Source organism: Suricata suricatta, chromosome 3 (assembly GCF_006229205.1).
Source record: "Suricata suricatta isolate VVHF042 chromosome 3, meerkat_22Aug2017_6uvM2_HiC, whole genome shotgun sequence".
In the NCBI taxonomy this organism is placed as follows: Eukaryota; Metazoa; Chordata; class Mammalia; order Carnivora; family Herpestidae; genus Suricata; species Suricata suricatta.
In genome coordinates, this window is record NC_043702.1 from 144,660,144 (window position 1) to 144,798,219 (window position 138,076).

At 37.3% G+C, this 138,076-nt stretch overlaps 1 protein-coding gene across 1 annotated transcript; it reads left to right on the forward strand.

The window, feature by feature from the left end:
* The first annotated feature begins 5,248 nt into the window (after window positions 1-5,248).
* On the forward strand, window positions 5,249-98,223 carry NEK7 (NIMA related kinase 7). Its single transcript, XM_029935407.1, has 9 exons — window positions 5,249-5,333; window positions 28,913-29,053; window positions 41,639-41,701; window positions 43,290-43,400; window positions 58,139-58,247; window positions 59,128-59,235; window positions 73,360-73,454; window positions 77,608-77,721; window positions 95,192-98,223. The coding sequence occupies exons 1-9, from the start codon at window positions 5,277-5,279 to the stop codon at window positions 95,300-95,302; spliced, it is 909 nt and encodes a 302-aa protein (XP_029791267.1). The 5' UTR covers window positions 5,249-5,276; the 3' UTR covers window positions 95,303-98,223.
* The last annotated feature ends 39,853 nt before the right edge of the window (window positions 98,224-138,076 follow it).

A 138,076-nucleotide genomic window follows, 5' to 3' on the forward strand; every position in this document is an offset into this window, starting at 1 on the left:
TATCTGATATGCCATTTGCCACTATCTTTTCCCATTCTGTTGGTTGCCTATTAGTTGTTTTGATTGTTTCCTTTGCCTTGCAGAAGCTTTTTATCTTGATGAGGTCCCAGTTATTCATTTTTGTTCTTGATTCCCTTGTCTCTGGGGATGTGTCGAGGAAGAAATTGCTGCGATTGAGGTCTGGGAGGATATTTCCTGCTTTTTCCTCAAGGGTTTTTATGGTTTCCTGTCTCACATTCAGATCCTTTATCCATTTTGAGTTTATTTTTGTGAATGGTGTCAGAAAGTGGTCTAATTTCATTTTTCTACATGTTGCTGTCCAGCTCTCCCAACACCACCTGTTGAAGAGGCTGTCTTTTTTTCATTGGACACTCTTTCCTGCTTTGTCAAAGATTAATTGGCCATATACTTGTGGGTCCAGTTCTGGGTTCTCTATTCTATTCCATTGGTCCATGTATCTGTTTTTGTGCCAATACCATACTGTCTTGAAAAACTGAGAGCTTTCCCCCTGAAATCAGGGACACAACAGGGATGTCCACTCATACCATTGTTGTTTAACATAGTGTTGGAAGTCCTAGCATCAGCAATCAGACAACAAAAGGAAATAAAAGGCATCAGAATCGACAAAGAAGAAGCCAAACTTGCCCTTTTTGCAGACGACATGATACTCTACATGGAAAACCCGATCAACTCCACCAGAAGCCTTCTAACACTGATCAATGAATTCAGTAATGTTGCAGGATACAAAGTCAACGTACAGAAATCAGTTGCATTTTTATATACTAAAAATAAAGCAAGAGAAAGAGAAAGCAAGAAACTGATCCCTTTCACAATTGCACGAAAAACCATAAAATACCTAGGAATAAACCTAACCAAAGATGTAAAAGACCTATATGCTGAAAACTATAGAAGACTTATGAAGGAAATTGAAGAAGACACAAAGAAATGGAAAAACATTCCGTGCTCATGGATTGGAAGAATAAACATTGTTAAAATGTCATTATTACCCAAAGCAATTTACACATTCAATGCAATCCCCATCAAAGTTGCACCAGCATTCTTCTCAAAGCTAGAACAATCTATCTTAAAATTCATATGGAACCACAAAAGACCCCGAATAGCCAAAGTAATATTGAAGAAGAAAACCAAAACGGGAGGCATCACAATCCCAGACTTTAGCCTCTACTACAAAGCCTTATCATTTCTTGACTATTGCAGTAGCTGGCTGGCGTTGCTGATGGTCATGAATCCCTCTACTTAGTCACATGGCAACAAAGACTGTCTTTCAAAAATAGTGAAATTCTTTCTCCTAGATGCTTGAAACCCCGCATTAGTTCTCTGATACTGATTGGATAAAGTAAATATCCTAACAGTTTTTTCATGAACTGACACCTGTGTTGTTAATGTAACCTTCTCCTACTAACTCTCTACCACCTATCTCCTATTACCTGTCAACTTTAATTTGAAGCTACTTTATAGGATGTTGTGTTCTGCTTTGTGGTATTTTCATATGTTTTTTTCCTCTTCCCAGAATTCCTCTCTTCCTGGGGCATCTATACCTTGTTAACTTTTCCTATTAAAACCCAATTGAGGCAGCACCTTCTTTGGGCATCCTTTTTTTGATTAAAGATTGGTGGCCAGATTTGTTGAATTTGATCATGATTATTCTCATCATTGACTTTAGATTTATTAAACTATAGCAATAATTATTTGATGTTTTTATGACAGACATGCATGCATTTATTAATTAAATAAGTATTCAGCATCTATTTTGTGCCAGGCATTGACCTGAGTGCTGGGGATACAACTGTAGCTGACACATCAGGTCCCTGCAACGTGGAATTTATAATCTAGAAGATTGAATATCTACTTAATGTATTTTATATGTTAAAATGTATTTTTATTTTATTTATAAAGGGATTAGTGGAAAGAGAAAATATAAGTATTTTTGGCCTTTGAAAATATGATAATGGTGTGAAACCAATCTATAAATATTCTTATTTTATGAGCATTAAGACAGTGACACATGGAACCATGTTAGATTTTCTGCAAAGAAAATTTTGTTTCTCTTTATTCATTGTACTTATTAAGCTTACACGAAACATGAGGATTTCATACAGATGTTAATTTTCTAAGCAGAGGCTTTTTGACCTCTGTCAGGGGATACTTTGGAAGTGATTTTCCTGTTACACAGATTGTTAGGTTAAATTACTTACACGATTTCTTTGTTTTATGTTTTTTTAATTTTGTTTTCCTTTGGCTTCTTTTCTTCATAATTTTATTTATTTAGACATTGTACTCATTAGTAGGTATGAGGAAACCCACCTTATTATAATCTAGTACAAACTTCTTGAGTGTGTTCTCAGAATTAGTTAAGCGGTGTGGAATATTAGGAAATGTTACACAAAGAAAGCATTTTATGATTAAGTTAAATATAAGTGAAGTTTTCGATGAATTTAAGTTTTTTATTAACTACAGGCCTGTTTGGATCTTTTAGTATGTCAGTATTTATTATGCCTCTCTTAAGAGTGATTTACATAGCGAGTGGTTTTTCACAGAGGTCTTTGGCCTGGAAACTCTTTTTGTCATGAAGTGTTTTGTGAAACTATCTGTGGGACACTATGCAAAATGCTGATTTTCGGGATTTGGATTTCACAGTAAAAGAGATTCTAATTCATTACCAGGGTTCTCTTTCTCCTTCAATCTCCTCCCCTCCTTGGATCCAACACTATATAAAAACCAATCCAAAAATAGATAAATAGGATTATATAGCATAACTAAGTGAGGTTCATCCCAGAAATGAATATTGGCGGAACATTCAAATATGAGTCACCATATTTCCACATTTTTTAACAAAATATATATATAAATCATCAAAGATACAGAAAAAGCATCTAACATCTATATAGAATTTTTTAAGTTTATTTATTTATTTTGAGAGAGACAGAGACAGCATGAGCAGGAGCGGGGCAGAGAGGGGAAAAGGAGAATCCCAAGCAGGGTCTGCATTGTCAGCATAGAGCCTGACACGGGGCTTAAACTCGCATAATCGTGAGATCATGGCCTGAACCAAAACCGATCTCAGGACACTAACCTCACTGAGCCACCCAGGCACCCCTATGTAAAATCTTTTGTAGAGTAAGAATAGAAGGACACTGTCTCAACCTGATAAATTAAGACATCTATGAAAAATATACATCTGACATTAATGGTAAAAGAATGTTTTTGTAAGGAAACATTTTTCTAAGATATACATGCCACTTTGGCATATTGATTATTTTATGCTGGTTATTTTTAAGATACTGCAAATACATGAGAATCTCTGAAAACCGAGTAGAAGTTACTGTTTGTATAGATATTTATATTTATAAGAAAAATCTCCATTTGTAAGGGTGTCTCTCTTGCTGTACCAGGTAGAAGGGTAGACTCAGTTTCTAGAAACTTACTAATAGAGAAGGAAATGAGTTAATTCTGCTTAACAATCTAACCCTGTCTACTGTGCTTTTCCTGGTAACCTCCCATAACCAACTCCCAACATCTTTTGTCTTTGGCTAAAGATAGTATTTAAGTTGATGGTGCCAACCATTTCAGAGAGTTGCTCAGTTTTGCTGACTTGTTCCTATGTATGTAGAAGATATACATGTTATCAAATTTTTCTTCTGTTAATCTGTCTCATGTCGATTTGATTCTTAGAAAAGCTAGAAGAATCTTGAATGATCAAGAAAAATTTTCCTTCTCAACACTTTTCTCATGATAAGAACAAGAAAAGGTGGTTTACTCTTTACTTAGGTTCATTGTAGTAGAGGTTTTAGCCATTGCAATAAGGCAAGAATCTCCAGAAATCTACTTGAACTAATGAGTGGCAGTGTGTGTGTGTGTATTTGTGTATATTTATGCTGGCATTGGATAAATGGCAAAGATGACAGAGTGGTAGTATAAAGGGGTGATGTGAAGGATAATCATTTCAGTGTATGATTTGGAGTCAATTGGATATACATATGGAAAAAACCCTAAATATTGACTTTACATTATGTGATACAAAAATTTAACTACAGGTCAATTACATATCTAAACATGAAAGTTAAAACAATGAAGTTCACATTAGAAGCTAATGTATGAAAACCAGGAGTAGGGAAATAATTCTTAAAGAGCACACAAAGGCATTAATTAAAAATGGAAAGGGGTGCCTGGGTGGCTCAGTCGGTTAAGCCTCTGACTTCGGCTCAGGTCAGATCTCACGTTTGTGGGTTCGAGCCCCGCGTCGGGCTCTGTGCTGACAGCTAGCTCAGAGCCTGGAATCTGCTTCCATTTCTGTGTCTCCTTCTTTCTCTGCTCCTCCCCCTCTCATGCTCTGTCTCTCTCTGTATCAAACATAAATAAAACATTTTTTTAAAAAATGGAAAGATTGATTAGATCATATTTATGAATTTCTGTTCACTAGTTAATCGAAAGATGCCATTGAAAAGGTTTTAGACAAGACAAATTATAGGATGGAAGGAAGTATTTGCAGTACAAATGACCTATATCATTTTTTTTATTGCTTTTTAAAGAGAATAATGAAGTGAGGATGTGTTTTAGTTTCTCTGTTAATCCCACTTAAATGGATCCTAGTTTTTTAACACATAGTTATATTTTCATATAAAATAATACAAGGAACCTAGAAATAGTTGACATTGTGTAGAATCAGTGTTGTTGGATGGGGCAATACCTGTGTCTCCTTTGTAGTTCAATTCTAGAGCCTTGTGCAATAGGTAACATAGAATTAGTCTTGTGTTTACAAGTTAATAAATGTTTATTAATTATAAGCAAAGTATGCATATAGAACAAAAGTACTAACATGTTAGAATATGAAGATGAGGTGCATTTTAGAGTTGTATAACATTTACCATATTTATGGAAAGCTTATTATGTTAATTATCTTTGCATATTGGCAAGGGTTAGGGGAAGTATGTTTGGTCTAAACGGTATAATGGAGAAGAGAGAATGTCATCTCACAAAATAGGATTTTCTAAGCATGTAATACTACTTTGGAGAAATGGACTTAGTTGGGACAGTAAATATACTACTGTCTTAGCCAAACAGAGCTTGAAGTTAGCAAATGGCAGATATGAGAGTATGGGATATCTTCTTGGATACTTTTTGAAACATTAGGTAAATCTAAAATTTCAATGCAAGCCTTAGGCATATGATAAGCAAAACAACTTGGTAATGATTACATTATTTAAATTTCAACTTTATATTTTTGCAGAGTTCTGAAGCTCCTGTTGCTTCAGACAATGGATGACCAATCACAAGGAATGCAAGGGCCACCTGTTCCCCAGTTCCAGCCACAGGTAATTTGTTCTAATGAAGGCTGGGTGTGTGTGTGTGTGTGTGTGTGTGTGTGTGTGTGTGTGTGTGTGTGTAAAGAGAATTACAGTTCCTTTAGGAAATAAAATAGCTCCAACAATGCTAATTATGAATTTATAAATTTTAGAATTGTTTCTATTTTAAATAGTGTTTTAGAATACTTAGTTCTTGTGCACAAACGTTAAAAAAAAAAGGATAGCTTTAGATTTTAACTTTAATTGAATGCTAATTTAATTGAATTGCTAATATTAGAGCAAATAGAACACAAGTGAGGCCGTGCCCAGCTTGTGGGGAGCCTGTGTGTGTGGTACCTGTCTTTGCTTTGGCTGGCTGACCCTACATTATCCATAGCTGCCTTCCATTATTGCTACTTTGCTCATGTTCTCTGATTAGCATTATGTTTCTCCATGTAGGTGGTTGTTTGTGTTTTTGTAAAACACAAAATGAAGTAAAAAGTTCCATACAGAGCTTGCCATTAAGCTCAATATGTAATGATAGGTTAGAAATAATACACCTGTCCATGTAGGGCCAAAATCTCATTTTTGCTGTTGTTCATAAAGGCTACATTTCTCAGTTTTGTGTGTGAGGCATTCTAGAATATGTCTCAAATCTACTCTGCTAATCTTATCTCAATTTTGCTTAGATCATTATTCTGAAATTATTCTAAGAATCGGTGGATAATTTTTCAAATAAGCTCTATAGTCATATAGGTTGGTGGGACTTGGATTAAACAGTTACTTGATGACAGTCCTTCGTCAGGGCCTTTCTTTTTCTGCTGTGCACTTTTAATTTCCAAGGGAAGGACATAGGGTGTAAGTGTTTTTCACGCTTATTTAACTATGGGACTTCTTTTTTATATTTTTTAAGTGCATCTATTGACTTCTCCCAGAATCGGTGTGGGAAACACAGTGTCTGGGAAACACAGTTCAGAAAATTCTGCCAACACATAAACTGCCTTTTCTACCTCTATGATTTTGTTCACTTTGCACCCTCATTTTTTTCTCCAGTTTTTGAAATCCTGCCGGTCTTTGAAGCACCATCTACAATGACATTTCTATCATGAAGCTTTTTCTGATTGTAATATCTTCTTCTTGGAAACCTGATAATACATTCTTTGTGTGTCTTCTGGTACTTCTGACACCTTTGTATTATTTTCTGTGGACGTTTTCTTACCTCTGTGGGGTTACACTCTGCCGGAGGAGGAGCACTCCGCCTGACTTACTTTGGATGCGCTGTGGAGCTATGTTTCTTCCTCTGGAGCAGGGCCTCTAAGGAGATGTCATTGAAGCCCACCAGGGGCCCCTTAAGATGAAGATGTTTAAATCAGCCCTTTACCTAATTGAATTGAATTGAATTGCCGCCTTTGGTATACTTACCTGAATTCTCGGTATTCAAAAACAAGACCCTTTAGCTTAGAGTAAGGCTGCTATTTTAATTTCTTTATTTTTCAGTTTTTATTTAAATTCCAGCTAGTTATTATACAGTGTCCAATATTTTAAAAATCTCTCTATATTTTCTATTATGGTCATAAATCATTGAGATTGTAATTAGCACCTTCTAACTGTTAGATATACACACATGTTAGCGTCGGTTTTACCCTCATAGGCGAACACTATTATCTCATAGCCTTGTTGTTTCTAGTGAAGAGGATAAAGGAAGCACCTCTAAAAATTAGGCAGTTCATGTTACGATTCTGAAATCCACAGTCTGGGCCAGCCCTAAGTTTCAAAGGGGTTGGGGGAAGGACTTTCATTTTTGCCTCCTGCTGACTCACCTTCCTGGAAGGGTCAGAGCGGCTGTAAGAGGCAAAAATGAAAGTAATTATTTTCCTCTGAGACACTAAGCTGCCACACAGCATAAATTTCAAGATTATATATGTGGTTCTGCATCTCTTTTCACACTGTTCCTTTCGTTTATGCCTCCTGCTGCTGCTCCTGTGTGGGTGGCCCTCTCTCCCTGTTGGAAACAGGCAAGTGTCATCCCAGGTTCTAGCTGCCTGTGGCAAGTGGGGGAAGGGAGAAGGGTGTCGTCCCCCCCCCCCGCATTCAGACTGATGGTGTGAGATTGTGAAAGAGAGATTACCTGACAAGAGCTTAGAGGTGTTATTGCTTATTAAATCTTTGAAAAATGTTCCTGCTCTTGGTAGCATTATTTTCAAGGGCTGGGAAAGGACAGCATCTCCTCTGGTTTGACAACTTTCTTTTGTCCACACCATTGGCCTCAATAACGGGGGTGATATGGCAACATATGGTTAGCCAAGTGACTTCTTCCACTTTTCTGGTGCTAATAGTCTGGACATACACAGCAATCTAGGGAGGTCAGCTTTCTAAGTGTCAAATACCAGTTATGCCCTGTTAATGATGAGTGATGTATATTCCAGGCATATCTTTCCTTTCCTTGTTCGGAGATGAATACGGCAACCCCATAATTCATAATATATGGTCTAATTTTTAGTATAGAAGTTTCTTTTTGTATGTGTGTGAAGCTTTAGATTGTGAGATTTATGTATCTTTTAAAATGTGCTTTTGCACTAGTATCATTCTCTTGAACTTAGAGAAACATTCTTTCTATCTGCTTTCATTTTTTTCCCGTCCCTTCATTTTCTTCCTTCTTTCCTTTGATTCCTTCCACTAAAGACTAGAAGATACTACAAGGATATCTTGACTGGATTTTAATTCTATATATTCTCATTGCTTTAGACTCTTGTTTGTGGATCAACGGATTTGGCTTAATTAAAAAAAATACAAACTGTATAAGATGGTTACAAATAAATAGTAAAATGTTTATTTTCTACTATGTGACTAATTTTAAACAAGAGAAGTTTACAACTAACATTTTGTGAGTATTTTGATTTATGGTCATTGTTTGAAGAGGGCTATGGTACATTCACATTTTTATCATAAATATAAATACAAAACAATTATAATCAGTATAATACTAATGATTTCTGGGAGTGATTAGAAGGAGAATTCATTTTTTAATTAATTTATTTTGAGATATAGAGAGAATGCATGTGCACATGCACACGAGTGGAGGAGAGGCAGAGAGAGAGGGAGAGAATCCCAAACAGGGTTCACACTGTCAGCATGCCCCACAACATGGGGCTCAAACTCACGAACCGTGAGATCATGACATGAGCTGAAACCAAGAGTTGGGCACTTAACTGAGTCACCCAGGCAACCCAGAAGGAAGGTTAATTTTAATTGTAATAATCTTTAGGGCTTAGATTATAATTATTTATAAATTTGTAGATATCTAGTGTAACACTTTGCCTACTTGTGAAAGAGGAAAGTGTCCCACATCTGCAGGCAGAAAAATAGTCCTTATTTTACAGCTTGGGAGGTATGAGAATCTTGCCTTGCTGTTTTCTAATCTAAGCAGAAAGGTAGACTGACCATTCTTTTAAGCTTCATTGCAGCCCAATCCAGAGTCTCTTTGTGCTCTTGCATCTCTGTGAAAGGACTGGGAAGAGGTGAGGTGTACCTTGTAGCCTGTCAGGCTAGTAACCGCCAGGTGTGCTGTGGGCCAGAGTGGAGTAGCCCCCAGTGGACTCTGTTGAGTGGGTAGGATTTTTGGACATGATAACTGTATTACCTTCTTTTCTCTCTCTCTCTTTTTTAAATAATTTTTTTAAGGTTATTTATTTAGGAGAGTGAGAGAGCATGAGTAGGGTAAGGGCAGAGAGAGAGGGAGAGAGAATTCCAAGCAGACTCCATGCTGCCAGTGCAGAGTCCCACATGGGGTTTGAACTCATGAACTGTGAGATCACGACTTAAGTTGAGATCAAGAGTCAGATGCCTAACCAACTGAGCCACCCAAGTGCTCCACTTCTCTTCTCTTTAACTTATTACACAGAATTACTTTATTTATGAAAGTGATTTATAGTGTATTTAGGGTAATTTAGCTTGCTTCTTTCGATGAATAGATTTTGCCAAGGTACTTGTCATAATACCATTGAGTAGAGCTTTTATCTTGGGGGAATCTTTATACAAGTTTAGATGGAATGGTCTTCTTTTAACAAGTTTAGTTCATTGAGTAACTTTATTAATGAAGGTAATGGAGAACAAGCAGCTGCTGTTTTGAGGAAAGAAGACTCTTGCTATACATAGTTTAAGTTCATGACCATGAACCTTGACGATGTTGATCAAGAAACTCTTATTTGTATATCAGCAGCCATATCCCTTTAGTGCCTCTGCTCCCCATTCTCCTCACTGACTACTACCTATCTTTTCTTCCTCAGCCGCCAGCACTTTCTCCTCTGTCCTCAGTCACAGCTAATGCCCTTGCCTACGGACCTCGCTTAAAAAAAATCAGAAACATTCAGAAGAACATGCTCACAGACCCCTACTGGTTTATCCTCCTCCCAGAATTTGTACTCCTGTGATCTGCCTTTTCCCTTTCAGATGCGGAAGCCACACAGTCCTCAAAGGCCAGAGCTCCCATGAGCACCAGACCCCATCTCCATCCCCTGCTTATTTCAGCTTCCTCTGCTGAGTCCTTTCTATTACATTACCGAGGTGCTATTATTTTTCCATCAGACAACAAACCAAACCAAACAAACTCAAAAAACAGCATTTGAAGTCCTTCCTCTCTCCAGCTGTTGACCTATTTCTCTGTTGCCTTTTATTGCAAAATTCCTAGAAAGAATTATTTGTAGTTTTGTCTCTCTTTTCACTCTCTGAAGTGTACTCCAATTAAGCTTTCTCCCCGACCATGCCGCCTTCACTGCCCTTGCCAGGATCGCACTTCCCACGCTGCTCAGTCCGGCTGTGGGTTCTTCGGCCTCCTCTTCCTGACTTACCAGTTGCATTTGATAGAGTTGACCATGCTTTCTTCTTTGAAGTCTGTTCGCTGCTTAGCTGCCAAGAACTTTGTTTTTCTCTTGTCTCAGCAGTCCCTCCTGTACTGATTTCTCCTCCCCTCCTGAGCCTCTTAACAAATCAGGATTCTAAATACAATCTATATGCTGGTGACTCCCAGATTTATATCTCAACCCAGACCTCTGTCCTGAATTTCAAAGTCTTGCATCCACTTGCATACTTGAAATCGAATTCGCATGTTTCAAACCTAACATGTCTGAATCTGAACTCCAGATATTCCTCTGAAAACTGTTCTATGTACAGTTTTCTCTGTCACAATTACTGGGAAGTCCATCTTTGCAGTTGCTAGGCTAAAGCTTGTAGGGACACTCCTGACTCCCTCCAATCTATGCCACCACTGTGCTCAAAGTTAAGTTTTCACCTCACTGTGAAGAGCTTCCCAGATGGTCTCTGCTTCTGCCCTGTCTCCTTTCACTGTACTCTCAACACAGAAGTGATTACAAAACTACACAAAATTTAAATATAAAAGATAACATTGTAGTCAAATCATGTCCGTTTAAAACCTTATAATAGTTTCCCATCAGCTTGTTCACTTATCTTCTTCAAGTACACATTTGAATATCACCTTTGATCATTTAATGAAAATTGAAATTTCATGCCAACCTAGTATGCCTTCACTGCCATATTTTTCTCCATAGAATTTATCACCTTATTAGTTTTCATTTTGTTCATTGCCCTTGTTTTCTTAGAGTATAAACTTTATCACTAGTCTCCAGAACAGTACCCAGAGTGCACAGTCGATATTCAGTAAATGTTTATTGAATGAATATAAACTTGGTGTCAATCGGTACTCTGAAGCACCACCTTTTTGAATATGAATATTAAAATATTCAGAATTTCTGAAGATTTTATCATACAAGCAACCACCTACACCCCTCATTTCTTACTGAATTTTTTCCACCTCCTTATTTTAACTGGATCGTTCTCTCCTTCCCCCAAGGAGGACACTACTCTTCTCTCTCTCTCTCAGTCTTTCTCTCTCTCTCTCTCTCTCTCTCTCTCTCTCTCTCTCTCTCTCTCTCTCTCTCGGCGGCTTGTTCTCTAACAGCCGTAAGCCACAATGGTCAGGAGGTGGCAACAGCAGCCTCCTTCTGATTACTACCCCTTTCTCTTGGGAGGAGGAAGGGGTGAAACCTGCTGCACTGAGGCACTGCTCCCCGTCTAAAGGATTGTCACCTTTCTTCTGCCCTTCTCATCACCCCTCCCATTATTGAAAACCTGATCCCAGACTTGCTGTCTTTAACACCTTCATCTGCTGGGCTGCTACTATCGGTATCTACTGATAATTGAGTTCTTAAAATGGACCTACTTTGTGCTAAGTATTTTGAATACTTTGCTTCATTTATTTCTGACAGATAACATACAAAGCTTTGTTTTTCACACACTACAAGTAAGGGACTGAGGCTGAGACTAATTAACCAATTTGCCCATGGGAACATAGCTAGTAAGTGGTGGAGCTGGGATTTGACCCAGGGTTGTCTGAGTCCCAGCCAGTGATTCTTTAGCTTTCACAGAGGAAGCTCCTCATGCATTTCCTAGCCAGTTTGATTTTAATCACTATGACTCTTGATATTTTTATAGGTACCTCAAGTGTCCACTCTTCAAGATGAAATTTGTTATATTCTGCCCAAGATTGCACTTTTGCTTGTGATTATTACTACCATTCATCTAGTTGCCCAAATTACAAATAAGGGAGTCTCATACATTATGTTTAGGCAATTACCACATTCTCTTGGTTTTATTTTCTAAAAAGCTATCTGATCTGCTAATGCTCTATATCCTGACTATGCTGACTGTACCACTCTAGTTTATTGTTGCCTTTTCCCTGGATTATTGCCAAAACTTTGTAACTGAGCTCTTTACCTTTCATTTTACATTTATAGTTTATTCTTTATGTTGTAGCATAAGAAATCCTTTTAAAGTGTACTTTCATTTATCACACTCCTTAAGAGGCTGCTTTTTATTACTGTCACACTGAATTCTGCATTTCCTTATATAACTTAGAAGGTCTTGCATTATCTGGTCTCCTCTTACTTCTCTCACTGAATTTTGTGTCTTTACTTATTTTGGACTTTGATTCAGTCATATCTTGCTTATACTATGCTTTCTTTCATCTCCAAATCTAAGGTAGTAAAGTAATGGTATTCACAGATATTTAGTCACTAATGGAGCATGATGGCCTAAAGGCTTATAACAATGTTGCATAAACTATATTTTATGTTACAGATAATATGGATAGTTTATAGTCGAGGCAGTATATAATTGGGAAGACAACAAAAAGATTACTCTCAGAAAATTAATGATTGGGTAATTCCTTACACTAATATGCTTCCAACAAATGAGATCATACTTTGGAAAGGTATATGCACTCCTGTGTTTATTGCAGCATTATTTACAATAGCCAAGATATGAAAACAACCCAAGTGCTCACTGATAGGTGAATGAATAAGATAAGATATGATCTTGCCATTTAAAACAACGTAGATTGGTATTATAGGATATTATGCTAAATAAAATAAGTTAGAGAAAGATAAATACCATATGATTTCACTTATATCTGGAATCTAAAAGACAAAACAAAGGGACAAACAGAAAAACAGACTCTTGAATACAAAGAACAAACTGGTGGTTGCAGAGGGGGAGGTAGATGGGGTGGACAAAATAAGTGAAATTTTAAGATTTCAAGATAAAAATACTAGCTTCTAGTTATAAAATAACTAAGTCACAGAGGTGAAAGTATGGAATATGGAATATAGCCAAAAATATAATAATAATGTATGGTGACAGATGGTGACTATACTTATTGTGATGAGCATTGAGTAATATATAGATTGTTGAATTAATATCTTATAAACCTGAAACTAATATACATCAGTTATACTTCAACTAAAGTACATCAGTTACACTTCAACTAAAAGGAAGAACATACTAGCTCAGCAGTGCAGTGTTCACATTAGTGGGTCATATGTTAGATATAGTAGATAATTTCTACTCAATAATGTTTGTTGGATAAATGAATTAATCTCTAAATGAAAGTTGATTTAATTTATAACTCTTCAGCTAAATATTTTTTAATGTTTATTTCGTTTGAGTGAGAGAAACACAAGCCAGGGTAGGGGGTGAGGACAGAGAGAGAGAATTCTAGGCAGGGATTCTCTGTGCTGCCGGCACAGTGCCCAAGGTGGGGCTCGATCTCAAGAACTGTAAGATCATGACTTGAGCCAAAATGAAGAATCAGATGCTTAATTGAATTAATGTCACCCCTGAGCTAAATATTAATCAAATATATTATGTTAATATTATATAGATTTTAGTTACTTTAGAGTTATTTTAGGAAAAAAACTACATTGTAATAGAGAATAATAAGAAAGCTGTCAAATGAGAAGTAATTTCAAAATATTTAAAGTTTGGTTGAGTTTTGAATTTAGATTGCTCATATATCCATACTTAGAAGTAAGTGTTTCTCAAATTTTAAAGGAAATTCCTTGAGAAAGTTAGAGGATTTAAAAACCATGAGAATACAGTAAAGATTCTTTCATCTACTGTCTTGGAAATTTCTGTTTGAACAGTCTGTTTAGAGTGATTTGGACAAAGTTGAGGCCAACATAAATTAAAATAGTTTCCCAATGTATTTGGAACTGCATTCAGTGCCTGAGATATAGATTAATTCCATTTTTGAGAGTCTATTTGATATTTGAAAATATTGCAAAATTGCGTAGAGCCAAGTATTTATATTTACTTGGTGAAAAAAGTAAATAGTCTTGGTATTCTTCTTTTAACCAAAATGAGATATCTTCTGAAATGAGACCAGTAATTTTCATATGGTTCACAGACTGATTACTATTCTAAAGGAGGAATTTCAAACCTAGTTAAGTATTGGAAGCCTTCCAGGGGTCAGTCTGTATGCGATCATGGCACCTGTTTTGAAGGGAAACATTGAATATAGGGATTCTATTAAGTTTGTTAGAATTGATCCCATGGTTACAGCTAGATAACACTCACATCAATGTAAATACCCAGAAAACAACCCAAAGACTGACAGAACAAATTCTACAGCTAAATGTAGAGAAGAGGCCACATCAAAGAGGGAAGGGGAGAGATGCAGTGGGTCTGGCTGCAAGTGGGAGGGAGCATGGGGGTGGAGGGGGTAAGAAACAGACTGTCACACTGGGGAGCCTGCAAGGTGAAGATGAATCTCCATAGTACTTGGCATTGAAAGTCAGAGGGCCAAATTTGATGAGCTCTTTTAACCAGCAGAACTTAAAAAACCTGGAACTTTAAAAATCAGGCAGGCTTAGCCCACAGGGCATAGAGAGCTGAATCCCCACCCTGAGAGAGACATCACCACAAATGGCCCTCAGAAATACAGCCTAGAAGCAGCAGTTTGAAAAATGTCTGGCTGGTATGGGAGGGGAGCTATTTACTGAACTCAGAGTTCCCTGAGGGACTTCTCCAGGAACAAAGGAGCTGGCAGTCACCATTTCCCTCCCTAGCCCCCCAGCGTAGTAAACACAAAGCTACCTTCAGGAACCACACAGCACCAGCATTCACAACCTAACTGCTTATACCTCCTCCCAGCCCCTCCAGCTAGACCTGCCTCAGTCCAGGTGCTGTGGATTCCCTCCCCTAGATGTCCTGTGCAAACCTTTGACAACACTGCATCACCCAGCTGCGAGCTTTGTGGGGCCCCAGTTCCATTGCTGGTGGTGGCTCTTCACCTCCTATGGGAACACGTACACCTTGTTAAAACTGCATCCCCATCCGCGAACACTTTGTGGACTGGCCCCGCTGGCCCAGGTCTCTGTGACGGATGCTCCCCCACCCCCCTTGTGGAGGAAGATCAGGCCATTATCACTTTGTACGCCGTACCCACTACTTTCTAGAGTAAGAGACATAGCTAACGTTCCTAAAACACAGAAACGAACACAAGGTTTAGGCAAAATAAGGTGACAGTGGAATAGGTCCCAAATGAAAGAACAGGACAAAATCACAGCAAGAGACCTAAGTAAAATGGGAGATAAGTAATGTGCCTGATAGAGAATTTAAAGTAATGATCATAAAGTTACTTACTGGACTTTAGAAAAGACTGGAAGGCGTCAGTGAGATCCTTAACACAGATATAAAAAAGAAGCAATCAGAGGTGAAGAACACAATAATTGGAATTAAAAATATACTAGATAGAGTAAATAACAGGCTAGAAGAATCAGAAGAATTATTCAGCCACCTGGAGGACAGAATAATGGAAAGTAATCAAGCTGAGCAAGTGAAAGAAAAATAATTATGCAAAATGAGAATAGACTTGGGAGCTCAGTGCCTTCATCAAGCATAATAACATTCACATTATAGGGATCCCAGAAAAAGAAGAGAGACTAAAGGGGTCAGACAATGTATTTGAAAAAAATAATAGCTGAAAACTTCCCAAATTAGGAGAAGTAAACAGAAATTTAGATCCAGGAGGCACAGAGATCCCCCAACGAAATCAAACCACAGAGGCCCACTTCAAGACACATAGTAATTAAAATGGCCAAAAGCACTGATACAGAAAGCGTTTTAAAAGCAGCACAAGAAAACAATTACTTAAAAGAGAAACCGCATAAGGCTATCATTGGATTTTTCAACTGAAACTTTTTAGGAGGGAGTGGCATGATACATTGTAAGTGCTGAAAGGAAAAATATCTGCAGCCAAGAATACTCTATCCTCAGCAAGACTCTCATTCAGAATAGAAGGAGAGATAAAGAGTTCCCAGGCAAAAAAAAGTTAGAGGAGTTCATGACCACTAAACCAGCCCTACCAGAAATATTAAAGGGGAGTCTGAGTGGAAAGGAAAGACCTTAAGTAAGAGTAAGAAAAATAGGTAGCACAAAACCATTAAAAATAAGTTTATCTGCAAAAGTTAGTCAAGGGACTCAAAAAATAAAAGGAATAAATTATGACACCATGTACTTAAAACATGGGGAGGAGATTGGGTTCAAACTTAAGTGACTATCATCTTAAGATAGACTGCTATATGCTGAAGATGTTATCTTCATGTTACCATACATACTGAATGGTTACCACAGATCAAAAACTGGTACTAGATCATGCAAAAGATAGAGAGAAAGGAATCCAAGTATATCACTAAAGAAAACCAGCTTAATGCTAGAAGAGAGGAAGGAAAGAAGGGAGCAGAGAAGATCCACAAAAAAACCAAAAACCAAAGAACAAAATGAGAGCAAATATCTACCTGTCAATAATTACTCTGAATGTAAATGGGCTGAATGTTTTAATCAAAAGACACAGGGTGATGAAATGGATTAAAAAAAAAAACAAACAAGACCCATCTATGTGCTCCCTACAACAGAATCACTTCAGACTTAAAGACACATGCAAATTGAAAATGAGGGAATGGAAAAACATTTGTCATGTACATTGATGTGAAAAGAAAGAAAGCTGGGGTAGAAATACATCAGACAAAATTGACTTTAAAACAAAGACTTAACTAGAGATGAAGAAAGAGGGTTATATAATCATTAAGAGGACAATCCAACAAAAAGACAAAACAATTGTAAACATTTGTGCCCCCAACATGAGAACACCCAAATACATATGACAGTGAAAGACAAATATAAAGGAACTAATTGATAATAATACAATAATAGTAGGGGACTTTTACACACTACTTACATCAATGGACAGATCATCTGAATAGAAAATCAATAAAGAAAGGGTGGCTTTGATACACTGGACCAGATGGACTTAATAGATATATTCAGAACATTCTCCTAAAACAGCAGAATATACATTCATTTCAAGTCCATTTGGAACATCCTTCAAAATAGATCACATATCAGGTCACAAAAGAAGTCTCAACAATTTCAAAAAAGATCAAAGTTATACCATGTGTCTTTTTTTTTTTAATTTTAATGTTTATTTTTGAGAGAGAGAGAGAGAGAGAGCAGAGGAGTGGCAGAGAGAAAGGGAGACACAGAATCTGAAGCAGGGTCCATGCTCTGAGCTGTCAGTACAGAGCTTGACCTGGGGCTCAAACTCATGAACCCATGAGATCATGACCTGGGCTGAAATTGAACACTTAACCAACTAAGCCACCCTGGCACTTTGTACCATGCATCTTTTCTGACCATTGTGTTGAACCTAGAAATCAGCCAGAAGAAAAAATCTGGAAAGAGCAGAAATACATGGAGGTTAAATAACATGCTACTAAGAATAAATAGGTCAACCAGTAAATCAAGGAGGAAATAAAAAAAATATGTGGAGACAAATGAAAATGAAAACACAACACTCCAAAGGCTTTGGGATGCAGTGGTTTTTAAGAGGGAAGTTTATACCATTACAGGGTTACTTCAGGAGGCAAGAAAAATTTCAAAGAAACAACCTTAACACCTAAAGGATCTGGAAAAAGAAGAATAAACAAAATCCAAATCTAGTAGAAGGAAGGAAGTAATAAAGATAAAGCAGTTATAAATGATACAGAAACGAAAACAAAAGAAAACCCAATAGAACAGATCAGTGAAACCCAGAGAGCTGGTTCTTGAAATGATCAACGAAATTATAAACCTCAAGCCAGCTTCTCAAAAAAGTTAAAAACAACAACAACAACAACAAAAGAGAGGACTCAAAATCAGAAATGGAAGAGGAGAAATAACAATAAACAACACAGAAATACAAAGGATTGTTAGAGGATATTATGAAAAATTCTGTGCCAACAAAATGGACAATTTAGAAGAAATGGATAAATTTCTAGAATTTGCAACCTATCAAAACAGGAAACAGGAAGAAATAGAAAATTTAAACAGATTGATTACTAGTAGAGAAATTGAATCAATAATTGAAAACTCCCAACAAACAAAAGTCCAGGCCCAAACAGCTTCTCTGGTGAATTCTATTAAACATTTAAAGAAGAATTAATACCTATTTTTCTAAAACTATTACCAAAAAATAGAAGAGAAAAGAAAACTTCCAAATTTATTCTATGAGGACAGCATTACCCTGATTCCAAAACCACATAAAGATGGAACAAAAAAAACAGAACTGCAGGCTAATTCTTCAACAATATATTAGCAAATGAAATCCAACAATACATTAAAAAAAAATCATTCACCACAATCAATTGGGATTTATACCTAGGATGCAAGGGCGGTTCAGTATTTGCAAATCAATCATTGTGATATATCAATAAGAGAAAGTTTAAAAACTATATAATCATTTCAATAGATAAAGAAAAAGCATTTGACAAAGTACAACATCCATTCATGATGAAAACCCTCAACAAAGCAAGTTTACAGGGAAACCAGATAAACCTTTAATGAAAGCTTTATATGAAAAACCCACAGTGAATATCATGCTCATTGGTGAAAAAGATCTTTTCCCATAGGTCAGGAACAAGACAACACTCCTACCACTTTTATTCATCAGAGTTCTGGAAGTCATAGCTCAGCAATCAGACAAGAGAAAAGAATGAAGGGCATCCAAATTAGTAAGGAAGAAGTAAAACTTAACCATTTCCAGATGGCATGATCCTATATATAGAAAACTGTAACGAGTGTACCAAAAAACTATTAGAACTGATAAATGAAATCAGTAAGGTTTCAGGATAGACCGTTGTATTTCTATATACTAATAATGAGGCAGCAGAAAAGAAATGAAGAAAACAATCCCATTTACAGTTGCACAAAAAGGATAAAATACCTATGAATAATCTTAAACAAAGAGGTGAATGACCTGTACTCGGAAAACTATTCAACAATGATGAAAGAAATTGAAGCTGACACAAAGAAATGGAAAAGCATTCTATGTTCATGGACAGCATAATGCAGAAGAATGAAACTGTACTACTTTCTTACACCATACATAAGACTAAACTCAAAATGGATTAAGGGCATAAGTGTGAGATCTGAAGCTATTAAAATCCTAGAAGGGATTACAGGCAGTAATTTCTCTGTAGCAACATTTTTCTAGATGGTGTCTGAGGCCAAGGAAACAAAAACAAAAGTAAACTATTGGGACTGTATCAAAATAAAAACCTTCTGCAAGCAAAAGAAACAACCAACCAAAAAAATGACCAAAAAAAAAAATTTCACTCATATGTGGTTGTTAAGAAAACAAAACAAATGAGCAAAATGGGGGAAAAAGAGACAAATCAAAAAGCAGACTCAACTATGGAGAACAGATAGTTATCAGAGAGGAGGCAGGTGGGGGTTGGGTGAGATAGGTAAAGGGGAGTAAGAGTCCACTTGATAAGCACTGAGTCATGTATAGAATTGTTGAATCACTGTATTGTGCATCTGAAATGAATATAACATTGTTATGTACACTGGAATTAAAATGCATTCATAGTATTTATATTTAGGATATCTTTATATTTGTCTTCCTTTATGTCATTATTATGTGAATATTATGACTTTTATATGACTGGTTATGTTTCAAACAGCTTCCTCACTAAGTATTCATAAAGCAGGTATTTCTTATATTTAGAAATTTTGATAAGTACCTCTTTTTCAGCCACATTTATATAGAATGAATTTATGCATCATTTTTTTTCTTTCTTGACTGGATCTCATTAAGTATAGATCAAAGGGACGTAGATCAAGGAAGAACAGGGTGTGGAAGAGGAGTTATGATCGGGTGTCCAATGGAGGGTGTGGGGGATACCCAGAGTCCCTTCAACACGAACTTCCAGAGTCAGTAAATGCGGGAGGTAGAACAATGAATTCGATGGCCTAGACTGAATGTATGAAGGGAGAAGTGAGGGCCAAAAATGAACCCTGTGGAACCCCAGCATTTATCTGTGGAGCTGCCAGAAGGAAACAGAGGACTGGCTCTTTAGTGTGGTGGTTGAGATCATGACCTCTGAAGACAGATTATCTGAAATGAGTTCTTGGATCTCCCGCTTTCTAGCTATGTGATGGAGAGCACGTTATTTAACATTTATAAGTCTTACTCTTCTTATCAATAAATAAGAAAAATGGTTTTTACTTCATAAAGGTGATGCAGAACTTTCTTTCAGTATGGTGCCTAGCACATAGCACCAGGATGATGATAAAGAACGATGACGATGACGACAGTGTGAACTATGACTATGACAGTGGCAATTTCTGCCGATGATTACTAGGCCCGCAGATTTCTTTATCTATTGCTTGTTTGTATATCACATAATATCCTTTATTAAATTTTTATTGCTTACCTTCTACCCAAACTGCCTGTCTTTTCACTTTGTTTATCTCAGTAAATGGCATCAGTATGTCTACACACTCAACCCAAAAATGTATGATTTATCCTTGATTTCCCTCTATCCCTCACTTCTCATATTCAACTCATCAGTAGTTCAGTTCCTCTGACTGTATGTCAAGATCATATCCTGATTCCATCTGCGCTCTATCTCACTGTAACACTGTAACCATCCCCATGTCCAATCTCCCTGCTTCCTCTCCAGCTTTCCCTCCCCTCCTCTCTGGTTCCTTCTCCATGCAGCACTGCGAGTTATCTCTGCGAAGTGCATAGTGGGTCAAAGCACAGTGTTTCCCATGTAAACCCGAGCACCTCGCCGCTGCTGTCAGAGCACTGTGTGATTTTGTCAATGCTTACCTCTCGAACCTCTTCCCTTACCATTACCCCCTTCTCTGCATTACACCTACGCTGGCCTTTTCCCTTCTCACACCAGGCTAGTTCTTAAGACATTTTCTCCAGCTGTTTTTTTCTGCTGTTTCCTTCTGGTCTTTTAATTTCAATGTAAGTGTCACCTCCTCAGTAAGATCATCCCTAAATTACCCAATCTAAGAGAACTATCCACTCCTTTTCCATTTTATCACTGTATTGTATTTTTCTGCCTAGTAATTAAGTGTGCAGAATCAATTTTAGATACTATCATGTATTTGTTTACTTTTTATTGCTTGTATTTTGTATTCATTTGTTTATATCCTATTCCCTGTTAATACTTTTGGAATAATGACATTTTAGAAAACCTCTTTCCTCCATTTCTCCCGATCTCAATTTCCTTTTCTCTCAGTCAGAGACTTTTCCTTGCCATATTTTATTTAACCAGGTATGGCTGGTGGTGCTCATGGGAGGAGTGGGGGAAATGGAAGTCTCTTTGTCGTTAATTAACTATTCTGCTCATGATAAGGTGGGAAAGATAGTATTTTTGGTTATATAATTTAGATACAGTAATTATTATGTTAGGTAGTATAACTAATGATGATTAAATGATATAAGTACCAGGGTCTTATAAATATTTAACTGGATAATTAGTTATACCTGGTCACTCATTTTTCTTTTCTTATAGTGAATTTCCTCCTTTGATAAAAAGCCAGTTGTAATGATTAATAGCACATTGTTCAATCTGTTGCAAATTTCCAACACTTAGTATCTTTAGGAATAGGTTACCTTTGAAATAGTTCAATAAATCTTCAAGAGATAGAAAAAGGCATGGATCATTAGATTTTAGTGACACATGCTCTATTTTTTGTTTGTTGTTTTTCTGTTTTTTTGTTTTGGCTTCCAGTGAGGTTTGTAGAAAGTTTGTAGAAAACAGTATTTGACACAGTTATATTAAATATCATTAATAGGGTATTCCAGTTTGAGTAATTTGGTGATGAGTAATAGCATCCTTAAGATCATAGCATGAACTTTATCTCTAAATAAAATTGAAGGGGATTTTGAAGTTTTGTTATTGTTAACTTTTGGAGAAATCCAGTAATATTTATATAAAATATAAAGTAATTTATTAATTTGAATAATTGGTAATATGAAAACCACTAGTAGGAGATAAATTTTCAGTAACAATGAAAACTTTATTAATGATGTTAAATATAGTTAATGCTGACTTATATATTAACTCATTGATAACAATACCATTGAGAATTATCAGGAAAGAATTTTCTGAGGAGTTTATTGAGTCCATGCTGTGACTCGTCTAATTTTCCTAGAGAGATTTGTCATCCTAATGTTATCCTGAATTATTTTATTGCTCATTAAATATCCTTGCCTTCAGGGGCGCCTGGGTGGCTCAGTCAGTTAAGCATCTGACTTCAGATCACATCATGATCTTAGAGTTCATGAGTTCAAGCCCTGTTGTCGGGCTCTGTGCTGACAGCTTGGAGCCTGGCACCTGCTTTGGATTCTGTGTCTCCCTCTCTCTCTGCCCCTCCCCCTCTGGTTCTCATTCTTCATTCTCTTGCTTTGTCGCTCTCTTGCTCTTTTGCTCTCTTGCTCTCAAAATATAAATAAACATTAAAAAATGTCCTTGCCTTCAAATTTGAAGCAAATTAAAGAAATTAATTTAGTCTTAGGAAATCATCATTTAAAGAGTTTGCTGCACCTGTGAGAATAAGAGCCACTGCACAGCAGAATGAGTTTTATTTTAAAAGTTTTATATGAAGGAAGCAGTAAAGGCAGACTGACATATAGAAGTTAATCCCAATTAGTTAGCAAGATCTGGTGTTATGTGATTAGACTGCATTCAAATCAACAAGAGATGCATTACTAGGAAACCAGAATACTTAAGGTGTTAAATATTCTGAAGAATAACAATATTTATTATCATTCTCAGGTTTGATTTCTTAGTTGTTACCTATAATTTTGAATATTTATTTTTTGTTTCTGAGATTTCAGAGTACTTTTTATATAATATAATGTGTTAATATGTAGATTCAGAAATGTTATGAGTTTAAACATAATAACTTACCACAAAAATATAATATAAATGCTTCCAAGAACATTTTTAAGTATTCCTTGAGAGTTATGGGTGTCTTATAGTTAGTAATTAAGAGAGAAAGTAATATTGAGAAGTCACACATAAGGCTTGTTATCCACATTAATTTGTTAATGTTTTAAGACTTCTTTCAACAATTAATCTGTTTGAAAATACTTAGACACAGGATATGAAGTCTTTATTTCAGTATTGTAGAAGATACTGTGTACTGAGTTAGCTGTGCCCTTTGAGTTTTCTTGTGTCCTGAAGCCAAGCATTTTCAAACTGCTAGGGTTTATGGGCTTTGAACCACTTATTCTCCTCTTTAGTGTGCCTGCGATCTTAAACTTTATTTTAAGCATGTTCTAACCAGATAACCAAACTGCAAGCATGTTATTATGTATTAAATGCCCTCCCCCCAGTAACTGTTAAAAGGATATTGGGCAGAATAAACTCTATAGATACACTGTGTTGTCATCTAAGTAGCCTTATACCCAGGGGGTTAGTCTTCATTTGTGAATCAGGAGGATACTCCACATGACAAATGAGGTATCCCAGATGGAAGGCAGAGCCCAGCATTGGGTGATACTGAGAATTTCCAGGGATTGCGCCCTTGGCATTGGGAAGTCTAGCAACAGATAGGGCCCTATTATGAGAGTTGGTGGAAAGTTGTCACTGCTGGCACTCTTGGGGAAGAGAAAGTCTTCACTGATACGAAGTACTTGTTCTGTGCTCGTCTCTGTCCTAGGTAGTTTATAATCATTATCTCACCCAGACCCAGTTCTTTGAATAGGCTTACCCCTCTTTTACAGAAGTAGGAAGCAAGGTTTGGATAGCTTCCCCAGCTCAGAAAGATACCAAGCATCAGAGCTGGAATTTGAGCCCAGGCCTTGCCGATTAACTCCAGAACCTCTGCCTTTTAACACCACACCACACCACACCCACCCCCCCACACACACACACACACAAAAGCAGAGAAGGGGAAGAGAAAAAAAGACCTAGAATCTGAGTAGGCTCTGAACTGTCAGCACAGAGCCTGATGCTGGGCTCAAACTCACTAACTGTCAGATTATGACCTGAGCTGAAGTCGACACTTAACTGACTGAGCGACTCAGGCGCCCCTTACCTCTGCCTTTTCTAATGGGCTATATTGGAAGTCAGTGGATGCTTTTATAATTCCAAGCCTAGGTCAGGCTTGGAGCAAGATTGATTTGAAACACAGTGTTTAATGTTTCCATATCACTCTAGCCCAGACCGTGGATCATTACTGAAGTCTCCTTTAATAGTAGGATTAAAGGTATTCTCTGTTTCACCTTTTGGGAAGCTGTATGAGGCAGAGACAGTTGCCTTGCCTTGTAGGGCTGAGTGTTTTCCGCCACACTGTACTGCTTCTGTGCATGATTCTACATGGAGCCTCTCCATAGTTGTAATCATGCAGAATGTGTTTAAAGCCTTTTACATTAACTTCTTTCAGTTACATTGACTTATTTAGTATATAGTTATTATCTACTTCCTGTCAGACCACTTTCATGGAATCTGGACACAAAGATAAAACTTGGTTTCTACCTTTGAGAAACTCAGTGTGTGGAGGGAGAAATATATATATATATATGTAATGTAAACAAACCCTTAAATCCAGTGCGATACTGAACCTGGCCCGGTGCCTGCATTCGCACAGCTGTTTATAGAGTTCAGTGACTGCTGTGGAAACACAGAGTCAGGAGCCAGTAAAGCTGCCCACAGACGGAAGATGAGTCCTTAGAAGGCTGGCCGTGGCATCTCAAAGATGAGTTGTGGTTTGCCAGGTGTGAAGGGCGAAGTTACTTAGAAGGCAGGGGAGTAAGCAAATGGCTTTGCAGGGAGAGGCCAAAGCTCATGGTGCACTGGGGAGCAAGTGGTGTGGCTGGAAGGTGAGGCCCGTGGCTAGGTATAAAAATGACTTGGCCTTGTGTCATAGGTAAGGCATTACTAGCTTTATTTCATAGTGGAAGAAACAGAGTAGGTTTTTACTTTTATGAAAACTAGAGATCTTTTAAGTGACTCATGTCCAATCCAAAAGCCATTTTGTGCAGGTCAGAAAAATACCCTGGTCATTAAGGGACTGCAGGAGAGTTTCTACGCCAAACCGAGAACAGGGAAACGGCAATTTAAGTGATTTTATTTGGTCTATATTTCATACTGATTTGAATCTTATTATTTTGCTGTGTTATTTATTTCCCATATAACTCAAATGCTAAACTAAAAAAAAATGTGGAATTGGACATCATTCAAAAGAGAATATAGCTCTTTCCTAAAAATAGATCTTTACTTGAGTGTGCACTCATTTGATGATATCATCTTTTTATTTAAAGCTCCTAACACAATCCTACCTATCATAGGATATAACTCATCAAAATGAAGTACCGCATTGCATACAGTGTAACGGAATCTTTACTGAAGTATACGTCATACCTGTCTGATGATCTCCTAAAGGAGCTCTCCTACTACACAAGCTTATTTTTATACAAATTGCAGTGTGGCAAAGAGACCCAGGGGTAGTTGGAGATGTGCAGCTATGCTTCTTCTCATGTCAGCTCTCCATGTCTACGCTGGGTGACAGGACATGGGAGCAGATGAGACAAGCTGTCACTCACCCACACTGCCCTTTGAAGAAAGGCCATAGGGGGAAAAAGGTGCCGCAAATGGGCTGTGAAGTTTACATACACTGCCCACTGTTAAACAGATTACGTCTAATGAAGTGTCTAATGCTCAGGCCATATCAACCTAATCCTTGGTGGCAGTTCATCCCTCAACTGCCAAAAAACACCGCCCTCTGGCCCTCTCTCGCCACTCCGGCCGCCAAGCACAGGGAGGTGCCCAGTCTTAATAAACCAAGACAGTGTGTGATCTGACATGCAAATGTAGGTCATTGCATATGTAAATGTGTGATTACAAACCTGCACGCCAAAACACATTAGTGAGACTTTGCTCTCAGCATGCGGTTGTCACACTGTCTTAGCAGTTCACGCTAATATTTGTCAGTTACTGTGCAGACAGAAGACGGAATTCCCAGTCAGATTTAAAGTATATGGATTGTATGATAGTGTTCCTAATGATGAAGTTGTATTTTACTGTTGAGAGTGACAAGTTTTCATCAGGAGAAACAATGGTATGTACATATATAGCGGAGGAAAAGAATTCTGCTTCTTTGATGTTGCAGGCTATCCCAGTGTGTCAATATTTTTTTTAAGAAAAGATTTCTTTAAAAAGCATAGGAAATTAAAAAAAAAACCTCTCCTCTTTGAGTGAAACTTTTATTTACCATTAAAAAACTAAGAAAAGTTGTTACTATCCAGGGACTGTAACTATGAAGTGGCACTTTGTTAGTTTCCTTTCTTAAATAGGTACCGTTTTGTCACAGTGACACTTCCTACAAATTAATTTCAGGGACTAAAGAAAGAAATCTTATGACAGCATGGCTGGTTGTCTCCCTTTATTTGATAATTTTTCTTTTATTTTTCTTATTGTATATATTTTTGTTTTCATTTTTGACATGGGTTTCTTTTCCTGTTTTCTTTATGATAAGATTTTAAATTGGACATATTTGGAATCATCATGGAGAGGCCCATCATATTGAGTCCTTCTAGGTGACTGTGATTGGTAACTGGGGCAGCAGAGCAAAGGCTATGCTTGGAAATCAACTAGACATAGGTGTGGTTTGATAACATCTATATATAGGACTGTCATGAGAATTGAATTAGGTGACATGTAAAGTCCTAAAATATAGGACCCATTAAGTTGAAGTATCAGAATGGAACCTCTATTATTATAGTAGTTGGTACTATTGTTCTATTATAATAGTTACTTATGGTATTATATTTATGATGTGAATTTGTGAAATTTCTTATATTCTGAATATTTTGCATGTCTTAAAGGAAGAATAGTATTTTTCTTGACAATAACTTAAGACTTCCAGAAGAAAGAAAATCAGTGTACAGTAAGAGAATTTACTGCTTCTCTTTTTGAGAAACTTTGTGTTTGAACTACAGAGAAATTTTAGCAGAATGTTAGAATTTTGCTAGCATGCTAGATGTAATAATATTGACTATATTAAAAGTATTGGGGTTAATGTAAAGTACTGCCTATATGTCAAAGTAGCCTTCTGCATAAGTCATAGGGTCATCAGGCTTAACAGAGGTTTATCTTACTTGATTAGGAGTTCAAGTTCAGTTTAGTGTGTATATGAACCAGCGGTATCTTTGGCTGCATTAATAGGTATTTAACGTATAGTCTCATTAGATGGTACGCTAGTCATAGGCCACAGGAATGTCAGGTGTACTCCAAGTTGGCTCAGAGAGTTGAGGAGTTCCAGAAGAATGTGTGCAGAATGGTAAAGGCTTGAAGAGAGTACTTAAATAAATAATCCAGGAACCTTGAAAAGTCGATGCATATTTAGCTAAAATAGAGAGTGTATCCGGCCTTTGATAGTTAGACTATTTTGTTATATTTTGTTGTATAGGTAGAGATGCTAAAATAGATTGAGTGTCATGAGGAGCCTCACAGGCAGTGTTCCTTGGGTGCATGTTACAACTTCAGCAACAGACAGTGTCTGACTGCAGTGGATATTCAACTAATGTTTACCCCATGACTGATATAATGAATGAAAGAGTCTATGAATAAACAAATGAACAAAAGCGCTAGGACACTTGATAAAATTTATAAGGAGTTGGGTTTTGTCTCAAAATAGGAATGACAGTTGTGCTCCGCTCCGAATACCCTGTAATCTTTTCTCTTACAGCAGCCCAGAGCCTCTGCCATATATTTGGGTAAGCCCTTTCAGAGCAGGAAGCATTTCTGGTTTGTCTCTGCTTTCGTTGCAGCTAGTACATTAGTTAAAAAAATATTAGTTTAAAAATAACTTTTTTCATGAACAACAGCAAAATCTTGTTTAAACATGTATTAAGTGAAAGAAACTAATCTGAAAAGGTTATGGTCTGAATGACTTCAACTGTATGACATTCTGGAAAAAGCAAAGCTGTGTAGCCTGTAAAAAGATCAGTGGCTGCAAGGGGTTAATAGGGAGGGAGGGATGAATAGGAGGAGCAGAGAGCATTTTTAGGGCTGTGAAAATATACTGTATGATACTGTAATGATGGATACATGTCATTACACAGTTGTCCAAAGCCATAGACTGTACAACACCAAGGGTGAACTGTAATGTAAACTATGAACTTTTGGTGATAATAATGTGTCAGTGTAGGCTTATGAATTGTCACAAAAGTACCACTCTGGTGGGGGTTGGGGAAAGCTATGCAGATATGGGACAGAGGGAGGCTATAGCGGAAATCTGTAGCTCCCTTACCGTATTGCTGTGAACCTAACAGTACTCTAAAAATAAGTAAATAAAGTCTTAAGCAAAGTAATGATATGGTGGTAAATTCCCTGCCACTGGGAATGTTCTTTGTACAAGTTAAATTACTCTCAAGAAGCTCAGCAGATTTTCATGCATTTAGTTAGGAGGTTGGACAAAATAAGTGTGTGTTTACGTACATTCTGTTTCAAGTCAAAGATACTTTTAAAAAGAAAAGTATCAAAGGGGTACTAGATTCAGGGAGACAAGTTTATATTCTATGAACTGAAGATAATTTTATAGAGAGTTCTTATCTAAAATTTGAAAATCTTCATTCCCTGACATTTCATGTCCTTTTCCCTTGATTTATTTTTTCTTGTTTGCCCTTCCTGTCTCACATACTGTATATATATTTTTTATGTTTACCCTGTTTAGTGTTTTTCTTCCCTGCCAGAACTTTTCTTTGAGTATAGAGATTATCATCATTTTGGTTTGCTGCTGTGTCCCTAGTACATAGAATAGTGCCCAGCGTGAATGGCTCAATAAGTACTTGTTGAATGAATGGATGTCTGCAAGCTTACCATAGCTATTACCTACTTATGTGAAAACAATCAGTAATTGTATGAATATTGTGTGATTGAAAACTTTTCTGATGTTTTTAATTACAGAAGGCCTTACGACCGGATATGGGCTATAATACATTAGCCAACTTTCGAATAGAAAAGAAAATTGGTCGCGGGCAATTTAGTGAAGTTTATAGAGCAACCTGTCTCTTGAATGGAGTAGCAGTAGCTTTAAAAAAAGTGCAGGTAAGATGATTTTAATTGTATGTAAATCTATGTAAGATTATACTGTGTGAATAATAAATAGAGGAAAGTATGTCCTAAATGATTGGACAATGACAATCTTAAGTTCAGAATGCTAGAAAGGAATAAAAATTACGCTTTAAAACCTTGAATTGAGTGTAGTACACAGTAGAAATTAATTTTTAATTTTAGCATTACTCTTAGGCTTTAAAAATTTAGCTGTTTTTCACCTAGATTCAATAATAACTAGAATGATCCTAGAAAAGCTTTTACAACTCTAGATTTTAAGAGGCAGATTTGAGTTATCACCACCTGCTCCTTACTGGACATGTAACGAGATGTCACATCCTTAGCTGCAGCTATAGGCCTCACAATAGGAAAATAGACTTCACAAAATATATTGCCTGAAGTTGGTAAGTGGCAGTCAGGATTAGGGTGGGGTGTTAACTTAATGTGGAGAACTGCACTGGCAATAAATGAAAGAACCAATGTGAACTTGATATACTGGAAAATCAAAAATAGAATGAAGTACATGAAATTAGAGGATTGATAACCTGTTGGAAATTTCCATCTTGTATTTGTATCATTCTGGAATCAGTTTTGTCCTTCGGTCCTGACTCTTTGTTGTTTCCCTCAAATTCGTTTTTCTTGCTCCAGCTCCTCTTACCGAGTCCTACCCTAAGTCTAGTTCCACTGAGCTCCCCTGAAATGTACTTGTTAGAGCCCTAGAAGTTCACTTGTCCTAACGAGTCTAGAAAGTCTAACTTCACTTGCCCTCTGGTCTAGAAAATACTTGTCTTTCTGCCTCAGAGTATGTTTGACATCATACAGCTTTGGTTTGCAATTTTCAGGGAAGGTAGTTATTGTTCATACTTGCCCGTAGACTTTCCCAGTTTACTCTGCAACTCTGATACATCTTTTCTCTGTAATGACCTATGAGACCACAGTTTCTTTTTGTAACTTCCTTACATATACATATACATACACATACTCCTGGATGTATATTTAAATGCTTATTTATTTTGAGAGAGAGGAAGAGACAGGGCATGAGCAGAGGAGGGGCAGAGAGAGGGCACAGAATCCAGAGTCAGATGCTTAACCAACTGAGCCACCCAGGCATCCCATTTTTGTAAGTTCCTAAAGGATTAGTATTCTTGCAATAGCCATTATAGAGATGAACACTTTTCACTTACATTTTTAAGGAAATGTTAAATGTTTATAAAAAAACACTATGTGGCATATATGTTAGATGTAAAAAATAATAGACATGCCCTCATATCTATCACCTGACTTAAGAAATACAGCATTAGAAAAAATGTTGATTTAGATTTGCTACTCCCTTCCTTCAGAGGTAACAATATCTGGAATTTTGTGTTTTAGCATTCCTTTGCTTCTCTTTATAGTTTCCCCCACATCTGTATAAATATCTAAATAAATCTATTGTTTGCTTTGCATTTCTTGAACTTTATACAGCTATTGTCACCTGTTGCTGCATGTGGCTATACATTACCCTTTTCACTGTTGTATCATATTCATTTGCTCTTATTACATGTTACTTGCTATTTGGGTTGTTTATAAGTTGTTTATTCTTAAAACAATACTTTGGGGTTTTCTTAAGTGCCTTTCCTGGTTCACATATGCTAATATTTCTCTTTTGTGTGTGCTGGGAATGGAAATGATGGGTCACAGGGAATGTACATGGTTAGTTCTAGAAGTTAATACCAGTTTATTTGCCATAGTTGGATGGGTTGCCTTTCTTACCAGCAGCTTAACGAGAGTTGCAGTGTTCTCTCGTAATATGCCACCTGCAGCTTGAGAACATAGAATATAGAATGCAGATATGACTTTGGAAAGATTATTCCCTTACAAAAGAACTCTTTGACCCATTTTATAAATGTATTTCTTGAATTTCTAATACGTAACTCTAGACACTGAGGGAAATACAAAAGAAGGCATAGTCATATTGTTCCTGCATTCCAGAGGAAAAAGTGTCTTTGTAGAACAATTAAATATTAAGCCCTGTGGCATGGATTCCTGATTTAAATAGGAGTCCACAGAGTGGAGCTGTCCGTTTAAGCCCTGGGTGCAATCAGAACCTTGGCCAGGCTGTCAGTGTAAGAGCACATTGTGGAGAGCACTGAAACGGGGAGCAGGAATTTGAAGTCTAGGAAAGTAAGGATTCACTACAGATTCTCAAATCAAGGGACACTCTTCAAAATTCATTCTATTCAAAATAAAATACAAACTGAACACATAGAACTGGAAAGAAGACAGCTGCTGATGTGCCGCAGGCCATGAAGGCCGGAGGATAGATGGAGTGAGAAATCATTTGGAGGTCTCTGGAGGCCTCCTTCTGCGCCCTCCCACTGGTTCTGAGCGTAGAAAAGAAGACACAAGGCTCCATTCCATCTCTAATGACGACTTTTTAAATCACAGGACTTTGTCTTAAAAATACTTAGAAAAGGGGGGGAGAAAGGAGGAAATGAGGGAGGAAGGAAGACGGAAGAAAAGCTCGTCTAGTTCTCTCACAGTGCCATCTGAATTGTTTCTTGTCTGTATTTTTCTAAGGTTTGATTAGAAATTTGAAAGGACGTGAGTTAATATGGGCAATCATATTTCCATTCAGTATCAGGTGCCCCCTCCCACTCCTTCCATTTTGCATCATGATAAACCTCAATCAACAGTTGCCTGCTGTGAGGAGTTAATGTTTGCCCTTTTGGGTTATGTTGTTTGTGCCTGCTTTATCAAATGTTGATATTGTGGCATCTTCTAGTTTAAACGTAACTTCCTTACAGGAGAGAGATGATATCGTGAAGATATTCCTCACTTACTTAATTAGGGAATAGTGTCTTAAGCCTCTGTGAGTAGAAATGTATTTGCATTTCAGATATTGATTTTTGTGATGTATTACGCTTGTGCTGAGCAATAAATCCCGTGCTTCCTTCTTTAAAAATTCTCTGTAGCATAAGATGAAAATGTTTAAAATATTGTTAATCAGGGGCGCCTGGGTGGCCCAGTCGGTAAGTGTCCAACTTCAGCTCAGGTCATGATCTCGGCAGTTTGTGGGTTTGAGCCCTGCGTCAGGCTCTGTGCTGACAGCTAGCTCAGAGCCTGGAGCCTGTCTTCAGATTCTGTGTCTCCCTCTGTAACCCTCCCCTGTTCTCGCTGTCTCTCCCTCTCTCAAAAATAAATAAAACATTAAAAAAAGAAAGAAAACTTTAAAAAAATATTGTTAATCAGACTGTCTTTCTTTCCAAAGACTCTTAGGCCCTTCTCAAAAAATTCGTAATCAAATACTGGATTTCCTCATACATCTTGTTATTTTGAAGTGAGGTTACTTCTCTGAAGAGCTGTATTACTGTTCCCAGCTCTGCTAGCACCCTTCCTGAATTCTGTGCTTGCTTTATAAATTCACTTCCCTGCTTATAAATCATTAAGGAGACACATTAGAGTTACCATCTAGGTTCCTCAGCTTAATTTTTAAGGCATTGTCTTTACTTTGCCCCACACCATCAAGTTTCACTTTTACAAAGCCTTTAAAAAAAAAACAGTGTCCTAATTTCTGGTGACTTCCCTATAGGTTGCCTGTGTGTGTGGCAAGAAAAGTGTATATACTGAATGCATGTTACTTCTTTGAAATCACAAAGAGATCTGAGAGCCAACAGTATATGACAACATTTACCAATCTTTTTGAAAATGTAGGCACATCCCATCATAATTTGTTGGCCAAAATTAAGATGGTGCCTTAACTGAGGTGACTTATTGCAATTCCATGTGCCAACTTGGCCTCCATCTCTTGCTGTTTCCCTCCTTTGCCTCTTCCCACCCTATTGCTCATTCACTCAGTCCATCTACTGTTGATATATTGATCACCCAGTGTTCAGTGGACGGTGGGGAAGGCTTTGGGAATCTAAGGTAAACAAATAATGAGAGTCATGGGATTCCAATAGAAGTGCAACAGGGACCCATCTAAAGTCACAAGACAGGCACCGAAATGAGAGCAGCCCCCAGGGACACGGGTGAGAGGGAGGTTGGGAAAAGTCTTCATGGAGGCTGTGAGCTGGGTCTCAGAACCTCAGTTCTTTGTGTTGGAAGACTATCAACACAATTGTTTTGATCTGGTACATGAAATCTCTATTTTATTATGCTTAGTAGTTGATTGATTAGAGCTCTATAATTCGAATTGATTTTTATTTTATCAAACTTATAACATGGCACTATAGTATGAATTTTGGGTCTCACTGCATCTCAGTTCCTTGATTTTGTTACCTGAATTTTCTAGTAGTAAGTGAAATATTTTGATCCTTAGTTTGTTAATGCCTAAGTTCTCTTTGCTTACTCTTAAGTTATATGTCCAGATAACACTATTTTTGTGGGATATCCATTGTCATTGACATTCATTAGAATGGAAGGTACTTTTGTATATTTCCTACAAAGATAAGGTGATAATGTATTTTGTTCAAATTCACCCTTTTACTCCAAGTAATCTCAAAACAAGTTCTTGAAGGGACAAATCCTCTTTGATATTTACTGCTTTATTTATATTATTATTATTATTATTATTATTATTATTATTATAAAGCATTCACCAAGAAAATCACTTTTTAAAGTATATTAATGAGCATAATTTGCTTTTTTACAAGTAAATTTTAGCCTCTAAGATCTGCTTGTTTTCATGTAATTAGAAGCTGAGATTGCTTGCATTTAGAAATTTGTGAACAATGATAGCTTCTTCCGTAATGCATACAGAACATAACACATCATAATCTCTACATCTATATGTTCAGTCTCTTCCAGTGTCACTGTGACTGGATTCATCCTACAGCTTTTGTCAGCTCCATGACTTAATCTCTTTGGGTTTCCTTTGAAGCTTCCAATAGTTATTTGAACAATGAAAATTGGGAAGCACTTGTAAGAATATTATATTTTTTAAATTGAAGAATAATTTAGTAATTGATGCCAGTTTACTTAAGGAGACACACGCTTTTAATTTATCTTTTTCCTCTAACTTTGTCCTTTTTAAAATTTTTTTTTAATTTATAGTTTATTGTCAAGTTGACATGCTTTTATCTTAAAAATGAAACCGTATTTTTATTTGTACTTGAAATTTTATTTTAGTCATTTATTAGGCATATAAAAAATAGAGCAAAGTTTTAGTTACATTGAGGGTTTAGAGAATAGGTCATTGTAGCTAACTACCATTTTGAGGTTATAATGAATTACCTACCATATATGGCATAAATAGATAATCAACGTTGAAATATTTAAATGACATAATGGACATTGATGAAATAATTTAGTCCTTTGTCCTTTTATGATGTTTCACAGTGTTTTTTTCTTTAACATCTTATGCTGTGTTAGGGTTTTCATTGTGCTAACCCAAGTTTTAATTTTATGGGTTTATCTTAAAAATTTGAAATAATAAACTCTTCTAGTCAAGCCCAGTGAGTATATATAGTTGAAATAACTTTTTATTTATGCTGTTGAAGATTTTTGATGTGCTCATTTAATACTTATTGAGGACCTACTATATGGCAGGCACTGGACTTGGCAGTGGGGTACAATGATTGAGTTCAATGTTTTTGTTGGGGGAGATGGAGAGATAGTAAGTCAAATAATTATAAGTAAGAAGGAAATGACCATCATGTGATAGGAGAGACAAATTAGTTGGGAGGAAGGAGGGCTTTTTAGATAGAGGCCTCTCTGAGGATGTGAAATTTAGGCTGAAGATAAGGAGTCCGCTATCTGCATGGCAGGAAGAGGCTTCCAGGCCTAGAGAACAAACAGCCTTGGACAATAGGATTGACCTAGAATATTCTAAAAACAGGTTGTTGCAACCCCAGTGGATGGAGTGAGGAAGAGAAGTAGCATGGGGTTACAGAATGTGGTAGGAACCAGAATTTACGGGTTTTGTTTGTAGGCCATGGAGAGAGGTTTATATACTTCATGTTTTGTGTTGCTGTAAGGGTAATGAATAGCCATTGGAGGGATTTAAGCAGCTGATGATAAAACCCAGTATATATCTGGTGTATTTCTTAAAGAGTGCACAGACTGCTGTGTAGAACATGGATTCGTCTTCTTCAGTACACAGCAGTAATAAGGCCAAGCATTGTTAGTAGTTAACTTCCCATTTCTCTCCCATTTCCTCTGTCCAGTAAAAGTTGTTCTCTGGCCTCATCTTGATTGCCGGGCACTCATTATTCCATATTCGTCATACCTCTTATTTAAGGTCTGATTTCAGTTGTTAACTCTCTTGGACCTTTGTCAACTATTTGAGCAATGCGGATGCCTCCACGTTAGAATCTCCCCCTGTCTTGCTAATCCCCAATCGTGGTTGATTTCCACTGTGTATGACTTCATTTCTCTATTCATATGTAATCATTGTTCCATGTCCCATAGCCTGGAAGGGTTCAGGGTATTTCTTGGAGTTTTGCTTGGAGTTCTCCCCACCCTTGGACATATTGTACTCTCTTATACTTCCCACTTGGATGTATTTTAAGCAGAGAATAGAAAGAACCCCAGATCAGCAGATATGTGATTACAGTGTCCACAGTGGAATTTAAAAACAACTCCTCAGAAGCCGTAGCCTCTGCCCATAATGCATGTCTGCCCAGTGGAGAATGCCATCTCCTGTGCGACAGAAACAAGTCTTCGCTGTCTGCTTTGCTTTCACAAGTATGTAGCTGTTCTAATTCGTCTGGTCTTAACTCCCTACTTGTGCTCTGGATAGATTTTTCATTTCTGCCTCATTTGAGACTTTTTTACCAGTTGCCCCATTTCTCTCACATCAGCCTTCCTTCTCTGCCTGTAATAACATCCTTTGGCTTTCATATTGACACCTGTATAGAATAATCTGTTGCTTCAACACAGGCAACTTCTTAAAACTTGGCCTCTTGTGTTTTCTGGGATTACACACTCCTTACTTAAAAAAAATTTTTTTTAATGTTTGTTCATCTTTGAGAGAGACAGAGAGACAGAGTGCAAGAGGGGAGGGGCAGAGAGAGATGGAGACACAGAATCTGAAGCAGGTTCCAGGCTCTGAATGCTCAGCACAGAGCCTGACTGGGGGCTCGAACTCACAAACCATGAGATCATGACCTGAGCCAAAGTCAGACACTTAACCGACTGAATCACCCAAGTACCCTTGGGATTACACACTCTTGATTCTCCTCCCTCGCTGGGGATCCCTTTTCTGTCCCCTTCAATGGCTTTTCTTTTCCTCACTCTTTTTGGGGCACTTTCCACAGTTATAATTTTGGATCATTTGGTTTTCCTATAGCCACATTCTCATTCACAGATTCCAATATACCTTGGTAGGGTGGCTTCTTAATCTACACAGGTCCTGACTAAGCTTTGCTGAGCTTTAGGGTCTTATAAAATCTGAATAAAAGTGAATTTTTTTGATAATTTTTAGAAGTTTTGTTTTGTTTTGTTTTTGTTTTTAATTTTAAGGAAACTTATTGAATGGGACTTCTTGATGGACTCCTCGAAGTTGGATCACTGCTAGCCTGTTAAGTTAAAAGGCATTCCCTTGGAAACAAAAGTTTTTTTAATAGTCAAAGAATAATTAGTGACACTCACAGGTATCTAGTTCCTTACCGTCATTTGCCAGGACCTTAAGGAATCCACAAAAAGAAATTGAGGCCTGTTCTTGTAGTTTGCAGTTCTAACGTGTTGATGCATGAAGAAAGAAAGACCGACAGAAGCTGGATTGCAGGCCTTGGCGTTATAAAGGGAGCAAGTTTCTGACATCAGTGTAGAACTCTCCCTGTACTCACTTAATGTGCTGCCCCTCCCCCTCCATCCCAATCTCTCCACCCTTTCAAAGTGCTTCTGTATTTAGTCAGGGAAGTGCTGGTGGGAGAGACCTTAATTATTTGGACATTAACTTGGTCAGGGATTGTGATTTATGCCTAGAGGATTCACAGCCCTCGTGCAATGGCTTGTCTACATGCCCTCACCCATCCTCTACCCTTCAAATAAGAGAGAGAGGCTTGGTAAGGGAAAATCTGCCTACCAGCAGCAAGTAAGAGAATCAGAAATTTATAGGCTGATAACAAAAATATTTCTTAAAGTTCCTCTCCCCTCACTTCAACAATGGTTAGGGAATGGGGAATGGTCTGTACAACCATTGGTCAGCTGGAATAAGGAATGGAAGCATCATGGCATCTGGTAAAGAAGGCAAGAACACAGGGGTGAAGAACGGCATGATCCAGGGGTGACTGAGGTTTTGTCACGTGGAGTCCAGGGGCTCAATTTAGGGACAAGCTGCTCATGTCATCTCTTCATGCTCTGTAAAGCTGGGGCAGGCCTAGGATATATTTGGATAAGATTTTTATTTATATAGTATCTATTTAAAGGGACATATAACAGGTTTTTCAGATTTCCTTAGTATACATTTTTAAGTACCTTCATTGCTATATTTTAAGTGTTTTTTCTTCTAACAAGTTGACATATGCCTTTTCAAGGGCATTTCTGTTAACTACTTGAAGGACCTCTTTTTGCTCTTAAAGATATTCAGTATTATCCTTTTCCATTTTTACTAGTCACGAGTAGTTTTTGTCAGAATTTGAAGACGACAAAAGGAAACTTTTAAAGTGATTCAGAAGTACCAAGAATGTATTGGCCAGTGCTTGCCTAAACACTGCTAATAGTGTTGCTCTTACCAAGTGTACTGAAAACCCAAAGAAACTTTAGCAGAGCTCAAAAAGACGGCTTCTGAAGACAAGCTTGTAAATATCCTATGAGAACTATTTTTACAAACTCTAGATTGTGTTTTCCTTGAGTGTTGTCTTTTCTTCTCATGAAATCAGACAGTCTTGAATCTGTGTCTGAGAATGATTCAATCTAAACATCCAGTTTTTATTTTGTCTTGACTTGCTGGCTAAGGGAAAAAGAAAGATAAGATACTAACGAATTTCTGATTAAATGTATTTATAAACGTATTTGGTTCAGAATTTAGTTTTGCCTCAAATATGCCAGCCATGCTTACCCCTCAGTGAATAAGACTTTGATAATATTGAGAATTCAGTTAAAAATAAAAGTTAACTTGTAATACTAAATTATTTAGTTATAAGTTGAATTAGAAATTCATGATTTCTGTGGAGCACACTTCCATCTTGCTATGTTGGGTCTAGTTGGCGTTTCCTCAAGCACTTGTACACATCTTTTTCTCATTTCGTTCACTAGCTCTGCCTTTTAAATATTTTTCCCATCACAGAGACATAGATTATTAGGAAATAAGATTTATACATGTGTCCAAGTTTGTGATTTTCTTAATTTTAATTACTAGTACCAGAATTAGCCTTTCTCTTTTTCCTTAAAAAAATTTTTCAGGAATTCCTTTAAAGTCTAAGACATGTAGCATTTTGTACTTCCCTGCATTTCTTTGAATTATCTCAAGTGCATTGTGACTAGTAGGTCCTAAGAATGGCCATTAGCATTCATGATTTGGCGAAAATCAGTTATTTCTCTTGCCATTTTGATTTTTAACCATAAATAATCTCTCTGTGTATTTCATAACTGTACTAATATCAGGTTCAAAATTTTGTTTACATTACTATTATTAATTTGGCAATTTGAGGAGTGAGTGGCTTTTTTGTATATGAAATTGTTAAGTGTAGGGGTGCTTTGGTGGCTCATTTGGTTAAATGTCCAACTCTTGGTTTCAGCTTGGGTCATGATCTGACAGTTTGTGGGATCGAGCCCCATGTAGAGCTCCATGCTGGCAGTTTGGAGCCTGCTTATGATTCTCTCTCTCCCTTTCTCTCTGCCCCTCCCCCACTAGCTTGCCCTCTCTCTCTCTCTCTCCCTCAAAAATAAATTAGAAGAAGAAATTGCTAAGTATGAAGCAATTTAATGAAGCAAAAGTAATGAACTTCTGATTTTACTTATTTCTATGAGAACCTCTCTGACATGTATTCCACTTTCTTGCCTATGTGATCCCTGCCAGCCATATTCCACCTGCTTGAGGGGCTCACATCACCTTGTACAAGTAGCACTGATTAGATTGTATGTTCATTTCCTGTGTTCCAGGTTGCATCCTGCATCTGGCAGGGTGCATCTTTAGGACTGCAAGCTTGCTTTCTTATTTGTATCTACAATAAAATCTAATAACAAGCTGACAACACAGTTGTGTGTCACCCAGCAGGAACCCATGAAAGTTTTTTATGTTAATTGTCTTTATGTGCAGTACAGTTCTTAGCTATTTCACATTAAAACTTGAAAAGCATAAACTTTATATTAAAATTTTTCATTAGAAAGTAAATAAAGACTAGAAATTTGAGTAGTATTTTGCTATAAGTCAGATGCATATACAATGCATACTGCCACTATTTTCACTATCTAAAACACACATACATTTGTACAAGAAATGGAAGAGAGTGAGCAGAAGCTAAATTCTTTAAGAAAATGAATTTACAGTGTTTTGTTTAAAATTTTATTTATATTTTTCTTAATTTTTTAATTAAGGGACGATTAGAACTACATGCATATTTGGATGTTAAAAATGATAGTAAGCAAGCATTTCCTCAAAAGTTTTATTTATTCCTCCATATTCTGTAGTTCCTTTTATCCCTTCGATATCTGTTCTTTCTGGCTAGCAGAATCTTAACCGTTTTTTCAAAATTCAGCGTTAATGTTACCCACTCCTCACGTGGGGATTCCTTCCTTAGATTTCTCATACTCCACTGTGCACACACATGTGTGTCAGTACTTGTTAGTTAGTTGTATATGTAGTGGACTTCACAACAGCCTGGACCAATGAAGAAAACACAGCCTCTAGAGCTGGAACGATTTGGATTCAAGTGCTTGTTCTGTCACTCATTTTACAACCACAAGCACATATTTAACCTCTCTGAGTCTCAGTCCTCATTTCTACATCGGAGCCAGTACTGCTACTTCAGAGGAACATGGTAAAGAGTGTAGCAGCAAGAAGAAGAGGCTGCACCTCCTACCAGGTGATTCTTGCTCAAGTCAGAAAGACTTGGATCATGACTGCTGCTCCTTTCAGGTTATACACCTACTTGTCCTGGAACATGCTGGCAGTCTGAACCAGGAAGTCTCGGTCAAGTTGTGACTATAAATATCACTAAAGTTGTTGTGTTATGTGACTAGGGTTGTTTGTTTCTTTCTTTCTTTAGAGAGAAATAGAAAGCATGCAGTAGAGGAGAGAGGCAGAGGGAGAGAGAGAGAATCTCAAGCAGGCTCCGTGCTCAGCATGCAGCTGGATGTGAGACTCCATCCCATGACCCAGGATCATGACCTGAGCTAAAAGCAAGAGTTGGACACTCAACCGACCTAGCCACGCAGGCACCCCTATGATCAGGGTTTTAATCAGCTTGCAGTTGTGACTCATCCAGATATTTTCTCCAGTATTTAACATACGGCTTTTTTATTTATTATTTTCCACACACTTAGAACGTTCTTTGTTTTCAGAGACATCCTAAATATTCCTTTGATTCCATTATAGGTTTTTATATTTTTCACATTAGACCAATATTTCTCAACCTTTTACTCATTATTACCCCCTAAGAGCCTTTATAGATATTTTTTCCTAATTGCTCCTCTCCCTTATGAAATCTTAATTCCACAGATAAGAGTATGTCTGTTTATGTGTTGTATGTATATCTGTGCTTTATCTTTCGAAAGGGTAAGATTCTGTCACCCCTCTTTCCAGAGAAACAATTTGGAGTGACATCATCCCTGTCAAGGTGTACACTTGAGCTTTTAGACATGATTTGAATGTATAGATTATTCATTCAGAGCCTGTGTTATAGATTTGGAAAACTCTGGGAGTGAATTTTGACTGCTCTATTAATTAGCTGTGTGAACTTCTGTCAGTTTCTTAAGCTTTCTAAACCTATTTTTCCTCTTCTATGAAATGGTAATACTAATATTATTGTCTTCCTAAGGATTAAATGAAAATTAAATGAAAGTAGTTAATGTAATATGCTTAACACATATTTACTGTTCAATACATATTAGGTCTTATTTATTATGATCACAACTTCCATTCTGTTTCATTTGAACCTAAGACTTGAAATGTCTACTGGTTCTCTTTTATCATTGTTATTTTTTAAATTTGTTTGAAATGTTATTTATTTATTTTGAGCAGTGGGGTGGGGGAGGAAGAAAGATGAATGGGGGAGGGATAGAGGGGGGGGGAGAGAGAGAGAGAGAGAGAGAGAGAGAGAGAGAGAGAGAGAGAGAGAGAGAGAGAGAATGAGAATGAGAATACTGAGCAGACTCCACACTGTTAGAACAGAGCCCAGTGTGAAACTCCATCCCCACCAACAGTGAGATCATGACTGGAGCCAGTATCAACAGTCAGATGCCTAACTGCCTGAGCCACCCAGGTGCCCCTCTTTTCTCATTTTTAGTACTGACTGCCTGTAGACGGAAAAATATAAACTCTAGAGGTAGCATGAGATAAAATACCTACAGTTTTTCAAGGCTCCTAAAATGCTAATTGGGAAGAAAATTTCTTAATATGTGTATTAACTATATGTAAAGTATTAAAATGAATTTACATGGTGTTTTGAATCATAGATTATTAGTTTATTAAATGATGCTGTATTCTATTTTTAGATATTTGATTTAATGGATGCCAAAGCACGTGCTGATTGTATCAAAGAAATTGATCTCCTTGAGGTAAATAAATGAACTATTGACTATTTTTAACATAGCTGAGCATGTTGATAAAAGTGATTTATGAAAACATTGTACTTACAAGGAAAACGATTTTTAAGATTTAACTTAGGCCTTAAGCAACATGGTGCAAATTTGTATCTCCCTATATGGAAGAATGTAGTTACCTTTTGGATTCATTATAAAATAATTTAATTTGGACATTTGGTAGAATTAGCTCCCTCTGCTCCCCACCATCCTGCATTTCAAAGTAGGAAATAAAATGAGCACAGAACATTGTAGAAATTTTTTCTTGACCATCCCAATTAGACATATTTTAAAGGCTGAGTAACATAAAGGCGTATCGGTATTATCTCAAAGCTTAAGATGTAATATAGATGTATATCTTAGGATGGTAATGTGTTGAGAATGTGGACTGATCCAGTTGGGCACATGGTTTTTATAATATTTCTGTATCTTTTTTGTCCAGATTTAGGAAGGGTGATATAAAGAGTATTACAGTTTTTAAGTCAGAATTAGTTTTTCAGTTTCTTATCCACTCAAAAAATGCGACTAAAATTTCAGTTATCTCTGAACTTCCTTCCTTCTAGTGAAATTTCCTTGAGGAATGCTGTAATTTATGTTCTCTTTTCAACTACTAGATAAGACTTGGATGTTTTTTATGCCGTGCATTTTTGTTGGTGCCTACCATGAGTCAGATTTATCGAAAAAGATAAGAGTAAGACCAAAATGAACCATACTTTCCATCTGTTCTGTTAGTTGCAGTTATTTCCTGGGTCATGAAGCAACTGCTTTAAAACTAAATATAAATTGTATAGAGAAGTATTATATTATTGTAGAAGTTGTGGAGGAAAACCGTGTAAGTAGAAAGAAGGGAAGAAAATCAAGTATAAACCGTCTGGGAGAATTCTTGAAAATTTTCTTTGAGAAACCATTTGTCTTATGTTACCTTGTTTAACGATTGAACAAAAAGATTATACAAAAGGATTGTCAGGGTGATGTAGACTGATATCTGCAAGGTGAAATTTTTTTTAGGGTCATTTAATGAATCAAACCCGTAGATAAACTCGTTATATTATTTGATGTAAACATTATATTTAGATATAGTAGATGACCTTTTATATTGTTTTATTTTAAATCACTGGCTATAGTTACATAAGGATTAGGTCAACTTCATACTAGGAGCACAAGGGAATACTTTATCTCCCACTAAGCACGCTTAATGACAGTTCCCATTTTGAAGATACAATTTTTAGCAATCCGTGCTTTAATTATGTCATTCATTTATATTTACATATTTATTGAACATAGTAATACATACTTCAAAACTGTTTAGGTTTTCAAACTTTTTATTTAATGAAGATATTAAAATTAATCGGTATCTACTTTTACTTTTAATAATTACAATAGCTATTTCAAAATTCACTAGGTTAAAGAAAAATGTACATGATGTCATGTTAAGATTTCTAACTTAAAAACAAAATGCAGTAACCAAGTTTATTATTAAATTAAGCTATAAGTGGTTCTCGAGAATTTACAATTAAAAAAACTTTACTGGTGCCTGTTTTTGTTTGTTTGTTTTTTCCGTCAGCAACTCAACCACCCAAATGTAATTAAATATTATGCATCATTCATTGAAGATAATGAACTTAACATAGTTTTGGAATTAGCTGATGCTGGTGATCTATCCAGAATGATAAAGGTAAATGTGGGGTTTTTGTAAACTAAGTATTTATTTTTTCTGATAAACATTGTCTGTTAAACATACAGATATATCAGATACTTTAAAGACATCATCGTAATACTTTGACATATTGTAGATATGTAGTGAATGATAGTAGTGATGATGATTTTGAAGCTGGTTTATCTGATGAAGTTTTCACTGTTTAACTGAGACATGTGAACGCTCAGAAACCAATTTGGAAATAGACCAACAGATTTGTCTTCTGTAAGCTGAAGGTGAAATTTTGCAGCTTGATTTCTCTGAACAGACTACCCTTGATCCTGTATCTGGATATCAGGCAGAGGGGAACAGAAAGAGAGTCTAGAGAATCCTGTTCCTGGGTGGGATGCATCAAAGAATAATGTGCATTCAGACCTTGCACATCAAACCCTGATTCAACCACTTAAAAGTTTATTTAACTTTCTTTTCTGAGAGCATATAAATTGGTTTAAGTTCAGTTACAAGTTATAGAAACCCCCAAATTATAGTGTCCTAAACACTATACACACAGGATTGTTGTCAATGATTGATTAATCGATATTTATTAAGAGGTAAGAACTGTGTCTCACACATAGTAAGGTATGCAAATTGAAGCTACTCCTCTCTTATAATTGTTATCAATTATATTTCTCTGTTACTTAAAATCCTGGGGCTAATAAGGCAGCTCTGGTCTATCAATCTCAGAAACCAAGCCTAGTTTACAGCTGACCAAGTCACCTTTTGCAGGCATGTAGGGACATAGGATACTTGGTAGCTGGATCTTGCGGCACAATACTGGATACTGCCACACAACATTTTTAGCTTATTCCCTTGGGCCAAAATTTGGTCTTATGAATGTGTGTAGCTGCAAGGGAGGCTGGAAGATATAGACTTCATTTCTCTACTTCTATTTAGAAAGATGTGTTGAACAGAATGGAAATTAATGAAGACCAACTAAATGAGAAAAGCAAGGCTCTTTATTCTGAGCTTGCTATAGCAAGCAAGGGAGCCAACCATTGTCACAAATGTTTTAACAGAGATGCATAGGCAGGCAGAGGAATAGGAAATCTTTATAATGAGTATGACCCAATTAGAAGCTGTTGGTCTGAAGGAGCTACAGGTGAGCTACTCAGAAGTGAGGCATCTCATCTGGCTTTCTCTGGTTGGTCCTAAGTTGGAACCAGGGATAAAAATTAGGAAGGGTTGGGGTGCCTGGGTGGCTCAGCGGGTTAAGCATCCGCCTTCAACTCAGGTCAGATCTCGTGGTTTGTGGGTTCGAGCCCTGCATCACGCTCTGTGCTGACAGCTCAGAGCCTGGAGGCTGCTTCAGATTCTGTATCTCCCTCTCTTTCTGCCCCTCCCCCACTCACACTCTCTCTGTCTCAAAAACAAATTAACATTAAAAATTTTTTTTAAGTTAGGAAAGCTGTCAGTTATTAATCAAGTCCTGAGCATTCAGGACTGATGGTTACGGAGTTATTGTTTAGCTTCCTGGATTGTCACTATAGACAGCAGTCTGGCTTCCTGAATGTCTGACATATAAGACTGGCTTCCTGGGTAGCTTGTTGTGGATAAAAGTTGGACAATATCAACTGAAGGCAGATAAAAAACATAGAGTTGCAGTTATCAAGTCCTACCCCTGTTGCGAGATTGATGATTTGGGGTTTTGATTGTGTTCTAGAGATTTTTGCTCTTTTTCAGTTTATTTTTTTTTCTTTGCTACTGCTACTTCACACGTACAGGTTGCTGCCCCATTGCCAAGGCATGCCTGAGCCCATAACATTGACCTTGGAAGAATACTGCTGTCCTTTGACCACTTGAGAAAACTAGAGTACGATCAGAGTACCTTATAGAAGAAGCCCAGTACCTGCATCTTTAGCAGATTCAGATTTCAGAAGGAAAAATTTGTCAGTGTGCTTTTATATTTATTATGATAATGAACTCAGCTCTCTTACTTAAATGGATCTTGCCATCAGTTGACATTCTCAAGGAACTTTTTTTTTATCAGATGACCCAGTGGAGGTAGTAAGATCAATTCAGAACAACAGATTCTGTGTTTAGTAATGAATAGTCATACTGTAATAGAATTGATAACTATCCCTTTAAAGTATCCTTGGGGCCTCTGACTAAAATTTGAAGGCATCTGTCATGTAAAATATTACTGAGGAAACTTTTTATTTAAAAATAAAAGATAACAACTAATAAGTTGCTAGTAAGTTATAAGTTGATAGAGCAGTTTATTGTACTTTAATAGGACTGAGATAGTTCTCTAGAGAATTGGAATATCATTCTTCCTTCCTGTCTAGCAGACATTGTAAAAGCCTTTAATGACCCTGTCCTTTACTGTAGGTACCACTAGTTGACCTCATCCAGATATAAGAGATGCTGGGTCAGATTTCCCAAATCCTCTTGGAGCCTTTCTAAAGGTTGGAAGTTATATTGTCAAACCTACAGATCTTAGAATCGTCTCAGCATAATGGCCATAAAAGAAAGTTATTCCAATGTCCATAACAAAGTTTGACCAAGCAGTTTCACATGAGTAGAATATTTTTGTATCTGGTTACTTACGTGTATGTCTTTTATGATAAATAAAGGATAATAAAGAGGGGAGGGGTGTTGCTATTTTAAGTAAGATGATGAAGGAAAACCCTGCTGACTTGTCTTACACCCCAATCTCCCCCTGCCTTTCCCTTCAGACTGTCCTGGTTCTGTTTTTTTCCTTCGCAAACAGACCCTCCTGACCCTGTTTCCAACACCACAAGAAATGGCTCTTGACGTCTGTCATTGAATCCAGTGGGCTTCATCCAGTGCTCATTCTGCTTGATCTCTCAGCTGCACTTGGCTCTGGTTTTCCTATGCTCCGTAAAATCCTCCTCCGCTGGCTTGTTGAGTCCCCTGTGCCTTGGTTTCCTTCCTGCCTCTCCAGAGACACTGATTCTTCTTAACTGACTCATTCTCTTCTCTTGGCCTTTAATGATGGAGTTATAAAAGTTTCAGTCCTGACTTTTTTTTTTTCTTTTTGCTTTATACTCTCTTCATAGTTGATGTCATTCATGCCAGTGGATTCGGTTACTTCCTGTACACTTATTGATTTCTAGTATTTTATCTTTAGAGCTGTCTTTGAATTTTGAACTCAGGTTAACTCAACATGTCTGTAAATAAATTCATGGTCCTCCTCACAGACCACCTCCTCCTCCAAGTGCTGACTTGATATTCGGTACCTTTCTGCCCATTTGTGCATGCTGGAGCCCAGGACTCTTTTCAACACTTATTTTTTCTTCTTTAACACTTTGCCTCTCACCAAGTGCAGTTTATTTTTCTTTTAAATGACTTTCAAATTTTCCACCCTCCTCTACTTCCATTTCTCTCCTTGTAATGTAAAGTAGCATCATCTCTCACCTGAAGGGCAGGAACTTTTTAACTAACCTTTCAGCTCCTGGCACCCATGTCTCAAATCTGTTTCTCCATCAGTCTGTAAGAGAAGTGAAAAGGAAGAAAGAAAAGAAAAGAAAAACCTCTGTTTTTAAATCCTTGTGTTTCTCATTGAGGGTAAAGATGCTTGTCAAGATTTACTAGACCTGGGTGATCCAGAGCATAAGCTCTCAGAGGGAGGAACCTTAGTTTGGTTTGTGTCCTCACATCTCTCTAGCGCTTGACAGCTTCCTGCAGAGCAGGTGCTTGGGAAGTATCTGCTGTAGAAGTGTAGAGACACCTTTAGTTTCCAGGGAGGTGGTTGGCTGATAGTAGTAACTCAATAAATATGTTGAATGAATGAATGAATGTAGAAGAGGTGATTATTTTCTTTCTTCTTTCCTTCCTCCTGATTCTCTTACCTGTGTTATACCTCTCTGCTCCAGGGGCCAGTAGCTGAGCATGGGTGGTTGTACAGCAATCAGAGCAGTTTCTTGCTGCTTCTCAGCCTGGTCTCGAGGAAACTTGGGAAGCTGTGGAGTGGTATGCTGCCATGAGGGAAGACGGTGTTCTGATGTGATACAGGAAGGGTTTGCGTGGGGCTTTTCCCCCTAAGAAATTAAAAAATTATTTTCTAAACACTTATTTGTGCTATAAGTTGTCTTTATAAAAGAGACTACATTAGAAAAAAAATTGTAAGGAAAGAACATGACTGTGACTTAAACCTTTATAAAGGACAGCAGTAGATACTTGAATTGTAAGACAATGATTCATTTCTTCCTAGTGAGTAATACTGTAAACCATAGTGCAAACAACAATATATTTCACTGTCTCAAGTCTTCAGCTTAATTGGGGTAGAAGAGGAAATATAGCTCCTGGTCTGTATTCCAGAAATGAACCTCTGGATAGCATTGCATCAAAGAATTTTACAAGTAAATAATTAATTGGTTTAGAGCAAGCTGACAAATATAATTAAGCAATTTATAGTTGAAATATTCAGTATTTCTCTAATTAGTGACAAAGGAATACCTGAGGCTGTGGTCAGATGAAATACTTCCCAGATGAGTTTTAGGATAAAAGGAAATCTAGATTTTTTTCATCATATGTTTCTTTATCATCAGTAATCAGAATTTTAAAGGAAAATAGACTCTCAGATTTCAGTTTATCAAGTTGTGATTTATATGCTGCATATTTTCTTTATTGTACCAATAGATGCTCCATTTTCCACTATGCCTTGTGAATACTGTTTATTTCACTCTCTGAATGTCAAGAAACATGTTTGGTGATAGATACTGAGTATAGAGAAGATGAGAGACGAATCTCAGAAAGATTTAAACAAGAGCTGTGTTTATTGCAGCTTGTCATAGAAATAGTGTTAAAATGTGTTTTAAATTTTCAGAGCCCATTTCCCCAACAAATAGTTTATTCATTCAACTATTTATAATTTCTTAGATTTACAATTACCTCTTAGAAAGTCAGTTTGTGCATATCTTTAATATTATATTTGCAAAAACCTTTATGTTGCTAGAATATCAGTGAAATACAATATTACCCAATGTAATTACCCCTCTTGGAGGGGGGAGCTTAGAAGTTTGTTATCTGCCAAAAGGTTTTCATACCACGCCACATAAGTCAATATTAAAAAAGAAAAAAATAGTATTTACTTGGGAATTTTTTTTATTGAAATATGGATTACTAAATTTAAACAGAGATCTATTTTGTGCCAACAGTTTGGCACTATTCCAAATAATTAGTTAAGCCTGTCTCTTCTTCTTTTCCCCAGTTTTACTGAGATATGACTAACATATATCACTGTGTAAGTGTAAGGTACACAGCATTATGGTTTGATTTACATATATTATGTAACGGTTACCATACTGAGTTTAGTTAGTATCTGTCATCTCAAATAGACACAATAGAAAGAAAGAAAATTTTTTCCTTGTGATGAGAATTCTTAGGATTTACTCTCATAACAACTCTCCTGTATGTCAGTCAGCAGTATTATCTGCAGTCATCATGGTGTACATTCCATCCTCGTACTTATTTGTGGTGTAACTGGAAGTTTGGACCTTTGGCCTCCTTCCTCCAGTCTCCCCTCTGCCTCCTCGCTGTCTCTGGAAACCACAAAGCTGATCTCTTTCTTTATGAGAGAGAGAGAGAGAGAGAGAGAGAGAGAGTGTGAGTGTGTGTGTGTGTGTGTGTGTGTGTGTGTGTGTTTTCGATTCCACATATAAGTGAGATCATACAGCATTTCCTTGTCTCTTTCTTGCTTATTTCACTTAGCACAATGGCCTCAGGGTTCATTCCCCCTGTTGTTGCAAATGGCAGGATTTGCTTGTTTTTACAGTTGAATAATATTCCATCGTGTGTGTGTATATATAGTGTGTGTACATGTATACTGTATGTGTGTGTATAGATGTGTGTGTGTGTGTGTGTGTGTGTGTGTGTGTGTATCACAAGTTCTTTTTTTCATTTATTCATTGATGGTCACTTATTTGGTTTTCATGTCTTGGTTATTATAAATAATGCTTCTGTGAACATAGGGCTACAGATAAGTTTTTGAGTTAGTGTTTTTGTTTCCTGTGGATATATTCCCAGAAGTGGAATTGCTGGATCGTATGGTAGTTGGATTTTTAATTTTTTAGGGATCCTCCATACTACTGTTTACTGTAGTGTTTGTACCAGTTTCCCATCAACACTGTACAAGGGCTCCAGGGCAGCATTTGATATCTTTTGTCTTTTTGATGATGATGGCCATTCAAACAGGCAAGAGGTGATATCTCATTGTGGTTTTGATTTGCATTTCTCTAATGACTAGTGTTGAGAATCTTTTCCTGTACCTGTTGGCCATTTGTGTGTCTTCTTTGGAAAAATGTCTATTTTTGTCTTTGCCCATTTTTTAATTAAATGATTATGATTATGATTATTTTTGCTGTTCATTATTAAGATGAATTGATTCTATATTTTGGATATTAATCCCTTATCCGATATATGGTTTGCAAATATTTTTTTTCCCATTCTATAGGCTTCCTTCTTGGTTTCTTGATTTTTTTCTTCTGATTTCAGTTTCACTTGGTCACATTTGTTCATTTTGTTGTTGCTGTTGCTTATGCTATTGATGTCTTTTCTGAGAAATCCCTGCCAAGACCCACGTCAAGGAGCTTTTTTCTTGTTTTCTTCTTGGAGTTTCATGGTTTCAGGTTGTACATTTAAGTCTTTAATTCATTTCAAGATAATTTTGGTGAGTGATGTAACATAGGCATCTAGTTTCACTCTTTTACGTGTGAATATCCAGTCTTCCCAGCACCATTTATTGAAGAGACTATTTTTTCTCCACTGAGTATTCTTAGCTCCCTTGTCAAATATTAGTTTAACTGTACATGCTTGGATTTATTTCTGGGCTCTTGATTCTGTTTCATTGATCTGGTTTTTATGCCAGTACCATACTGTTTTGATTATTGTAGCTTTCTAGTATAGCTTGAAATCAAGAAGTGTGATGTGCGCCAACTTTGTTCTTTTTTAGGATTGCTTTGGCTTTGGCTTTTTGGGGTGTTTTGTGGTTCTGTATAAGTTATAGAACTGGCTTTTGTTTTGTTTTGTTTTGTTTGTACACTGTAAAAGAAAAAAAATGCCATTGGAATCCTGATAGGGATTGCCTTGCTCTGTAAATAGCTTTTGGTAGGTTTGATGTTCTAACAATGTTAAAATTCTTCCAGCCATGAACACAGGATATTTTTCCATTGATTTGAGTTTTCTTTGATTTCTTTCATCAGTGTCTTATAGTTTTCAGATTAGAAGTCTCCTTGGGTAAGTTTCACCTCCTTGGTTGAGTTTATTCCTAAGTAATATTGTTTTTGATGCATTTGTAAATAGTATCGCTTCCTTTATTTCCTTTTCAGATAAATTGTTAGTATATAGAAACACCACTGATTTTTGCACATTAATTTTGTTTCCTGTAACTTTACTGAGTTCTTTGATTAGAACTAACCATTTTTTTGGTTGAGCCTTTAGAATTTTCTGTATCTAAATTCATGTCATCTGCAAACAAAGACCACTTTACTTCTTCCTTTCCAATTCTGATACCTTTTATTTTTTTCTTTTTCCTTGCCTGATTGTTCTAGTAAGGACTTGTACTATCATGTTGAATAGGAGTGGTGAGAATGGGCATCTTTGTTTCTTTTCTAATGTAGTCTATCTTTTCTTAGTCCTAATTTATTTAGATAAATGCTCTCTTCTTGGTTATGCAACTTTGTGTCTTCTGCATTGATTGTGCTGATATGGCATTCCCTTTAAATTTGTTAGAAGCCTTAAGACCCTTTTCCTTTATATAGACATAAAGTTAATTTTATATTTTGATAATAACTGTGTTTAGATATCACTTTGTATTGTTCTTTTATTGCTGATGACCACAAAGTTAGCAACGTAAACAACACAAACTTATTATCTCACAGTTTCTGTGGGTCACATGCCAGTTAGTCCGTTCTCTGCTCACCATCTTAGAACAGACTGAAATCAAGGTGCCGGCCCCTGGGCTGTGATCTCATCTGAGGTTAAGGGTTTTCTTCCTTGTTCACTGGTTGTTGGAAGTTCCTTTCAATTATATGCTAACGTCATTACTGTCTTTTTGGTTATCAACTGAGGGCCATCCTTGGGTCCTAGAGGCCTCCTGCTGTTTCTTGTCACATGGCCCTTTACATAGCTTGGCAGTTTGTTCCCTCAGACCAGCAGTAGAGTCTCTCTGGCTTTGAATCTCTGACTTCTTTGAAGGGCTTACCCCATAGCCTGGGCCCACCCAGTGTAATCTCCTTTTTGATTAACTCAGACGCAGCAGATTAGAACCTTGATTACATCAGCAAAATCTTTCCTGCCAGATAGGATAACATGGTATAGGAATGACAGTTCATCATATTCACAACCTAATTTGCATTCAAGGGGAGGGAATTACATACCAGGACTTGAGAATTTTGGCGGGTGAAGTATGTCTTAGATTTCTGCATATGGCAGGCTTTGATAAATTAGCTAAAATAGTAACAGTGTTTTAGAGACAATTATCATCTCCAAATATTAGAACTTATAAATCTTGTTTACCTTCTTGGTGTGGTTGTGTTTTTTACATTTGTAGACACATTTTTATTTGTACTTATCCAAATTTAGAGGCTCTACTGGAAATAAAATCACTTTGAAATGTCTCTTACACTTTTGACCTTTGAGTCCTTAAAGCAATAAAGTCTTCCCAGTAGTACCATCTATCTTTGATAGTTCTGATTTATAGTTTACCAGGACACCTACACTTTCCATTTCAGTATCTGGCATAAAATGTATAGCCCAAGCCAGACAACTATGAGAATTGCCAGTGATTCCAAATACAGTTTTCCTCTAGGTCTTTTGTATAAGATTGCCATCTATGTTATATCGCCTTAGACTTATTTGGAAGTTTAAGGTTACAAATCAGTAGTACTATCTGAAAAAAATCCACACAGAATTGAATATTCTATACATGCACACATACATATGTATGTGTAATTATCTACATGTAATACCTGTAAGCTATGTGTTTGTATATCTATGTGGATTTATGTGATATGTATGTGTAGGTGTGTTGTACAGAATTATTTGTATAGAGGCAATGTTACTGCTAAAATATCACCTGGATTTTCTTTGATACTTAAGTAATAAAATAGTGAAGTAGTACAGAACTTAGGGATTTTAATAAATTGAAAATTATATATCCCAATGACCATGATATAATTCTGTTTGCATAACTAAAAGGTGATATATAACTTTTGAGCTATATTTATTTGGAAGAATTAAAAGAAAATTTTCAAAGAATGCCTTGCTTTTGACATTTAAAAGTAATATCAATCTAAAACTGCCTTTTAAAAATCATATAAAATCACAAGCAGTAGTATTGGTAGCTATAGACAATTAAGTAGAGATTTCCACTGAGAGACGTTTACTGTCTCATTATTGTTCTGCTGTTTCCCTTGTCTATTAAGGATATTGAAATATCTTTTCAACTATCTTACCATTGTCTGGTTAAAACAGAACCAGAAAAAATTTATTCAAGAAGTGAATGTTTCCATTTATCTTTGTGACCTTGTGTCTTCTGGAAGATTAATTTTCTGCTGTTTTGTCTTACTCTTTCTATCTATAGCAGAGAAAACATCTTAAGTATTTCCAGGTATCTTCTCTATTAGTTTTAGTAACATGGAAGCTTCTCTTAACAATTATCCATGTGGCAACAATGTAGGGATCATTCCTTGTAGTAATTCCGATGTATTCATAATTAAAAAAATTTTTTTTAATGTCCTAAATTTCCTTGATATCAACCTTGTGGTATCAGAAGGCAGCCTCTTTGGGAGAAGAACATTATGACTTAATAGGAGCTTATTATTTTTCTTGTTTGCTAACTAATTTAAGGTTTCCCTTTTTCCAAGGCTCAGAAGAAATCTTTACCTATTTCACGTTTCCTACCCTAACCTTAAACTTATTTCAGCTTCCTTAATAACCCATACAGTTTTGATTTGGAGAAATGAATAGATTATGTTGTTATTCTACCAAACTGTAATCTAGAAACAAGGAAATATTCCCAGCGGATTTTCCGACACTCCACGAAAGGAAAAAGACAAGTGGAGCTTGCATGGGAAATATTTTGTCAAAGTAGATAAACCGAGATGCCAGTGAGCATTTTCAGTGGTTTCGTGGCCCATTCCACCCACACCTTCCACAGTGACTTGAGATTGTGGAGTTTTATTCAGAACACCAAGAGTGAAAATATTCACATGTTGCACACTAGTATTAGATTCCAAATTCTAATTGAGATGTAACTATTCTACACATTTGTATAATTCCCAGAATTGTGTGTAGCAAGTATTTGTGCAGTTTAGTCTGTTGAGACCTCCTTATCCCTTCAGAAGAAAGATGTTTCTCCAGAAACACTAATATATAATACAAATCACACTTACAGCCATGAGTTACACTTTCAGAAGCACCCTGTCTTTTCCATTGCACTGAATTTCTTTGAAACAATCGCTGCAAAATATAGTCTTATGAAAATGCACTATAATTATAGGGTTATGTTTGAGAACATAACATCCTTTCTGATGGTCAATGTTTGAACTATTTCAAGTTTACCTACCTACCTGTCATCTCATGTGAAGATCATTTATAGTATTAACTGGACCTATGGGGAATCTCTGAGGTATTACTATTATTATTATTATTATTATTATTATTTGCTTTGTTTTTATTAATTGGAGACTTACAGGATAGGGCATACCAGTAAAGTATTATTTTAAGTGTGAAAATATGCCAAGCAGGCATTTATTTATTTAGGCTTTATTTGTACCTGAGATTGTGGAACCATAGATTATATTTTTTTAGAGGTGGTGGTGACCATATAGCTCATCTCCAAACACTCTGGAAACTAAGGGGTAACGGTGTTAATCGGCTCAAGGTAACACAGTCAGTTATTGTCAAGGCTCAGAATCAGGTCTTTAAAAAGGTGATAACATAATGGATTATGTTAGTGGTACATTAAACATCTGACAAGACTTTTAAAGAGAAAGTACGTCCATCTTTATATTTAAAATAAATTATATACTTCCTCTTTTTAGATACTTGGGAGAGATGGGGCTGGTGCTTGTAATCCTAGTTCTCTTACTCTTTCTTTCTCATTATTTAATTATTAGTTCTAATGTTCTGCAAGAATGCCTTGCATGCCAGGATCACATTTGCTGCTTTTTGTTTTTAACCACAGCGTACATTTGTAAAGGATGCCGAGTATAAGGTTCCCAGGACCAGCTACGTAATTGTGGGCCCTTTGTTCTAAAATTAAGAATTTCAAGATGGTAACAACAGAGCATTAAATTAATATACTCTCCTGCATGACTGTACAGGTTGCCCCCTCCTGAACTCAGCCCTGGTGGTTCTAGATGTTTTGTCTGAAACTTTCTTCTTTAAAGAATAACATACCAAACTGTGGACTTAAATATGATACACTATGGACACTGATCTTTTTTTTTTAAAAAACAAGAACATAACTTTGTTTTTTTTTTCCCCCTCTATGGATGAGTTTATTGTTGTTCATATCATTGAAACTTTTCCCAAGATTTCTAGAGGAGAAATGCTAGGATTCTAAAACTTAGAAATAAGTAAAGTACATGTTCCATTTGGAGTGACCATGCTAGAGTACAGGAACCAAGTGATCCTGTTGAGTCCAAAACAATGGTCCTATTAAATATTCAATCTCCACTATATAATTGGGCGTGGTTTTAGGCGCTTAATTTGTAGGAGGATGTTGGGTGATTTTTTTAAAGAAAGGGTATCACTGTTTTGTCAACATCTTTGAATAGAAGCAGCTTGTCTTAGCTGTCCCTTTGTATGTGTGTATGTATGTATCTGTCACTTAAGTGGCAATGTAAATCTGTTTTATCAGGAATGCTGAATTTCACCTACGAGAAATGCCGGTAATCTTTTTACACATAAGTGAGAATATTATATATTCTGATGTTTTATATGTACATTGGCTATTTTGATACTTGTTTCTTTAATTTGAATAATGTTTGGTGTTTAACTTGAATGATGTTGATGGAGATAGTAAACAGATCTTTAAACACAAGTATTTGAAGCATTGCATACTGAAAAGACTAGTCTACTTTGAAAAAATAAAAGATTAAATAAAAGTAATTCCAAGTGATCAGGTATACTTGAGTGCCAATTTCTGCCTCTTCCATAAATTTCTAGATATATTCAGGCTAAAAAAAGTTGCAATTCCATTTCATAACATATATGTAGTAAAGTGCCATATTGTGTAGTCTGCCTTTTTACATAAATGTTTATTGATAAGTAACTTTGCATTATTGGTTGCATTATTTCTTGCTTTATTAAAAACTTAACCATGTGACAAATTGACATGCATTTTTACTTTCTTTATGTTGACATTAGATTTTTTTTCTGATCTAGAGATAAATATTTATATAGGGCTGTCCTTTTTAAAGAAAAGTGGGATTTTTGAATGGTAATGCTATTTGACTGAAGAATTAACTTTTAAAAGATATGGATATATTAGAATAAGTTTAACAGAAGATTGTTCCTTTTTTTTTAAAATCCTTTGGCATTATGGAAGTGTCTGCTCTGTAGGGTTAATAAGTATTTTGCCAATAGTAAAAGAATTCAAATTTTCATTGCCTTTTGTCTGTTCATCTTTTTTATAAGAGATAGCCAACAGTGCCACCATCAGAACAGACAGGCTGTCTCCTCATAAGTATTGGTTTTCTCAAAAAAAACAAAAACCAAAACCAAAACTCCCTACACTTAAGGAATGGTGGAAAACTGCAATGGTTAAACAGGCATATAAAACATATTTTGGGATACCAATGACATAATGAAACTGCCTTTGATTTATTTTATGATCAAATCAAATTCATAAAATTATTCTTCAGAAACCTGTTTGCATTTTGGATGCATATGTTTTGCCAGGCCATCCAGGCAACACTATATTGATGTCAATTTATTGTCTTCATCTTTAATTTGTTGTTCAAAGAGACAGTCTCAAAGAATATAAAAACATGAAAATGATCAGGCAATTTTTTTCATTCTGATTTTCCTATATATTTTATTTTTTAAACAATGAGACTTTAAAAGTAAGCTGCTAAGTTGATTAGAATTATGATGATTTCAGAATCTATATTAAAGCATAGAATTTTTCTTTCATGGTCTGATACTTACGTGATGCAGTATATTTATTTTTGAATGAAAAGAAACCTGGTCCCCATCTTCCTGTTGACATCAAACAGCCTTCTGATATGCTAATCTAGCATCAGGGAGAGCACATAGACAGGCTTTATCTGGACTCATTCCAAATCTGAAAGAAAATTACGTGTATTGAACTGATTTTGCAGCATTCCCCCCCTTAGAATGAAAAGTGATGTTGACACAGTCTGCAATTAAAAATACTTAATATTGAGACATGATATGGGAGGTTTTCAACATTTTAGCAATAACCCTGATTTGCTTTTCAATTACCTGGTCATCTAATTGTTATTGGCTTTTTGCTACTGATGTTAATAGCCATTGAGATTACTAAGTTCATTTCCTAAGCATGTGTTATAACAAACATTAACCTAAAGTTATTAGCTCTTCCTTAAAGATTTATCCTTTGAAATGTTGAATGCATATGAGACAGTAGATACAATCATTTGCTAAGTATGAAGTCGGGGCCTGAGCAGATTTCCCTGTGTTGTTTTTCCTTTCAGCCTGCCCTCACCTGGTCACAGGGGTAAAAATTGACAGAGATACTTGTTTTAGAGTTATCTGAATTACATATTCAATAACAAATCAAGTCCGTTGAACTTCCAAAAATGTTTTCAGATAAAATGCACTACAGTGCACATTTAAATATTGATATCTGTTAATACTTATATTAAAATTATCAAAACATTTCATGAAAACTTGTTTAAATGTAGTAGTTCATGTTCGTCATTTATAAATATTGTTAAATAGGAAACCAGTTCCTTTTTTGTTTCAGAAATATAATTTTTATATAATGAATCTTTATGAATCTTAGGAAACTAAGAACTTTGTTTTTAAATGAGTATATTATTAGTTTAGTCTTCTAGCAAGTGTAATATTAAAAATGGGCATAAATACCTCTGAATTTGCAGTTATTTTGGCTATTGCCCTTGTATGCATGATGGCCCACTCTGCCCCAACTAATTTGTTGGTGCTCAGTTTTTGCCCTGACCTTCCTATAATGTTTTTCTTCCATGAAGTTTAGTTTCTTTCATTCAAAGTACAGGTTTGACTTGTAATGTGCATATTTATGAAATATTCATGAAAACTTTTTATATAAACCTCTTTTATTTAATTTTTAATAAATTAACTCAAATTTCAAATCACCAAGGTGGTTCAATATTTAAAAGGAATTCTATAGTCAAACTTAATGTCAGGAGAAGAATTGTCTCTTAATGAACATAATTACCTTCAGATTTTTAGACTGTTTTGTTCTGGGTTTTCTTAAAATGAAATTTGACATCGTCCTCTTAGGCTAGGAAATTATTTTATATAGATGTTAATTTTTTGAAATATTGGACATCATAAAGATGTAGTGTTATATGACCTGTGCTAACTTTAGATAATAGTGAGAAATTTAAGTTAACATGTCAGGTAAAGTTCTTGGAATCATCTCACTATGGGAAATCCTGGGCTTTTTAGTTGGTAATAGGTAGATAAAAGTAGATGTTGTTCTGACCTAAAGCATTTTGTGTGTCAGAGTCTAGCCTTAAGACATTTTAATCCCTCTAATTCTTATTTTTAATATTTTAAAGCATTTTAAGAAACAAAAGAGGCTAATTCCTGAAAGGACTGTTTGGAAGTACTTTGTTCAACTCTGCAGTGCATTGGACCATATGCATTCTCGACGAGTCATGCATAGAGGTAGGATAAAGTCACGAATAACCTCTAATGTTGTTTAAATGATGCAAATTATTAGGCAGTTTAAGAATAAATGCCTTCCAGTCATAGGCATAGCTTCATGGTTTTTGGCTAATTTATTTCCAAATTATCATTTACTAGAATGAAAAACCTTTAAGGTTTTAAAGAAGAATGAGAATTAGTTATTTTTCTGCCTGCCTCTTCTAAGCATCTTACTGATTGTGTTGGTTAAAAAAAAAAAAAAGATGTAGGAAAGCAATTCAATATGCATAAGGAAGATTTATTTTTCCAATGAGCAATGTATACTATGGCCAAATTCATTTTTTAATTTTCAGTGTTAGCTCTTAATGTATTCTTGATTGTCAAATAGTTGGACAGACCATATAGAGATTACAACACTTAGGGATTGTCCCTCTGATTTGGGGTAATGAAAAATTTCAGCATAGTTTATTTAAGCATTTATCATTTCTTAGGTCATCTAAATTATGTTCATAATAGAGTTATAATTTTATATTTTGTGTAAATGTATCAACAAATTAATGTTTAGTAAGATATTTAACGTTGATACAAAATGGAAATAAATTTATTTTGTGCTTTGAATTTCACAAAAGTTTACTTGAAAATGGAAAACAAAATGCACTTTAAATGAAATTTAGCAGCAGTCTTCATCATGCTGCATTGATGATTATTTCTCTCCCAGACGACTCAGAAGTAATAGGATATGAAATATTAGGATATATCAGAATTACTCAAAGTAATTGGATCAAAATTCAAACTGAGTTTCATCTTAAGGTAGATTTTAAATTCTATGAAATACGGTTTAATCTCTTGAAAATACCTAAGCTGACATTGCCTTTCACCTGATTCCTTTATCTATTCACAGATATAAAACCGGCGAATGTGTTCATTACAGCCACTGGAGTGGTCAAACTTGGCGATCTTGGGCTTGGTCGGTTTTTCAGCTCTAAAACCACAGCCGCACATTCTTTAGGTAAGAGACACAGTACAATTTCATGCAGTTATTGTGTGTGTGGGGGGGGGGTTTAAAAACATTAGGGATATACTAATTATAGCCCAGCTCTCACATTGTAAATAAAACTATTTTTAAAATCATCAGATCCTGAGTAGATCCTTACAGCTCTCTGTCAGGTGTAATGTGTCCGTCCACATGACATTTGGGTACTTCTATTAATTTGACTTGGTTAAAGAAAATGCTAATAAACAAACCTGGGTTTAATAATTGCCATCAAAGCATTCCTTTTATTTTCCATTTAATGGTATTAAAATAATATGATTTAACCATATCTTGGAAGAAGATTTCACCTATTTAAAAATACCTTAGGGGCGCCTGGGTGGCTCAGTCCGTTGAACATACAGCTTTGGCTCAGGTCATGATTTGTGAGTTCAGGCCCCACATTGGGCTCTGTGCTGACAGCTTAGAGCCTGGAGACTGCTTCAGATTCGTCTTCCTCTCTCTCTCTGCCCTTCCTCCACTTGTACTATCTCTCTCTCTCTCTCAAAAAATAGATAAATACTTAAAATTTTTAAAAATACGATAATAATTTGTGTTTGTTTATTACAATAACACATATAGTTGTGATTACTGCAAAGGGGAGAACTTAAAGATGGTCTAATAAGGAAAACATTATTTTTTCCCAAGTAGAAAGTTTGTTTTTCCTAATAGGGAAGATATTCCCCTAAATAACGTGGTAAAAGATATCTGCTAACCATTCATTCTAGAGTTAATAATGTGGCCGTGTCCTTTATATCTAAAATAGAAACAAATGTAGCTATTACAACATTACAGTAGCAATGGAAAGAAAGTTGTCTACTTTACAAACAATAGAAATTACCAGGAAGAAATACTGTTTAAGCTGAATAACCTAAAGAGAGTGACAGAGCATCTTTTAAAACTCTTCAAATTGCATTTTGTCCTTGTAAATATAAGACTTAGGTAACATGGTAACAACCAGAATAAAATAAGAATTAAGATAAAAATAAGTTAACCTTAATTTCATGGGACCCCATCTTTGGTGTCATAATTTCATTGAAAACCAATAAATTTTGTTTAAATATGAAATTAAAAGCTTTAAAATGGTCTGATGAAGAATAAGTCAGTTTACATTAACCACAGTATTGAAACAAGCATCTGAATTAGTTGACTAGACCTTTTAAAGTTTTTCAAACTTTGTTAGTAAGATTCTGTGTGGACTCGAACCTGTTATTTAATTTTTTTATGTCTAGAACAGTATCTGGCACATACATAGGCACCCAATCACTATTTGCTGAATGACAGAATGTTGGATTCTAGGTTATAAAAGCGTAGTAGAAAGATAATACTTTACCCTTTCCCCAGAGTTTTAATTTTGTCAAGTACTTTAAGAAAATAAAGTTTCAAGTTATGTTGAGTAATACCGTTTTGTTCCCTTTCACTTTACATTTTTTTTATAGAGCATTTCAGGTTTTCCTGGATAAGAAAGTTTGATATGAAATTCTATAAGAAAAGCATGTATTTGAGTAGCACTTCCATAAAGTTTTATTTGGAATTTACAGCTCTTTCAATGCAAATCTTAGAAGATTTCTATGAAGAAAACGTGAACTATTCTATGTCAATGACATTTCTCACTAGTAAAAATAACAGGTTTTCACTATGTTACTCTCCTGAGGGTCTTAACAGCATTTCGTCATTTGTTTACTTAGAAATGCTATATGTACATACACACACCACACACGTATGCCTGTACATACCCATGCCCATGCACACACATATATTTGTTAAATGCTGCTCTGCAGCATGTCATCTGAGCATACTGTAGTCACCTGACCCTTCGGAGCCAGCATATGAAACCCCGATCTTAATGGTTTTGGAAATGGCCTTCTGTAGCTTGCATGCCGCTGCCTCGTACAAAAGTTCTAAAGACGGTTTACAAAATGTATCTCCAAGCTTAGGCAATGTGCTTGTTCAGATCATGTGATTCGTAGAGTAAATTCATTTAGAAAGTCTATTACAGGTTTTATCTCAATCAGTTTACTTAAGGCCATGTAGTTTTATGTATATATGTAAGTATATATGTGTGAATGCAGAAAACAAATGGGGATGCACATAATCACATAACGTTCTAAGACAGCCTGTAGTACAGCCAGTGGTGACGTAGAAATGAGACCGTTTCTTTGATAAATGAATGAGAAGGAAAAGAATTTCTTTCACAAGCATTTTTTCTCATAACGAGAAAAAATATTTTTTAATGTTTATTTTTGAGAGAGAGAGAGAGAGAGAGAGAGAGAGAGAGAGAATGAGCAGGGGAGGGGCAGACAGAGACATGGACAGAGGATCCCAAGCAGGCTCTGTGCTGACAGCAGTGAGCCAATGGAAGGCTCGAACCCACAAACTGTGAAATCATGACCAAGGTTAACCAACTGAGCCACCCAGGTACCCCCCTCACATTTTCTGTAGCAGATAAAATTTTTACAGGTAGTCACATTTTGAATCAGTTGTCAGTACTTTTTTTTAAAATCAAAAGCATGTCAACATAGAATATTGGATAATATACATAGATGGTTTCTTGGATCAGGCTTTAAAATTACAAGTACTGAATCTCATGTTGCTAGACGTCCAAACCATATTCAAATCCTCAAAACTGAAAAAAAAGAAAATTCTCAGAAGCTTTCACTTTTTCCTCTACTCTCTCGGTGCTTCAACCACATACATTGAATCAAATATCTCTTTTCTATTCCTTCTTCCTTAATCCATAGTGACTTCATATTTAAACTAGGAAAATACTCTTCCTTGTTTCTAATATTTAAAAAATATCAACTCTGTATATTCCCAGCAGAGTTGTCTTCCTGAAAGAGATCGTCTGATTAGGTCACTGTTCCCCCAAATCCTTGATGGTCCCCTGTTGTTTAAAGAATATCATGCAAAGTCCTTAGATTAGTGGTCAGGACCCTTTAGTGTTTGGTGTCGTCTATAACTTTCCATTCTTATCATTGACTACACATCTGTACCTCATTATGGGCCAACCATGTTTTTCCTCTTGATTTGTTCTGAACATGAGAAATAGCATGGTTTTAGAGAGAATAGAGGAATCTGGATTGACATGTCCATTGTTCTGCAGGACCTTGACCAAGCCATTTATTAACTTTCTAAGGCTCAGTTTCCAATTTTATAAAACTAGATATGTGAGTAATAACTATTCTATATTGTACCCTAATCTCTACTCAATCCCTAACCTGATAATACAAGGAACATAAAGGTGTTTTCATTCACTATAATGGGCCTTTAAGTTGCTTATGTTAACATGATGGTGGTGATGATGGTGATGTGGGGTGGTGAAGATATAGAAAAAGAAGAGGGAAAAAGAAGGAATTCTGGTATAGCTATTATTCTGTTAAAATATCTAAATTGATTCATTTAAAAGACAGTTTTAGTACCTTTTGTATGCATGTGCTATTCTAGGAACCAGGAACAAGCCTAAACAAGACAAGTCATCTTCATAGATCTCATCTTGTAGTGAGAGAGAATAGGTGTTTTTGTTTTTTGTTAGCCATGTGACAGGGTGTGGCTAGGAGGGGAATTATTTTAGAAGGGACATGCTCAGATAGGGCCGCCATGAGAAGGCAGTGTTTGAACTGAGGTCACCATGCAGAAGCACCAGCTGCCCAGGACCTGGGAGATAAGATCTCAGACTCACTGAAGAGTAGTTTACACAAAGGGGCAAAGGCAGGATACGCTCTAGGCTCAGTGTGGAGAAAGTTTCTGGAGCAGGGTGGAGGAAGGGTCTTGGCCAAATGTGAGAAGAGTTCACATCTCATTACTGGAGCATTGATAAGCTTTTGCAGTTTTGTAGTTGGAGAGCACCATGATGCGCCCTTAAGACTATAGCCATTAACCTCATTCGGAGTTTTCAGGATAATCATGGCCAGGACTGTCTGCTGTTTCAAGTTCTTCTTTGTCCTGGTGGTTGCCTTCCTTCGTCTCTGAGTGCCTTAGGATGTGCTGCCCCAAATTGAGCAGAGATACCGCAGGAGCTCATCAGCCCATAGAACAGAAAGTTTGTCACTGCCTGTAATCTGTGATCTAGACAATTCTTTTGTTTTTGTCCCCTTTCTCCATTTGTTTTGTACATGAATTTATCTTAAGTCAGATCTTCATTTAGTGCTTCTGTATTGATTTGGATAGAGGGTGTTGCTAGGGAGAGTAATTATAGGATTATATATATCCCTGTGAATCTTGACGGGTTTTTTTTTTTCATATTATCAACCTTATAAATGTTACAGGTGTTAGAAAATCTGTTATATATATGTCTACATCTTAAAATTTAAATTAGGACACATTTCTCTCCCTTGAATCAAGCTTTTTGACAGTCTAGATAAGCAGCTTTCAGATTTCTTGACAATGACCCCAGCCACATTATGACCCCATAGGAGCATTACCATGTATAACTGAAGCGAAAGATTCATGTGACAATGTTTTACATTATAACTATAATGCATTCTGATATTGTCTGTTCTGTTTTATTGAAAATAATGCTAGGTGCAACCTACTAAATTAATTTTACAACTCATTAATTAGTAATGACCTGTAATTTGGGAAATACTGATCTGTGTTTACAGTGCTTTCATGCTGTTCCATTTACTTAAAGACAGATTCCCAGTCTTCTACCTACTCTTAGATATTCTCCTGAATTGGTCATTTAGTGTTCTCTGTGTTTCTGGAGCCATGTTAATGCGTGGCCGCTCTGTACGATTTGTAAATCATTCCATCCCCTAAGATTCTTCACATACACATGAGCTCTGGGTATCGATTATTCCCATTCCAGAATCAGAAGATGGTGAGTGGCCTGTGACTGCCTACTCTGGGAAGTTTATTTTTTTTTTCTCCCAACAGTTTATTTATTTATTTTTTTACTGTATCAGTACCTTGTGGCATTTTCTCCTACTCTATATTAGTGCTTTCTTATTTGTTGTTGTTGATTTCTATATAGGGTTACCTTATTCTGCTCTGCACATTGCATAGGAACTCACATATGAAAGCAGAGCTCTCTCCTGGACTTGACTGCTTTTGATTCTCCAAGATTCAGACCTAAACACGAAATAGACCTCTACGATATTGAAAGTCTTTCTTCATAACCATTCTGTCTTCTGGCAACTCTGGCTGATATTTCTAAGGAAGTGGCTTTTCTAGAAAACTGAAAACTACAATTGCACCAAACTCTATGTAATAGGAACATGGCAATCAAGGTGTAGTTTTTCTCCTGTCCCAAAACACAGAATATACTTTTGGTACACTTATTTCTTAACTTATTCTACAGCCTCTTTTCAGCAAATGTTCTGACTCAGAGGTAAGCTGCTAAGGGATCAAGTATCTTTACCTTTGAATATTGAAAAATATGATAGAATACACAGAATAATTTTTATGTATTCCAAATACATCATTTTTAGTAAAACCATATCATACGACCCTTATTACCGGTAATGATGACCCAGAGGAATCCTCTACTGCTGTTAAATAGCCACAGTAGTAACAGTGAGTATGTGTATAGCGCCATATATTTTACAAGCAGATTTAAAGCACATTTTATCCTTTGTTACTCAGTATTCTGTATCAGTAGATAGAGTGGCCGTTATAAATTAAGAAACTGAGATCCTTTAATACTGAACCTGACCTCCACTCCTATACCACCCTAGAATTCTTGAGCCTTACTTTGTATAATTTGTCTTTTCTTATTAGGACTTTTTATTTTCTAATGTGCTATATAATTTTTATATAAATTTTAAAAAATTGTCTTATTTATTTTTGAGAGAGAGAGGAAGACAGAGTGCATGTGGGGGAGAGACTGAGAAAGAGGGAGACAATCTGAAGCAGGCTCCAGGCTCTGAGCTGTCAGCACAGAGCCTGATGCAGGGCTCAAACCCACAAACTGCAAGATCATGACCTGAGCCGAAGTTGGATGTTTGGCCAACTGAGCGACCTAGGCACCTCTATAAAATTTTTTAATGTTTATTTATTTTGAGAGAAAGCGAGCAAGCAGGGGAGGGGCGGGAGGGGGAAGGAATCCCAAGCATGCTCCATGTTGCCAGCGCAGAGCCCAGTGTGGGGCTCAGACTCGAACCTTGAGATCATGACCTCAGCTGACACCAAGAGTCAGATGCTTAACCAACTGCGCCACCCAGCCGCCTCATCTAATATGATGTATAATTTGTTGTGCTTCGTACTTTTTGACTCTGTCTTCCAGCCAAAATTTAACCTTTATTAAGAAAGGGATCTGTGTGTTTTTGGTTTCCTGATGTATTGCAAACACCTAGAAGACAGCATTGCACATAATAGATAATAAATATTGATTAAATGATGAATGGGCGTAGAGACTGGCTACACATCAAAGGATGAATTTAACTGAATGTATCAGTACGTATGGGTTAGATTATGTAGCAGTGAGGAACAATACCAAAATCTCAGTCGGCTGGGTCCTAATACGTGTTATGTCTCATCACTCAGAGTCCACTGTGGGCCTGGTGTGGCCCTCTAGGACAGCTGCCCGCTCTTCGTGTAGTGACTTGTCATTTCAGGCAGCTTCAGTCGTATTATCTTCATATCAACCTAGGTTTCTGTGATCTCATAAGGGTAAGAGAACGTGGACAATCACTTACTGGCTCTGAATTAAACCCTTCTACTTCAATATAACACAAATTACAACCAATCTTGTTTTATTGCCCAAAACAGAGAATCAGGTAGCATAATTCTCCCATGTGTTCAGGAAGAAGGGAAGCAGAAATAATAAATGTGAGGATTGTCCACAGCATGAGATAAAGCAAAAATTACCTGATTTATTTTGTCTGTGGTTTGTTTTGTAGCCTATCTCTACTTGTTTGTATGTGTGTGTGATATATATTTGTTACTATTGCAACTAAAGCATAATTAACTCAGTGGGAATGGGTAGTAGTGGTGAATGAAGAAGTAGTCATATATGGGGAATTTTCATCATTCTAAGAGCAGAGAGATTACTATAGTTATGTTTTTTTTCAGAGAAATTATTTTTAAATTTGTAATAATTCTGAAGTTTACCGTAGGATTGACCTCTCACGACTTTTCTCTTGATGAGTTAATCCGTAGTTATCCCGGATGGGCGTACTTGGGATAGAGACCTTATTTTGGTCAAATTTAAAAATTTATAATAAAAATTATTACTTACCAAGCTTCAAATACCAACTTAGATTAAGTGCCATGTAGCACATGAACTAATTTCTTTTGTATTGCTCTAATTCAACATTAAGGTAGTTGTGATTACCTAAATTAGAGTCATATCAATTAGTGAACAAACCAGATGTCATTTAAATGACAAAAGATCATAGTTTATTCTTTAGTCTACCTAAGGTAAATGTTTTGGCTTTTCCTACTTCCCCCACCTTCCCTAAAAAACTCAGAAAACATACCTGTTCCCATCCCAAAATAATCCAGTGAGCTTTTAGAGGTCAAACAGTTTTCAAACCATCTACTTTGCTCATTAGCCCCCAAGACTTAGTGTAGTTCTTGGTATGTAGTTGGTTCTCAGAACATTGAATTGAATGTCCCACTCTCCCGTGCAATGCATGAATCATTAACATACTTGTATTTGTTTTTCTATTGCTGTCCTCACAAATTTCCACAAATTCGGGGGCTTAAACTCTTCCTCCATCTTTACAGCCAATAATGGCAGGTGGAATTCCTCTCACACTTTGAATCTCTCCTGCCTCTTCCCTTCCGTATCTTCCTGATGATTTAGGATAATTAGTCTGTTTTTAAATCGGTAACCTTAAGTCTGCAGAGTTGCTTTTGCCATGTAACATAACATACACAGGTGTGACACCAGGGAGCCATGATTATGGGGGCCAGAATTGCACTTACCACACGATATTAGTAGACTTCATGGAGAATCTTTGGTCTCCTCCTCTACAGACTGACTGGTAGGATGAAGCTGTTTAAAACTCGGAGGTTCAATGGAAGTAGGCCTTGTTGAAATTAAGTACTTTCTTTCTTGACAGAGATTTTGACATTTAAATTTCACATTTTTATTATAGACCTTTATAGGTGTTTTATTGCATTGTGATGTACTTTTACCTTTAGGGAAAGAATATAGTATACTTGGCATAATACAAATTTTGCAGACAAGTTTTCTCTATCATTGCTCTGTGTTTATGGCAGTTTTGTTTTGTTTGTTTTTTAACAAAACTATATTTAATCCTCAAGGGACTTCTCTCCTTATTACCATTCCTGCTTCTTGAGTGGCTTACTCCGTCATGGACTAGAATATAGGAGATAAAAAGTAATTTTAACAAAACTTAATTAGAAAATCTAATCTGCTCCAAAGGTTTGTATAAGTAAATAGGGTTAGTCAGCTACTATTTAAGCAAATCTGTTTGCCTCAGAGTTGCTTTTATTATTCACAGTGAAGAGTTTCCTGTCTGACTACTGCCAAGAAGAAAAATGAGAATAGTTAGATTAATAATATTGTAATATGGCATTTTACTTGCTTTCATAATGTCCCCCAGAAGACAAAAGATGGAGAATTTTCTCTTTGCATGTACATGTGTGAATTTAGCCTTTACATGTGTCTGTTGTACATCCTGAAAATGGCATAGATTTAAAAAAAGTAACTAGAACTCTCTGATACTGATCCTTGTGTTATGTAATATTTGAAACCCGCTGTGGGGGAATTATGTTGTTTTTGTTGTTGTTATAGGACTGTTTGAACTCCTCTTTACCTTCCACAATGAGGCAGATAGTTGTCAGATTTTGTGATGCTGCCAGAAGAGTAAATGCATGGCCATCACTCAGACCAGACATCAGGATTTTCACACTGGAGTCTCTTGAGTGCACAATTCATGTTCCCCACACTATTTCCAAGTGTGATATAGCTTCTGATTTCAGCTCGGGAAATTAGTGTTCTTGAACCGGGCATTAAACAGTTTCATTTTTGGTGCCAAGTGCCACCTGTGGTCACATACTGGTTTTCCCCACACCTTTCCCTAGCACCTCTTTGTGGATTTTCTTTGGCTTATCCCCCCCCCCGCATCGTTCACCATGGTTTGGGGCCGGAAAGGCAGCATATGTTCAGTCAGTGCTATAATCTCTTTCACGGATTTATTTTTAATATTCCATTCCTTCTTGACTTAAATAATGGCTCTACGAAGAAGCTACTGTCTGATTTTAAACTGCACGTTTCACGTCTCAGTCACCGTAACAAAGATGTGTTTGAAATGGTCAGAATAGCTGTGAGACAGCGGCATTTCCACATGCAGTCCCACGAACCCAGACCCGGATTCCTGGCTCCTCATGTGTACATACTGGCTTTTAGAAGATTTCTCTACTCCTTAATTTGGAAAGATACAGTTTTCTATTGTTTTGTTTTGCCTTTTTAAGATCTATTTCACAGTGATCAGTTTTAATGGAATAACTATCTATTTAAAAGCAAGCTCCAAACACCTGATTTGAATTCCAAATCCACACCTTCCCTGTTTTGTGATCTTTGGCAAATTATGTGACCTCCCAAAGGCATCCTCTCTTAAACAGGTAACAGTAGTAACATCTCCTGAAGCCACTTCATAATGATCCCCATGTCACTAGCGCATGAGCCCCATGAGGTCAGGACTTCATGTCTGTTTACCTCTATCTTCCTAGCACATAGAACAGTGTGTTTTTGGTAAAAGTTCAACCAGATAATTCATGTAATGCATTTAACACAGTGCCTAGAGCAGGGTAACAATAACAGTAACATTTTGGGGGTGCCTGGGTGGCTTAGTCGTTTGACTGAAGTTGTCTGACTTCAGCTCTGGTCATGATCTTGTGGTTTATGGGTTTGAGCCCCACCTCCATCTCTGCACTGACAGCTCAGAGCCTGGAGCCTGCTGCAGATTCTGTGTCTCCCTCTGCCCTCCCCTGCTCGCTCATGCGCTCGCTCTCCTTCTCTCAAAAATAAACATTAAAAAATTAAAGAAAAAGCAGTAACTTTTTCTGAGTTTTTCTTCCTCAGCATTATTAAAGCTCTTAACTGTCATCTTTTGCACGTAAAAGATGACAAATTTTATTTTAGAATTTTCTTTTGCAGAAGAAATACTCTACCACTCAGCCATTCTGGATTAATCTTAGATAATACTCCTTACAATTAAATACATTTGGCCTCTCTCTGTTAAGTCTGCCAACATAATTTCTGGGCTGATTTAAAATTATGAAGGAAAGAATGAAGATTTACTCTTATTCCCTGAAGTTGTATCTGCATATTTTTTTAAATGAAACAGATATAAGATGATTAGGGTCCTTTTAATGTTCTCAACAAGAAAGATTCAAAGCTTTCTTTTCTGCAGTTTGCTTTAATTCTAAGAGAAAGAAGCAACATTTCGATACTGAATTTGCTTGTTTGTACTCTGACTTAAAACACTTCACTCAGCTTTCCTATGTAATAGTTTTTTTTAAAAAAAGGACTACATTACTTTCTTCCATTTCACTTTCCATATGGATTTCTGTAGTTTTTTTATGAGTGCTGCAGAATTCAGAGCAAAATGACCTCAGAAATCAACTCCTCTTCCTCATCACTGTACCTCAGAGGTGAGGAAAGTAAATAAAAGAGAAGTTAGTTAAGTGGTCCTAGCTAGTTAGTGAGGTAAAATGTGAAATAGATTTCCTGACCTTTGAGTGGTTTTGCCCTGCCTTCCTTGTTTCACACAAACAAAACGAAACAAACAAAAAAATAGCACCCCAATCTAATGTATAAATAGATGCCTCAGTAGTTCTATTTTTTTGGTCAATTCAAAGTTTTGCAGAAATTATAGTACTAAATGTTGAAAAACTTCTACATCTAACTTGTTTTGATAACATGGAAGTTATTAATTTAGTCATATTCCATAATAACATGTTAGCAGAATTTTTTGACTCTCTTACATGTAACGTATAACTTCTGAAAATTGGTCTTCCTTTGTTCAGGATAAATTTTAGGATGTATTTATTGTTAATAAAGTATATACAGCGTGAGGCTGTTTCCCATCTCGCTAGAGTAAGTCAGTGCAATTAACGTTTGTTTGTATTTGAATGATGATCTCAGTATATTTTAAAGATCCAGTAGCATTTTTTAGTTGTTAGCAATTTTCCTCTAATATCAGCCTTTTTCTGTTATTGTTTTTTTATGATGTATTCATGCATTTCTTACTTTCATGCATGTCAGGAGGTTCAAATGACATAAATATCTGCTACAGTAAAATATATTCCCATTTTATCTACAGCCATAAATTCTCAAAAGATTAGTGAAATTACACAACTTGCTGTCTCCATGCTCCTCAACACACAGTAATTTGCATGATCGTTTTAATGTCTAATCATATTATTCTATAACTCTCCCTTTTCTTGTGCAGTTGTTAAGTCACAACATTCTTGAGGCAATGGTAATAATAGACACAGCTGTCGTGGGTTTTTATAAAAGGCCTTTAGGAAATAATTATATATCCATTAAATTTTATTGTGGAAGACCTATCACTGCATGTAAATGTATTTCCGATTTTCCCGAGCATTTAAACTTTTCAACCTCTCTGCTGGGTAGAGAGGAAGGATGAGTCTGCTTATGTGATGGGGTTCAGCCTCTCTGCTAAGTGTCAGTCAGTGGAAGAGCCTTGTCCAGACGCAGGTGCACTTCAGGGAGCACGTGAGAGGGAGCCTCTGCTGCTGTGTTCAGCAGCTAATTACGATTTTATCCCATTAATGATCGTAGTGCAGGATACAAACTTTCTCCTCTTCCTACACAATGACCCTTTTGGAAATGTGTCAGTCAAAAAGGTGAGTAGCATCCTTAGATTTCCAATTTAATATATCCTAGATCTATATACCTGAAATACTAAAACAAAATAGGCATATTTAGCCTAAAGAAGTTTGTTATTTTTAATACGAAGAAGGATCAGTGTCAAAGTTTACAGTATCAGTGTTAACCCAATGCGTCACTTTTTGTAATGACCTCTAACAGCACACTTGAAAAGGCTTTTCTTCCCATTAAAATGTTTTACATTATAAGTTTAGCTCAGTCGAATTTCCTCGTCATTCTTTTCTCTGCGTCCTTCACTTGCGGGCCGTCCGTGAGTTCAGTTGTGTTGCAGGTAAGGCGTTGTGCTGGGGCTAATCTCTGTAAAATGCTAGCATTTGTTCTTCTTTTTCCCTATCATCAATCTTTCACACTCCTATCAAACCCCTAATGTATCAGCAGGTTTCCCAGAGCTACTGGTTAAAATTACCTTTGCTTTTGGTAAACTCTGAACCTTCAAGCCTCAGTGTTTTCAGTTGCCCCCTGTGGATTCCGTGAAGCCTCTCTCTGCACATTCCTCACTGCCACTCACTTGCTTTATGTCCTGAAACCAGGAGCCTGTGCTGAGCCCTCTTATTATTAATTTAAGTGTACCCGCCACCCTTCCTTAGGTGGAGAGAGGGTGTAAATACCTCCAATAATCGGTGTCACTTAGGCAAGCTACAAGTGAAAGTGGTTGGAGCCCCCATAGCTAGAGAGCTTATGTTTATTTTACCCGATAACAATTCAAGATTGTTTAATCCTTGCTGTTTCTCAAAGTTTTCTTAGCTTTTCTGACCCTGACAGACATTGACAAATTTCCTTGCCTTGAAATAAATGCTACAATTAAGTAATTTATTTCTTAAGGTTTGTCTTAACTAATTTCATATTTGACTAGTTCGTATTTTATTTAAATTTATTTTTCCCTCCTATGCTCCTGTCCTTTTTTTCATTTCTTCACTTTCATAAAAACTTCCCTTTCATCCATTGTGACTAGAACTCTCCATTCTTAGTAAAAATGGATTCCAGTGCAGATAGGATTTCTTGTGGATAGGTAGTTCATGATGTTTTCACCTTCAATGCAGTAGAGTTTCCACACACAACTATTAGTTTACAACCTTATTTTTTTGGGAAACCTGACTCTTGCCCTTGAGAATAATACTTTGATTGTTGCTGTGGCTCTTCCATTTGTCGCTGACTAAATACCTCTGCTCAGGACTGTGAGTTACAGTCTCATTAAGATTTACACTAACTATCTGGGGAGTTCTTGAAAATTAATAGAAAAAGGGAATGCCCTTCTCTCTGTGAGTAGCAGCATCTTTTTGGTAGGTTTTGCCTCAAGCAAGTAAAATTCCAAAATATCTTTCTCAAACTTTGGATCTCTATTTGGCAAAAAAAAACCCCAAAAAACAAAAAAACAAAAACCTTAGGCTAATGATGGTGAAGTAGCCATCTACCTCTGAAATTGAAGAGTCACTTTGAAAGTCACTTACATGTTTTTACCCTTCAAAAAAATAACTGATATGCCTTTGCTTATTTTAAAATGCTTAATAAATATTAATTTTTAAATTATCATTTATTATACACACATCATGTATATGCACATCAAAAGAAACAAAAATAAAAGTTATTTGGAGTATCTTGACTTTAAAAAAGTCTCAGTAGTAATGACTCAGACATTGTTCTAGGGATGTTCGTGATCTTTCACATATGTTATTGTATAACCCTTTGATATACAAAAGTCTGTTCTCTTCTTTCTAAAGTGGTAGTAGATCGGGTACTGAAGGTTAATGATTATATCATTCATAATTTTAAGAGCTACAACTGTGCTATAATGAATGTTTCTATTAAAGTTAATGAGCATGATTTATTTATATACATTCTACTAAATTGTTATATATTGATGTTTATATTGAGTAAACAATTATACCATCATGCTTGATTATTTGAGATATGCAAGCCGTATATTTTTTTAAATAAAGAAATGAAGCCAATGTGAATCACTTAAGTAGATTTTCTTGTTAGATTTCCTTGGTTTTCCTTTAGTTATGCTCCCAAGATTATCCCTGAATTAATCAAAAGGAAATAAACTTCAAATCACCACACCCTTTTTAAATATAGGATAGACATTGCTGTGCCATATAAGGGTCAGGGAGCAAAGGAAGTTAAAAAGTTTTAATTATTCGCAAAAACGATTTCCTGATTCTAATGAATTATTTTGGTGATACTCTTTTAATCTAGAATTGTGTGTATAAAATTTCTTACCACAGCTGCATCTTCATTTTTTACTCATCTTATTTTGTTTGGTTTGTTTTTTGCAGTGGGTACACCTTATTACATGTCTCCAGAGAGAATCCATGAAAATGGATACAACTTCAAATCTGACATCTGGTCTCTTGGCTGTCTACTGTATGAGGTAGGTAATGTTGATAAACTCCATATATTGATGGATTTTAGTTACTGTATTTCCTCTATCTTTATAGTATACACTTATTTTATTTCTGAATGATGTTTAAAAATTAGCTTTTTAGTTATGAAAGGTTAATTCATTGGCTTAGTAACTGTTTTTGTGATGGTATTTATACACTCTTGCACATTTATTTCCTCTGAATGTTTTTAAATTGTTTCCTTCTGGTGAGAATTTTATTTTAAAAATGTTTTTAATGTTAATATAATGTTTTTCAGCGTATCTCATTTATAAAAATGTACATTTGAATATCTGTAAAATAACTTGCTTATCCATACATAGCTGGAGAGGCATAATGGAATGGATTTAAAACATGAAAGTATGGTAAACACCTTTTTCAGTACTCTTTCAGTCTTATGGCAACTAATTCAGCTGTAAGGATAGTAGATAAATAGGTAATTTTTCTAGGCTATCACGTAGTTTTGTTGCCATGAGTAAGCAGTTGTATTGGTAAAGCTTAGTGAAATACTCTCTCTCCAGTTATACTGGTGATAATTTATCAAAGGAAAATGGAAATCATCTAGGTAGATGCTCTAGCAAATATTGCAATGCAGTGATTTGGATGGGTAGAAAAAAAAGCAGATTATGAGCACATTTTATATCCACATTATAGAGTAGTGGTATGAAAAAGCACTCAAGACTAGTCACTTCTGTAAATTTATGTTTTAATCGAGTGGTATAATTTTCCTAGTGACACAGGTTTTAAGTCAGAGCTGTTAATTAAAGGTTAGTCTACATCTAAGTAACTATTTTAATAAAATAAAATGAAGGAAAATAATACATGGAATCACTTTCATGTTTTAATGTATGTTAAAAGAAATCTAAAGTGGATAGATAGAAACCACTGTATTTCTTACTCTATATTTTGTCTTCCTGTCCTCCTGATTTAAAAGAAATATAGGATGAGATGATCTATTTTAATTGTCCAACCATTACTTGGAAGTAAAGCACCAGAAGGTTTTTTTTTAAATGTATATCATGATCTTTAATTATTATATTACATTTTATACTTTCAAATTTCCTTAATTTAAGGAACCTGAGATTTATTTTTTCTTCCTACTAAAGTGACTCATGACTGCTCTAAAGAATGGATTTTTAAAATAGTCTTAGATAATATTTCTAGGATAATTTTTATTATGAAAAATGAGTCAGTGATATGACAAAATGTTTTTATGTATGCACTAGAGATTAAAAGAGATTATGCTCACTGATTTGATACAATGCTGAAAAGAATTTATTTTGATTATAATAAGTTGCTACAATGCTTAAATGTCACTTTGTACATTTTTAAATATTTCGTATTTGTTTAGGTAACATTAGATTTCTTTATGTCATAGTCTTATATTATCAAAGTGGCATTTTTCTTTTAAACATCTAAAGATAAACAACAAATTGGTTTGCACTAACAAGATGAAATTAGCAATGAAAAAGAAAAAGTTCAATTAAGGTAATGAATGTTTTTTAAGAAGTTTGTCTAATTCTTTTAGGGCTACTAGACTCATATCAAAACTGAAACAATTCTTCACATTCTGGGTTTGCCTTTGAGAGGCAGTGTCTCATTTTTTTATGTATATTTAAAATGATCACCAAAATAGAATTTATTTCTTTGCACACTCCTACATCCATCGGTTTTATGTGTTTTGGATGATTTTGAGTTAAAATATTTATCATGATAATGTTAGTTCTCATCTCACTAAATTTTCTCAGTTCCTCTGTGCAACTCATGCAGAAGAGACTGAAATTTTTCTAAAGATTTAATTTACCTTTATGTCCTGTCTCCTTCCAGTTAGTTATGTTTCTGTACAATGTTAATAGAAATACCCAGCAATTAATCTTTCAAAAATTGGCCACAACCTCTCTGAGACCTTTTATATTATATCCCACTAAGAATTTACTCTTAACAATGAAGGAGCAGGAAGCTTTTTTGAAAATGTATTTTAAACTCAGAAAATTAGACTTTCAAATATTCCTGAAACCTCGGGAAAAAAAAAAAACTAGCAGTACAGTTTTAATTGATATGCAACAAAGTAGACTTTACTAATTAAAATCAAGATGCTGTGCTTTTGCTACATGGACCTTTACATGGAAAAGTAGGTTTTACACATTTCCTTTATTGTTCAGTGCAGCAATTGCATCCTTCCAGGGTTGTAGGTTGGTGGCTTACAGTTCAAAAAAAAAGAGAGCTGCCACCAGCCCCGAAGACAGACAGTGGGCTTTCGTCCCTCCAACACCCCCAGAATACTAATCAGGAAAGTCAGACCCTGGAGGTCAGGGAGCAAGTCAATCATTCCACCGATCGTCTCAGTGTGGAGGATCAAATTAGCCTGAAAAATTCAGCTGCTGGGAGGAGAGGGCGAGCAGCTGTCAGGGGCAGCATCGAGATGCACTAATGAACCAGATGAATAGTGCAAAAGCTTGAAAATAAAAACAGGACAGTTGACATTTTTCATCTGTCAAAGCAGGAGATGCATGAAAATATACTATTCCTGTTTTAACTCCTTAGGGGACGTTCAGTTTTTTTTTTTTTTTTTAACACTCTGCAGTATTGAGACAAAAGTACTGTAATGAACTCCTAGCATATGATAATGAATATATGTACGTTTACGTAGGGCTTTTTGCAAACGTGGAAAGACTGTCTAGTTTATATATACGGTGCATTTTTTAAGTTGGCATTTATAATTCTCTATCATAAAGTGTCCTTGCGCTTTCAACAAAACAAGAAAACGTGATCATTCTTGATAGTTCCTCTTTGAGAAATTTCCTCTCAGATGGAGGGTTTTATATGTTTAGGGCCATTCATGTTGTTTTTACTTTTTTCTCCTCATGTGGAACAAGCATTCCTGAAGTGGTTTCATATGGGTTTATGTGGGCTTTCTATAAAATGTAGGCTAGGTAAAGCTGTGTCAAGCTACTTTGCAGGTTTGATTTCCAGTGCCGTCCCCTCCTCATTTAAGGCTGTGAAGGAGTTAAAGCTCTGTCTGGAGCACCAGAAGACAGATGAGAGCCATTTTCAGCTTGTCCTGTCCCCACTGACGCTCACTGAGTAGCACAGCATGGACTAGCGTGTTTCACACACACTCTGCCTGTCTGGGGAATGTACACATTGTCCTTCCAAAATCAAACTTATTAGCACATGTAGAAAAGGGTGACTGACTTTGGGGCAGCCTCGCACTCCGTGTTGTATTCTTGCTGCTGCGGTTCAAAGATTTAGAAGGTTTTGAACAGGATGCGAACATTTTAAATTGAATTTTTTAGTTTGTAACCCTGCTTACCACAGTACTTGCTTGCACTTTAAATGTCAAGTTAGAACCTTGTCTGAAAATAAATTTAAATCCAATAATGTCTTTTTTAAAGCTGATCATTCTTTGAGTCCTTTTTTTCTTCTGCCTTGAAGAAGAAAATCTCATTTGGGTGCCTTGAAGTAGCCGCTATGACTCAGAGAGCTTTTGAACATATTGAGTGTTTTTGAGACATTATTGAAAGAAAAGAAGTTCTAGTTCGTTGTAAACTACTTGAAAATCAGTTATAACATTCAGATTGGAAGGCATTGTTTTTCTTCTCAGAATAACCCTTCCCTACAGAAACTGTCATGCAGGATGAAATGCTGTACATTCTATTCCCTAAACCATTGCCTATTAGATTATAATGCATTTTCTATTTCAGTTTCATTTTTATGATATTTTGACCATTGCATGGTTGATATATACCACTGATGTCTGTTAGTCATGAGGTGGATTAATTGTTTTTTAGCATTATATTTACAGAGTTTTAAGTTTCTTTATGTTCTTTTCTTAATATTGGTTTATGTGATATATGTATGTATTGAGTGTATGTGTGTGTGTACGTACACACATACACACACACACACACACTAACCATTTCTCCCTTATGGAATTTCAAATGTTGACAAAAACTGTAATAGGATTTTTAAAACTTACTAGATAATTCTCAGAAAGGAATGTTCATAAAAATCAGAATGCCCAAATAACTTTATTTAAAGTATTTGTAGTTATTTTCTACGCCCTCCCTGTAGTAGACTCGATGAAATCGCCTTTAAAAGTTACCGTGTAACTATATCAGTTTCATTGGGAGCATTTTGCAGATGGCTGCGTTACAGAGTCCTTTCTATGGTGACAAAATGAATTTGTACTCGCTGTGTAAGAAGATAGAACAATGTGACTACCCACCTCTTCCTTCAGATCACTATTCAGAGGAAGTAAGTCATTTTTCAGTCCATGTGTTTATCTGTTGTTCATTTTGCTAACGTCTGCATTTTATTAAGAAAAAAAATTTTTTTTTAAATCCAGAAACACAAATGACGAGTATGGTGGCAGAAACTGCACTTTTCATTCTGTTTTCCTTCTCTTGGAGACTTACTGTTTCAAGGGTTGACACTGCAGTTCCCAAAATGGAGTGGAACATGGCACAGCATGTGGTGTGAAATTGGTCGTTTCTTAGGTGTGAGGAGGAGGACAGCTGACTTTGCAGCGTACTGACCATGGCGAAGGGCAGCATCCAGGCTCAAACCCCGGCTCTCGTTGGCCAGCGTGGCCGGTGACTTCTTAAGACAACTGCTCAGCTCACTCTCACAGTCTCAGACCAACAGTTACAACTTTCCATTTTGGCAGAACGTCCCTCTCATCCATGTTCCCCGCAATTTGAAACATACATCTTTTAGCTTTACGTGTCTCTACCTTCTTTCTTCAGAGTTACCCTCCCTCCTTTGGCCATATCTAAGCTGTCACTGCCTCACTGTTGCAATCAAATCCTGTGGGAAATGTTTTGAGGTTGTCATTAGTAGGCATGTTAAAATGTATCTTGGGTAGGATTGAAAATTTTAGAAAACTTTACTGTATTAAAATCTGAGTCTGAATCCTTGTCTTGCTTTGGAAGTTCATTGAAGGAAGTTGTTTGGGCTCTACCCAATGTACACTTTTTATTGAGCAAAGCCTCTCCAATTTTACCCAGTATATTTTGCCAGAATTTAAGGAGGAGATAACTAAATGTGTTCACATAACACTTTTTCGAAAGCTTCCTGGGGAACATACCCAGAGAAAACACGGTCTTGAGTGAGAACCTCTCACCCTCTCATGAGCAACAGATTTTTTGCCCAAGGGAAATGGCAAGGAGCAAAGGAAAAATATAAAACAATTATAACATTCACTTATTAGGTAGTCTTGTCACTCTGTCTTGAATAGCAATCGGTTTTAGTTTTATACAAGGAAAATTGAGTTAGTGTAACTTGAATAGTAAATCTCTAAAGAATTTTAGCATATGGAAAGCATTTGAGTTCCTAGAATGCTATAAGTACCTTTTTTTCCCTGTGGTTTTGATACTGATAATCACTGATGCCTGGTTTTGTTGTTGTTGTTTGTTTCATAGCCTTTGTATTCAAGTAATTAAAATAAACTCTGATAAGGCAGGGATGATAATTTAGAAGAATTACCTTTATTTGATGTTAATGCTATTATGTTAGCCATTTTTAATTACTATTTTGGGTATGGAATATAAATACAGCATTTCACAAAACCAACTTCAGAACCATAGGCCTGGAAATACAGTAGGGTGTGAACAATAATGCAAAATGATGGCAAGAATGTCAGGGGCCGCTCTTTGTTGTGTCATTCATGCTGTCTGCTTTTTTCCATGAAGCGCATGAATATTTCACATATCTGCATCCTCATCCCCTATTCTTCTTGACTAATTTTCAGACTGTCTGAATTTGCATTTCACATGGTAGCTGATTAGGAGATGCCGAGTGCAGCAGTGAAGCCTCAGCAGGCGGTTACCATGGTGACCTTCAGCAGGATTTTAATGATGATACCACTAGTGGTTCGTTGAAGTCGGCCTGCCTGCAGGGCTACTTCACCGCAGCTAAGTGTGAAGTTGGATATGCGGATTCTCAGCCAAGGGGCAAATATCAAAGTCTGGCCCAGATAGAAGGTCTTGGAGTTGGGAAAGGAAAATAGATTCCACTTTTTACCTCACCCTATATAGTCACCAGTTTCGAAAAGAGATATAAAGCAAAACATGTTATATGGGGTACTTCCCAAAGAAGACAGTACAGTTTCTCATTCTGGTAAAATCTGCCGTGATGCTGCGGTGAAATAGAAGGCTATTAAACTAGGTAAACACAGAAACGAATTCTTACTAAAGAAATGAGATATGAAAAATGGAGACTAATAATGTTACTCTAATCTGTTCAGTTATGTAGAAAAGTTCTCAAACAAGAGCTTTGAAATGCAGATGTGCTAATAAATATGTTCTCTCCTTAAGTAGGAACTCTGTTTGTAAAATAATTATTCAGAATTTATGGTAGCAAAAAACCTGAACAGATTTGATGCTGGTACACTTTAATGGTATCTCAAATATTTTCTTAGATAGTAGGCTTTTTAGATCCTTCAAGAGCTCAAATTGCCGTTTAATTTTTTAGCGTGAACAATGAAAAGTGAAGCATAAAGTTTTTAAATGATGAACTTTTAACTAAAGGACCAGTTTGCTAAGTGTCCATTTTACAACTAAATCAGCAACACTCTCTATAGCTGTTTGAAAAATAAAAAAATTAAGCAAATTAATTTCCCTATAAATACCTATTTGGAAGCTTATCAGATTGATTTTATCTACTGCTACATTGTTCAGCCTGCTGCCCAAAGAGGTTTTGAACGGAGCATTTCATGAAACTCGTAGCTGTGCCCCCCGCCCAGCCTTGATCAGTAGGAATAAGGAACTCTGTAAGATTTGTTTCTAGGTATAGTCATTCCAGTTCGAAGAACTCAGAATTTGAAAGCTTGGCGTGTTTTGTTTTTTTTAATTTCTTATATTTAAGCATTACAAACCAAAAATGAGAAATTGTGTCCTTTGGAAAAATAAGCCTGTATGTCAAATTTTTTTGAATGGTATGGTTATCATTCTGTACAAATGATTAGGACTATAGATTGAAACATGTCAGCTGTTAATGATATTGGGATATGTATATTTTATAGCTTGATAAAATATTTTTGTTTATGGCAAACAATAGCTTTCGGTGTTCAGTGTTCTTTCTTTTTCCAGTAATGATCTCATTCGTATATCACTGGGGCACTACTGTATTTAAAACCATAAAAATCTTGAGTTGAAAAGATAGATATTTTTCCTTAGATATCTCTTAGGTTTAATTAAACTTGGCATTGTTGCTGTTGTGCAATTAACATCCGTGAAGTTAACATTTATTGAACATTTACTATGTACAAGGAACATGACTCAAAAAGGCCCTTATAATCTGATCCTGGCTTATCTATCCAGTCTTACTGATCACAGGATACTCTCTTCTTTCCCTACCTCTCCCAGTGCTGGTTCTCCTCAGAGTTCCATGAATTTCCATGATTTTATGGATGCCGTTTCCTTTTTCTGAAATCTCCCTTCCCTTGTTCCTTACCAGGTGAACTTCTGTGTTTGAAGCAAAGCCTGGGCATCCTCTCCCGCACTTTTTCTTGCTCCCCTTTCTTCCCTCCGCATACCCTCCTCCCTTGGCAGCACACTGCATGGCAGTCCTTTCTTTGCATACAGCCCCCCACCTGCCACCCCCAGACTGTCTAGCTGCTGCTCCTGAGTAGCAGTAAATGCTTTTTATCTGCCTATCTCTAGGGCCTGGCATATTAGAAAGGTTCCGTGATTGATTGATGAAATGAGGAAGTGTAAGAGAGTAAAGGAATAAATGAAAAAATAAATAAATGCACCAATTATTTGACAATTAGATGAATGAAAAAACTTCTCCAAAGAACTTTCTTTCCATCCGGTAAAGGCAGACAATTACTCAAAAGACAGGCCAGAGGCTATGATAATTTTATTTTGTTGATTTTTACCTACCATGTGATTTTTCATTCTTATCAACAAGCAGCATCATTTCTGGAATGCCCAGTGTCCATTTATTGTAAAATAAGACCAATTTTTTTCCCGTCAGTTTCTGTATTTAATTTCTTTGAGAGTCACAGGAGTGGTCATCAAAAATATGCGTTTTCACTGTTGTTCATTGAGTTACTCATGATTCTTAAGTTGAGAAACAACAGTGAATACTTATATTGACAGTTATTTACAAAGTGTAAAATGTGACTCTGTCCTGAATTCTTTTTAGCCGATATATTTTTTGAAAATTAGAGCATTAACATCATGCAGAATGGAAATTCTCTTTCAGTACTTTTTTTTTTAAGAGCAAAGGCTCTTTTTTTATGGGTTTTTTTTGTTTGTTTGTTTGTTTTGAGAGACAGAGAGAGACAGAGCGAGCAGGGGAGAGTCAGAGAGAGGGAGACACAGAATCAGAAGCAGGCTCCAGGCTCTGAGCTGTCAGCACAGAGCCCGACATGGGACTCAAACCCACGAACCGTGGGATCATGACCTGAGCTGAAGCCGGACGCTTAACCGACTGAGCCACCCAGGCACCCCTCTTTCAGTACTTTTTATTTATTGTAGAAAATTCTTAATTAAATACAGAAGACATGACAAAGACTGAACAGAATGGTATCTTGGCAGTTGCTTTTGGGAAACTTGTCATCATTTTAGGTTTGAACAGATAAGTTTAGAAGGAAGTTCTGGGAAGTTGAGTCAAGGGTTTGCAGATGAAAGTGAAAAATGGAAATAGGGAGAATAAAGGTGAGTTGGTTTGAGAAAGTAGAAATTAAACTCAGGATTTGAAAAAAAAAAACAATGCTTTGTGCAGAAACAAATTTAAGTACGTATCTAGAACATCAGAGAAAGGGTTGAAACTTCCTGAATAAAGTCAGTTACATTGTAGCAGCGCTTCTCCATCTGTGCTGTTAGAGCAAATATTTACCAGCTTCCTAGTTGGTTTAACGTCATTGTAAATATAATCTTTTGTAAGATACAGTATCTATCGGTATCTTAGTTATCTTCTAATTATATTTTTGAAAACTTGGGAACTCAGCGGGGCTTCTTTTTATACATGGAGAAACCAAAATATAATTTGGAAATTGAATTATTGAACCTGTAATCAATTTTCAGATTATTTAATGCTTCTCTTGTTGTACATTAAATGTGTTCATTTTGCCACTTTATGTCTCCAGCTCACAGATAGAAAGGTGTCTGTTCTTATTAAAAATCAATGAATGGGACTACTTCTCAAGTATGCAATTATCTTCTAAAATACCAACCCAAAAGGTCACATCCAATCAGAAAACTAATGGAGAATGAATGAACTCTCATAAACTTTTACCTCATATATAACAAACTTTCTTTTTTACTTTACCCTCCATTCCAATGTCCCTCCTTTTTTTTTTTTTTTTTAAGCAAAATGGAGAGTAGGAGGGGGAATTGTTTTACCTTTCTGCCTTCTGGGAATAGTTGAATAGTTTACCCTGCTTAACTTAAATGCGTTAAGAATTTCCAGCACCATTTTTGTTATTCTTGAGACAAGTATTGATTTTTCCAGGGTATTTAAAATATAAAATTTAAAAAGTACAGTGCTTTTCCTATATTTGATTATGTATGAATAGGAATAACAATATATTTAGTTGAACTAAACTGATTTCAGATATTTATAGGTTCTTATAGAATATAAATATATTTACATGGCTTTAAATAAAATTGGAACACTGAATTTTGATCAACTTAGAAATCACCATTTTTTTAAGCCATGTAAGAACTTTCCTGTTAAAGAAATAAAGGCAGTGACATTCTTCCCATTTCACATATGAGCAAATAGAGAGCCAGGTGGTGGTTGAGCCACTACTGGCCTAGACACTACCGTGCCTCCACCTCACGGCATCCCGTTGCCTGTGCTACAAGATCACAGGGCCTGAAGTAAACTCTCAGGTGTTGTGTAAGCGAGCGTTTCGTGATTAGACTCGACGTTTTTTCATTTCTCTTTTCTGTTTTTACCCATCATGTTTATCTGGAACCTCCTTCCCTCTGACTTGTGATAACCGGAGCAGGGGAGGGGGGGTATGTGATATTGGAAGAATGAAGAAGCAGTTTGCAGAAGGATAGCGTTATTTTTATGTGTTCGAGTATGTACTAACTACACATCTCCAGTAAGATACCAGATACATTGATCCATAATCTACCAACCAAAAAGTGTTGCAGCTTGTTACAATTTTACTTATAAGGTAAAATTTATTTTCCAAAGAGTTACCCTTATAGAAGAGTGAGTGCTGAATGAACACCTTAAAAATTATAACTGAATTTTTTCACCTAACTTTTATAAATAACTTCTGTTTATATATTTAAACTCAGAATATCTTTAAAGAAGCCTATTTTGAAATTTAAGTCCATAACAAAACCATGACCTTTGTTTTAGTCATAAAAGAACTGCTACTTTGTGTATAAAAGGGGTAAAAAAGATGCAAGTCTCAGGAACATATTATTTTTGCATACTTTGAAGTTAAACTAAATTTATAAAACTTTTATTCATTGGAGGAATGTGCGTAGTTTACAGTTACCAGATTCACGACTTGTAATAGAACTATATATATTCCCTGGAGTTGTTAGTCGAAATTAACCCATGTTATTTAAATTTGTGCTGGAGGAAACTTCCTAATACACTATCCCAGGAATATTTAAATGAGAGATGTTAAATTAAATGGCGCAATTAATGTTTGGAGCTAAATCTGTTTTTGCGAATATTTCTGTACTCCTCACATAATGCAGTGCTAAGTGAAATGAGACTATTTATAAAAATAAGTATATAACTGTGCCATTTTTTATTAACATTGGGTGTTCTCTCAAACACTGTTAACAATGTTTGATTTTCCTTCTTTAAAAATGGGTTTAGTAAGTTAGTTATTCTCACCATTTATAGTATCAATTGACCACCTTACTCAGAGTTGCCAGATAAGAGTAGATCTTTAAGCTTTGAATGTTCCATTTTTGTTTAAAAAACATATTTAAGTAGGCCCTTTGTTCACTTATGCTTCTGAAGTGACACGGGGGACTTGCTCCTTGAAGACATGAATCCAAAACGGTGCCCTATATTTCACGTCTCCTGTGGGATCCTATAAAACCATGTAACTTTCTGTAAGACTTTAACAGTTTTCAAAAGACACACCGAATGATCTTCAGTTGTGAAATATAGACATTACATTACCTTATATCTGTGTAGGATTGCTTTCTTTTCCCTTCTCCCTCTACCCCCAAGTCAATCACTAGTGATGCTTTGGTGTACAAGTTGGATACGCCTAATCATTTTGTATAAATATCTAAAGCTCCGAAATATAGTGTACTTTAATGTATTAGACCCACTTTGGGGTGCTAAAATGTGTCCTTGGATAGATGGAAATTGGGCATATCTGGGAGGCTGATATAACGTAATTGGTCTCAGAGGGATTAAGATGGGGGTGAAAGAGAAAGAGTACCAATAGCACCAGTCTTTATTATTCTACTGAGAATTGTGTTAGTGACCTACAGCTATAATGCACAAAGAGCCCTGTTGTTATTACCTGTACGTGACTGAACTCAATACGTAATTGGGTTATCGCCCTGACAACAATGACTGTTAACACGCTCTTCTTTTAAATATTTCTGGTACTAACCCGTATGCTTTGATATTTCTTTGGAAATATGTAAATCAATACATATTGGTATTTTCTCCACTTTACTGAAAACAAATATTCATTAATTTCCATATGACTCCGATTTCATAATCCTTTAGAAATGTCATAGAGAATTGGTTTTATTTTTACTCTATATGCTTTTCCTCACTTAAATGTTTGTCTTGCTTTTTAAATTTCCCTTAAGCATCTGAGTTAAACAATTTTCCTTCTGATTTTATAAAGGCTTTTTGTGTAGTCAGACCTCTCTTTTGCCTTACTTTTAACTTGTTATATAAAACAATTTTTCAAAAAATAATGTTTTACAAACGTGTTAAGTAATACAAACTAATCAAAATTTTTGACATAACCTAAACCACAAAAAGTTTCACTTCTATTTATTTTTATCAAAGTTGTAGTATCTGCTGATTTTGGCATTATTTCTATAATTTAAAGGAATAAGTGAAAAGCTAACTCCTTTTGAGCAAGTTGCCTAATGTTATTAGAAATTGAAGCCTGACATACAGGAATATATAGAAAATTCTTAAAGTTATTGTATGAACACATGGTCAATGGTATTGTACTTAGAATTTTTACAAAATATTAGGTAAATATTAGAGATTTTTAACTTCTTTTCTTCCAGAGGTTTATAGGACTTTTTAAAAAATATAAAGACTGAAATTGAGGGAAACCTCTAAGATAATTGTTGCATTTTGATTACTTAATGTCTGACTTCTGAGAGAAAACTTAGAGAAATTTTTTAAATTCATCAGTCACTATGTAAGTTTATAGTCTGGCATAAAGAAATCATTCCATGTTAAAAATTCAAGTACTTTTTTTGCTGTTTGGAGGAAGGGAGTTATTGTCACTTTACTACATGAGTAGGATTAGAAATAACATTAAGGGGCGCCTGAGTGGCTCAGTTAGTTGGCCATCTAGCGCTGGATTTTGGCTCAGGTCATGATCCCAGGGTCATGGGCTCGAGCCCCACCTATGGCTCCACTCTGAGCATGGAGCCTGCTTAAGATTCTCTCTGGAACTTTGCCTCTCTCCCCAACTCATGTGTTCTCTCTCACTCTCTAAAAATTAAAAAAAAATTAAAATTGTTACTCTAATCATAATGATAATCCTAACATTTTTTGCCATCATTTAGTGCCCTGGGAAAAATTGGAGGGTTTGCTTTTTGATTAGAGTTGGCCTATGAAATATGAGGACATATCTATTAATTCAGAAACTAGATGAGTCAGTTTTAGAGCCAGCATCTTTTTGAGAATCAAATAGTCTAAAACCATCTTTGTCTCTCTAGTGGGTGTCTCACCTTTATGCAAAGGTGGTCATGAGGGAACCCGCACACTAAGATTTTTCTCAAGCAGCCTATACAACGCAGTAACTTTAAAAGCCCGGACTCTGAAGCTACTTCAGTTCAAACCCAGGCTCTGCCCCTTCCTGCCTTTGTGACCTTGGGATTGTCACACCTCTGTAAAATGTCATAGGATCATGCCTGACTCATGAGAGGAACTCAATATATATCAGATTTTAGGAAATGGGTTTCTCTCCCTTCTGGTACTGGAAAACAGCATATAGTTGAAGCCCCAGAGCTACCTCACAGAGCATATAAAGATCTCTTGATCTAGAAATGTTCAGGGGAGCTGTATGCCAGTTTTTCACTGGAAACCTAGAAAAACTAACTACTAGTTGTATGGGGCGTCTATATCTAAGTAACAATGTGTTACTCTAGATGTGTTGACTGGCTGCAGAAAGTGAAACAGTGAGTAACCAAATGAACCTGATCTGGGTAGTTATTGAACAACTTCAAATTAGAGGGGTGCCCGAGTGGCTCAGTGGGTTAAGTGTCCGACTTCAGCTCAGGGCATGATCTCATGGTTCGTGGGTTCAAGCCCCACATCGGGCTTGGTGCTGACAGCTCAGAGCCTGGAGCCTGCTTCTGATCCCATCTCTCGCTCTCCCTGCCCCTCCTCCACTTGCAAGTCTGTCTGTCTGTCTCTCTCTCAAAAAAATAAACATTAAAAAAATTTTTTTAAATTAGAAACTATCTGGCAAAGGTAAGAGTTTTTTCTCTTTCTCTGCTGAATGACTTTTAACCTCTTGCTAGTCTCTTAGTGTTACTCCTTCCCAGGTTTCTAATATGTAGGTGACAATTTGTCCTCCTAGCCATGATAACTCTGAATTTTACATTGTGATTTTTTTTACATTGCCCAAGGACAGCTGTAACTAATTTTTCCTCCACTACGTTAACAAGTCTATTTATGTGTATCTTTACAACAACTGGTGGCTGTCTCACATATATCAAGGAAAACTGCATCCGGTTAAGAATTCAGACCTATGTAAATCTCCCATGTTGTGTTACAACCCATGTTTTTTTCAAAAAGGAATTGTGATAACTTGTAATAAGACATAACTTACCAAGTTCTTAAAATAGAAATGTAAGTACCTTTTCAGAACCAGGGATAGAAGGGGATGTAAACACAGCTCTCTTAACGGCCAACGAGAGCTGCTGTGGTTGAGCTGCCCATCTACTTATCGCTTCCCTTCTGTCAGGGCTCGAGGGGAAACAGCAAACTGTTTCTGTGTTTAAGGAGACAGTGCACCAGCTAGCCAGAGAAGTGCTCTCTTCCGCTACATTATAATAGAAGGAACTCCCGTAAGGATCTATGAGTAACACACCAGGCAGTGTCTTAAGTAGCAATTATACAGAAAATACCTATGTGATGTTTGATACAAGCCAAAAGCAAGCATCAAAGCATGACTTTGGAAAGGTGATTTGGCATTGGAATAAAACAATGTGTTCCCACGATGCAGCCTTCTGGTGGCCTAATTTGATTAAGGAATAGAGCTTAGGTTATCTAAAGTTATAAAAGTGAATTTTGTCCTTTTCAAGACCTTCCCTAAATTTTCCTTTTCTTAAAAAGAGTTTGATAGGAGCTATGTAGCACACCCTTCAGGACTCTTTGAACATTCAAATTTTTCAATATTCAATACACCATTAATTTTCTTTGCCAAGAACCTAGAGTGACGGATTCTAGTCTGCTGATTTGCGTAAGGGAAAACAAAAAGCAAGTCAGCTTTGACCCCCTCGATTAAAGCTGAGATGTCTCTCCACTGTGTTCATTGGATGGAAGTCAGACCAACCCCTGAGAATCTGAGTAAAGTACCTGAGACTCTTCTACCTTCTCTACTCTGTGGCAGCCACCATAGAACTGTATTTCCTATCGATACCTAGTAACTCCTCTCTCTTGATTGGAACTCAGATAATATCTCAGACCAAGTGATATCCCTCTATAGTGCTAATGATTTGAAATTTAACCAGTTAGTAAGTGTTACTAAGAAATCATTATGCATGCACGGCTATATTAGTTATCATGAAGAATTCAAACCAAAAGGCCAACTTAGATAAAAAGTCAGCAAGCTCTCAACAAAGGCAACAAAGGTCTGCATTAAAAAATCACATGACTTGGGTTTCAGTTCAGGTTTCACCATTAATTTTTTAATTGGTTCTTAGTTTTCTCCTGTAAATTGAAATTGCTATGAGAGATTTCAGTACTTTAAAAGGATATGGAAGATTTTGTAAGATAGTAAATCCTATATAAATATAGGATAATTTTTAATCCAGAAAGATACCAGTGCAATATTCTGTCCAGTATAGGTTAAATTATTTTATCTACAGTTATCTCCTGTATCTTCATAATCCTGAGATGGGTGGAGTCATACAGCTTGTTTCCTGTATCTAATCCAGTTATCTAGGTGTAGTACAGAATGAAGCCCCCAATTCAGAAATTCACAGTTCTACCCAACCCTCAGTATGTCGGTATCTCAGATGTAATACCTTCAAAATTTAGTGTCCCTGTGGCCTCCTCGAAGTCACTCTTCCTTCTCTGTTACCTACTTCTGTTAGTGGAGACACTCTCCTTTCACATACCCTGGTGAGAACCTCCGATGAACAATATTTCTTGCCTGAAATCTTTGAGAAACTTGATTGAACATTCTGCTGGCATTGCTCTCTTTTTGTTTTATGACTCTTCCAAGAAAATATGAACCGAAGCATAGCTTTAATGATCCTCCTGGCTTCAGTACTCACTTCCTGTTGCCTGTATCAAGATGCAAAACTCCTTAAGCCTTTCCTTCATTTAGCCTCAGTTTATGATTTCATCCCTGTTGCTTGCTCCCCAGTCATTCAGAAGTACTTGCCATTGCTTTCATAAACCTTCCACTTTTCTTTAGCTCAGCACCTTTGTTTATTCGGTTACCTCTGCTCAGAATCTTCCCTGCCCTTTTGTGTATCAAAATTACATTCACACTTCAGACCTTAGCTCACTTGCCACAATCACAAAACCTTTCCATTTCCCCTCACTCCAGAAGATCCCCATTCATTCTTTCATTACATGTCAGCACTTACTGCTCATCTAATATCCATCCTCCAGGCCTTTTCAGTTTAATAAGAGAACACAGATACTAACTGAAGTACATACAGGGTTATAAAGGCTTTAATAATAACACGTGAACACCTGAAACTAATATAATGTTAATGTCAATTATACCTCAAAAAAAAAAAGTTCGGGAAGAGTACAATGGAGGACAAAGGAAATGCTAAGTTCTACGTGCCAAGAAGAGTGTTTAGGGAAGGCCTTCGAGAATGAGCAGGTGACAGGCAAGTGAGTAGGGGATTTTGAGGGAGGCTCTATAATAAGCAGCAAATCAACATACAAAAGATTCAGGGCATAAAACAGTTTGATGAACACAGAACCGTGAGTGCTTTGTTAGGGTTAGAGTGTAGTGTGGGGCTGGAGGGAGGAGGGATTTGGGGCTAAATATAAGGCTAGAAAGGTAAGCAGAGCCAGATGATAGAACCCTATAATATACCGTGCTAATGGTTAGACTTTCTAAAGGGCAGTTGAAATGCTTAACTTCGAAGTGTGGTCAGCTTGGTGCTGGGCAGTGGAAGACACTGGAGGGAAAGCTGTCAGTTGGAAGGCCATTGCTTGAGTGAAAGCAGTGGAGTCTGCAGCAAGGAGAAATACAGTCAGGGAACAATAGGACTTTGTTGAGGATTATTAGGTAAGGGGGTAAGGGAGAGGACGTATGATGAAGTGTCTCATATGAACTTCAGGTTTCTGGCTTGAGACACTGGAGGCATTGCCAAGATAGAACTGGCTTGGGGAGAAAATAATAAAATCTCAGTTCTGAACATGTTTAATATGAGGTATTTGTAGATGGATATGCTCAGAAGCCAGTTGAAAACCTGTTAATAGCGCCTGTAAAGAGATCTGGTCTGAGCACAGGTGTGTGTGTGTGTGTGTGTGTGTGTGTGTGTGCTCATCTGCATGTCGTGCTGCTGGTCATTGACGCCCTGGGAGTAAATGAGGTCGTGTAGGATAAGAAGGTAGAGGAGGAAGGGAAAAGGGATCAGGAAAGAACCGGCCCTTGGGACACACATGGGCAGTAGAGGGAGGCAGAGTCAGAGAAGGCAGAGGAGAACCAGTGTGGTGCATAGAGCCAGGGGAGGACACAACGCCCAGCAGGCCTGTGAGCAGCAGCAGCAAGGAGAAAGTCGGGACGAGGCAGACAGAAAAGAGTGTTAGATTTAGCAAACTGTTCACCTTTGCCAGAGCGATTGCAGTAAAGTACTGTTAGGCGGATGGAAGAGATGAAAAAGTGACTGTATTTGGTTTAAATGAGTAGATTAAGGAAGCTAATATAGTAAGATAGTGAGGGGTTTTCTTCCCACCCCCAATAAATGTAGCTGTAGAGTAAATACATTAGATGGGGCAGTGGTTAGGAAGAGAAACTTAACTAATCTTATAGACTGTGATGAAGGAATCAGCACAGGAGAGGTTAAAAATACAGAAGAAGAATAACAGTCATTAAATATACACTCATTAAATATTCATTCTTAGCCAACTGTATTCCAGGTACTGATGTACAACAGTGCAGATCCTAGAAAAGATCCCAGTGGTAGAATTGAGAGTAGTAGAAAAAAAATTCTTCTGAGACTACAACAGAGATGCTATGTTTGATAGGCTGAGATAAGATACTGAGGAAAACTTCAGCCTAACAGTGTTTTTTCTTTGTAAGGAAGGAGGCAAGGTCATGAGTGAGAGGGAATCGAGGGCAGTGCCTACAGATTAGAGATGATTGAGATTAGCCACGGTGGGGGGGGGGGCGGATGGAGTTTAGGAGTCAAACATTCGGATTGCAGAACAGCTTGTAAGGTCCAAGTGCAGCTGGACCCATGCACCTGGTGACTCTAGACTGTATGGTATCTGCAACTTTTCTCCAGCAGTCCTTCACCGTCCTGGGAGAGAAGCAAAGAAAACAATGGTCAGGTTTGGTATAGCGAAAAGAACAAAGGATTACTTCTTAATGGTGCTGCCAAGTTAGTGGTTAAAGGATTGTGCCATGAGGTCTAACCTGGAAATGAGTGACGTAAGTCCAGAAGCAGAAGATTGAGTAGGAGGAAAGGTACTGGAAATGGTCTCAGTCAAATCAAAGCACGTTCATGCTGGGGGACAGGTGTGGGAGATCTGGGAGGACAGGAGCTTGCGCCCACATTTCTGTGTGACATGGGACATGATAATAAGGCATAGGCTATGCTCCTGGGAGGCAGAGACTAAAATGGAATGAAAGTGAAGAGTAATGCCAGGAAGTCAAGAAGTATGTGCTTGTGTGTGTGTGTTTAATATTTGTTTATTTTTGAGAGAGACAGAGTGTGCAAGTGGGGGGAAGGGCAGAGAGAGGGGGAGACACAGAGTCAAGCAGACTCTGCTGTCAGCACAGAGTCCAGTGCGGGGCTCGTGACATCCTGACCTAAGCTCAAGTCAGACGCTTAACCACCTGAGCCATGTAAGCACCACAGGAAGTGTGTTTTGAAAAGAGGATCCAGACGGACATCACAGCAACCAAAGATGCCATTTTAATACTTGGAATGAAGAACACTGTCCACTGTATGTCCTCAGTGAATCGGGTTGAAACAACTTGTTAAATGGAAAGAAAAAGAGGAAAGTGATGCTTGTTTCTTCTGAGTGGCTATGTACAGTCTTTTTGCCTCCAACTGTCTTATAAATATCTCCTGAGATAACTATAGCTTTATAATTTATAAGAGAACTATTTAGATGATTTCTTCAGTCGTACATTTATTTCTTTGTCATTCTTTCCTTCGGCACTAGATTGTTAACGGGACACAGGCAGGTCCCATGTATGTTTCATTTATTGCTTCATCCTTACTACCTCATAAACTGTCTGGTGCATAATAAGTGCTCAATAAGATTTTATTGAATGAATGAATGAATGAATGGAGAAGGGAGAGGCAGAAAGGAAAGAAGAGTCAGGCTGTCAGAAGGAAAATGAGTCATTTTCTCATTTCCCACCCTGGACAAGAAGCCTTCCTTTCTGGACTGGCTCTGCCCTTGACCCACCCTCAGTGTCCTGCAGTGCCTGCATCATGTCTCTTGCGGAGCAGGTCCCCTAGAGTCATTGGGGTGGCAGCTGAGTAAGAATTGCTACTAGAGCATATTTTAATTTTACAGTATATTCTTTTCATATTTTATTAATTTGTTGATGTTATAATAAAGTTTAGGAGAAAAATTAGATTGATTCGTAACTATACTGAGGTATGCATATTTTATATTATATCAATTTTATACTGTGTGACTTGTTAGAAATTTCTCTGGAAAAGATAACTCTTTATGACAAGATGAACTACATTTCAGATGGAGATTGAACCACATAAGAAAAAGAAAAAGCAAGGGCACCTGGGTGGCTCAGTTGGTTAAGTGTCAGGCTTCGGCTCAGGTCATGATCTCACAGTTCGTGGGTTCGAGCCCCACGTTGGGCTTTGTGCTGATAGCTAGCTCAGAGCCTGGAGGCTGCTTCAGATTCTGTGTCTCCCTCTCTCTCTGACCCTTCCCTGCTCACACTGTCTCTCTCTGTCTCTCAAAAATAAATTAAAAGAAGAAAGAGAAAAAGCAAACATTGTCTACTGCAGAGTTTCTGATTCTCCCGTCAGTCCTTAATAAAGGCTATCCTTAAGGCAGAGCGGGGTGAGGGGGTGTTAAAAAGCAATTGTTCAGCTGCTAACCTCACTCACTACCTCTCCACTGACCTTATTCTTTACCTCTTTCCCCCTTTATTCCTCTTGGTTCTCATCTTTCCACTCTGGAGAGCCAGAGAATCACTCTCCTCCTCAACTAAACTTCCATCCATCCATCTTTAATCTTGGCCACCTCTTCTCTGGGTAAGAGAACGTGACCGTTTACTACAGTAGGTTGGAAATGTCACCCAATTCTGAACTATCAGGCTGAAAATATAAGGCTTCTGGACCGGTTTGAAGGATGTGCCAGTTTTATTCTGTCAAAAATTGCTATTACATCTACCTGCATTTTGGTTCGATAGAATGAATTTTTGTATCACAATTATCTTTTTTTGGGTCATTTATATCTCTAAACAAACAACCAGGTGACCTGTTAGAACACATTATGTTTTAAATATAAGTATCCTTATAACTGCTATTCCTACTGTTTTCTGTATTGTGTATAATGGAATGTATTTGTTTTTATTTTAATGGGTAAAGTGCCAACCTCATTCTGACTTAAATTTCTCTTAGATCACCATAATAAAATGCCTTGCGAATTGCCGTAACCCTTACAGATTTTTAATGCTATTGTCTGCTGCATTGCAAGTAATATAAATTTAAATCCTCAGACCCTCTCTCAGTGGGTGTGACATTACCATTACCATTCACTACATGCTACTAACTGGCCAGAAAGAATTAATGCAAGTTTTCAAAATATCTAAGTTATTTCTCAAGACATACTTAGAAAGCAATGGACTCTGGCTTTCCCTCTTGATTTTGGCTTATCATCTATGAAAGACCTTATACAGTGCTACAAAGGCACATAGTCTCATAAACTGATGGCAGTTGGAATTGAGAATGAAATCCCATATTATTCTACTCAGCGGCTCTAGGACCAGATGAGAGGATATATTTTTTTTTAGTTTATTGAATGTGCATATTTTCTGTGATATAAGTAAGTAAACCTCAGCTCTCTCATCTATAAAGTGAAGATGCTAATCCTGCTTCATGTAGTTGAGGATTAAAATACTATTCATAATTTACCTTACCTGTAACTTACTACTCTTAGTTTAGAAGAGGGTTTTTCTTTAATATGAAACTAATAAAACCATTTTAAATCTTATGTAAACAGTATATAATAAATGCAGATGATAGCTGATCTATGCCTCATAAAAATTTAGATCTATAGATATATAGTATATAATTACAAAAATTTAAACTTACAATTGAGGCTAATGAAGCACATTCTAGATCAAATAGACATGTATATGTCTTCAGTTAATTTGGAGCCTTAGAGTTAAAAACCTATATCCTTCATGACTGCTATCTTCTAATTAAGCTTCTTTGAAAAATAGTAAAATCATTTTAAAGCCTCTGATTGTAGACAGTACATTTTGCTTGACATTAATATTCACCAATGACTATACATGACTTCTTAGAGTTTTCATCTAATTGTAAAATCATTGACAGCAGTCATATGTATTATTTAAAAAAATTTTTTTTAATGTTTTTATTAATTTTTGATACTGAGAGAGACAGAGCATGAGAGGGGGAGGGGCAGAGAGAGAAGGAGACACAGAACTAGAAGCAGGCTCCAGGCTCTGAGCTAGCTATCAGCACAGAGCCCGACGCGGGGCTCGAACCCACGAATGTGAGATCTGACCTGAGCCGAAGTCGGAGGCCCAGCCGATGAGCCACCCAGGCGCCCCTATTTTTTTAAATTCTTTATTTTCTTTCCAGTTTAGTGAACATGCAGTATTATATCAGTTTCAGGTGTACAATATAGTGATTCAACACTTCTGTGCCTTGCTCAGTGCTCATCGTTAGTGTGCTCCTTAACCACCATCACCTACCTCACCCACCCCCCACCCGCCTCCCCGCCAGTTTGTTCTCTGTAGTTAAGAGTCTGTTTCTTGGTTTGTCTCTCTTTTTCTTTTTCCTTTGCTCATTTGTTTTGTTTTTTAAATTCCACATAGGAATATTTAGTCAGAAAATGTACTTTCCTTGTAAATCTGTATCTAGTCAGAATATTTTTAATAACGGAAATGGTTTTCTAAAGCATCTTGTATTTTCTTTCTCTGTAGCTACGGCAGTTAGTGAATATGTGCATCAACCCAGATCCAGAGAAGCGACCAGACATTGCCTACGTATACAACGTAGCGAAGAGGATGCACGCGTGCACCACAAGCAGCTAAATACGTGACGATCATGAAGAACACAACCAAAATGATTTAAAGTATTTTCGTGCAGATCATACCTCCCCGCTTCTGTCTGGGTGTTAAGATTAAGATTTCAGAGCGAATGTGCTTTGACTCCTTAACCAGTTTTCATGTAAGCTTCATTTTGTACCTGTCTCAGTCACCTTGCAAACCCCACATGACTTTGGAGAGTCGAATTGCATGTTAGGAGAGAAGATGAAACTTCATGGGTTTTACTAGCGAAGGGTCTTTAGAATTATTTAGAGGGTTTTTTTTTGTGTGTTTGTTTTTTTGTTTGTTTGTTTGTTTTTTCAGATAAACTGTGTTCAGATAGGCTCTCAGTGCCAAATACGGAAGGTGGGGCCTGGCACTCATCAAGATAGACTCGTAGCCTGAGGAAAAGTATCTGGACATGTGACTTGTTTGCTTTTTCATCATTTATGGACATCGGAGATTAACACAATTGTGAACTTTTGTGATTCTTTTATTTTTAAAAGTTTGAAGTATTTGTTTTAGTTCTTAGCATTGTAGTTTTCAGATACCATCCTTAAGATAAATGTAGACATAAACTGAAAAACACTTAAAATTCTTAGCTTATTATAACTTTCAAAATGCAACTAAATGTGAAAAAATTGGGGGAAAAATGTGAGTCAGACACTGAAGAGTTCTTTGCTTTATTTTGTTTTGTTTTAATATCTTTGATATTCTCTTTGCATTAAAGTGGTATAAATGAATCCATTTAAAAAGTGGTTAAGGATTTCTTTGGCTGGTGTGAGAGTAATTTTGGAAGTTGCACATTGCCCAAGCTTTTTCTGTTTTTACTATTGTTTGTACATTTGAAAAATCTTCTTTGAATAATCTTGCAGTACTATATTTCAAGTTCTTTATAAATTTAAATACTCTCTTCATAATTTGTACACTATAGGTGTAAGCATATGTTTTTATTCATAGATTTTATTGAAGTTCTGATTGGTCCCCTTCAGAAATTTTTTTTGTCTTCTTCAAGTTACTTATTTATATTGTACGTGCATTTTATCCATTATGTGTCAGATCTTCTGAGAACATAATGCCCTTTAAAAAAAATTGGTATTCCAATACTTTTTCTGGAATAAAAACATTATTTTTTTTAACTTTTTAAAATTTGGGTCACCTTGTTTGCGTGTAATTTTGTCTTGTTAGAGAGGAAGAAAGGATGTATGTTGTACTGTACCTGTGAATGTTGACACCGTTTTGATTCATTTGACAAGGTTGTAATTTTAGAAATATGTTTAAAGCAATGAAAACTGGCCATTACCACAGCCAGAATTTTTATGAGATTAACATTTCTGTTGAGAAGCTTCTAAGCAAAGTACTGTATTCATGCATGAAGAGGACAGAGATGGTAATGCTTCATTTAGTTTAAGGAAACGGGCAGAGTTCAGTAAACGCCATTGTGGAGATCTGATTTCCCTGAATACCTTCATGTTAGCGGTGACCAGTTCACCACAGAACTGTGGAAGCCCAGAGGCCGAGTAGCGGACACGTTCAAGGACATCCCGCCGCCTTCCAACCCTGGGATGGATAATCCTGCCGACGTGAAAACCTCATGTCCAGAGAACACCTCCTTTTAGCCGATGCAACTGCTAGTTTTGTTTTCTCATCGAAGTTTTTTGTACAATCATTTGAATATTTTCCAGTCATTTGTAAACTTTAAAAGTGGTGTATAAAGGGCAAAAGCATAAACTTTTTTCCTTCCCAGAATCGAATTAGTTATGGTTTCTGAAGGGTAATTTTATCTTGGGAGAGACAAAGGTCACATGGGTGGTCATTTAAATGAGGGCAGGATACATTGTTTCTCCCAGATTGCCGTTACTTACAACTCCACACGGAGCATCCAGACCTGCCTCCAGAAGTAGGAGTAGAATTATTTTTGTTGACCATTAGTGTCCTGTTCATTTTCTTGTCCATAGCTGATTGAGAGGAAATTGTTCTGTAATTGGAAGATACTCTCCTTTTTCTTGTAATCTTTAAAAATACATGAATCTAAAATTCATTAGCTTAACCCCTCACAGTGACTTTTAAGCAAAGATTTAAGCTTTTCTTTTCAGTGAATCTCTCTGCGAGGAGGAAGTAGCTGGGAAGAATTTAATGATCAGGGAAATCCATTATTATTTTCTACATGTGGAAACTTTTTGTTTTGGATATCGTATCTTTTTTTTAATCTACATGTTCATATTTTTTCCTGAAGAAACCACTGCGTAAAAAACAAATCTTAGTTTGGAATGAGTCCATTTCAAAGAATTATGAAGATTTGATTAGAGGTTTTAATTTTTATAATCACTTATAAAATATTCTCTTTATATTTCTGTTGACAAGTAAATTTTGTACTAAGTAAAACATTTGCGTTGAGAAAGATTAAAATGAAAGGCACATATGATTCTAAACCTTAGACCCTGGTACCAGTTTCCCAGAGGGAAACGGGGGGAACCGTGTTTTGTACGGTGAGGTTTAGGACTGGTGGGTGAAGGATATCCCCATATACATAAAGTGCTCAACGATGTGCAATGATTGTAAATTTAGTAAGATGTTACCGCCATTTCATGAACGCTTTACCATTCTACATAGTATCTATTACAAAACACCTCCTTGTATCAATATACTTCAGGTGTTGCTGTTAACATTTACATGCTATTTATTTTAACCAAAATGTTATTCATATTAAATGTTCTTTTCCTTTAAAATGAATGTATTATGTTCATAACCCACAAAAGCGTAATTATCCTATATCTCATATTTCAATAGTACTGTAATATGGACTTCTTTTGTGAAATACTTTTATTTTGTTATGCTTCAAACACACATACTAAAGAGAGTCTGTTGTTAGCCTTGAAAATTGTATAATATCCTAAAATAAATAAAAATATAAAATTAAAAACTGAGTACAATAAAATACTTAGGTATCTGTGATCCCCCCGCCCCCACCGTTGTTTATTTCACTTAACACTTCACCTACAGAAAAAACAGCTCTTACTCATTCCCAGGACTTCATCATTTGGGGGGCGGCCTGAGAGTTAAAACAGTCGAGGGTAGGCTGGAGCTCTTACAGGGGCGCATAGAACAGGCACACCTCCACACGCTCCTGCTCTCCTCAGCCCGTCATTTTCCCTCTTTGAATAGAAAACATTTTCTAAAATTACAAAACTGTGAGTCCAAAATTTAGGCAACAGATTCCGTTCCTGTCACTATAATCTGCTAACAATATTAGAGGTAGTTTGAGGTTCTTTTCACGTAAAAAGTGAAGATTACTTTCTATACGTGGAAACATGGCGGCTCTAAGATCTTTATGGGGTACAGTCTGCAGGCAGGCGGCGGAGTGATGGGCTACCCCTCACATCAGGATCACGCTCCGAATAGATCGTGGTGAAGAATGGCTCATTTTGTAATCTGTGACTTGTATTATAGAAACTTTTGTCTGATTAAGGGTGTGTATGCATGCGCACACACACGTAATTATATAGTAATAGATTTTAGCCACCAGAAAGTGTTGGACTAGTTATAAGTGTAATTTCAAAAGAGTGTTTGTTAATTAGGAAAGCCAGTGCTGGGTGTGTATGTTTAAAGTCCTATTAATTGGTGCTGCTATATTTACCACCAAATTGGTGGTAAAAGGATGACATCTGCAATGAAAACCTTATCAAAAAATTTCCAAGGAGTTGTTCAGTTATCTATTTTTACTTACATGGGAGTCTCTAGTACAATTAATGATGAACTAAAACAGACTCATCAGATTAATTATCCGAGAAAGATGAAAAAGTTTGTGATGTGTGTTTTATCTTTTGACTGAGAGGCTTATTTGAAGGATTTCTGGTTTTCTTGCTTGTTCACTTGGGCCTCTAAATCTAATTTTAAAAATAAAGTAACACGAAAATTTAAAGGTTGTCTTTGTGACCAGGGATTTTTAAATAAGGTATTTTCATCATGAGTGGTACGATGCATAAAAATCATCTTTTCCACTCCTTTCTAGAAGCATAATCCTAAGGATAAATTATTTTATTTCTCCAATCCTTACTTTTTCAATTGTAAGATAGGAGTATAAAATTCTAACTCTACAAGAGAATTAAATGTATAATACCTCTTATCAAGGACTGTGGTACCACACAGGCGCTTGCTCAACATTGCTGTTATAATGTAGCCTTGCAGTCTGTGTAGAAAAGAACACACATACTTTGGCTACAGCTTCATCTAGTTTTGCGCTGCACTGGTTTCTTAAAGGCCCCAAGCTCTTCTCTTTCTCGTCTTTGGACCAGTACAGCTCAAATAACTAACTCTGCTCTTTTGGCTTAAAAAAAACCCAAAATATACACTTTTTCAAGAGCCACCCAGTCTGCGACCTGTACTCTTCCCTCTGGAGCCCACCCCAACTGTAGCCACATGATTACTCACGTGATTCTTGGTTTACTTTCAGGCTCCCTGCTGGATCCTAAATGCTAGATGGACAAGTAGTTCTGTGCTGTTCCGTGTGATGTGTAACACTTAACACAATGCCCTTTTGGTAGTCACCCAACTTCTTTTTGTTGAATTAATAAATGAAGATCATCACATTGTTAGTGGAGCTGAGCACATCAGGGGACCGTGCATAGATGCAAAAACAACAAATATCAGGAGAGGCAAGGGCAAGGAAGGGGGCAAGAAAAGCAAAAACAAGCAAATGTAGAAGAGATTTTTAAATTCTGAGTTGCCATAAATTAACAAAAGGTGAAGATAACAAGGATCGAGATCTGGCTCCTGGACTTAATGAGGAACTCATGCTACTATTTCATGTTCCATAGGAGGCTGGAGTGCGAAACAAATTCGGGTAAAAATGAAAATGATGACAATGCTATACGAAGGACAACTAGATGATCGCAAGAAGTAGTCCTAGCTTAACTTTAAAGATAAAGTGAACTTAAAATGGTTTGAAAATTAAGACAAGTAGCACACGGAGAAGCAACAAGATATCGGATGAGAGGTACAGGTGGTAAGAGAGGAGGAGGTCCACAGAAAGGATTTATCCATTAAATGCCCACAAATGTTTATCGCGTATCCTCATATATTAGACCCTGTATACAGTCTGGAGCAAAATGTCTCTTGTTTTCATGGGTTTAAAATCTATGGAGGAAGAAAGGCATCTACAGAAATAGAAATATATAAATGCAAATTGTTATGAGTGCTATGGAGGAAGAAAGCCCCCAAGGATGTGACATTGATGTAAAATGACAGAAATGGTGAAAAGGAGCCAGCCGGAGAACAGACCAGGGGACAGTCCTGCTGGCGGAGGAGGATGGTGTGGCAGGTAGCTGGGGTATCTGTAGCTACCTGGGGGGCGGGGGGGGGGGGGATGGAGTAGCAGCAAGGTGGATTTAGAAATGCAGATTTTCTCTATATTTGTGATAATCAGTAATATGAGGGTAGTAATTAGTGCAATAGTAATATAATCAGTAATATAAAAAATGCATGATAGTCAAGAATTAAAAAATACCTCCAAATAATTGTGCACGAAATGTGCAGAGCCTATGTGAAGAAAATTCCAAAATCTTGTTGAAAAAGCAAAATAAAATCTTGAAGAACACAAAGAAAAATCTGAAGAAATAGAAAAAGAGGTTGTCTTCCAGATAGGAAAATCCATGTAATATTAGTTATGTAGTGTCGATCTGAATCTCATCTTTTTTTTGGAACCAGATAAAATGATGTCAAAGTCCACATGGAAAAATGAATATATAAAAATAGCCAAGAACATTTTAAAAAATAGACTCTTCTTGTCTTACCAAGTAGTAAAACTTACCATAAATTATTTTAATTAAACAGTGCGGTATTGGCAGAGGGTCAAGGGAATGGAATGGTGGGACAAATACACAAAGAAGTATTATGGGAACTTAATATGTGAAAGAAGATGACGTCTATCTATAGGAAAGTATGTTTTATTAAGTAAAAGGTATTAGACCTATCCACTGGTTGAAAATAAAGATTGTAATTTGCACTATATAGAAAGGTAAATATCAAAAAAAATGATCTAAATAAGGAAGGAAAGACAGACAAGAAGGAAGGAAGGAAAAGTTAGGAATTTAGGAGAATGCATAACCTTGGGAGTGGGTGACCTGTATAATCTAGACAAAAAAACTAAAAATAAAGGGAAAAATAGGTATACTGGACCACTTAAATAATTGGCAATGGATGCCCTGTGTTAACATACACCATAAGGCAAATACAAATGAAAACCTGGGAATCACAGGTAAACACCCTCAACTTGATAAACAAAATTGTTAAGTAAAAATGCAAGCAAATAGCAAAAAGAGGAGGAAAAAAGAACGAAGGATATAAACAGGCAATTCACAGCAGAAGAAAGTCAATCAATAGTCAATAGCAGGGGCGCCTGGTTGGCTCAGTCAGCTAAGCATCCAACTTTGACTCAGGTCATGATCTTGCAGTCTGCGGGCTCCAGCCCCGCATTGGGCTCTATGCCTACAGCTCAGAGCCTGGAACCTGCTTTGGCTTCTGTGTGTGTGTCTCTCTCTCTCTGCCCCTCCCCCACTTGCACTCTGTCTCTCTCTCAAAAATAAATAAATATTTTTTAAAAATTTAAATAGTCAATAGCAGAAGAAGTCAGCCAATTTAAACATGAAATGTAGGTATCCGGTGCTGGAGAAGAGGCAGAAAATGCACTCTTCTAGTTGTTATTGGCAGTGTGAATTGCCATTATTCTTAAAAAGTAATCTGGTGTGATCTGTTAAATGAATGCATATATTCACTTTGACATACAATTCCATTTGAAGAATCTTCTACAGAAACAAAAGCAGCAGTTTATAAAGATTATTTCTGCCCCTTGATAATGGGAGTTCCAAGTCAATGGTATGGTGGTTCATTTTTAAAAAGCAAACAATGAGAGTGTTTTTTGTATAGTTTGTATATGTTCATGTGAACATGGAGAAGCTGAGGAAAGACACAAACTAAGCTGCTAACTTCAGATACCTTATGAGTATGGATGACAAAGATAGGCCAATATTATTAAATTCTTCCTTATACCTCTTTATATTTTTCTTTCATTAAGTACAAAAGCATGGACATTTTTCCTATTTGAAATAAATAACATTATTTTCAATGTACACATAAACTAATTTGCAAGTAATTTCAAACTTACAGAAAAATTGCAAGTTTAGTACAAAGAACTTAAGAGAATTCTTCACCTGTTTCTCAGATGTTAATATTTTGCCTCATTTGCTTTATTATTGTTTTTTCAGTATTTTTAATTGTTTTTATTGCATTTTGTTGTTGCTGTTGTTTTTGTTGTTTTTTTTTGAGAGAGAGAGAGAGCACGAGCCAGGGAGAGGGGCAGAGGGGGAGTGAGAGAAAGAGAGAATGAGAGAATCTCAAGCAAGCTCCATGCTCAGCACAGAGCCTGACACAGGACTCGATTTCATGATCCTGGGATCATGACCTGAGCTAAAATCAAGAGTTGGGTGCCATCCAGGTGCCCCTATTATTATTTCTTCTTAAATCTCTATAAATAGAGATAGACTTCTTCTGAGCCAGCTGAAAGTTAGTTGCAAACATGATGCCTATTACCCCCAAATATCTGAGTGTTGCTTTCCTAAGAGACAAAGACCTCTCCTATGTAACCACAGTACAACCTTAATAATCAGGAAAGAAATATTACTTCATTACTATTATCTAAGCTACAAATCATATTCAAATTTTACCACTTGCTCTTTACAGCAAAAGTTATTTTCTTAGTTTTCACCCTGGATCCAAGCAATTTAGTTGTCACACCTTTTCCGTCACCTCCACATGAGAATAGTTCCTCCGTCTATTCCTTACTTTTCATGACCTTGACATTTTTGAAAAATAAAAACCAGTTATTTTGTAGAATGACCTTTAATTCCAGTTTTTCTGATGTTTCCTCATGAAATGGAATATTACCGAAGCAATGCCAAGTTTATATGCATGTAACACATCATGAAACAAGACTGTCAATTTGTCCATTACTATTGGTGCACATTTTGATCACATAAATTGCTGACCTAAACTATAAAGTTACTGTGTTCTACTTTGTAATTAATAGTAGGTTGTGGGTCGGTATTTTGAGAATGTGTAAACACCATTTTGCCCACTACTTGTAGCATCCATTGAGTATCCTCACCTGTTTTAGTCATTACTTTGATGGTTGCCAGAGGATGACTTTCTAATTCTGTCATTCCTTCTACATGTATCAGCTGGCAGGCTGCTGAAAAGGAGTAACTTATCCTCCAAATTATTTTTTTTATTCCTTTATCAAATTTTATCTCTAATCTGACAGAGGGAAACCTGGCTCCCACTGGCAATATTTACTCATTCCCACTTTTGAGACCAGTTTTCTGATCCCATCAACTGCCTCCTTGGCTCTGACCGCCCTCTTGAGCCGGGCTTCTCGGCTCCCACCCCCTTCTCTGTCCCCTGTAGGTCTTCAAGGCCTCCTCAGCCCAAACTTCACCTGGAGCTCTGGTCTCGCAGATGGCTCCTGCCTCTTCTGTCTCAAAGGAAGACCTTGAGAATCAAATGCAGCTGCTGAGAGCATGTGTCATAAACTTCACCCGTGTGACATTATTGATGGCTGGAGTAAAAGATGGCCTGGGAGCTCATGAGGAGGGAAAGAAAAGTGTCCAGCACAGAAGGCTAATCGGAGTACTTTTCTCCCCGCTACAGTTCAGCAAGAATCTAGAGTTCGCTGCGCTATGGGGTGCAAGGGATTTGGCAAGAGTGGAATTCTTCACGGAAAGACTGTAGTGTGAGGTGCTCAGGAAGGACTGTGACCTGTCCAAAGGCAACATGAGGGTTCAGGATAGGGGAGGGTCTGAGAAGTACAAGAAATAAATGTCTCTGCAGTTTTGCCGAAAGCTGCGACGAAGCTAACCTAAGTCCCTGACGTGGAGGCACTTAATATCGTTCAATAAATACATGGATGAATGAATGACATATTGAAAGCTTCTGCCAATCAAATTTGCCTGATTAACAATGCATAAGGAATATATATTATTGGCCAATGTTTATATTTTTATCATTTACTTATATATCCTCAACAGCCGGAAATGTGCGTTCGAATACCTCAATCACTGAAATATAACCTTTGCATCATTTCCAAGATCTGTGTATGTGTTTGATGCTGTAGGCTATTTAAACAATGCACTTTTAAAAATTTTTTTTAAACTTAATTTATTTTTTCAATATACATTCAAGTTAGCATATAGTGCAAGAGTGATTTCAGGAGTAGATTCCTTAATGCCCCTTACCCATTTAGTCCATCCTTCCTCCCACAACCCCTCCAGTAACCCTCTGTTTGTTCTCCATATTTAAGAGTCTCTTATGTTTTGTCCCCCTCCCTGTTTTTATATTAGTTTTGCTTTTCTTCCCGTATGTTCATCCGTTTTGTATCTTAAAGTTCTCACGAGTGAAGTCATATGGTATTTGTCTTTCTCTGACTGACGAATTTCACTTAACATAATGCCCTCTAGCTCCATCCACATAGTTGCAAATGGGAAGATTTCATTCTTTTTTGATTGCCGAGTAATACTCCATTGTATATATACACCACATTTTCTTTATCCATTCACCCACGGATGGACATTTGGGCCCTTTCCCTATGTTGGCTATTCTTGATAGTGCTGCTGTAAACACTGAGGTGCCTGTGCCCCTTTGAAACAGCACACCTGTGTCCCTTGGATAAATAACTAGTAGTGCAGTTGCTGGGTTATAGGGTAGTTCTAGTTCTAATGTTTTGAGGAACCTCCATACGGTTTTCCAAAGGGGCTACTCTACTTTGCATTCCCACCAGCAGTGCAAAAGAGATCCTCTTTCTCTGCATCCTCACCAGCATCTGTTGTTGCTTAATAAACAGTGCACTTTTTGATGAAAGTGGAGAAGCTTGGATACTTTGGAGACAGTTCTCCATTTTAATAGTTGTATGAGTCCTAGATCCAGATAAACAAAATTCATTTCTATGTACCTTGCATTTATCAAATATTTAAAATGAGGCTGACATTATGCTCCTTGTTTTCACCAGCTGTTCCTAACATTCCTGACCATTGAAATACCTTCTTAAGACACCGTACTTCTCCTTTATGGCATGCATCACTCTTGGCATGAAATATCCTGTCATTAGTTTGTGTCTGATTTTCTCGCAAAGTTCTAAGCTCCCTAATGGCTGAGGCAATGTCTGTTGTGATTATTCCTACATCCTTAGCGCTTGCAAAGCCCCTGGAACATAGTAAGCATCCAATAAATACTTGTCGAATGAATATTCACATACATGGACTCCTTTGGAAGTAGTTTCTCAATATTCCCGTGAGGTTGATGTCATTGCCCCCATTTAGCTATCGAGAAATCTGAGGCCCAAATAAGATAAAGCATTTTCCCAAGGTCACTGAAAGAGATTTTATTTTAGTTTTTCTGCTCAGTCTCATGCTGTCAAGCTCAGAGGAATCTTCTGAGAAAATCCAGAATTGCATGCAAGAGCTAAATTATAGAGGAGTTAACAAGTTTGTTTTATTCTTTATTGTCCCTCTCTTGGTGGCTTGCTGACAGGGACAGTCAGGAAACACAAATGTGAGCAAAGCCTGCTCAGCTGGTATGGTATGTCGGATGCAGCACTTGATGGATGAATGGCCTGGGGGTGGAGAAGTGGTGGCTCTAATGTTAAGCCGGTAGTAGAACAGAGGTTTGGGAAGAAAGCTCAGTAAGGAACTTCTTTCTCATCCCACAAAGATCTCTGTTAAAGGCAACCAAAGAGATGGAAATATGGAGTGTATTTACGTTTAATGTGTACCACTAGAGACATTTTAAGTGCTAGGAAATTCTTAAACACAACCCCTGTATTATGTATTTGAATCGTCTTAATTACTTAAGTAGTTGTTGATATTATCTTCAATTTTAACAAGTTATCAAATTAAGCTCAAGATGTTGACTTCTCCAAGGTCACACAGCCTAGAAGTGGTAAGAGAACGTGATCTCCCGTCCATGATGTACTCAAAGCAAATACTTTTGGGGAAAACGAATGCATGAAAAATGTGAGGAGGGCCAGAAAATGGGGCATTTGGGAAATACTATAGGGAGGTTGATGAAAGTTCCAGGGAATTGATTCATTTAAAAGGACAATGGATGACTCTGTGATTCCTGAGTGGTTCAGTCGGTTAAACATCTTACTCTTGTTTTTGGCTCAGATCATGATCTTGCGGTTGTGGGAGGTAAAGCCCCACATCCGGCTCTGTGCTGGCAGCATGGAGCCTGCTTGGGGTTCTTTGTCTCCCTCTCTCCCCGCACCCCCCACCATCCGTGCTCTTTGTTTCTCTCAAAATAAATAAATAAGCTTCAAAAAATTTTTAATTAAAAAAATATAAGAACAATGGCTCTAAAGTGTGGATGGTGCCTTTGGGAGTTCACATTCTATTCCACTGACATTGTAAAAAGCAGTATTTTACTTATTACAACAGGGTTCCTTTGAAGACAGGTCTGTTAGTGTAATTTGCCAGTTATCTAGTGAAGAATGGATTCGTCCTAATGCTTAAAAACAAGCATACTGCATTTTTTAAATTGGAGATAAGGTGGAATATGATGAGGAAATCTAAAATATGTATGGAGACTATAGATATCATCTGAGTTCCTTAATTTTAGGCTGCATTGTGTTAACATTTCAGAGAAATAATGCCTTAATTTTAATCTCACTAACACTTAGAAGCAAGTCTTTAAAAGGACATAACTGCCTCATAATTTTACTTGTGAGCACAAAGGCAGTTCAAGGAAATTGGAGAACATTTAAACGGCACGGATATTCTGAGTTAGGACTGTCACTTCTATTTTCCTTTTAACTCTCAAGTGTATGCCAGATACAGCATTTGGGAGAGGTGCCCTGCTGAGGCTCCCCCATAATAATGAGGAAATAATGAGATAAATTAGGTGTAAATCACATCGGCGAAGTTTTTACCTGCTTCTATTGATTTGTCAAAACACTTTATCATGGAAAAGCACACATGAAAACAACTATTTTCTCTCTGTAACGAAGACAGCGTGCTTTGGGGTGGGTGTTTGTCTAAGAGCCTGGAGATCCTTGACTAGAAAGCTCTCTCGGCGATGCTCCTGGAGTTCTGTGAACCAGCCAGCCTTGCCCGATCTCTTTCTATCAGTTTCCTCTGTGTTCTGTGCAAGGCTCTCTTCCAGTTAAGGATTTAAAGCTAGCTCTTATGTACACAAAAACCAGATATCTATCTTTGTACCACAAAATGAAGCAATTATTCTGTCTTCCAATGGATTCCGCTTCCTCTGCATTGGCACCAGAGCTACCCACTGTTGTCAGCAAGGCGGTGACACTGGTGTAAGCTTCATTAAATAGAGCCCCGCTGATACTGACCATTGATCCAGCAGCCAGCTCAGGTGCATTTGGCCACAATATTTTCTCCCTCTGCTCTTTACTTCTCTCCAGGGATAACCAATCAGAAGAAACGACCCTCATGCCTAGTGTTTTGAGAAGCAGAGAGCAGTTTGATTTCAATTGCCAACCTGTCCACTTGCTTGGTAAATCAAATTTCAATCTCCTAAGGGCAAAAGGAACATGTAGCTTGTGTGTGCGTGTGCGTGTGTGTGTGTGTGTGTGTGTGTGTGTGTGTGTGTGTGTTTGCGTGCACACACATGCATTATACTCTTAGATCTGGTCTTTCTGTAGTTAAACCAAGGGAATTCACCTGGTAATTGAAAAATGACGAATTCAACAGTATTTGCTCTTTAGAAGTGGGGTTAGTGTTCTTGAAACATGCCACTATTCCTTGAAACCTAGGATTGCACATCTCATGCTGGCTACGTAAAATGAGCAAACATCAATTTGATCCACATTATTACAGAAATCCTGTTCTCTTTGTGTATTTGGTGGCAAAATGTGAAGAAGATTTTTTTTCTTGTCTCTGCTAAGTCATCCATCTAGGAATCTAATTTCTTTCCATAAAATTTCAAGGAAAAGCCTTTTTCCCCTCAATTTATTCTTTTTTAAGAGTTTTTAATGTTTATTTATTTATTTTGAGAGACAGTGAGAGTAAGCACGAGTGGGGGAGGGTCAGAGAGAGAAAGAGAGAGAGAGAGAGAGAGAGAATCCCAAGCAGGCTTGCGCTGTCAGCACGGAACCCCATGAGGGGCTCAATCTCAGGAACCCTGAGATCATGACCTGATCCCAAATCTAGAGTCAGATGCTTAGCCAACTAAGCCACCCAGGTGCCCCTCCCCAGATTTATTCTGTGAGACTCCAGGAACGATAACAGATCTGGATGTAGTCTTACTGCAATGCATATAGGACGGCTATATATGAAAATGGTAGTACTCTGAAACTTACCTTGAGCTGTATCCACTTGATCCTTTCTCTTAAATATAGCATCTGCTTAAATTGGCCAATGATGCTTTCTCCCCAGTGTTTCATCAGCCATACCCCATCGAACTACACAAATCAGTCTGCCCTTGTATTTTTATGCAGGTTGAGTCACTGGTATGTGTCTTTAGAGACTCGAACTAGTTCCAAATTTTACGTGATGATATTTTCCTCTTAAGAATATGTTGTTCCACTTTTAAAGAAACCAGAGATTCTTTAATAATATTTTTTTTTTAAACACCAAGCACAAGCCAGTGTTCAAAACTCTTGTCTTTATGTGTGGTAAATAAACCCCGAAGTTGCTCTGGTTTTAGAAGGAATAGAAATGATATGTATTTCAGCAGTTCCTTTAGAAATCCTTTTTCCTCTCCCCAACCTCCTCATACTGTTCCTTCCATGGACACTAAGCATTTTGTAAGTAGACCAGTAAAAATAAAAACTGAAATTCATGTATCTTTGATGTTTTATGTGATATCACACATCTTGCACCCTACATAATTTAATCATCCACCTCTTTCATGACAAGGGATTCAATATGGTCATTCTTTCTAAGTCTCTCTGTACTTACTGTTTGGTGACATTTTTAATACTCATTCTGGATTATATATATATGTATATATATATAATATTTATATAATTCTTGAGCTTCTATTAAAGTTTTTATCTTTTTAAGTCAGATATGGCTGTCCTTTGATTTAACTAAAAAGGAGTTTACAAAATGATTTGAGAGAGTGACTAGCAGAATATTGTGGTGTTTTCCCCCCTAGAGATCACTAGTATTTAAAGCTTTATTTTAATTCTGGCTATGAATATAAAAGAAGACCTTGATCACTGCAATGAAAGATCAGTCTGTGCTACATTAATGGTCAATACATTACAAAGTTAACCCTGAGAAAATTCCCCCATGCTCTGCTAATGGAAGCTGCTTTCTTCACTAAGTCAATAAGGAAGTACAACCACGAATTACAAAGTGACTTCACACATTCAAAGATATTTGTCTGTTATTTTAGTTTACTTTCATCACCAGTCATCGCATTGGCTGGTGATTTTCAACTGCAAAGATTTTGTCCCCAGAGGGCACTGGCAGTGTCCAAAGATATTTTTGATTGTCAAAACTAGGAGTGAGGGATGGGGTGAGGAAAAAATACTGCTGCCATCCAGGGGGTAAATGCCAAAGATGCGGCTAAATATTGCAATGAACAGGATGGCCCTTAACAATAAAGAATTGTCCTGTCCCAAATGTCAATAAGGTTGAGGTTAAGACATTCTTGTGGATGCCAAAGAGGCATCTGGAATGATGGAATTTGGAAACTAAGTTGCCTTCCTACATGAAGACAATGTCTTTAGAAATTATCAGGGTGAGAGATGTAATCATATGCTATAGAATGATTACTGTACTTGTCCTTGAAACAAAATTGTCCTTTATTTTACTGAAGTCAGATAGAGGGCTCGTTCTCTACGTGTATCATCCATAAAGACCTTTGTCTCCTTTCTAATTTAAATTAGTATGTATTTCTACAAGGAGACACAGTATGGTTGAGAAAGCTCATCCTCAGCAAAAAGTTAAATTAAAAATAACCAGATATTTCGCTTTGTTTGTCTTCCCAGTGAACAGACAGACAAGCAGCAGTATCTTTGTCCATTCGTAACTCACCTTTTATTCCTGTCAGTTATTGGTGACAACCAAAAAAAGAAGGTATTTTATTTCCCAGGAAATGGCATCCATTTTAATATTTCGCATTAAATCCAATGGAAAATACAAAGTTGAGGTCAAATAATGAGAACATGTGCTTTATTTCTTAAGTTGTCTGTGACCTAAAATCAATCGGTCCATGTCTGATAAGTACATATGCAGTTATGTTCCTGTGTAGTAGTTCATAAATAACCAATTTACGAAACTAGAGAAATACTGGCAGCCATCTGTATTTAATTCCTCAAGTCACTTGTTTTTATTACTTCTGCCAAGTGAATTTTTGGCTTCTTATTCCACTCATCACCTCTGGCAATTTTTACTAAACAATATCAGAGAATTGTTTACCATTTTTTAAAAATTGGTTTTTGAGTTCTACTTTATCTCACTTAGGAAAACATTCTGAAGTTACTTACACAAAAACTTTATATTTTTGTCACAAGCACGTTTTGTAGATAGGAAAGCCTGATTCAGAAGCTGTACATTTTTATGATTCAGAATATGGTTTGCACACTTAATATAGATAGTAGCACAGTAGAGGTACCTTAACAAGATGCTCCGTCTCTACCTCATGCTTATCTGCACTTATCAGTGGGTTTAGAACCCCCCCAAATACAGGACTATAAGCCTCGTTAGGACAGGGAGTGAGTATGCTTTGGACACTGCTGTTGCTCTAGTACTTAGTTTGGTGCTCGTCCAAGATGGAACTCCATAAATATTTTTATTCATTTATCGTTTGCTGCTATAGTAAATGACCTCCAACTTGGTGGCTTAAATAATACAAATGTATTATCTTACAGTCCTGTAGGTCCGAAGTCTCACTTGAATCTTTTGGGTCTAAAATCAAGGTCTCAGTGGGCTGGGCTGCACTGGAGGCAATAGGGGAGAATCTGATCCCTGCTTTCCATCCTTAGTGGCTGCCTACATTCCTTGGTCATTGGCCTCTTTCTCTATTTTTAAAGCCGACATGTGCACAGACTCCTTCTCATGCTGGCATCTCCTTGCAGCTGGGAAACTCTCTCCTCTTAAGGACTCATATGATTAGATTGGGCACATTTGGATAATCCAAGAAAATCTCCCCATTTCAAGCTCTTTAATCTTAATCACACCTACAAAGTCTCTTTTACCATGAAAACATAACATATTCACAAGTTCCAAGGATTAGGACATGGACATTTTTGGGAACCTACCACCATATTTCTCAAATGAAAAACATTGCCACAACTACTTCATTAATTTCATCTCCAAATGCAGCCAGCTACCTCTAACCGTCTGTTAGCACCACTTACCACTTCAACTGAACATCACCACTTGCAGTGGGCATTTCTGCCAAACCTCCTTTGCTTTGATGGATCTAGCTCTGTCTTTTTCTGTGCACCTCTGCCTCTGTTCCTCATCACCCCACCAGGTCACTGGTCTACCATTAAGCATCACTGTCACCAATAAATGGGGCTGGGGGAGAATCTCACAAGTGCCAGAACTTCAAGGGGATGTGTGACAAAATGGGAGAGAAGTAGAGGAGGGAGAGAACGCCTCACTTTCCCATTTTGAGCATACACAGTGAAAGGCATGACAGAGCTGGGTTGCTGGCATCCATTGTACAGGGTTTCTAGTAAACAGTATTATTGGTATTTATTTATGTGTCTGTAGAACCCTGACCTGAGTCTATGAGACTAGGTCATGGTCAGAAACAAGTAGTGAACACGAAAAAGTGCAGTCAAGCTTAATAAATAGATCAGTTGTGTTTCATTCATCCTTTTCTGACAGTGAGGTTTTCTTTCTTCCTTTTACTGGGAAAATAGATTTTTGGTTGTATTTGGACATGTCTGTATACAAGTTTAGGCTCATGTGTGGACCTTCCCACTGTGGGCCATTTGGTTTTCCTGCCCTTAGCAGATTACAAGCAAGACATTTTATTGTTTGGCACTGGACACAAGTGTAATGGCAAAAACCAGGGATGAGAGTTTATTTTCAAAAATATTTGTTGGGTAGGTATTAAGTTCTAACCTCTGCTCTTGGTACTAAGGATATTTAAACATAAAAAGAAACAAAAACATATTTTGACAAATGGCCTGATTTATTAAAAAGACATAAAGTCTGCAGAAAGCCAAAAGTAGAATTCTAAAAGTGGAATTCCAACTATCAAACAAGGGAGGTAGATTCCAGCTGGAGATATCTTTGAGTCTCTTTTATCATTGTGTATTGTCATGAAGAAAAGTGTGACCATGGCTCTATGTGTTATGTCTTAGTAATAATAAAAGCAAATATTACTGAGCATAGACTATCTGCCAAGAACTGTTCTAAGCACACTTATTCTTCACAACAATTGCACAAGGCAGTTGGTGTTATTGCCCCATTTTACACATGAGGAAATTGATAAAGGTTAATAGAAGTGTTAAGTGCCATGCCTAATGGTAACAAGATAAGTGGCAGAGTGTTCTAGGACTAGACATTTTGAACCCAGACATTCTAGGACTAGAGTCTACACCCCTAAGCACCATGCAACAGTATAAGAAAATGTGTACTGTATTTCAAAAAGAGTCTCATGAAATAGTTAGAATAAAAAGCCATGTCATTACTTGGCAGTAATTCATAGAGCTGTCTACATGGAGGAAGAATGTACTTTTTGTCTACAGTAGGCTTCAGTTTTTGAAAAAGATGAATATCAGGGTACATAAAATGCTAAGTCTAAATTATCTGTAAATTTTGGGGTGCATGAGTGGCTCAGTCGGTTAAGCATCCAACTTCGGCTCAGGTCATGATCTCACTGTTCCCAAGGTCGAGCCCCACATCAGGCTCATGCTGACAGCTCAGAGCCTGGAGACTGTTTCAGATTCTGTGTCTCCTCCTCTGTCTCTGCCCCTCACCTGCTCATATTCTGTCTCTCTCTCTCAAAAATGAATAAATGTTACAAAAACTTTTGTAAATAATAAATTATCTGTAAATTTTGTGGAAAGACACATCTTTTCCCGATGGCACTATTGAACTATATTTGTTCACAAGCATATGGATGGGGTGGAAATATGGGGAGGGACAGAGGTAAGTGATCCAGGTCTGTGAGGAGGAAGTCGCTTCCAGTGGGCAAGAAGACCCTGAATTAGTTGTACCTTTTTATTTTTTCTGTATTCTGAACACTTTGACATCTGGGGGGGGTTGCCGACCCTGGACAGACTGCTCCTTGCATGGCTAGCCAATATTTAGAGATAGCAAATGGCTGATCTGCTAGCATGACTTTCATATGCAAATCAACCAATGCAGAGCCCAAAACCACCCCCTCCCCGACATCCTTATCGGGTTCTTACACTCCGGGGTCACCTTTCCCTGTTCTCATCAACTCATGGCTGGGCATCAGACAAGTAGGGACAACCCGTATGCCACTGACATTATTCAAACTCACCAATCTTCAATCTGCTGAGCTGTTCACCCCACCTCTCTTCTTGCTCAGGATTCCATCCTCACCTCCCCCCATGATTTCCTGTGTGGCCCCTGGGAAATGGCCTGCATGGGAGTGCCCCCTTCTCTTGGGAACTTTAATTAACAAACTGTCTTTGGAATGACAGTCATCACCTGATCTGTTGGCTTCAGCAGATGCCCAAATAATAATAAAAGGTAAATTTTAAAACAGAGCCTCCCTCTGCTCCGTATTTCCACATTATTATTTAAATCCACATCAGAGCGCCTGGGTGACTCAGTCAGTTAAGCATTTGACTCTTGGTTTCAGCTTGGATCATGATCTCAGGGTTCATGAGTTTGATTCCTGCATGGGGCTCTGCACTGACAGCATGGAGCCTGCCTGGGATTCTTTCTCTCCCTTTCTCTCTGCCCCTCCTCCGCTCTCTCTGTCTCTCAAAAATAAATAAACTTAAAAAATTAATAATAATAATAAATCCACAACATACTTGGGTAAGTTTGTCATAAAACTAAATTCAATATTTTTTGAGGGCCCATTCTGCACAAGTTAGTTCTAGATATTATAGGCATTTCAAAAACAGATAAGGCATGGCATTGTTGGCAAGAAATCTATTTTCAACTGCAGGAGATATCATACATTGGTAGTATACAGTAAGAGGAAGAATATTGTGCCATTAAAGTGGGTCAAATGGAAAGCTTTAGAAGCAAAGGAGGAAAGAATCATCGAAACTTGTGAAGACGGTCAGGGAACGCTTCATGAAATAGAGCATCTGAACTGAGCTTCAAGGGTAGTGGGGCATTTTGAGAAATGACAGTGATTTGAGGAAGAAGAAACACCATTAATTTTAATTGAACTACACAAAAGTCCAGAGACAGGAGGACCAAGACTTTGACGATTTTGATCAGGTAGAAGCGCAGGGTCCCTGCTCAGAAGAAGTGTCAATCACAGCGATGGAGGGTGAAGCATTGAACGAGCTCAGCTAAGGAATTGAGATGAAATTCAGGAAAATGTTTTGGTGCTGGTTTAAGCATGGCTTATATAGTTCCAAATTATATAAGACTAGGGTGAAATACTGGTAAGGGAGAAGACTTTTTCTGTCTTCCTTTTGTATTCAGAGACAGGTGCATGATCGGTCAGCCTCTGTCCACACAACTATATGCAACCTTATGTTGCTGGCTGCCAATGCTGCATATAGGAGCAAAGTTTTTGGCAGGAAATGCCATGTCTCTCTCTGGGAGAACATCTCCCTCTTCATTTTTTATTTACTGGTGCAGAGTCCTGATTTCTCCCTCCTGCCCCCATTTTTCATGAAAAATTAACTTCAGGTTAGACTCAAATATATTTATTTCTTTTCAAAGAAAACATTCTTCAGAGGATGAGATTTGACATTTTAAAAATTAAAACAGTATGTGGGACTTAGACTTAAAGCATAAACCTACAGAGGAAAAAAAAAAAAGAAAAGGGTGAGTTTTATAAGCAGTAGCTATTTGCTCTGGGTGCTTCCTTTATTCTAAAGCTTCCGATAGCCACAGGCTGGCAGAGTAGTGAGCAACAATCAAAAATGATTGTTTATTTGGTTGAATAACCTGCCAACATATAAAAATGAAACCACTGCTAGAAACGCTATCTTCCCCAATCCAAAAGACAGCCAGAAATTTGCTGGCAAACAAGTTGTTGAGATGCTTGCACACCCTCTCTCCCGTGTGATCAGCGATCACGGCGATTCTGGCCCTCGCCTTCATCCCAGGCATGCAGTGTCAGAGCCCATCATGACATCCCCCTCACTGTGCTATGTTGCTAAATCATCCTGTACTCAGCCACAGGGAATAGGGAAAGAAATAACGAAGCTCCCGAAGAAAGAAATGCTTTTCTACCCGTCTACCCCACCCCTCTGCTGTGAGAACCAGCATGGAAAGGAGGCTTTGAAGTGACTGTATACCAAATTGCAATAAACAAACAGAAGAAACTTTATTGATTTCCTTATTCTTTGAAGAGCTAAGAAGCAGTATAGGAAATTGTGAAACAGCAATATCACAGAGCTCAATAAGGCTGCTCTTAGAGCAGAACCAAACAGACGAGGGAATTTACAGATCACCCGCTGCCCAGAGACTACTGGGCTTTGTGTGTGTATTTCTGAATACAGAGACGTGGAGCAAACTGGCATTCATCTTTTGCCTTGCTGGCTAGGAAGCTGGAAGGGACCGTATTTCTTCTTTGATTCTTTCACCCATTTATATCTAAGGTGCCATGCTGGTGATTGGCATTCTGAAGAATGGCCCACAACCAAAGTCAACATCCCTTTTTCACAACCACAGTTTTTAGCATCAGTGCCTCCAGAGTCCTTTCATTTTGAAATGAGATCAAGCAGTTTACCAAATACTCCCCTAGAGATGATACTCTTTTCTAAAGCAAGGAGAATTTGGTGGTGAGGAAGCTCATGGGTATAACTCTCTTAAACTTACAAATGGAATCCGATTGCGTGGGCTGTCAGGAGACAGGGTCTGAAGCAGAGTCAACTCTAAGGAGTCAGGTCACATATTTTGTTAAACTGTTACTAAAAATGACTGGCTTCCAGAATGGCAGCATCATAAATTCCACGTTACAGGGCATTCAATTATTGTCTTCATATCTACTCCAAAAGGCCCATGAAGTCGAAATGCAATATTTCATCTCTGACACTTAATCTATGAGGGTGTCCTTGGAGATCTATTATGTCTTTAAAATAATTTACGTACATTCTTTAATGATCGTGCTCTGCTGAAGGTGCTATCAAAATGCTTTAGGTTTTATAAATAGGTTCAATGGGAAGGTCTGAGTAAAACTTTTATAGTTAGGAGTTACTATAGAACTAGAGCTCATCTGAAAAAAGCAGTTGATTCAAATGATTACCAATATTCTCAGAATGTCAGTAATATATGGATGCTATCGTTTTTATCTTTAGCGAAGCATTTCTAATAGGATATCATGGAAAGAGCAGGGTTTTGTCACCAACAAGCTTGGCTTTTTCTATTTTGTCTGCCACCCAGATCTATTTGGCTTGGGTCATCTCTCTGAGCTTCATTTTCCTCGTCTCTAACATAGGGTTCAAATCTTCATCCCTAACATAAGTTGTCAGAGTAAAACAAGCTGACTTGCCCAGTAGCTGTTGTATCATCAGTAAAGCTGGACACTTCCAAGATAGGTCAAGCCGATCACAGTCAACTTGTTGCCTACCATTCTCAGATTTTTAAACATTTTTAAATTTATTTTGAGAGAGAGAGAGAGAAGGCAGGGGAAGAGCAGAGAGAGAGAGGGGGACAGAGAGAGAATCCCAAGCAGGCATGGAGCTTGAACCTATGACCCGTGAGATCATGATCTGAGCCGAAGTCAAGAGCTGGAGGCTTTACCGACTGAGCACCCAAGTACTCCTCTGATTGTCTACTAGGTATTACTTCGGGGACTAAGTCCAGATGAAGTTCCTACATTGGGGTCCTTCCAAACTTGATCTCAGGGACAATCTGTTAGCACTTATTCTATCCCCGAAGGATGAACCTGTTCTGTAATATTTCAGCAGTAGTAGAGCAGAGAAGTGACACAGGTTTTTAGCAACCACTGAAATTACTGGATCATTTATGTCTAGGAGTAACAGTTACCAGCATCCTCAATGCGCAAAACTAATGACTCAGATGGGACTTCAAAACACTTGGGTGGAACCTTAGCACCTCTAACACCTCTAGTGTTTACAAGTCATGCAGCCCCCTCCTTGGCTGCTCTCTGCTTAGGTTTTTAGCACTAGTCACTGATGGTGTGTTTAATAAGTGAAGATTGGCAATGGGGGCGATGTGGGACCAAGACCTGAGGAAACCTGGACAAAACCAATAAACAAAAATGAGTTGACATGAAAGAAAGTTGTCAACATGTGTAACAAATGTAAACTCATTAATCTCAAACCCAGCATTCTACCTTTTGTCTCTGAGCATTTCATAATGCCAGCATCTCTTACCGTCTTCTTAGCTGGAAATGTCATCGTCCTCAACTGCGCTCTCCTCTTAATCCCCACATTTGTTTATTTCATGAGCCTGATGTTTTCTTTAAGAAATAGCCTACTTTTGTAAGTTTGGAAAAAACAACAAAAAAACCCCCAACCGAACAAAAAGCCCCCACATGATTCTGTTAATAGATTGTTCACCCCCTTTGGAAGATTAAGCTTTATTAACTTCATGACACACGAGCAACTGGTGACAAGCATCCAAATACGGGCTTTCTCAGGGGCTGGTAGGAGCAAACCAACTGCCTAATTTTACAGGCATGGGGACTTGATTCCACTCCCCCCATTCCCAGCTAGTGCCTGCCTCTGGGGGTATACCTCCTAGTGCCCTGCTGTGGTGATCTCTTCCCCAATTCACAGTCCTCACAGTCGTGTTCCTGTAAGACTCGAAGCTTTCCTCACCATCCACTTAACCCATGGAAAGATCACCTCATGAAACTGTTGAGCTGTTGTGGCTGCTTGTTCAGCTGCCCAGCCCCAGGCTCCCTGGACACACACACACTCTCTCTCTAATTTCATTTTCTTTTTCTCTTTGCTCAAGTAAGTGCAGGGCACAGATGAACAGAACCATTAAGAGTCCAACCAGTAAAGAATTTTCTCTTCTTTCAGGCACCCCCATCTTCAGCGATCATTTCTTGTGTTCTTCTCATGTGCTTTGTGGGAGAGAGAAAGAGAAGCACCTGTCTGCCTAGAACTCTCCACCACACTGAACACCCATAACTCAGATGGCTCTTGCATTCTCTCCTCAACCACCCACTTATGAGTTTTGGAGATGAGGGTGGGAGCGGGGAGCAGCATGGCCTGTGGTAAGGCTCGTTCTGAAGCTCAGTACGTCCTTGAACCAGTGTCTGTCTCCAATTGTTGGTGTTTATCTCACGTGGGTCTTGCATGTGAGAATCTTAGTTGCTGATTGCAACTAAGTGAAAGATAATTTACAAGTCAGAGTCTCATTTTCAGTCCAACTGAGCACCTTAATCAAGAATTTATAGACCTGAGATGCCTGGGTGGCTCAGCCAGTTCATCATCTGGCTCTTGATTTCAGCTCAGGTCATGATCCCAGGGCTGTGAGATAGAACCCCGCGTTGGGCTCTGTGCTGCCAGCACAGAGCCTGCTTGGGATTCCCTTTCTCTCTCTCTCTCTCTCTCTCTCTCTCTCTCTCTCTCTCTCTCTCTCTCTGCCTTTCCCACATGCATGCACACTGTCTCTCACTCACTCTTTCTCTCTGTCTCTCTCTCTCAAAATAAATAAATAAACGTTAAAAAGAAAGAATTTATAGACCCATCACTCTCCACAATTTGTTCCACTTTCTGTCCATGTCTTTTTTTTTTTTGTATCCTCTGTTCCTCTGTTCTCTGCTCTCCTTTTTTCCACTTCTCTCTTTTAGGTCTTTCTTCATCCTTTAAGTTAGACCATTTTGCCTTCCAAGGAGCCCCTTAATTTGAAAAAACAAAAAAAGAAAAAGAACCTTAAATGTAATATGGTCTAGTTGTTTTTATACAAAGCAGTTATTAACACCTCTCCTATCCTGATAAATATCTTTAAGAGAACCTTTTCTCGACCTATGGCATGCAGAGCAACCCCTAGATCCAGCCCTCCCTTAGCTGCCTTTCATAAGTAGCCCCTCATTAAATAATTCTCCATCTCAAAGCTTTTCCAAATACCTTTATTTTCTTGTTTTATCTTTGATGCTTCCCTGTTCACTGGCACACAGGGAAGCCACTTGCATTCACATTTCTAACTTCACTGCCCTTTGGTTTCTGAACACTCACGAACTAAGCCTATCTAAGATACTTTTACATCGGATAACTTTTTACTTGTTGGGAGAGATGGGGTCACACTTTAATGGGTAGTAGTCTTTGGAAGCTGATGTTTATTCACAGTCACAGAGTCAGGCTGATTTAGTAAAATCTCACATGTGGCTAAAGCACTTGCTTCAAATAAAAAACCCAAAGGAAAGAAAATAACCCTCTCTAAACCCCCAACGTACACCCCCCCATATCCTAAAAAGACAATAACAAAACTTCACACAGTGTATGCATAATGAGACTGCAGTAATGGAATGGGTGGATTATTCAGGAAAAACATATATTTTTGATGTTTTAAGAATCCTGGGCAGTGTCGAATCATAAAAGCACAGGGAGAGAACAGAGAATTCCCCAAAGTAAGTCTATCTTATTGACTGACAGACTGAATCAATGGCAAATGGATTCGTTAAACTTTTAAACTTTCCCAGTCAAAGATGAAAATTAAGTACAAACAGTCTAATTTGTACCATTCTTAAATTTTAAGACACAAGAAAAATGACTTCACCGAAAGGTGCTCCCTTGCCAAATATCTTTGATGTGGACTGCAGTGCTTTTTAGTTTGAAATGAGACTTTTTAGTCTAATCTGTTGAGTATTGGAGGCCCACAAAAGCTGTATCAAACATGTTGGTATCTTACGCAGCTAAAATAATGGAGCAACTTGTATTAATCTTCAGTTAAAAGCATCACTGATCCACCATATCCATTCATGGTCTTTTCGTTAAGGTTGATAGGTAAGCCTTTACACTATTCAAAATCATTTTGTTCCCGTTTCCACTTGATGTTATTCTCAAAGCTCTCAGCTGCACGTTGCCTCTTAAGTCCCAACCTGCAAGCCATTCCCGCTGTTTGTCACCTTTGGTTTTTAACTCTTCTGTTCTCTCAGCACTGACTCCTTTGCCTGCAATGACACTATACAAACACTGATTCTTATAGGGCCAGGCATTCATTGTTAACATATGGAAATTCTGGGTTTCAAAACCACGTCTCATGGCTATATCGTTATTGTACACGTATAATCACACACACACACACACACACACACACACACACACACACACACGCATGCGCGTGATAAGCAACAAAACCAATAGCAGGTCCAGATGGATATCACAGTAACATCACATAGCCTTCAGTGTTTTCAATCTTATTCAGTGGATGTTTTTGGGAGCTACCAACCATCAGGATTTATTAGTCTTTTCCAAGATTTATTAATTTATTTATTGAGCACTTGCACGTGAGCAAGTGCAAGTGAGGGAGGGACCGAGGGAGAGAATCTGAAGTTGCTTCCATGCCCTGTGAGGAGCCTGACACGGGGTTCCATCTCACAACCATGGGATCACGATTTGAGCAAAAATCAAGGGTCAGACGCTCAACCAACTGAGCCACCCTGGCGCCCCTCTCTTCCAAGAGTTATGAGCTTTATCCAGACAAATAGCTTCCTCCCGCCAACCAAGGAAGCTATGAACTCTTTCTGCAGAAACAATATATTATTACCAATTTGTGTCCCCTCTCCTCTGAGGTGCCTCAGGGTAGATTAATCCCCAACTTTGGGTAGCTTTCCAAGTTCCCAGGTCAAAGTGTTGAATTAGCATCCGAATTTTAGGTTAGAATTTGCATATAGCTGAAACAATTCAGCGTGACCACAGGTGCATATAAGCACATTTATCTATATCAGAAAAAGGAATCCCTGCCCTTTTATTTTCTCAGGCAGAAATTGTTGTAATATACTTATTGATTACCAAGACTCTTTACTGCCACCTACTGGAAAAAGTATAATAAATATGCAAATCTATAACCAAAGGAGACACAAATGCTTGTGGGGTCCTAAGATGAGCCCTGGAAGCCCAACAATTTTTTTAGTTTAGATTTTAATAAAGTTTAAATTCTTTTGTTAATAAGTGAATCTTTCTATGAGTTGCAGCGCTGTAACAAGATCCAAGATTTTTGTTTTTGTAAGTTGGTCTCGGTACAAAGTATAGTTTTGTTGATGGAGCGATGTATTGCTGTAACAGAAGTCTTAGATTTGTTTTTTTTTTTTTTTGGTGTTTATTTGTTTAGGATTTTTTTTTTACTGTGGCTTTAGGATTTTTTGGAAAAAGCATTAGTATGTAAATACCTGTCTAAATAATGCTTGAATTTAAATATGGCAGATTATTAAAGCATTAGCTTTATTTGGCAAGTTACAAGACCAGTCTTTCCATGCTTCATCTCAGAGGTGAGTCCAAGTTTGGGCCTGAAGCTTGTATGCTTTTGGAAAACTTAAACAGAAATGTATGAAACTGTCAATATAGAGTTAAATACAAAAATAAATATGTATCAAGAATGAGTGAAGAAATAAAAATTTTTAAATGTTGAAAAATACCACAAACATTAATAAATCAAGAAAAACAACACTATTTTTATTAATTAGCTGCTTGTATACTTACGGTTTTCCTCCTCAAAAGACAAACTTTGGTCACAATTCTAATAGAGAAATTAGAAAGATCATTTCCTCTTTTTTCCTACACAGATGATAAAATTTCTTTATCATTATGAGGGGCGCCTAGTGGCTCAGTCAGCTGAGCGTCCAACTTCGGCTCAGGTTATGAGCTCAAGGTTCTTGAGTTCGAGCCCTGCATCAGGCTCTTGCGGTCAGCTTACAGCCAGCTTGAGATCCTCTGTCCACCTCTCTCTCTCTGCCTCTTGCTCATACTCTCTCTTTCTCACAGATGAGTAAACATTTAGAAAAAAATTCTTTAGCATTGTTAGATGAGATGCATAAAACATGGGATTTCAGCGATCAATGTTTTTGTTGTATGTGGTTCTGTTACAGGTGTGTGCTCTACAAACGAGAGTTCTTATTGATTCTATCTTGTTTTACTCCAATCAAAAAAGAAAAAATATGCATGGTGCCTTATAATCATATATGCCTCATTATCAAATCATAAAGAGAAGTTCCATTAAGACTAAGTATTTATGACAGCTGAATCTTCTACTGAGTGATGTATAGATTTGATGCCTGTAAGAAATCTCCACAGAGTAGCTTGCCTTTGCATTGTTTACAACTTGCTTCTTCATCTCTCACTGCTCACTCACTTCCAGCACTGACGGCCAAAACTTATATTTTATGCAGTCTCTGACCATGCACCTTTATCTTACAATGTTCAATGAATAGGCACAGTGAGTCTTGAAAGTCATTTTTATAAGAATGAGTGGCAATTCACCAACTAAACACGGAAGTGACTGAAAGCCACGTGAGTGTATCTTATTTATTCTATAAAATATTACCTGGTCCACTATATTGACAACATTAAACAGACTGAATTTTGTTAGCAGAAATTAGCACATACTTTAGATGTGTTAGTAAAACAGATATGGGGTCACCTGTGTGGCTCAGGTGGTTGAGCTTCAGACTTCAGCTCAGGTCATGAATTTATGGTTGGTGAGTTCAAGCCTTGAATCAGGTTCTGTGCTGTTGGTGCAAAGCCTCCTTGGGATCCTCCCTCTCTCCATTTCTCTCTTTCCCTCCCCCTTGCATCCTCTTTCTCTCTCTCTCAAAATAAATAAATAAACTTAAAAAAAACCAGGTGTGAATGAAAGGGTAGAATCCCACAAAAGTCCAGGGTCTTACCACCTCAATAAACATTCAAGAGTTTGGTGGTCTGGACCATGCCAAAACATCCTCTTTAAAGTGAAAAACAAGTTTCTGGACCTTACACCATCTATGACAAACAGAATGCTTTTTGAATTTTGGAGGCATCATAGAGCACATTTGAATATGCTGCTTCAACTCATCTAAAGGGTCGTTCATGGAGCTGCCAGTTTTGATCAGACAGTGAAGACAACTTGAGCAGGGCTGCTTTAAAGTTCGTATTTCACAAAATTGAAGTGTCTTCATGGGGGGTACATGGTAATTCTGCCACTGACTTGGAAGCTGAAACTGACATATGGCCATGTGGGGCTCCGTATGTGCTGAACCAGCAGACCAAAAAAAATGGGTTAATTTTCTAGCTTAAGTATTATACCTGATCACCAAGGACAACTTAGGTTGCTGCTACAGAACGGGGCAATGTAGGCAGTCTGGACTCCATAGGGCTCTCTCCATGGCCAGCAGTAAGAGGTAATGGAAAACCATAGCGACCAGAAAAAGGAAGGGCAATTAAGTGCTCAGACCCTTATGGAATGAAGATTTGCATCAGTCCACCAGCTAATGGACACAGAACAGCTGAGGTTCTGGCTGAGGCAAGAGAAATCTAGAATAGATTTTGAGGAAAGAAGCCAGAGATAGCAACTACAATCTCATGGACAATTACAGAGACAAGGACCCTAGCAGCTTTCCATATTTTCTCTTCTTCACATGTGCATGTTTATGTGCATGTATTTATCATTCTTCTCCTTTTTCTCCTTTACAATTTTATTTTACATACAGGCTGCTGAATGTTATTTTTCTAGTTTAGTCTTTAGGTAATTGACTTTGCACTGGGACTGGGATGGAATGTGAGCAATGATTAATATAGGCAGCAATGGATACTATGACTGTTGGATCGTGATTCTTATTCTGAGGAGGGAGCGAGAACATCTTCAATAATACGACATCTAGTTTCAGTTGGAAATATAGAGGTGTTTTATTGATACACAGGAATTCAGAGATGTGGGCAAATACTAGTGCCTATAGAGACATAAGAGCCAATGGGGTTGACAGTGTTAGTTACCAATTCATTTCCTCTCAGCTCCAAGTTAATTACCTGCTTTATAAAAATGGATCTGGGCCCTTTGTTTATATTTTTCATATGTCAGCTGGCACAGCATTAAGCTTTGTTGGCAGAGGGTGCTAGAGAGACATTATAGGAGGGAAGGGTTTTGCTTCATGTTTCTGGAATGATCCGAGGTCAGTTTCCCAAGTGCGCAGCTCCTGCAGTACAAAGGTCTCTCCACATCAGTCTCCTAGAGCTCTGCCTGCTTCTCCAACAACAGGCTCACGTACTGTACAGTGACCAGCAACACCCAGCAGCTAGTGGCTTCCCCAGTATCACCCCTGCAGGTAATGGCTTCCCTCTCCTTGGATGGTTTCAGAGTGGAGTGCTTCTATTAAGATACTTTCCCATAAACAGCCTTTCCTCATACTGTTGAGTGTTGATTTCTTGTAAGTTCCGCCAGTGTGGCACCATGGTGACTTCTCTACCATTCAGGGCACCGCAACCAAGCTGCCCTTTCCAGCAATGTCTGGATCTCAGTTACGGAAGGCTCTTCCTGGGGCACTCTATCTCAGCCCTAGGAGTAGTGGCCGTTCCTTAGATCTGCCATGCCTATATTGTTTAGAGTTTTCTTTCTTACCAGCCAGTCCCCTTTTACTCCAATCCACTTTTGAGGTTAATAATTCTTAATACTAAGTCTTCTGCTTTTAATTACTATAATTTCTATCTCCTGATTTGACCCAGACTGATACTCCAAATTAAATGTAATTAACTTTTAACTTTTAAATGTAATTAACACCTTAACTTCCCTTCAGCTGTATACTAAAAATGCCTAGAGCCACTCCATGCCATCTAACATGAAAGTGAAAGGAAGAAGAGGAAAACACTGGAGTAGATATCCTGGCAAGCAGGAATATCTCATTTTTTTCCCCTAAGAAAAGTGTTTTACTCTTGAGGTTTGTCTGTCCTGCAGAGTATTGATAGGAAGTATTCTGTCCACCTCTGCAAATCTCCTGTCTAATGTCAACAAATCTCTCCCGGGTTTGAAAACATACTAGTTATGTACTTAAAGTGAGATTACCATTAATGGCTTACATGTCTTCATGCGTGAAAAAAAGAATTACCATTGATTAATAAACGTATCTATTTGGAGATGAATTTATTTAAAATAATTTTTTGCCTAAAAGATTTATTAATTCTAAAAGTAGAGAGATTTATTAATTAAGTATGGAGCTTTAGCGGAAATTGTTAACATCCCTTGTTGAAATCCATGGCTTTTTTTCTGTACTTCTCATTTCTACCTTCTTCCAATTACTCTTACTATTTTTATTCATCCTTTTAACGGAACCATCCAGAGCCCCTGCTCCAACCTTTCATCAAACTGTAACTGAATTCAGCCATTCCCTCTCTCCACCCACTTAAGCAAGTTCAAACACTATTCTGACTTACATCTTTTATTCCCAAACCTGACATCAGCAAATGAGAAAAGGAGTATCTTCAGGTAATGTTTATTAGTTACCCAAATGAATAGGTGTTGAAAATAGTGTTTATGAAGAGTATTCCCTTAATTAGATTCACATAATGATTGAATATTGTGCAAGCATCCAAATATAGTACTGGTTTTTGCTGAACAAATTTAAAAAGATTTTGTGTTTGCTTTTAAGGGGGCACAGACTCTGTTTTCTAATTCTTTTGTGTGTTATAGGCTGTAGATATTTGGATGACAGCCCAAAGTGAGCAGTTTGAAAAGTGCAATGTGCGGAGTTTGGGTGCTTAACTGTTTTCCCAGCCTTTACCCCCAGTCTAATTTCCAGAGGCTTTGCTCTCAAAAATTTCAGAAGCTGAGGACAGATCAGTGGTGGAAAACAAGAAATGCCACCTCCTTATATGGTGAGGCCATGTCAGAGACACGGGACAAGAACTAAACAGAAGGGAAAATGATTTATTTTATTACATAATGTGTAGGGTCTGGTTTTTGTTACCTTGCAGTTTAGAAAGGACTGCATTGATTTGACGGAAGTAAATACATCAATGAAAACTAGAGAGGGGTCTACCGGGGATGGATACCTTTTAATTAGGACTGTGTTGATGGTTCCGTCTCTGAACAATTCCATGCCATTAAGCCAGTTACCTAGAAATGGATACTGTTCCTTGTATGCATTGAAATGACCATAAAGTTGGCTTCCTTAAGGAAACTAATCCGTGTTGTTAATTTTACAAATTGTTCAAGTATTTTAAGCATTTTTTCTGTAATAAACAACCACAAAAAATCATGAATTGGAGTAGAAGAGACAAATATTAAATAAGAAGAATTTTCTTCACAAGTAAGTTAAATCCTAATTTACTCAGAGGGGTTAAGGAAAACATTTTTTAAAATAGATCTTGTAGAGTTGTTGTGAGGATTAGGAAAAATATGTAAAGAATACAAGGCCAGCTCAACAAATGCATTTCTAATAAAGTATTAAATGAGTGGATGAAAGTACTAAAAAGAAGAAAATTTTGGATGATATTTGAGTGAATGAAATGATAATGTGATTCTTGTATATGCAATAAATAGTCAATTTATGAGTATATTAGAAAAAGTCTTTTTTTAACTGGAATAAATTTAACATGTAGCATTGTGCAAGCTTAAGGTGTAAAGCATGTTATTTTGATGCATTTATATATCATAATATTGCAGTTGTAAAAATATTTATTACATTACATATAGTTCAACATTACTGTCTATATTTATATTATACCATGTATTACATCTCTGTGGGTTATTCACTACTTGTTACAAGTTTGTACCTTTTTAAAAATATTTTTTTAATATTCGTTTATTTTTGGAAGAAGGAGAGAGAGAGCATGAGTGGGGGAGGGTCAGAGTGAAAAGAAGACACAGAATCTAAAACAGGCTTTGAGCTGTCAGCACAGAGCCCGAAGCAGGGCTCAAACTCACAAACTGTGAAATCATGACCTGAGCCTAAGTCGGACACTTAACCAACTGAGGCACCCAGGCGCCCCAAGTTTGTACTTTTAAACACTGTCACTTATCCCTGCCCCCCATCCCTTGGAAATGATCTCACACTCTAGTTATTACAGGCTTCACTTTTCTAGATTCCACATATAAATGAGATCATACGCTATTTGTCTTTCTCTCTCTGGCTTACCTTGCTTAGCTCAAGGTCCATCCACCCTGTTGCAAGTGGGAGGCTGTCCTCCGTTCTCACGGCTAAATAATATTCTGTCTGTGTACCAATCTCTTTTATCCATTCACCCACTGGTAGGCTTTGGGTTGTTTCCATCTCTTGGCTACTGTGAATAATGCTGCGACAGACATAGGGGTATGTGTATCTCATTGAAATCTTACTTTCATTTCCTGTGGGTATATACCCAAAATTGGAACTGCTAGATTGTATGATCTATTTTCAGTGTTTTGAGGAAAATCCACATTGTTTGGACTAATTTATATTCCCACCAACAGTGGACATGAGTTCCCTTTCCCCTCATCCTCCAGAACACCTGCTGTCCCTTTGCTCCGTGATGATCACCATTTTAACATCACATGTGAGGTGACATCTTATCGTGGTTTTTATTTGCATTTCCTGATGATTCGTGATCTTGAGCATCAAGTGTCTATTGCTCATTTGTATGTCTTCTTTGAAAAAATCTATGTTTTGTCCTTCTGCCCATTTTTAAATTGGATTGTTGGGGTTTTTTTTTGTTACTAAATTGAGTTCTTTATAGATTTTGGATATGAATGCCTTATCCAACATACAGTCTGCAAAATTTTTCTTTTCATTTTGTTAATTGTTTCTTTTACGGTGCAGGAGCTTTTGAGTTTGATAGTCCCATTTGTTGGCTTTTGCTTTTGTTGTTTGTGCTTTTAATGTCAGGCCCAAAAATCATTATTTGAAGATCAGTATTTTCTTCTTCTGGGAGTTTTACGGTATTAGGTCTTATGTTTAAGAGGGATCCATTTTGAGTTAATTTTTGTGAGTGGTGTGAAATAGGGGTCCAATTTCATTAGTACAAATCTTGATGTACTCGGGGAAAAAGAAGGGCTTTTTAAAAATTTATTCATAGGAAGGAAATGCTATATATCCATAGGGATAAATAAGGTTCTAGCAACTGTAAAAGGTAAATGTATGATTTATGAGCTCCTAAATGACACTAGATTGCATTCTGCCTCATCCCAACCTCTCTGCCAATAGGAAGGTCGGACTATTATTATTTAACTTGGCCAAGGACGGCCTCCAGGGGGAAGGCTGGGGGGCTCCTCATGGCCTTTTTAAGGGATTTTTGTACTCATGCTCTGGTGGATCAAACTTTTGATTTTTTCCAAAATCCTCTATCTCAAGGTCGGGTGCTCCATCTACGAGGTGTATTTCTTCTAGAGGGTGAGGAACAAGAGGAGGAAAGAATCTAGGCTCTAGTTATAAGTTTTCTTGTTTTCGTGCAAATGTCAGGTTCATGCCGGTGGTCATTGGAAGTTCTGGGAGGAAGGCGGACAGGCGGCCTGCAGGCGGCTGGCCTCTGGGAGGGTGTTGTCCCGTTTCCTCGCTGGGGGAGCAGCTTGGTGCGCTGGAAGGAGTAGACTCCCCTGTGGCAGCTGGACCTGAGCTTGAGTCGTGCCGCAGCCACATAATAAGTACAGCCTCAACCAAGCTGCTTGGCATCTCGAGTTTTAGTTTCAGTTGCATAATGGAGATAATACTACCTGTCTTTGAAAATCCTAATGTGTAAAACAGAGATACAATTAAAGTGCCATTGAACTCAAGTGTGTTCTGAAGATCACTTACTTCCAGGAGATATATCCATCTGTGCTCTAACAACTGGAGTCTCTATGGTCATATAAACGTAGAGAAAAACGACTTTACTAAATCCCCTTCTTGGAGGTTCACGACACACGTGCTGGCAAACATATTAATAGCTCTGAGAAATTCTGCATTTAAAAAAAAGGACACCTGGGGGCGCCTGGGTTGCTCAGTCAGTTAAGCTCAGACTTAGGCTCAGGTCATGATGTCCGGTGGTCTGGGGGCTGCAGCCCTGCGCTGGGCTCTGCGGTCAACTCAGAGCCTGGAGCTCTATGTCGCCCTCTATTCTATGTCTCCCTCTATTCTATGTCTCCCTCTCTCTCTGCCCCTCCTCCACTCATGATCTGTCTCTCCTGCTCTCAAAAATAAAAAGAGCTTAAAAAATATATTTAAAAAAGGACACTGGTTAACAGGTAAACACACCCACTTATTTTTGGGACCTTTTTCCCCCCTTGGATTATCTAATTACTTTCCATAGAATATTTTTACCTTAACATTGTTTAGGAAGCCTTGGGCTGATACAACACAGAAAACATGAAAGATTTCAATAAATGGTAGCTATTATCTGTGGATTTCCAAGAGCACAGCTTGAGGATAACAAAGGATAGAAGGGTTTGTCTTTAGTCCAATATAGAGTTAATAATTAAGAAGGAAAGTTCCTGCAGGGAACAGGGCTAACATAATTAGGTCACAGTTAATCTATGTGGCTATTTTTTTGTTTGTTTGGAGTGAACTAAATCAATACTGGAAGTACAGGGGTTCGAGTATACATTTTGGACTCACATGAATGATCTTTGACAAATTAAACACACGCATTCCTCCTCTTAAGTTAAAGATAGTGTAAGATGTTGTCCCAGTAAACTTGGATAAGCTTAAAATTAAGCTAGTTTAAGAACTCATTTGATACTTATCATTAACCAATCCTTGATGTCTTTAATGATGAGATTTCCTTCCTGTATTTGGGAACATAATTACGTTTTCTAATTTAAAAGGGGGCTGTGGAGCCAGATGGCCTGCGCTGACTCTCGGTTCTACGGTTTATCAGCCACGAGACCCTGTTTTCTCATTTGTCTGAGCAGTATCTACCTCAAAAACTTTTGGTGAGAATTAAACAAATTAACCGATACAAGGGACTTATTTTAGCACTTGGCACACAGCAAGCAGTTGATACATTTTAGTTTTTATTACCTATAGTTCAAATATTTCTTTTTTTAATAATTTAAATATTTCTCATTTAGCTATGCAACTAAAGATGTGTTGCTGTTTTTTTTTTTAAACAAACAACAAATCTACTATGGGTTGAGTATTGTTCTAAGCACTTTACAGATCATTTAATCCTTATTAAAACCCTGTGAGGTAGATGCTATTATTTTCTCCATTTTATAAATTATGAAACTGACACACAAGGAGGAAAAGTAACTTTCCAAGAGTGACGCATCCGCTGAGGACAGAGCCGGGCGTGGGACTGAAGCAGTTTATCATCATGTTGTGCTTCTCATGTCAGATGAGGTTATTGATGAGCAACAACAGGGGGGTGGTGACTCAGCAACTTTCCATCATCAAATGATACTTTTGCATTCCCTTCCCTCTCCTAAGATTTGAAATACAAATAGTTTTCTGTCTTGGGCTGTGAAATCAGTGAGCGAGGTTTCATTCTTACTGATGTGACACGAAAGGGGGGATTTGTCCCCGTAGATCTAGGGTTTGATGAAGCTTTCCATTCAAGCCACCTTGCTGGTTTTTTCTGCGGACAAGTTTCACTCTGTCTATCCGCATTCTCCAACTGAGTGACATGAATTCTTGGGGCTGCTTCATTCATATAATTGTTGTCTATTGTAAATACAAACCTAAGTGCACATTTTCAAGTTTTTTATTTTCATACATTTTACAGAACATCTTGGCGGTACATTAATCTTGAGGGCATACATATATTGTCTTCTCTTTCATGGGAAAATGACAAATATTTTTAAAGGAAAAAAATGTTTTTATTGATATCTGAGGGGTTCTGGTCTCACACAATTTTTAAAAGTATTGTGATTTTAGGGGCACCTGGGTGGCTCAGTTGGTTGAGCATCCGACTTTGGCTCAGGTCGATCTCGAAGTTTGTGAGTTCAAGCCCCACATCGGGCTGGCTGCTGTCGCAGAGCCCGCTTGGGACCCTCTGCCCCCCTCTCTCTACCTCTCCCCTGCTTGTGCTCTCCCCCTCTCTCCAAATATATTGTGATTTCAAAGGCATATCTTTGGCTGAGGTGTTGTGTAATCAGATAGACCTAGAATGAAGGCCAGCATTTTTATTCCTCTATGTAGCAGGGAGATTTTGGATAAATTCCTACCTTTTTAAAGCTTTCATGCTTCCTTTCAGAGTTGGAGGGATTCAATAAGGTAATACATGAAAAGCATCTAGCATGTGACACATAGTGAGCATTCAAACAACATTGGCAATTATGTTATTTTAATGACAATAAAACAAGTGATATTTTTCTTTGTAGGTAAGACCTGGTCAGATGAATTTCTTCCTTCAATTTCATTTGAGTGCTGCTTAGAACATTTGGGTTATAATAACATTTTATCTGCGACCAAGATTTTAAAAAATTTTTGTGTCGTTTGCTTTTGAAAAGGTGTTAATTCTCTTTCTGACCTCTAAGTTGTTTCCACAATACCACAGACAAATTAGACCTGGCCAGAACCTTTGAGTCAGAACATTTATTGGGCATCACCCTCCTTGTCCTCAGAGAAGTAATTTGTGCTTCTAAGCTCTTGCTGAATAATTTATTGGTATATGGTGACTTTGGAAAATTGAATAGACACTTTCGTGTTATATGACTATGGTCAAATGTAAAGTCCTCTATCTGTGTGCCCCACCTCCATGCACTCGCCCACGCTCTTCTAGCTTCTTTCTGCTCAAAATCATGAGGCTGAAATTTTGAAATAGTTCCTGTCAATTTACGCTTCAGACAGTGCCCCCTACAGGAATAACAAATAACGACTGTTCATGAGTCCTGTTCTTGGCCAGGCACTATGCTGGTTGCGTTTCATAAATTATCTTAATTCCTACACTTTATTTCCCCAGTTAACAGATGAGAAAATTGAGGTTCAGAGAGTTTAAGGGGCTGGAGCCAGTCTCCACGTTCCAGGACTAGACTCCCCATCCCGATGCTTACTGCTCCGTGCCCACCTCTGCCGTCATACGCTTCTACCCATTCACAGCGGTGTCCACGCTGAGCCCTTAGATAGCTCTGTGCAGGGGTCCCCGAGAGTTTTCATTTTTCCACATTAAAATTTCGCTGGTAATATTTAGTATGTTTGTCTTTGAATATCACACGGTAATAAAAGCTATTGGCTGTTTTAAGAACCAAATCAATTAATGATAAATGTGGTCCAATAAAAGCTAGATACATTGATAGATTAAGAGGGAGATGTAATTATAGCAAAGTGCCTTGCTCATAAAGCCTTTCAATGACGAAAATATTCAAACAACAGCAGATTTCACGTCTCCGCGTTAACTCAGTCCAGGGGAATAGTTGTGTCCCATTCTTTGCTATTAAGTTCTCCCTAAATTAATTCCTAGAGAAATTATGGGCAGATAGCACCTTCCCCACAGCGCTGTTTTTATGTTGTAAGATAAGGATTAAGAAACCCCGTGGCCCAGTAAGAAACCTATTTTGTAGTCTCTTTGTACTGATAAAATTTCTTCTGGCAGTGAACTCTCACTGTCAAAAATGCTATAACATTTTACTAGTTTGCAAAAGATGAAAATGTTACCAGATGTTAAATTCAAGGAGCAAGTTAACGACTTCTGTTTTCAAATGGGTAGGTTTCCATCTTAAAGAGAGAGAGAGAGAGAGAGAGAGAGAGAGAGAGAGAGAGAGAGAGAGACTCTTCTCCAGCCTTAGCATAAAAAAAAAGGTCCAGTCATTTCTGAATTGAATTTTATAATTATTTATTCTCACAGGATTGAGCTTTTGAATAATGGGATATGTGCTAATTACCTTAATTCTGAGTAGGCTTTATAAATGCCTTCTTTTGAACCAAAAGGGCTGGAGTTTCCAGAGCAAAGTAATTAAATAATTTTCACCTAGTGACATTATGGCCACAGATAGGACAGGCCTCAATGCGGGAGATCTTACCATTGTTCGCGTGTTACGTGTCTTTTGCTCTGCCATGGCGATGCCTGTCTTACCCTGGCCTGGCTCTTTAGCATAAAAGGTTTATTGAAATAAAAGCATTTCAGAGGTCATCACCGGACTCGTTAATCAGAGCTGGCATTTTTACCCAGTTCTTCCCTACTCCGCGTGAGGAAGATTAGTAGATAGGCAGCCACACAGAAAATTCGAGAGAATAGGAGAAGTGAATACGTGTATCAAGTGAGTGTGGGCCTGTGTTTTTATTAGTCTTTTGATGGATTGCACTGGATACTTGGAGGAAACACACATGTGGCATTTTTCAGATGTATCCCGAAAGGGGTTTTCAATGTTTCACCTTCCGTTCTTCAAAAAAATCATTCTTTGGTTCAGTAATAGCTATAGAAACCTTCTCCTTTGATATCCAAGGGTGGTAAGGAACTCTTCTTTTGATTAAGAAATGCTCAGGCGATTGAAGAACATTACAATAGATGAAATAAGGAGAGTACATCAGTCATCTTATATTAAGTCAGGCCGATATGAAAGGCAAAATTGAGTTAAGTGTAAAAGAATATTGGACTCTACATATTAAAACATTCAGAGAGTTTCTTACTCGCCCTGTGTAATTTTTCCTTTTCTGTTTCTTCCTATGATATGCTAATAATTTCTAGCCTTATTCTTTCTAAACCATGCCTGGTGAAGACAGTATTAAAATGATCAGAGATGAGCTCAATATTTAAACATCAAATTGGCCAAGAGATAGCTGTTGCTTAAATACAGTGTGGGTGGGGTTGTTGTAGATCCTGAAGACTTTGGTTTCAGGGAGTCTTTCTCGGATTGTGTTTGTTAGAATGTCTGCAGTTTGGTGAATGCTTATATCTCATCGTTTGAAATGCGGCAGTGAAAATGTGTTATTGAGGACATTATAGTCCTTTGTACGGAATGCAAGGAAACATTAATTGGGGTACACTGTTAAGATGCTTTAAAATTGCGATAGAATAATGTTTCAGTTACAGATACTACCTTAAAAATTAATCGTGTAGATGCAACTTCACTGGAAATATGTCCACACATATAAAAATGTCCTTCGGCCAGGAAGAAATCTGTTGATTTTCAAAATCTATATTGGAATGGAATTAAAGCCTCATTTATACAACAACACAGATTCAATAATTTTCATATCAAGTCTGGCTTTTATGTGAGCGATTCTATTTGCTGGCCTGTGCAGTTCTCTCCTGAACTCTGGACTCTCTTGTACGACAGTCTCTCAACTTTCTCTTCCTCCCTCCCTCCCTCGATCCTTTCTTTCTTGTTCTTCTATAAATAAAACTGAACACTTAGTCTGTATCAAGCAGTATGTCATAGGTATCCATGGAATTTAAACCTGACAGGGACGCATGTCATAGATAAAATTTCACAAATACACATCGCATTACAAAAGGGATAGTGACAAACTTTCTCACAGAGATTTGATCCTTCTGGGAACTTTCTTCTCTCCATGATGGGTGCCGCCATCCACAAACAGGAAATCCAGAAGTTCTCTTTCCTCTGCCCTTAACTTCCAACCTCTAAAGTAATTGGGTCAGTCACACTTTTTTTTGTTTATTTCTTTATTTTGAAAGAGAGGGAGAGAAAGAATGAGTGGGGGTGGGGGAGCAGAAAGAGAGGGGGACAGATGATCCCAAGTGGGCACTGTGCTGAGAGCAGAGTCTGATGCGGGGCTTGAACTCAGAAACCCTGAGATCCTGACCTGACCTGAAGTCAGAGTTTAACCACTTAACCAGTTGAGCCACCCAGGCACCTCAGGGTCAGTTACACGTTCTCTGCCCCACCCCCCAGGTTTCTACTTTATTTATTTATTTATTTATTTTTATTAATAGTTTATTAATAGTTTATTGCCAAGATGGTTTCCATGTATCACCCAGTGCTCTCCCCCACAAGCACCCCCCTCTATGACCATCATCCCCTCTTCTCCTCCCTCTTCAGCCCTCAGTTTATTTTCAGCATCAGCTACACTTTTTAACGGGGTCTGTTCCTCCTGCCCCTTTGCTCAGCTCCTGCCCATAGGTTGCCCTCATTCTCCTACCTGTGCTTCAATACTTGTAAAACTCGTCTCGTTTTCTCCCAGGCGATCCCCTCCCATACAGGCTTCCTATTCTTTTTCCATCGTCAAATACATATGGAGTGACTGTTGGTGCCAGACACGGTGCTAGGATTCTCTTTTCAGCAAACATAGCTGATAATGTCGCCCCTTTGCCCAAGCAATAAAGTTCTGGTGCATTGTCATGGACTCAGGATCCACGTCCGACTTCTCAGAGTCGTGTGTATAATTGTTCAGACTAAGCCTCAACTTTTTCTTTTTCTTCTTCTTCTCCTCCTTCCCTCCCTCTCTGCCTCTTTTCCTTTCTCTCTCCTTCTCTGCCTTTCTTCCTCCCTCCCTGCCTCCCTCCCTCCCTTCCTTTTTCCCTTCCTTCCTTCCTTCCTCCTTTCCATCCTCTCTCTCTCTCCCTTCCTTCCTATACCTTCTCTCTAACCAGTCAGTCCTCACTACTATTCCACTATTTTCCTTCCTTATCAAACTTTTTCATTACTCTGAGTCTTTTCAAATGATAGTCTCTGTGCTTATCAATGCTCCAATTGACACATTTCTGCTTATTCTTTAAGATCTAATTTTAATTCTTTCTTCTTGGTTGAAGTGCATCCTGACTCTCCCTTCTTGTTGATGCCCCCATTTTGTGCTTCTCTGCTATTGTTGTATGTGGATCACTTGCATTAGAGCTGGAGCTCTTTGAGGCCTAGGGACCTGTGTCTCATTTGGTTTTGTGTCTGTCTCATTATCAGCACACACTAGATGCCCAGGAAAAGCCAAACATAAGGCTTTGTGGCTTGATAAATGGACATGAATGAGCATGAACTGTCATGTTTTCACTTACCCATCCATTGCCAAATAAGCTTTCACATAATCACAGCTGAACTGGTAAAAGGAGGTTAATTTTATTATTAATTTTGAGTAACTATCTTGGGAAAGTGGAAATGTCTAACCAGGGTCACACATGGGCCCTGAGACCATGGCACTTTATCTGGGAAGGCATTCCTGTGTTTTTTCCATCCTGACTGGAAAGGATGGAGCAGCTGGTGAGCACGGGATGTGTCTGGGAGGTACAGGCTGAAGGCAGGGCTGAGCGAGGGCAAGATCTCTGGGACACACATCTTAAAACTCGTATTTGATTTCCATCATTAATGTCTTCCCAAACTTGCCTGTTTTCTCCTTCAGAATTTGGCACAAGAAGCTTAATGTTTTTGTTAAAGTTTATAGATTAAGTCACATTGTTGTATATAGCTTACAGTCATGACTCTGTTAAGGCATGTAGGTTATGCTGTATTATTTAACACGTACACGTACACCGCCTTGATATGGTTTTCATGTGTGAGTAGCTGTGTGCTTGCTTGTGCGTGTGCGTTGGGGAAAGAGAAATGCACGGTGCCTTCTCCTTAGAGCTGCATACCAGGGATGTGACGCCTGTAGAAGAGGAAATTGCAGCCTCCTGCTTCCCAAAGGTTAGCTACCCAAATGACGATGCATTTTCACTGGTCTATTTAAATAGTTTCCATAGTCTTTTCAGTTGAAAATGACAATTATTTGCTGAGTTTTGGAATGAAAGGCACAAATTTCATTCAATAGTAAATGTAGGAAATGTAAATGTATGATTACATTATTGTTGCTCAGACCCACTGCCGCACAGCCTGGCTGTACATTGCATGGATTTGCTTCCCCTACAGCAGGGTGATTGGCAAGCTTTAGGATAAGTCTGTGGCTGAGGCATGGATACTCAGACCAGGAACTATTTTTCTGTCCTGCAGGATTGCTCTCTAAGGTCAATATTGCATTTGAAGGCAGCTTTGCTTTGAATATGACAGATAGGTTACATAGAAGACTACAGGGAATCAGTTGGTTCCTGGAATAAGTAATAAGAACTGAAACAGTAATCTTTTCCTCAAGTGCAAATTTGACAACTGAGCTATGTCTGACTAATATCGAACATCCATATCGACCTGTTGAGGTCAATAGTTGGGCTTAGTTATGCTCTGTATCGACTGCTTACATTTTCTAAATGAGAAAGAAATGGCCAAATGGGAAAATTCAATTGCACCTGAAGAACTGTTGGTTTCTTTTTTTTTCTTTTTTTCTTTTTTAAGACTAATTTAATTTTATGTGGTAAATGAAGGCTATCTTTTGAAAAATCTGTCTTAGGTTTATTTTGTTCACATAAATTAATCCTATAGAGGTTAACGCATTTTTTGAGGAATTAAGAGAAATAGTTATGTTTGTGCAAATGTAAGTCTTGGCCTAAGTTGTCTTTATAAACCCAGAGAAAGTGCAATATAATGGAAAGAACTTTCGGCTTTGGATCCAGAAGCTGTGAGGCTGAGCTTTGGCTCCATTTATGCTAGATGGCATCATTGGACAAGCACCTTAAAGCTCTTTGGTTCTCATTTTCTTAATTAATAATAACAGAGCAGAAGTATTCTGATCTAATCTGATTAAGACTGATTGTTGATCAATGAAAAAATAAGTGAGGGAAATTTTTTTAAAATCTAAAACTTTTAATTTTACTTAAAATATCCTAACATACTTTCCATTCAACAATCTGTTGATGGCAGATCAATGTCAATTCTCTGGATAAGTTTTGCTGATTAGTGTGAATTTTTTTCTTTAATATAAGTTCTGCCATAGCTGAGGAGTAAATTTGAGATTGATTTTGGGAAAATGGGGAGTGGAGGTGGGAATGGATAAATAGTTTGTAAATGCGGAGTTCAAAATGCCACTATTATTACATGAATATACAATGGA

Bases quoted from the DNA above. Each gene is read 5' to 3' on its own strand.
- NEK7 (XM_029935407.1), top strand. From the start codon at position 5,277: ATGGATGACCAATCACAAGGAATGCAAGGGCCACCTGTTCCCCAGTTC. The intron at 58,248-59,127 runs GTAGGATAAAGT...ATCTATTCACAG, and splicing joins TCGACGAGTCATGCATAGAG to ATATAAAACCGGCGAATGTG. The intron at 77,722-95,191 runs GTAAGTCATTTT...CTTTCTCTGTAG, and splicing joins CAGATCACTATTCAGAGGAA to CTACGGCAGTTAGTGAATAT.